The following is a 144179-nucleotide window of genomic DNA, read 5'->3' on the forward strand; positions in this document are numbered from 1 at the left end:
GTGTTATCGGCAATCTACTTCTCTGGTCTGTTAGAAGGCATACCAGAAGAGAAGATCGCAGCAGATGGCCTGCATGGATCATTTACATGGCAAGGCATAAATGTACACCCTGAAGCGCAATGTACTAGGCAGCAAGGGCATACATTTACACCCTGCATCCTCTTGGGTTTAACCTGTTAAGGCCGATGGGCTTACAGGTACGCCCTGGCACTTAAGGACCAAGGGTGTAACCTGTACACCCTGAACCCTTAAAGCAGTTTTGAAGCGAGCGCAGGAGCCGCGCTCGCTTCAGAGCACTGAGCGTCGGCTACTTACAGTAGCCTCACACTCACTGCTTATGCCAGGCAGCGGCAATCCCGTGTGGTATCACCACATGCATAAATGTTCAAACTATTAAAATATAATGTTTATGATCCCGCACAGTAAACGGCGAAACGTAAACAAATACCAAACACCAAAAATACTGATTTTTAATCACATCATATAATTAGAAGAAAAAAAAAACTATTAAAAAGTCCCATCAGATGCAAAAAATTAGTCCTTACACATCCCCGTATACAAAAAAAATTATTATAGGGGACAGAAAATGACAATTTAATGCATACCGATTTTGTAAAAAAAAAAAAAAATTTTTAATAGTACAATAATTCATAAAGCTATATAAATTGGGTATCAATTTAATTGCATTAACCTACAGGATAAAGATAATGTATCATTTTTACAATAACGTGCACTGCATAAAAACCAAACCCCCCCAAAAGCTGCAAAATTGCAGTTCTCTTATAAATTTTCACTGGCTACATAATATTTTTTTGGTTGCTCCGGGGAGGGAACCTACAACATAGAGGGGGAAAATAGTGTAAATAGAGAGGGGGGACTTATTAATGTACCTGGGGTGGAGCGGAGGGAGGGGTTAGAATAGTTAATAGGGATAGGCTTCAAAGGAAGAAAAACCATATGCCATTGAATTGCATGTTGACTAATGCCAGAAGTCTGTCCAATAAAACAGATGAACTGGAGTGGTTGATGTCTGAGGAGGATTATGACATAGTGGGTGTAACAGAGACTTGGTTGGACGATAGCTGTGACTGGGCGGTCAACATACAGGGTTATAGCCTATTCAGGAAGGATCGGACAAAACGGAAAGGGGGAGGAGTTTGTCTTTATGTAAAATCATCTCTGTAGGCCGCACTGCGGGAGGATATACAGGAGTGAAACGATAATGTGGAGTCATTATGGGTAGAAATATATGGAGATAAGAATAATAAAATTCTGATAGGGGTTTGTTATAAGCCACCAAACATAATAGAAGAGGCAGAAGATCAATTTAATGAAGCAAATAAACAAGGCAGCAAATCAGAATGAGGTGATAATAATGGGGGACTTTAACTATCCTGATATACACTGGGAGACTGAGTCCTGTGAATCTCATAAAGGAAACAGGTTTCTGACTATAACTAAAGACAATTGGTGCAGGGCCCGACCAGAGGGGGTGCCCTACTAGACTTAACCTCTTAAGGACCCATGACGTATGCATACGTCATGAGTCCCGATCCTGCGATATAACGCGGGGTCACACGGTGACCCCGCATCATATCGCGGCGGGCCCGGCGTCATAGTGAAGCCGGGACCCGCCTCTAATAGCGCGCAGCACTGATCGCTGTGCCGCGCGCTATTAACCCTTTAGCCGCGCGCTCAAAGCTGAGCCGCGCGGCTAAAAACGAAAGTAAAAGTGCCCGGCTAGCTCAGGGAGCTGTTCGGGATCGCCGCGGTATAATCGCGGCATCCCGAACAGCTGTAGCACAGGAGGAGGTCTTCTTACCTTCTCCTGTGCTGTCCGATCGCCGAATGAATGCTTCAAGCCTGAGATCCAGGCTTGAGCATTCAATCGCCGAAAACACTGATTGATCCATTCCTATGGTGATGGATCAATCAGTGTAAAAGATCAGTACATGCAATGTTATAGCCCCCTATAGGAGCTATAATGTTGCATAAGAAAAGTGTAAAAAAATCATTAACCCTTTCAATTATCCCTTCCCCTAATAAAAGTTTGAATCACCCGGCATTTCCAAAAATAAAAAAAACATTATGTAAATAATAATAAAAATAAACATATCTGGTATCGCCGCGTGCGGAAATGTCCGATTTATAAAAATATACCGCTTTTTAAACCGCTCGTTCAATGGCGTACGCGCAAAAAAATTCCAAAGTCCAAAATAGCGCATTTTTTATCACTTTTTATACCACAAAAAAGTGATCAAAAAGTCTGATCAGAACAAAAATGGTACCGCTAAAAACTTCAGATGACGGCGCAAAAAATGAGTCCTCAAAACGCCCTGAACACAGAAAAAGAAAAAAGTTATAGGGGTCAAAAGATGACCATTTTAAACGTATAAATTTTCCTGCATGTATTCATGATTCATGAAGTGATACAAATTCAAACCTATACAAGTAGGGTATCATTTTAACCGTATGGACCTACAGAATAAAGATAAGGTATCATTTTTGACAAAAAATGTACTGCGTAAAAATAGAAGCCCCCAAAACTTACAAAATAGTGTTTTTTCATCAATTTTGTCGCACATTGATTTTTTTTCCCGTTTCACCGTAGATTTTTGGGTAAAATGACTAATGTCATTACAAAGTAGAATTAGTGACGCAAAAATGAAGCCATTATATATAATTTTAGGTGAAAATTTTTAAGAGTTATGAATTTTTAAAGTTAAGGAGGAAAAATTGAAAATGAAAAAACAGAAAAAGCCCGGGTCCTTAAGGGGTTAAAGGGGTACTCCGGTGCTTAGACATCTTATCCCCTATCCAAAGGATAGGGGATACGATGCCTGATCGCGGGAGTCCCACCGCTGGGGACCCCCGGGATCTTGCATGCAGCACCCTGTTTGTAATCAGTCCCCGGAGCTCCAGGTCTGATTACCGGTGACCACACGGCCGTCCCCGTGTGACGTCACGCTCCGCCCCTCAATGCAAGCCTATGGGAGGGGGCGTGATAGCTGTCACGCCCCCTCCCATAGGCTTGCATTGAGGGGCGGAGCGTGACGTCACACGGGGACGGCCGTGTGGTCGCCGGTAATCAGACCCGGAGCGAACACAGGGTACAAACGGGGTGCCGCGTGCAAGATCCCGGGGGTCCCCAGCGGCGGGACTCCCGTGATCAGGCATCTTATCCCCTATCCTTTGGATAGGGGATAAGATGTCTAAGCACCGGAGTACCCCTTTAATAACCAACAGACCTGACAGAGTAACTAATGTGCAAGTTGAAGGACACCTAGGAAATAGTGATCATAATATAATACATTATAACTTGTTCTTCAATAAGGGAATCTCTCGAGGGGCCACAAAAACAATGAACTTTAGAAAGGCAAAGTTTGATCAACTCAGAGAAGCCCTTAATAATATAAATTGGGATAATGTCCTCAAAAAGAACAATACTGACACTAAATGGGAGACTTTAAAAAAATATCTTAAATTTTCACTTTAAGATGTATATACCTTATGGGAATAAAAGGGTCAGAAATAAAAGAAAACCAATATGGATGAATAAAAATGTTAAGGGGGCAATAAATGACAAAAATAAAGCATTTAAACTACTTAAAGAGGACGGCAGTGAAAAAGCATTAAAAAGCTATAGAGAAAAATGTAAAATGTGTAAAAAACAGATACAATCGGCAAAAATAGAGAAAGACTTATTGCCAAAGAGAGTAAAACTAACCCCAAAATGTTTTTTAACTATATAAATAGCAAAAAAGATCAAAAATGAAAGTGTAGGCCCTTAAGAAAAATTATAAAGAAGAAATTATAAACGGGGATCAGGAAAAAGCAAATATATTGAACAAATTCTTCTCCACTGTGTTCACCGAGGAAAATGATATGCCAGGTGAAATACAGCGAGATAAGGTAAACTCCCCAGTACAGGTCACCTGTCTAACCCAGGAAGAAGTACAGTGCCGCCTACGAAAAATCAACGTAGACAAATCACCAGGTCCAGATGGCATTCACCCCTGTGTTCTAAAGGAATTAAGTAATGTAATAGACAGACCCCTATTTTTAATATTCATGGACTCTGTAGTAACAGGGACTGTCCCCCAGGACTGGCCCATGGCAAATGTGGTGCCAATATTTAAAAAGGGGACAAAAGGTGACCCAGGGAATTATAGGCCTGTTAGTTTAACCTCTGTTGTATGTAAATAGTTTGAGGGTTTTCTAAGAGATGCTATTTTGTAACATCTTGATAGAATTAAATGTATGACCCCATATCAGCATGGCTTTATGAGGGATCGGTCCTGTCAAACTAACCAGATCAGTTTCTATGAGTACATGAGCTCCAGACGGGACCAGGGGCAATCGCTGGATGTCGCATACCTGGGCTTTTCCAAAGCATTTGATACGATGCCACATAAACAGTTGGTGCATAAAATTAGAAGGATTGGGCTGGGGGAGAATGTGTGTAAGTGGGTAAGTAACTGGCTCAGTGATAGGAAACAGAGGGTGGTTATTAATGGCACTTATTCTGATTGGGTGACTGTTACTAGTGGGGTACCACAGGGGGTCAGTCTTGGGTCCTGTTCTATTTAATATATTTATTAATGACCTTGTAGATGGGTTGAATAGTAAAGTAACAATCTTTGCAGATGATACTAAACTCTGCAAAGCGGTAAACACAATAGAGGACAGGGCACTGTTACAAATGGATCTGGATAGGTTGGAGGCTTGGGCTGGGAAGTGGCAGATGAGGTTCAACACTGATAAATGTAAGGTAATGCACATGGGAGGAAAAATCCAGGCTGGAATTATATATTAAATGGGAGAACACTTGGGACGACTGACGTGGTAAAGGACTTAGGAGTCTTGGTTAATAGTAAATTTAGCTGTAGTGACCAGTGTCGGGTAGCTGCTGCCAAGGCAAATAAAATCATGGGGGGCATCAATAGGGGCATAGATGCCCACGACAAGGAAATAATTCTACCGCTGTACAAATCACTAGTCAGACCACACATAGAATACTGTGGACAGTACTGGGCACCAGTGTACAAGAAAGATATAGTGGAGCTGGAGAAGGTTCAAAGACGGGCAATCAGGGAAATACCGGGAGTGGGAGGACTACAGTACCCAGAAAGATTATCAGAATTAGGGTTATTTAGTTTAGAAAAAAGAAGGCTTGGGGAGACCTAATAACTATGTATAAATATATCAGGGGGCAGTACAGAGATCTCTCCCATGATCTATTTATACCCAGGACTGTATCAATAACAAGGGGGCATCCTCTACGTCTAGAGGAAAGAAGGTTTCTACACCAGAATAGATGGGGGTTCTTTACTGTAAGAGCAGTGAGACTGTGGAATTCTCTCCCGGAGAAGGTGGTCATGGTGAACTCTGTAAAAGAATTTAAAAGGGGTCTGGATGCATTTTTGGAGAGTAAGAACATTACAGGTTATGTAAATTAGAATTATAGGGACAGAAGGTTGATCCAGGGATTTATTCTGACTGCCATATTGGAGTTGGGAAGGAATTTTTACCTCCAGTATGAGGGTTTATTTGCCTTCTTTTGGATCAACTCAGCAGGGACTCATTAGGGTTATAGGTTGAACTTTATGGTCTCTGGTCTTTTTTCAACTTTATGAACTATGTTACTATTTTATGGTAAAATTAAAGGGGTATTCCGGGCAAAAACATCTTATCCCCTATCGAAAGGATAGGGGATAAGATGTCTGAGCGCGGGGGGCCCGCCGCTGCGACACCCTTGCGATCTCCCTGCAGCAGCCCGCATTCTATACGTAGCTGCTACTGCAGTTTCGGAAACGGCTGGGCTTCCGAGATGGGGACGTGACGTCACGCCATGCCACATCCATTCATGTCTATGGGAGGGGGCATTGCGGCCGTTACGCCCCCTCCCATAGAAATGAATGGAGGGGCGTGGCGTCACGTCCCAGTCTCGGAAGCCCGGCGGTTTCCGAAACTGCAGACGCAGCTACGCATAAAATCGGGCTGCTGCAGGGAGACCGCGGGGGTCCCAGCGGTGGGCCTCCCATGATCAGACATCTTATCCCCTATCCTTTCGATAGGGGATAAGATGTTTTTGCCCGGAATACCCCTTTAAAGACGCCACTACAAAGTACAATTGTTCACGCGAAAAACAAGCCCTCATATGGGTCTGTAAGTGAAAAAATAAGAGTTATGGATTTTAAAAGGAGAGGAGGAAAAAATAAAAAAGCAAAAATGAAATCTTCAGGTGGATTCGCTCTGCAGACAGAGCGCTGCACTCACGTGACCTGTGACTCCACGTCACTAAGACGTGGAGTTGAAGATAATGAATATGCTAATAGCGGGGGCGGGCCTAGGACCTTTACTCTGGGAAGCAGAGGCTGCGGGGGGCAATGCCTTCAAAGCGCTAAACATGGATGAAATACCCGAAATTTACAGGAAAATATCTCGGCAGCCAGTGGACCAAAATAAGTAAGTCACCCCTCGTTAGAATCCTGTTCACCCAAACTATAACCCAGTGTATTGGGTTTAGTGTGGGTGAACCTGTGAGTTTTCCTTTAAGGCCAAAATGGACTTGGTCCTTAAGGGGTTTGGTCCTTCCATAACAAAGGCTTTCTTTATGCCAACTAAGATATCTAAATACCCCCTAAATTAGGGGGAGATTCATCAAAACTTGTGCAGAGGAAAAGTCAACCAGTTGCCCATAGCAACCAATCAGATCGCTTCTTTCATTTTTGAAAAGGCCTCTGAAAACTAAAAGAAGCGATCTCATTGGTTGCTACTGGGCAACTTTTCCTCAGCACAGGTTTTGATGAATCTGCCCCTATCTATTTGCTTTGTACATCTGTGTCTCTGTGTATATCTATGTCAAATAATCACTGTGCTTTCTGGTTGAGCAGCTGCTCAGTATTCCAATCTCCAGAATGTAATGCTTTCATTTAGCTCTTTGTCATAGTCCTTCCAACCTGCTCACTCCACTCCCACAGCACTCCTGCCAGTTCCCTGCCCAGAGCTTCTGCAGAACAGAGCTACAGCAGACTATTGCTCTCTAGTCAGTAAATCTACAGCACCTTCTATCATTGCCTGTCTGCTCCTCTGCCTGTGGAATAGTTCAGTACAAGGCATTATGATGTAAACACACCTTATTCTCCATACATTTCTCAATAAAGAGAGATATATATATATATATATATATATATATATATATATATATATATATATATATATTTGATAGGGAGATAGTGATTTAGACTGTAGGGGATGGTTAGAGGTTGCGACATCACTTGTGACAGAGGATAATGCAAGAGGGAAGAGCCTTCAATGGGGTCGGCGGCAGATTTTCCGCAGCAGAAAAACCGCCTCAGACAGCCCACCCTCATTTAAAAACACTGCAAGTTCACAATCAAATTTGCCATGTGAACAACCCTTAAAGGGGTATTCCGGTGCTTACACATCTTATCTCCTATCTAAAGGATAGGGGATAAGATGTCTGATCGCACGAGTCCCGCAGCTGGGGACGCCCGGGATCATGCACGCGGCACGCCCCCTCCCGTAGGCTTGCATTGAGGGGCGGAGCGGGACGTCACACGGGGGCGGAGGCGTGACGTCACATGCCGCCAGCTCTGCGGTCGACCGTAATCAGACCCGGAGCGAACACGCTCCGGGCACCGATTACAAACGGGGTGCCGCGTGCATGATCCCGGGCGTCCCCAGCTGCGGGACTCCCGCGATCAGGCATCTTATCCCCTATCCTTTGGATAGGGGATAAGATGTGTAAGCACCGGAATACCCCTTTAAGGGTTGTTCACATGGCAAATTTGATTGTGAACTTGCAGTGTTTTTAAATGAGGGTGGGCTGTCTGAGGCGGTTTTTCTGCTGCGGAAAATCTGCCGCCGACCCCATTGAAGGCTCTTCCCTCTTGCATTATCCTCTGTCACAAGTGTTGTCGCAACCTCTAACCATCCCCTACAGTCTTTTTTTTTTTTTTTTATCAACTGGTGCCAGAAGGTTAAACAGATTTGTAAATTACTTCTGTTAAATAAACTTCCAGTACTTATTAGCTGCTGATTACTACAGAGGAAATTCTTTTCTTTTTGGAACACAAAGCTCTCTGCTGACATCATAACCACAGTGCTCTCTGCTGACATCTGTCCATTTTAGGAACTGTCCAGAGCAGCATATGTTTTCTATGGAGATTTTCTCCTACTACTGGAAGGATTAAGATTTTATAATAGAAGTAATTTACAGATCCGTTTTACTTTCTAGCACCAGTTGATAAAGATTAAAAAAAAAAAAGTTTCCACCAGAGTACCCCTTTAAGTTCAGTTCACTGAAATCAACAGGCAGCAAATCTGCAGCAAAGTAAGGACGTGTGAAGTAACCCAGGTACTTTCACGTGCGAAATTTGCTGCAGATTTTCTGTTGCTGATTTTCCTACCCATTGACTTCAATGGATATGAAAATCAGCAGCAAAATACACACTTGTGAATGTACTCTTAAAGTTCATCTATTAATAGTAGCCATGTACATGGATACTTGTTTGACATAGTCATTTGCATTACAAAAATAACAGCTCCATACCTTTACAAAGTTTAGTGTGCCGGGCAGTATTTATTTCATTTACAAATGTATAAATATATTTTCAGAGCAAAAAAGGAGGATCCCCCATTTAAATGTGTACCCTCCACCGGTCCTGTGAGATGAGAGCTGTATTGTTCGTGCACCACATAGTGTTGGCAGGAGAGGGGAGAGCAATCGCAGTTCAGTTTCATCACTGTTGTTTTTTACTTGGCTTCTAATGCAGTATGCGACTCATTTTTATTTTGGCTAAACCAGAAGTGGGAAGTTAGAACCACCAGGAATGAGATCTAAACGTGCTTCTTTCTAGCAGCTGTTGAATACATTTAATGTAAGGACCTCAACTTATGGTATAGATGTCCAAATATAGTTTCTGCACCCAGCCCGTCCACGGCAAAGTCTGTAAAAAGTGAATTATCGCTTGCGCTCGCCCTTTTGTGTGCGTTTCTTCTCCTTTTCTTTTCGATCCTGCTTGGCTTGCTTGTCTTTTTCTCGTTGTTGCTTGTCCTGATCTTTCTTCTTTTGAGATGCCTCCCGCATTGTATCTCGTTCAAGTTTCCTAGCATTGACAATATCTTCCAGATTTGTGTTCTTGAAAAGAGCTTAACATTTGTTAAAGAACCATAATGATAATTTATTTTACTCACAGGCCTGAATGTTGCAAACATGCAAACATCTTTTCTTTGAGATCACCACTTTAACCTCTTAAAGGAGTTTAAGCTAAAACTTTTAACCCCTGCTGTGCCCGGGCTGTAAAACTATACATAAACTTTCACTTACCTGCCTACGATCCCCCGTTGTTTTGATATCGCCGTCCCGTTCTCCGGTCTCTTCCACTTCCTGCGGGTCGTGACTTCACTCTGCGCTCAGCCTATCAGCGGCCGCAGCAATGTCCCGTCGCGGCCGCTGATAGGCTGAGCACAGAGTGAAGTCACTGACCCGCAGGAAGAGGAAGCTGACAGGGGCCGGAGCACGGGCGGAGATATCGGAACAACGGGGGATCATAGGCAGGTAAGTGAAAGTTTATTATGTATAGTTTTACAGCCCGGGCACAGCGGGGGATAAAAGATTTCAGTTGGAGAACTCCTTTAAGGAAGCAGGGCGTACCTGTATGCCCTGCACCCGGTCCCGGTATTTAATACTGGGATTCGACCGATTATCGGTTTGGCCGATAATCAAGATTTCGGGCATTATCGGTATTGGCAATTACCTTGCCGATAATCTGATAATGCCCCGCCCCCCACACCGCTTCGCACCCCCCACCGCACCGCCTCCCCCATCCCCGGTTTTATAATTACCTGTTCCCGGGGCCCACGCTACTTCTGGCTCCTGCTGCATCCTGCGTTACGCTGTGCGCAATGACGAGTGACGTGACACGACGTCACCGTCAGTGCGCACAGTGACAGCTCAGGAGGACGCCACCGGAGCCAGGTGTAGAGTGAACCCCGGGAACAGGTAATTATAAAACCGGGGATGGGGGAGGCAATGGGGCCGGGGTGGTGCGACGCGGTGCGGCGGTAGGGGGCAAGGAGCAGTGCAGCGGTGGGGGTGGGTGGGCAGTCACGGTGGCGGTGATAGGACTCACGAGGACCCCCGGACAGGCAGGGGCAGAGAAGTGGGTGGCGGCAGCGGTCTATGGCACCGCAAAAGCCGCTGCAGTTCATTGATTTAAACCGCCCGCTTTAAATCAATGATCTGCAGCGGTGTCGCGGGGGGATAAATAGCCTATAACTTATACCGGAATATCGGTATAAGTTATCGGCTATCGGCCCTAAGCTCCACAGATTATCGGTATCGGCCCTAAAAAAAGGATATCGGTCGATCCCTATTTAAAACGGTCTCTCCTGGCGGCTAATGATAGCCGGGACCCTGGGCTAATAACGTGCAGCACCAATCGTTGTGCCGTGTGCTATTAGCCCTTTAGACGCGGCGATCAAAGTTTATCGCCGCGTCTATAATGAAAGTAAAACCTTCCGGGCTGATTAGGGCTATTGCGATAAAATCGCGATGTCCCGATCAGCTAGGACACGAGCGGGGGGCCCCTTACCTTGCTCCGTCGCATCTGATCGGCGTTTGATTGCTCCAAGCCTGAGCTCCAAGCGTGAGCAATCGACCCCCTATAACACTGATCCATGCAAAGCTATGGCTTTGCAGGGATCAGTGAAAAAGGTCAGTGTGTGCAGTGTTATAGCCCAAAAAATAGCAGAAAAAAAAAAAAGTTAATAAAAGGTCATTTAACCCCTTCCCTAATAAAAGTTTGAATCACCTCCCTTTTCCCATAAAAAAAACCTGTGTAAATAAAAATAAACATATGTGGTATTGCTGCGTGTGTAAATGTCCAAACTATAAAAATATATCATTAATTAAACCGCACGGTCATTGGCGTATACACAAAAAAATTCCATGCGATTTACATAGACATCAATAATAAAAAAAATCGGACACGATTTCGATCAGATTTAGAATCTGGACGAAAAATCGTGGTCAACCACGATTTTACCTCCGATCTTAAATCGTGCAAAAAATTCGGATGCGGATCAAAACTGATGCATTTGTTGTCTATCATTAATGAATGGAAGTCAATGGATACGACTTGACGTGCAGACTTGTATGATTTCAAAGTTAAAATTTCGTGAGAAGAAGTAGGATGGTAAAATCGTGATGTGAATGCACCCTTACACTGTACAGCAGTGGCCCCCAAACTGTTGACCTCCAGCTGTAGCAAAACTACAACTCCCACCATGCCCGGACAGCCAACGGCTGTCCGGGCATGGTGGGAGTTGTAGTTTTGCAACATCTGGAGGTTCCCAGTTTGAGGACCACTGCTGTAGAGGTCTGTTCTACAGAAAGAGAGGCATGAAAATAAAGAACTAAATCTTATTATCCTTGCCAATCCACCAGATTTCAATCAATATGTTAGAAGGTTATTAATAAAATAGAGGAAGCAGCATATATTTGTATATTTGTTCCATTGGTATAAAATTATATTTTTTTTTCTTTATTTTATTTTTTATTATTTTACTCATTGTTCCAATTTTAACATTACAGTATTTTTGTTGCTGATTTTCACTGTAATTGGGGTAAACATTATAGCCCCAGTTATAGGAGAAATACAGTCCTAAACTACTACACAGCCGATCTGGGTCTAAGATCCACTACAGTTTTGTGACAAAAGCAGGAAGCATCATGGCTACATCATGAAGTCTATGGCTACTGGATATAGGAATTGGGAAGGCATGGAAGATAAAAAAAATAAAAATAAAAAAAAAAGGTTCTACCTACTCTATAGACAACCTTGTTCCTGAACACCAGCTTTCCCCTCCTGCGGCTGCAGACTCTGTAAGGACATTCCGAAACATTCTTGTAGAGTCACACATAGACCAATCAGATGTTTTCAGCCATGTGGCAGTCTGCTACGGAATTAAAGGGGTTATCCAGGAAAAAACTTTTTTTTTATATATATATCTCAACTGGCTCCGGAAAGTTAAACAGATTTGTAAATTACTTCTATTAAAAAATCTTCATCCTTTCAGAACTTATGATCTTCTGAAGTGGAGTTGTTCTTTTCTATCTAAGTGCTTTCTGATGACACGTAATCACTGATAGATCGCCAAAGGCAATCCAATAAAGGCCCTGAGGGTCCCAACCAAAAATTTACTAAATACAGGACTTTAATTTGCGGGTCCAAAAATATAATAATGAAAAAAGAAGGAAAAATCACACATTTAAAAACACTATGTGCTCCTAACTAATAGCTGAATTAAGGCTTATTGGGCTCGACTAGCTCCACCATTTTCTTTAATTCGTAGGAGATACATTGTGTTTTTTGTATCCCAGAACTACTGATTGTTAGGGTACATAGCAGTTAAAACCATAACACTGCCCCCCCTCAACGTTTCGCCACCAAGTGGCTTTGTCAAGAGGCAAATGGGCAATGGCGAACAGAAAACGCCGACCGGACCTTTTAACACCTCCTGTTGTGATGTCACCAATGTTATTGCCAATCAAAAAAGGCTCCCATCAGCCATTGCGACAAACCCTCCAATCGATCTGTATCAAGTATTGAGTGACAAGTTGATAGCCAACCAGATAGCTCAAAAAGCTCACCACTATATGTCTGCCACGTCTCTCTTCTTGATAGGAGTTCGTCCGAACTTCCGGCACCGACGTCATGTGTAAACAATGCGCAGAACAAACTGCGCGCGGACTTCGTATCTGTAAGTACCTGAAATGCCTGCCGCGCATGTGCCAGAGTTTAAACTGCGCGTTCTCAACTGCGCGAGAACTTAGCTGTTATTTCGCTTACTCATTGTATATGCTGATAGTGCCTGCGCACTAGAAGGTGCCCGAACACTTTACCATCACCCAGGAAGAACAATGGATACACAGACACTTTGGTCCAGAGCCAAAAAAGGAGTGGATATATAGAAGAAGTAAATTACAATAAATAAGTTACTATTTAGTGTTGCCAGTTGTTTAGTTTTGTTAAAGGGGTTACCACCCAGGTAAGTATACAGTGAGGTAATTAGGGTGTGTACAAATCAATAGATTGATTCAGAGGGCAAATATTAGGCATGGTGATAACTAAACCCCTTCTCTGACCGCAGGGGAGGGGGAAGGAGAAAAGGAGGAAAAGAGTGAGAAGAAAGGATCTCTATAAGGAATAGGGTTTGAATAAGGCTGAAATGGGAACCGCCCAGTTTAGAAGCAAATCCACATAGCAAACCTCTTCTACTCTGTGCAGTTCCCGAGACAAGCAGAGATGTCAGCAGAGAGCACTGTTACCAGACAGAAAAAAAAAACTCAACTTCAGCAGCTGATAATTATTGAAAGGATTAAGATTTTTTAATAGAAGTAATTTACAAATTTGTTTAACTTTCTGGAGCCAGTTGATATAATGAAAAAAGTTTTTTCCTGGAATACCCCTTTAACAACCAGAATTCTGCTCAGAAATTCCACTGCATGAAGCTTAAAGGGGGTACTCCCCTGGAAAACATTTTTTGATAAAATCAAATGGTGCCACAATGTTAAACTGATTTTTAAATTAGTTCTAATAAAAAATCTTAACCCTTCTAGTACTTATCAGCTACTGTATACTCCAGAGGAAGTTCTTTTCTTTTTGAATTTCCTTTCTGTCTGACCACAGTGCTCTCTGCTGACACCTCTTTCTATTTTAGGAACTGTCCAGAGTAGGAGCAAATCCCTATTGCAAACATATCCTGCTCTGGCAAGTTCCTGAAATGGACAGAGGTGTCAACAGAGAGCACTGTGGTCAGACAGAAAGGAAATACAAAAAGAAAAGAACTTCCTGTGGAGCATACAGCAGCTGATAAGTACTGGAATAATCCTTCCTGTATGTAAGATTTTTTAATAGAAGTCATTTACATATCTGTTTAACTTTATGCACCAGTTGATTAAAAAAAAAAGTTTTCCAGGGGAGTACCCCTTTAACCTGCAAGTGAATGGCTTTTACAAAAAACCTATTCACACTGCGGAATTTTCTGTTTGGAATTTCAAAAAAATTCCAACAGAACATTGAACCTGCTTAATGTTCTAGTGGAACCTACCGTTCGTGAGGACAGCAAAGTCTGCGCAGTCCTACCACCAACGGAAGTTTCCGTCCGGAGCTTCGCAAGCATGTACCTGGACTTCCGGTGGTAGGGTTAAATGGCTTATGTTATTACAATTGAACTCAGTTTGCTCTCAGACTATCCACAGGATATAATCCTTTTGTTTATGTAAGATTCATAATCATAAATAAAAAATATTGTAAATTCTATATATAAAATTAGGATACATTTCTCACTGCTCTGGGCAGCAGCTCCGGTAGTGTCCTCCTCTTCATCTGCAGTATCATTAATTAAGGAAATAATTTGTGAAAATAAATACGTACACACAGTAAAATGAATACATTGATACCATAAACTTAGTGTTTTTCATTTCTAGTCTCCCTAAAGGTATGCCTAAGTTTCCACTGAAGAAAAAAATAAAAGAAAAAACACCACAAAAAACTGCCCTGTCATTTTGCACTCCCAATATGCAGTTTTTGTATAGTTTTTTTCTCCTCCCATTGGTTATGTTCACACAGTAGAATTTCCTAGCGGAATCTGCTGGAAAAATTCAGCAAATAGACTCTGCAGCCATACACACTTACCCTCTATCCGCAGGCACTGCCGCACAACACGCCCCCGCCATGTATCTCTATGGGAGAGGCAGAGATGAAGCGTTCGTGCATCCCCGCCTCTCCCATATAGCTATATGAAGAGGTGCGTCGTTGACCTCAGTGAGGACGACGTCACGCGCATTAGCCGTGCAGTGCCACATGGCCGGAGTAATGCCGGATCCCCGTATGGGAGATCGTGGGGGTCCCAGCAGTCAGACCCCTGCCCTGTGATCAGGCACTTATAAGTGTCTAAGCCTGCAGTACTCCTTTAATGATCTAGAAAAGTTGCAAATTATAGCACTTGTCATACCTGTGCTATAATTTGTGGCTTTGCTTGCCTCTTGACACTTTGAAAGTGGTGAAAAAATTGGGTGGGGTTTAGTGGAAGCAAAGCCATTATTTCATAGCCTTTGAACTGAGCAGCAGTGAGCATGTTCAGCCATCACTCCATTGAAGCAGGGAACATGGGACTCTTGTTTTAGCAATGGTTGGAGGTCCCAGAAGTTAGACTTCGTGCTGGGCGGTATACCGGTTCATAGCGAATACCGAAATTTTTGTGCTGCACGATATGAATTTTTCCCCATACCGCAATACCGGTTTGGCCCCTCCCCCTTGGGAATGAATGAATTATCAGTGCTGCACTGTCCCCACATCGGGGAAGTAATCATATGTGACCCGCGAGCGCTGTTCTGCCCCCCCCACCAATTAATTATTAGCCCATCGGGGTAAATACTCACGTATCACCCGCAAGCGCTGCCCTCCTCGCCCTCCTGTTTGTTGCGGCCGCCGGCGCTGACACTCTATACCAGTGGTCTTCAACCTCCAGATGTTGCAAAACTACAACTCCCAGCATGCCCGGACAGCCGTTGGCTGTCCGGGCATGCTGGGAGTTGTAGTTTTGCAACATCTGGGGGTCGACAGGTTGAAGACCACTGCTCTATACTGTATCCCTATGCCCGGGCTGCAAAAGGTAAACAAAATAAACTTTCACTCACCTTCCCTGTCGGTCCGGACCTGCTTCCCAGGGAATGGAACGTCGGACAGCCGTCAGCCTATCACCGGCCGCAGCGATGTTCCGCCTCGTTCAGTGATAGGTTGAGCGCACTGTCATGTAAGAAGCCGGCTGGCTTCTTACATGACAGTGGGCTCAGCCTATCACCAGCCAAGGCGGAACATCGCTGTGGCCGGTGATAGGCTGACGGCTGTCCGACGTTCACTTCCCCAGGAAGAGCGTAAGGCCGACGTCGGAACATGCGTTAAAGTTTATTTTTGTTTACCTTTTGCAGCCCAGGCATAGGGATACAGTATAGAGTGTCAGCGCCGGCGGCCCGCAACAAACAGGAGAACGAGGAGAGCAGCGCTTGCGGGTGACGTGAGTAGTACCCCGATGGGACAGTGCAGCGCTGGGCTAATAATAAACTTTTTTTTTGGGGGGGGGAATACCGTTATATACCCTAGTTAGACTCCCACTGATCTACTGAAATACCCCTAAAGACAGGCCAAGATGCACCAAATACATTTATAAATACCCGCAGCAGGTTGTCCCTACATTATTTTTCAATAAAGTGCATGCTATTATATAGACACACCGCTGTGGTGGACATAAAGGATATTCTTCTTCATCTGTGACATTGGCATACTGTGCCAGGAGGGCAGCCTTTCTCTGCTGCTCTTCCTCAGACACTTCTTTGGGTTTTACCACGATTTGTGCCTGTTTTTCTATCATGCTAGTGAGGGCATCCACCTTATCTAAAGAGACAGGAAAACCATAAAAGCAACAATGAGAATGTACCAGTCTTCTGCTGTGCAATATTTCATGCAGCTGAGCAATGAGCAAACCCAGAAACTGGGAACAAGTGGTTAAATGGAAATTCAACTTTATCTTTTAGTCAGATTTTATGCAGAAAACTGCAGTTGGTAGAGAGAGAGTTTGGGGGGTACATAGTAGGGATCGACCGATTATCGGTTTGGCAGATATTCACGATTTTGGACGTTATCGGCAATTACCTTGCCGATAATTCGATAATGCCCGGCACCCCCCACCACGCCGCACCCCCCACCGCCCCGGCCAGAGACCGCCTCTGCTGCTGCCCCATTGCCTCCCCCATCCCCGGTTTTATAATTACCTGTTCCCGGGGTCCGCACTATTTCTGGCTCCTGCGCGTCCTGTGTTACGCTGTGCGCTGCGCAGCGCAATGACGAGTGACGTCCTCAACGCGACATCCCCGTCAGTGTGCACAGTGACAGCTCAGGAGGACGCCGCAGGAGCCAGAAGAAGCGTGGACACCGGGAACAGGTAATTATAAAACCGGGGATGAGGGAGGCAATGGGGCAGCGGCGGCTGTCTCTGGCCAGGGCGGTGCGGTGGACGGGGGGGTTGAATGCGGTCGCGGTGATAGGACTCAGGACAGGCAGGCGGAGAGAAGCAAGTGGCGGCGGCGGTCTCTGGCAAAAGCCACTGCAGTTCATTGAGCTATGTCATGACATTTATACAGTGACCCCCCCCACAACTTTGATGGTGTCAAGAGATAAGTGGGATATTGTTGCAGGGAGCCGATCCAACCCCCTGAACATCAGTGATGCAGAGTACAGCATGAACATATTTTTAACATCTGCAAAATGGGTCTAGCTGACCATTTTACATGGGAGCCTCCTGCCTCTGCCCTAACAAATTATATCAGGTAAGAATAGGATTGGGGGGGATTTTAACATGCCTCGTCCTTTAGTTCTAAAGGAGTTAAGCCACTGCCAAAGTGTTTGCCAATGGGTTATTCGCCTCTACCCATATAAAACAAATGTGAGTTCAGTCCGGCCAAACATGGACATACAGCGGTCCCTCAACATACGATGGTAATTAGTTTCAAATGAACCATCGTTACTTGAATCCATCGTATGTTGAGGGATCCGTGCAACAGTAATACAGTACAGTATAGAAAGTTATACTCACGTGTCCCCGCTGCACCGGACCGTCACCACTGCCCTGGATTGTCGCTGTCATCACGTCCCCGGGGTGTCCTTGCTGCTCCGGACCATTTCCGCTGGTCAGGATCGTCGCTCTCCATCGCCGTCATCATGTCACTACGCACGCCGCTCCTATTGGATGTCAGGACGGCGTGTGCGGCGACGTGGTGACGACAAAGAAGAGCGCCGGCCACGCAGCGGAGCCCGAAGAGGACGGTCCGGAACATCGGGGACAGGTGAGTGACAATCACCGGACAACACGGATCACCGTAAACGGCTATCCGGCGGTGGCTGAAGCAGTCTGCGCTGCCGGATAGCCGTTTATGCGATGGCCCCGACATACAAAAGCATCGTATGTTGATGCTGCCTTCAACATCCGATGGCCTCTTGAAATTATGGTATGTGGGGGGCCATTGTAGGTCGGGGGATCACTATATATTGGCAAGGTTGGGAAAAATCAGCTGATCGCTGAGAGCTGACAGCCATCTAACTGTATATGGGCAGCTTTCCTTTAAGGTATAGAACAGTGATCTCCAACCTGCGGACCTCCAGATGTTGCAAAACTACAACTCCCAGCATGCCTGGACAGCCGTTGGCTGTCCGGGCATGCTGGGAGTTTTAGTTTCGCAACTTCTGGAGGTCCGCAGCTTGGAGACCACTGGCATAGAAGGTTACCTTCTGTTTTAGCCTGTGCTTGAATTGCCTTCTCCACTTCACACCACTTGGTGACTATCTCTAGACAGACATCTTCTATGGAGTCTTCCTCCTGATAAAAAAAAAAAAAAAGGGAATATTGTGTTAATCTCTTGCTGCAGGGATGAGAACTACAAGAACAACACCTTGTGCAACAGAGAGACAACTCTTAGGGCCAATTCACACAACAGAATTTTTAAGCGGAGAAATCCTGCTCAGAAATTCAGGTGCAGCAGCCTCCTATTGTCTTGGGATTCTACTACACCGCGCACGTGTGCAGAATTTTCGCATCATAAACTCGAAAGAATGCACCATGCACATGGTCCTAGTTCCGATTGATTTTGGCAGACAGAACCTGAGCCCCGAATATCTCCACCGCAATATACAATTCCACAATATAGGATTCCTCCTAAAAGTCTAATAAAGTGTATTAAAAAAAAAAATAATGTTTTAATAAAAGTGCAAAATACATAGTTTTTTTTTAGACAGAATCGGGATATATCGTCTCGTAAACAGAATCGGGATATATCGTATCGTTATACGTGTATCTCGATGCGTATCGTATCGCCAAATTCTTGCCGATTCACACCCCAAATCGCGATTATGCTGCCTGAAGCACCAGTGATCTATGTGGTTCCAACCCCACCAGCCTTGATTGACAGATCTCTTTCTGGGTGTAAGGAGAGATCTATCAATCAAGGCCAATGTGGAGCAGAGACTCCACTGGGGACCACCCTGATGACATGTTATATAACTAGATCCCTTTAAAGATTACATGTCACTTCAAAAACTTTTGACATGTCTGTCAAGTTTTTTTTTTTAACAGTTGGGGGGGGGGGGGGGGGTTTAAAGGAGATCTCTGACAAAAATGTACTTATCTCCTATCCCTAGGATAAGTAGCTGATTGCTGGGGATCCGACTGCTGGGGCCCCCTGTGATCACCGGGAGGGGACGCGGCACTCAGTGAGGAGCCCCTGCTGCAGCTGGCACACTCTCCACTCATTTCTATGGGAGAAAAGACCTGAGTACAGAGCTCGGGCATCATCTGCGCTCCCATAGAAATTAATGGAGTGCGTGCTGTCTACCGGTACACGACACAGGCTCCTCACTGAGTGCCGGTGTTCTGGAGATAAGGGGGGTGGGGGCTGTTAAAGGAGTACTCCGGCGCGCACTTTTTTCATTTTATCACGTCCGGGCTGTAAAATAAAAGAAAACAAACTTTCTCTTACCTGCCAACGAGCCCCCGGAGCTCCGGTACACTCCGGTACAGGTGTTCGGTCCCCGGGCTGTATTCTTCTTACTTCCCGTTAGCCTGGCACGTCACACGGAGCTTCAACCTATCACCTGCCGCAGCGATGTCCCGCCTCTGCAGGTGATAGGCTGAAGCTCCGTGTGACGTGCCGGGCTAACCGGAAGTAAGAAGAATACAGCCCGGAGACCGAACATCTGTACCGGAGTGTACCGGAGCTCCGGGGGCTCGTTGGCAGGTAAGATAAAGTGCGTTTTATTTTATTTTGCAGCCCGGACGGGATAAAAGTGCGCGCCGGAGTACTCCTTTAATGGTTGCTTTACAATTCTTCCAGTATATACTTTTGGTAACTTTTCATGATAGGATAAACTTTATTTGCTGAAACTAGAACACCGGTTATAAGACAATACCTACAATTGATCGGACATGCTCTGTCCCAGTTTACATGCCTGCAGAGGTATTAAACCAGTATTTCCCCAAACTGTGGCAGAACTACAACTCCTATCATGCCCGGGTGGTAGTTTTGCAACAGCTGGAAAGCTACAAGTTAGGAAACACTAGGGCAGTGGTCTCCAACCTGCGGAACTCCAGATGTTGCAAAACTACAACTCCCAGCATGCCCGGACAGCCGTTGGCTGTCCGGGCATGCTGGGAGTTGTAGTTTTGCAACATCTGGAGGTCCCCAGGTTGGAGACCACTGCACTAGGGCCTATTTTTGAGTTGGTTACAATGGACAACAAGGATCCTTCCACCAGGGGGCAGTAATGATACACCAGTCATAGATGGATTTAAACCACCCATTGGCATCCGTGGGCAACTTTTGGGCACTTTGCTTTGTACCAGGGTTGATCAGCCTATGAACTAGGACTCTGCTGCTGTGCAGTAGATGAAGCATGATGGTAGTTGTAGTCCTATATGGACTAAGAAACGATGCCAGGCTAAACGTGTGGGGGAGAGGGGATCCAGGGCACTGTGCTTTCTAATAAAGCAGGACAGGAGCCTCAATATTATCTCCATAACTACAAGTCTCAGCATGTCCAATCCCAGTGCCTTCTATCCAGAGCGTCCTGTGCCGAACTCACCAGGAAGGCAGACAGGATGCCCCTGAGCGCCTCATCCCTCTCCTCGGGATTGTCCTCCTCCCGCAGCACCCCCTTGATGTAAGCCGGGTACACTTCTGGATCCATGCCCAGGGCTTCCAGCCGCTCGTCCAGCCATGACCCAAAATCACCGGCTGCCACCTGCTCGCTGGGCGCCGCCATCTTCCAGCCCGAGCTGGGATCCTACCCGAGGGGGGAGGGGCTATGCGGCGCTTTCCCTCAAGCTAAGCGGCCGAACCTCTAGTGCGCATGCGCCTCGGTTTGGTCCTGGCGGCTTGCCGTAGTTGTTTTTCTCAGGCGGGAGTGACGGAGTTTAAAATTCTGGTTTTCCAGAGAGAAGTTAATGCGGAGGAGACAGCGCCGGTACCGCCGCAACACCTAACGTAGCTGAGCCGGGGTAAAGTCCAATTACAGCTCCCAGAATGTATTTCCTCTATTGAGTTCAATGGACTGTTATAGGTATTACCTAAACCTGCTGGAACTTGTAGTCCTTCTCTCTGCTCATTCTTGAGGTAATATACATTATAGTTAACCATAGCCCTGTATACACTATAGCTAACTGTAGCCCCGTATACACTGTGGCCCCGTATACACTGTGGCCCCGTATACACTGTGGCCCCGTATACACTGTGGCCCCGTATACACTGTGGCCCCGTATACACTGTGGCCCCGTATACACTGTGGCCCCGTGCCGGCTGTGGCCCCGTAGCCGGCTGTGGCCCCGTAGCCGGCTGTGGCCCCGTAGCCGGCTGTGGCCCCCGTATGCCCTGTAGCCGGCCGTGGCCCCGTATGCCCTGTACCGTAGCCGGCCGTGGCCCCCGTATGCCCCGTAGCCGGCCGTGGCCCCCGTATGCCCCGTAGCCGGCCGTGGCCTCAGTAATATGACTTCTTGTTAATCCTCTGTTTAGACTGTTGTGTAGTATTTTTGGACTGGCTGCCATGTTTGTCTCATATATAATACTACAGAGCTGGGGTGCCCACTGCGACATAACGTGCTGGAGACGCCACCTCCAGATGGTGTGTTACACCCCCTATTACAACGTGAGGGGAGCAAGATAGGTCAAGATGGCAGCCATTAGTGGGAGCTGGTGGCTAACGCCGGCTGTCCGGGCATGCAGGGATTTGTAGTTTTGCAACAGCTGGGGGTGACCTAAGTGGGAAACACTCATATAGGACGGACAGTTGATAATGTTTGTTTTCTCTCTTACAGGAGTAATGTCAGCCCCACGCCTTGTGCCATCTGGTAAGTATTCCAATTATAGGGGATGTGCTGGGAGAACATCCTAGGATAGGGGCGCCCAAGCTTTTAGGGCTGTGTGGCTGCCTACTAGAGGGGCAACTATAAAATGGCATAATATGCTAGAAATGTACAGTGGTCCCTCAAGTTACAATATTAATTGGTTCCAGGATTACCATTACCTGCTGTGGCCATAACTATGGAAACCTGGTAATTGGTTCTGAAGCCCGAAAATGTCATCCAAAATAGGAAAAAGTGAGGATTAAACAAAAATAAGTAGATATCTAATATAGATAAAGCAAATCCTTACATATAAAAGTAATAAAGATCTGCTGGGAGCTGTAATCACTGTCTATGTAGAGGATAGGAGCTCCTTCAGGGTCCTGTACAGTACACGCAATGTCCTAAAAAAGTAACATGGAGTCGCCCTCACCTGGTGTCCAAAGGAGCAGCTAATCCTGGTACAGGTAAAGTGTACAGAACATGTAATACCTCCCTGTACTGTAGGGGGCGCTACCAGACAGGAATTCAGTGCATACACTTCAGTAGGTGTTTTACCAGTGAATGCCCATTCTGATTGGTCAGTTCTTCCAGCCATTGACACATTTCACAGATCTGGACTGTCCGTAACATTGTATGTTGAGTCTGGTTTCAAGTTACAATGGTCCAGACATTATTATTGTGTACTGAAACTATTGTATGTTTAGGCCATTGTAAGATGAGGGATCACTGTGTATTCTCACATGAAAGAATTGCCCAGAGACGTCCACGTTGGGCAGTACAGAGAGCTTTCCCATGACCTATTTATACCCAGCTTGGGGTCATTGTCTACATCTAGAGGGAAGAAGGTGTCTACACCAGCACAGACGGGGGCATTTCTGGAGAGTCATAACATTTATAGTTTATGGATACTAGATTTACATGGACAGAACTTTGATCCAGGGATTTATTCTGGTTAGATTGCCATTAGAGATGAGCGAATTTACAGTAAATTCGATTCGTCACGAACTTCTCGGCTCGGCAGTTGATACTTATCCTGCGTAAATTAGTTCAGCCTCAGGTGCTCCGGTGGGCTGGAAAAGGTGGATACAGTAGAGTCTCCTAGGACTGTATCCACCTTTTTCCAGCCAACCGGAGCACCTGAAAGCTGAACTAATTTATGCAGGAAAAGTCATCAACTGCCGAGCCGAGAAGTTTGTGACGAATCGAATTTACTGTAAGTTCGCTCATCTCTAGTTGCCATATTTGGAGTCGGGAAGGAATTTTTCACCCTGGTACAGGACAAATGGCATCAGCCCCAAAAGTATTTATTTATTTATATTTTTTTTGCCTTCCTCTGGATCGATACAGTAAGGATACTGGGGGAGATTTATCAAAATCTGTGCAGAAGAAATGTTGCCCATAGCAACCAGTCAGGTCTCTTCTTTTATTTTGCAGATGCCTTGATAAAAATGAAGTGAGCTGATTGGTTGCTATGGGCAACTTTTCATTTGCACAGGTTTTGCTAAATCTCCCTCTATATTCCCCTGCAAACCCGGCCTTAGTTGTCTTGTACATGGCTTACTTTAAAGGAAATGTGTCACCTGCACTAACCTGCCGATACTGACAGGTAGTGCAGGTGACACTGATGACAACGGTACTTACCTTGTCCCGTTCCGTGGCGGGGATCTCCTGTAATCTTCTCCGGTATCTTTGCTTGGGGCACGGGCAGAGCTTAATGACCTCACCGCTGCTGTTCCCGGGACCCAGCAGAGAACAGCAGTGGTGACGTCACTAAGCTCCGCCCAAGCCGATGCCTAAAGCGAAGATACTGGAGAAGATTACCAGAGATCCCCTGCCATGGAACAGGACAAGGTAAGTACTGTTGTCATCGGTGTCACCTGCACTGTCGGTACCGAGAGGTTAGTGCAGGTGACACTGGTGACAGATTTCCTTTAAGTGATGGGGTTTAGTGAGGGCTTTTTTTCATCTCGCTACTGAAGGGAACCTATGGTCAGTTTCATGGTACCCGAATCACAGCAGCATGAAACACTTACAGGTTGTCTTTGTAAAGTGAGGTATAATTGACTCTGAAAGCTGCAGCTTTTTAACACCGGCCAGGAACCGAACTCTCCAGGGGCTTCACCTTACCTTGCCAGCTTTGATTGCTTGAGCTCTCTATACTTAAATATAAAGAGAATTGTCAATCAGGTAGGTGGGGGCAGCCCAGTGACTCGAAGCCGCATTCCTGACTAGTGTTATTGCTATAAAAACTGAAAGTTCAGTAAACTGGGCACGTCTTTTAGTTGATTCAGGCTTTGCTATCTGCACCAGATTGAGTTTAGAAAGGCGCTCCCCAGAGGAAACATGAAAGACCTGTCAGCTTTACTGCTACTAGTTTACTGTAAGTAATACTGTACATCCGCATGTATATTGGTGGTCTAAGTCCTGTTGCTCCCATATGTACAGGTAATTCACTGTTCTTCTGGTAGGTTGCTTATGTGTGGTATCAGAACCTCAATACTTCTGTTTTTGTGTAAAGGTCGGCATGCAGAAAAAGGCCTGACTCTTGATAGAAGGAAAGGAATCACCTTTATGGGAAAGTTGTTCTACCTGGATCTTCCTCACAGCAAACAGACCCAGCTTTTGACTAAAGCTATATGCAGCCTGGGAGGGGTGAGTAAGGAAATCACCATTCATTAACATCGGTCATCTCCATGTACCTGCTGAAGCAGATTGAACTTCTATGTGTCCATGAGTTTTTGTCTTAAAATTATAAGTACAGGAAAGAATAAGAGTAAGGCGCTGGATGTGTGGGCATGACCTTAGAAGTACAGTTTTCTACTCCCCTTTGTACAAACCAGAACTGTACTTGTATTGTACCTCGGTTAACTTGGACTTCAGAGCTGAAATCATTCCTAGTGTCTGCATACTTGATCAGTACAGCTACAGATCCAGCACCATATTGGTTATCCCCTTAGCTGATGATAAGCTACTGCAAAATTAACAACTAGTATGACTGGGGATACAGTTGTCTTGTTGTCGCAAAAGTAGCTGTTCCCCTGCACTATAGGAGATCAGTCTAACTAATAGGAGAACGTCTAATGACAAGCTTGTCAACTGTTTTCCATGACCGCTTACAGGACTGAACGCAGCTCTGGAGGATAACCCTAAAACTATGTATAGCTGCTGTATAGTGTATTTATTAAATACAATTGGCACAGTTTAAAATGGAATAATTCTGAAAATTAAAAGGCAGAGGCATGCGCTTGTGTAGTACGCCCCAGTCCAGAAGGCAAAGTAAAAGATAGAAAGCCTCTTATCGGATGGTGTTGCCCTGAGGGTGCAAAACCTGGACATGCATATAATTCATAGAGGACACGATCAGTCACCAACATGTCCCACGTGGATCCACCTCGACATCACAAATGAAGCCATGTAGAAATGCACAATTCCGTGCAGGAAAAAGACCGATATTAGGTGCTTCCTCGTGATAGGGCTTACGGTAAGCCTGATTTGCCTGATGAAGAATCCTGTACGGACGGATTTGAAACACGTTGCTAATAGACAGGAAATTTAATTTATCCTTGATTTATCGTGAGGGAGAGCCTGATATTGGTCTTTTTCCTGCACAGAGTTGTGCTTTTCGACATAAAATTGAACAAGGTCTACAACAAGTGGCCTTGCCTTAATACACACTCTATCTTATGGTCTGTAATGTGTGTACAAAATTGCTTGGCTTTTTGAGTAGATCAAAATATGAACTGTAAAACAGTGAACAAACCTTTTTAAGTTGTCTGCCATAAGTACTAATGCATATCAGAGGTCACTTCTGTAATGTGATAAAAGATAATGCTTAACTTTCTTTTCTTCCCTTTAAAGATTATAGAGAGCTTCCTGAGCAGAGATGTCAATTACGTGGTTACTGGGAACAGAAAAGCTACTGTTACCACTATTGGAGACTCCGGAGAAAGGAAAGGGAGCAGCTCACGACATCCCACGAAAGAGAAAATAGAGGTCAGGCCTTGTTTACACATTGCATCCTATCCTTTGTATTTGCAGCATCTTGTTTGTGCATGTACATTAACACATCTTATGCACATTGTGTTAGATATACAAGAAGTTGGTATGGCCTGCTGCATTTTCTCTACTGAAATTCGTGTGGAACATCTTGTGTAAAATATATATATATATATTTAACTAGGATCCAGGTTTTTACATGTGGCTATGAAATGCTGTAAACCAAAAGAACTTTTCAGCTATCAATGAAATTGCAAGGATTCCAAGTCTAATACTCATTGGGGAAAATTTATCAAAACCTGTTTAACCCCTAACGACCACGGACCTAAATGTACGTCCTTGTTTTAGCGGTACTTCGCGCACCAGAACATGCATTAACGTCCTGTGCATGACCGCGTGCATCGGAGCAGTGCTCGCGTCGTACACTGCATGTTCCAGCTGCTATTAGCAGCCGGGGACCCGCCGGTAATGGCCGACATTCGCAATCGCACTGATGTCCACCATTAACCCCTCAAATGCCGTGATAACTGCATCTGCGGCAATGTGCACGTTAAAATAGATGATCGGATCGCCCGCAGCGCTGCCGCGTTGATCCGATCATCTGTAATGGCGGACAGAGGTCCCCTCACCTACCTCCGTCATCCCGGCGTCTCCTGCTCTGGTCTGAGATCGAGCAGACCAGAGCAGAAGATCACCAATAATACTGATCAGTGCTATGCCCTATGCATAGCACTGAACAGTATTAGCAATCAAATAACTGCTATAGATAGTCCCCTATGGGGACATAAAAAGTGTGTTTTAAAAAATAAAAAAAAATAAAATGAAGAAAAAAAAAAGGGGGGGGGGGGGAAACCCCCTCCCCCAATAAAAAATGAAAATTTTCTGTCTTTCCCATTTTCCCTCCAGAAAGCGTATTTCTCTATCGGCTCCATTTGGGGACACAGACCGTGGGTGTATGCTGCTGTCTCCAGGAGTGTGACACTATGGTAATAAAAAAAAAAAAAAAAAAAAAACTGCTCCTCCCAGCAGGATATACCCACCTCCAGGCCCTGAGCTAATCAGTTTAAGCTTAGTGTCTGAAGGAGGTGGACATGGTCTGGAATTCTCCAGACCAGGTCTTCTGATTGCTTTATTTTCCTAGTTAGGGACGTGTTAGTTTTTTATTCCTTTATCTTTTCTGTTTTCAGGTGGGGACTCAGGTTCCCTGTTTCCCCATTGCGAGTAAGGGGGCACAGACATTGGGTAAATGCGCTGTTCAACCCACCTCGCCAACGGTCAGTGCCTGGGTTGGTACCTCATGGGTCCGGGTCCCCCTATTTCCCTGCTCGCCTCGCTCGCGCATAGCAGCCAGGCGTGATGCAGGTAACTAAAGCTGACTGAAGACTCAATTAGGTAAGTTCTTCTGACTGAGGTAAGTACTTTCCTCCGGTGCGGACTTGCAACCTCTGGAGACCCCCTGTTTTTGGCCCACCTTTCAGGTTATGGGGCTGGCTTATACAGGGGCTGGATTTTTATTCTGGGGAGCAGTGGCATCTCAGGGGGCATGTAATCTATCTTTTACATTGGGCACTTCACTATATGTGTGTGTTTCTTGCGACTATGTCCGCAGCGCCTTGTATGCGCTCTCAGCGCCGGCTTACTTTCACTTTCTCTGGCAGTCTCTGCCGGCGTATAGGCCGCCCGCTCTATTTCCCCGAGTGCATATGCGGCTGACATGTGTGCTCGGGACAAGGAGCGGGCACCATCACAGCTTCTTCTCGGCAGTCTATAGCTCCGCCCACAGGGTGGTCGGAGCTCTTCAGAGGCGCGAATTAGCCTCCAATCGGCGTGAATTTCAGTTAAGAGGGGCTAACTAGTTAGTGCCTCTGCTTCATGCACTCTAGCTGCACGGAGCCGAGTTCTCCTCACTGCAGCTGCCTGGGGACACGGACTAGGGTGAGAGTTCCTATATCTCTTCTCATTATGTCCGTACCCAGAGCTGTTCCTCCCTCTAAACAGAAACCTGGAACGTCAGTGACTTATTTTGTCTGTAAGCACTGTAATACCAAGATGCCTGGCTCTGCTGAGCCCACTTGCCCTGCCTGCTCCACTGCTCTCCCAGACCCCTGGTACCCCTGATGCCCTTTCGGTTCTGGTGGATTCAGCCGCTCCACCAGCCTGGGTTTCTTCCCTGACCCAGTATATGGCTGACTTGACCCAAGTCTCCCGTTCGGTGGCTGAGGCCTCCCGGGAAGTGGTGTCCGCCTTCTGGGGGTCTTCTGAGGGCCCGCTCCTCGTCTCCACATACTTCACGCTCTCACAAGCGTACTAGGGGTGCCTCGTCTGACTCTTCCTCGTGGTCACGCCCCCCGTCATCTGGGAACAAACGTCGCTCCTCCGAAGGACGTTCTTGGAGTCGCCGCTCTGCCACGCCAGAGCTGTGTACCCGATCAGGGTCACCCCCCCCCCCCCATACTGGACTGCCTCTACTCGATCACATTCTCCTGGCGGAAGAGGCTTCCGAGCCGGCATCTGACTGAACTCATTGGTGACAGCCATAAGAGACACCTTTCACTTAGAGGACCCAGGATCTTCGGATGTCACTCCAGGAGTATCCTTTCATCGTGCTAAGCCAGCACCTCAAAGGTTTAGCTCTCACGCTGACTTTGACGACATTCTGGAATCTTCATGGAAACATCCAGACAAGAAGTTCCTGGGAATCAAGACGATTCAAGAACATTATCCATTTGACAAGAACTTTTTCAGTAAGGTGGTTTTCCCTCCCTCTGTGGATCCACCTATCTCCCGGATCTCTAAGGCGACTACACTGCCACTGGCAGATGCCGCTGCCTTCAAGGATCCCACGGACAAGAAGGTAGAATCTTTAGCGAAGTTCGCTTCTGAAGCAGCTGGCTCTTCTCTTCCCATCTTCACCTCGACATGGGTGTCCAAGGCACTGTCGGAGTGGTGCCAAAAGCTCCATCAGGATATCTTAACGTGATCCCTCCCAGAGGATCTATCTGCTCTGGCTCTCCAATGCTCTAAATCTGGGGACTTCCTGTGCGCAGCTTCCCTGCAATCAGCCCATTGCTCTGCCTTTGCTGTGGGTCACTTAGCGTCTCTCCGCCGCTCTATGTGGCTTAAAGCTTGGAATACAGATGCCGCTTCCAAAAGGTCTCTCACTGTGCTTCCTTTTACGGTTGGCCGTCCTTTTGGCAAGCGCCTTGATGGGATTATCTCTGAGGCGACGGGAGGTAAGAGTTCCTTGATGCCTCAAAATAAGGCTCGCTCTACTTCCCAAAGGAAGTCCTCTTCCTTTCGGACCTTTGGCTCCAGCAAAGGGTCCGGGCAGGCGCCTTCGCGGGACAAGAAGCCTCCCTCGTTCCGGGCGCGCCCGTCTTGGAAGTCGTACTCCAACCGGTCCGGACGTTTTGCGCTCAAATCAGGCAACCGCAAACCCACTTCTGCATGAAGTGAGGCCCCCACCCGCGTATTTTTTTTCTCGGGTGGGAGGTAGTCTCTTACTTTTTCGAGACGTCTGGACCTCACACATTCAGGACTCTTGGGTCAGGGACGTGATGTCCAACGGTTACTGAATCGAATTCGCCTCCCTTCCGGGGGAACGCTTTTTTCGATCCTGGGCCCCCCGGTCACCTTCTCTGCCAAAGCAATTTCGAGAGGCTCTCCAGTCTCTGCTTCTCCAGGGGGTTATCGTTCCTCCAGGGGAACGGTTCAGGGGTTTCTATTCCAATCTTTTTGTGGTTCCCAAGAAGGACTGTTCTGTGCGACCAATCCTAGACCTCAACGGTCCTGTTCTCATCCTTCACTTCCGAATGGAATCTCTCCGTTCGGTGGTGGTGTCCCTGCAACAAGGGGAGTTTCGTTCATCGGTGGACATCAAGGATGCCTCCCTCCATGTGCCAATATTTCCAGGCCATCAACGGTACCTCCGCTTTGCGGTTCCGGAGGGGCATTCTCTATTCGTAGCCCTCCCTTTCGGTCTGGCCTCGGCTCCTCGGGTCTTTACCAAGGTCCTTGCGCCAGTGATGGGCCTGTTACGGTCGAGGGGAGTCTCGGTGATACCCTACCTGGACGACCTTCTCATCAAGGCTCCAACCAGAGCCCAGACTCTGAAGAATGTGGACGTCACGCTCCACACTCTGGATCGCTTCGGGTGGATGGTCACCCGGGACAAGTCAGTCCTCTGTCCTACCCAGTCTCTAACCTTCTTGGGACTTCGCTTCGACACGGCCTCTGCCCGAATTTGCCTCCCGCCGGACAAACGTCTGGCGCTTCTGTCGGGGTCCGCTCCCTTTTGGACTCGGGTCTCAGTCCCCATCCGCACTTGTATGAAAGTCCTGGGTAGGATGGTGGCAACTATGGAGGCCATACCCTTTGCCCAGTTTCATTACTGCCCCCTTCAACTGGCGATTCTCTCTCGATGGGACAGGTCTCCTCTGTCCCTCGATCGTCAGATTGTTCTCCCTCGCAGGGTCCGTCAGTCTCTGCTCTGGTGGCTCCGCTCCCCCTTCTTCTCCAAGGGCGGTCATTTCTTCCCCTTCACTGGTAGGTAGTTGCAACGGTTCAGGGACTCTGGTCTCCCCGAGAGACCCTTCTTCTGATAAACATATTGGAATTACGGGCGATTCTTCTTTTGTCTTCTTCATTGGGAGTCCTGGCTTCAGTCCCGTCCTGTCCGCGTCCAGTCGGACAACGCCACGGCCGTGGCGTACATAAATAGACAAGGCGGCTCTCTCAGCTCGGCAGCCATGGCCGAGGTGACCAAGATTCTCATCTGGTCGGAAAGCAAGTCCCGGGACCCTCAGGCTCTGGCCGTGGGCGCCCTAGTGATTCCATGGGCGGGGTTTGCCCTACCCTATCTGTTCCCTCCCCTTCCGCTCCTTCCCAGGGTTCTGAGGATACTCAAAACAGAGGGCGTCCCCGCCATTCTGTTAGCTCCAGATTGGCCACGAAGGTCGTGGTACGCCGACGTAGTCAGGCTTCTGGCTCCACTGCGCCTTCCGCTCTGTCTGGACCTGCTCTCTCAGGGTCCTCTTTGCCACCACAATTTACAGTCACTGCATTTGACGGTGTGGCAGTTGAGACCGCAGTTTTGAGGGCCCGCGGGTTCTCTTCCCAAGTCATTCACACCATGCTCAGGGCTCGTAAGCCCTCCTCCGTAAGAATTTACCACCGTACTTGGCGGTCTTATTTTCGTTGGTGTGAAGCTCAGGATTTATCCCGTGTAACCTTCTCTGTTCCCAGTCTTCTCTCCTTTTTGCAGTCGGGGTTGGAACTGGGGTTGTCTCTCAGTTCTCTTAAAGGTCAGGTTTCGGCCCTTACTGTTCTTTTTCAGCGGCCCCTGGCTTCTAATCCTCATGTCCGGTCCTTCCTGCAAGGAGTGGCGCACGCTGTTTCTCCTTATCGGTCAACTTCTCCCCTTTGGGACTTGAATTTGGTTCTGAATGCCCTCCAGGGTGCACCCTTTGAGCACCTTTAGAGATGGGTCTCTCCGCCTCCTTTCTTGAAAAGTGGCATTTCTTGTGGCTATCACCTCCATCCGGAGGGTGTCTGAATTGGCAGCTTTCTCCTGCCATTCTCTGTTTCTGGTGATCCACCAGGACAAGGTTGTTTTCCGGCCAGATCCTTCCTTTTTGCCTAAGGTGGTTTCGGCCTTTCATCTCAATGAGGACATTGTCCTCCTGTCTTTTTGTCCTACTCCTTCTCATCCTAAGGAGCGCTTACTACACAAGCTGGATGTAGTTCGGGCTGTTCGGTCTTATCTCTCCATCACTTCTTTGTTTCATCAGTGATTCCTTTTTCGTCCTTACAGAAGGTCGTCGTAAGGGACAACCTGCTTCCAAGGCCACCATTTCTCGGTGCATTCGGTCTGCCATTTCGGTAGCCTATCGCTGTAAGGGGAAGATTCCTCCTTTTTCAGGGTTGTGGCTCATTCAACACGTTCTGTTGGGGCATCCTGGGCTCTCAAGAATAGAGCCTCGGCCTCGCAGATTTGAAAGGCGGCTACCTGGCCGTCTCTGCACACTTTCTCGAGGTTCTACAGAGTTCATACTTTCGCATCGGCTGATGCTAGTCTGGGTCGTAAAAAAGTGCAGGCGGCAGTAGTTCGGCCGTCTGCCTGACTGTTTATCTGCCAACCCAAGGGACGGTTTTGGTACGTCCCGCGGTCTGTGTCCCCAATGGAGCCGATAGAGAAAAGGAGATTTTTGTTTACTTACCGTAAAATCTCGTTCTTGGAGGATCCATTGGAGGACACGGCTCCCGCCCTTTTTGGGGTTTCCTTTGGTTCTCTGTCCGAGGGTGTGTTCAGTTATGTTTTTTCTTCTGGTTCTCGGACAGTTTGGGGTTTTTTCTTTGACCTGTTGGTCTCCTCCTATTGCTCTGGAACTTAAACTGATTAGCTCAGGGCCTGGAGGCTGGTATATCCTGCTGGGAGGAGCTGACTTTTTTTATTACCATAGTGTCACACCTCCTAGAGACAGCAGCATACACCCATTTGGTATCGAACTATCAAAATATAATGTTAATGATCCCGCACGGTTAATGACGTAAACTTTAAAAATAAATCCAAAAATGCTTAGTTTTCGACCCATTTTATTCCAAAAAAAGTAATAAAAAATTATCTAAAAGTTTTATAAATGCAAATGTTGTATCGATAAAAAGTACAGATGACGGTGCAAAAAAATGAGCCCTCATACCGCCCTATATACGGAAAAATGAAAGTTATAGGTGGTCAAAATAGGGCAATTTTAATTACTGATTTTGTACAAAGTTTTAGGTGTTTTTTTTTTTTTTTTTTTTTTTTTTTTTCTCCCCGGTACAAAAATATAAAAGTATTTAGCCATGAGTATCATTTTAATCATATTGACCCACAAAATAAAGAACACATGTAATTTCTACCGTAAAGTGTACAGTGTGAAAACGAAACCCTCCGAAATTTGCAAAATTGTGGTTTTCATAAAAATTTCCTCCCTAAAAATTTTTTGGGGCTTCGCCCTACATTCTATGGTAAAATTTGAGGTTTCGGTACAAAACACAATTGGTCATGCAAAAAACAAGCACTTATATGTGTCTATAGATGGAAATATAAATGAGTTATGGATTTTAGAAGGCGAGGAGGAAAAAACTAAAACGCAAAAATAAAATTGGCCTGGTCCTTAAGGTTAAAATGGGCTTAGTCCTTAAGGGGTTAAAGGAAATGTCTAAAAATGAAAGAAGAAAACTGGTTATGAGCAACTGCGCCACTCTTCCTCTACACAAGTTTTGATAAATCTCCCCCCTTTGTTTTTTAACCTGTTTTATAGAAAACTCCTTACAGCCGGGGAAAGCAGCTGCTGAGGAAAGTTGTGCATAGCCAGGTATGATGATTATTAGGTTTTCATTCAATTACATATTGCTCCAATCTCATTTAACCTGTGCTGTGACCCAATTTCCACAAGTTTATTTTATTTTTTTCTCATATACTCTATTTCCAGGAGTGCAGCAGTGTTCTTTCCAGTGCACGTTCTTGGGGTGTCTCCATCCTCCATGTGGACGGTATCCTTCTTATAAATATCAATTTGACAAAACCTAATTTACTGCTATCCTACAACAGCAATGCTTCAGGTATTTGCATGCATAGGATAGTTAAATGGAACCTGTCATCACACTTTAAAACTAAGCAATCCCTATTGGCTTCTATCTATCCCTATTGGCCCTAATATGGCTTGATTGACAGCTCTCTCCCCGTTTGGGGGTAGGAAAAAAAATCTATGGCCAGAAGAGCTGAGGTAGAAGCCACTGCCCAAATGACTTGTGGTTCAGGCAGCATGAAAGTGAGGGCAGGCTCAATTTAAACAAAAAATTGCCAGGTGACAGGGATTCGAAAGAAAAATTAATAAAAAAAAAAAAAACTGGTTGCTAGTTCAGTGCCGCTGCTGCTTCGGAGTCCTTGGTGGAACTGCCTGGTGTTGATAACCATATACAGTGGTCCCTCAACATACGGTGGTAATCCGTTCCAAACGGACCATTGTTTGTTGAAACCATCGTATGTTGAGGGATAGTGCAATGTATAGGACAGTGGTCTACAACCTGCGGACGTCCAGATGTTGCAAAACTACAACACCCAGCATGCCCGGACAGCCACTTCCAACGAGGACTCCAGAGCAACATCTGCACTGTACTGGGATTGACCGAAGGGGTAAGTAAAAGTTTATTTTCCCTTGCAGTACTTCCCAATTTTTGTGAATGCCAGAAAACCCCTTTAAATAAACTCTGTAAGAAATGGTAAACTATAGCACAAAAAGTAATTTGTGTGTAGTCACAGTCCTAGTCACAGCCTGAAGATGGTGCCATATGCTTCTGTTTAAGTGTAAAGATTGTAGGTGCCTTTTTCATCCGCAACATTCCTTAACAAATTTTATTCCCAGAGTTGCTGGAGTTTCTTGAAGTTTTCACCCAAAGACGAGCTAATAAGCCTGCTGAGGTACGATATGTAATATATATACAATATAATGGATTGTTGTATTTACTCAAGGAAGAACAATAAGAAAATGTTAACAAATATAATTGTTGCTGTGGACAGCGCCTGATTTAATGTAGTAGTTTTATATTATTGTATGTATTATAGGGAAAAGGATCTTGTGCTGCAGGACAGAAAGTGAAAGGTAAGTGTAACTGCTACATTATGATTTACCTATCCCCTTTAACCACGCAGGGTGTACGGGTTCGCCCGTTTCAGAGTCCTTAAGGACTCAGGGTGTTTCCGTACGCCCTGAGCATTTCTGGTCCCCACCACTCGCCGGGCAGGGACGGGACAGGGATGCCTGCTGAAATCATTCAGCAGGCATCCGGTGACAATGCATCACGTGACAAAGCCTCCAACTTTTGCAACATCTGGAGGGTTACAGTTTGGGCACCACTGTATAGTGGTCTCCAAACTGCTCTCCTTCAGCTGTTGCAAAACTATAACTCCCAGCATGCACTGACAGATCATGCATGCTGGGAGTTGTAGTTTTGCAACAGCTGGAGGCACACAGGTTGGGAAACACTGAGTTAACCAACAAACTCTGTGTCTTTCAACCAGTGTTCCTTCAGCTGTTGCATAACTACAACCCTCAGAATGCACGGGCATGCTGGGATCTGTATTGCCACAGCTAGAGGTATTCTGCTGCAGCTCAAACTCCCAGCAGGAAACTCTGTGTGAATGTACCCTAAAAACACTACACAAAATAAAAAGTAAAACACTACATATTCCTCTACTAAGTTACCCCCCCCCCCCCACCCCAATAAAATGAGAAACGTCTGGTACAGCACTGTTTCTAAAACAGAGCATCCAGCTGTTGCAACACACCAACTCCCAGTGTTGCCGGACAGCCATTGACTGTCCAGGCATGCTGGGAGTTTTGCAACAGCTGGAGGTACCCTGTTTGGGAAACACTGTGGTATGGTTATTTTGGAATTGGAGGCAAGTGTAATTCTTGCATCCGGATCTGTCACTATGCAAATCCCTAATTCAGGCCTCAAATGCGCATGGCGCTCTCTCACTTCGGAGCCCTGTAGTATTTCAAGGCAACAGTTTAGGGCCACATATGGGTTATTTCTGTACTCGGGAGACATTGCCTAACAAATTTTGGGGGACTTTTTCTCCTTTTACCCCTTATGAAAAAGTAAAGTTGGTGTCTACTCCAGCATGTTGTTGTAAAAAAAATTTTAATTTCTCGGTCGCTCTTCATTGGGGGACGCTTTACAGATGGGTATATGCCCTTGCCACTAGGAGGCGCTAACACTAGGGAAAAAAAAGTAGTCTCCTCCCTGGCAGGATATACCCGCCCACTTGCAGTGAGGTAATCAGTTTTAGCTAGTGTCAGCAGGAGGCAAGACACAGGTCTGGGAGCTCCCCAGACCTTGTCTTTATTATTTTCTAGTAAGAACTGTTTTTTTACTCCCTTTTGTTTCCTTTTTCAGGTGGGGGTTCAGGAGCATGGCGCTACCTGTCCCCCCCCATATGTGGCTAAGGGGCACGGGTCATTAATGAATGCACCGTTAACCCCTTCCTGCCAGCGCCTGGGGTTGCACCTTGTGTCTAGGTCCCCCTATTTTACCTACTCGTCCTGCTGTTGCAGCCTGACGTGATGCAGGTGTCTAAAAAGCTGGCTGAAGACTGAGGTGAGTATACATCCCCTCCCCTTGTGTAGTGCAGTGTTATTATGCCCCTTTTTCTGGGGCTGTTTGTGGAGGTCCGAACAGTGAGAGGTTAACCCTAGCTTTTTTTTTTTATTCATGCAGCCTTGGCTGCATCTACGGTGCGCTATAGCGGTGGGGGGGGGGTGGTGTTAATAGAAAGCTGGCAGGAGCTTTCTACTAGAGATGAGCAAATTTACACTAATTCGATTCATCACAAACTTCTTGGCTCGGCAGTTGATGACTTTAGCCTGCATAAAATAGTTCAGCTTCCGGGTGCTCCGTGGAAAAGGTGGATACATTCCTAGGAGACTCTCCTAGGACTGTATCCACCTTTTCCCCGTAGCACCGGTGCACCTGAAAGTTGAACTAATTTATGCAGGCTAAAGTCAGCTACTGCCGTGCCGGGAAGTTAGTGACGGATCGAACTATTGGGACTTCGCTCATCTCTACTTTTACTTTCATCTGTCCCGCCGGCTGGAGCAGTCACATCCTCACCTCTGGGCTGGGTCTGCTGTGCACCTCTTCGGCTCGTGTGCTGCTGGGGGCCGTGTCTGCGGCGTCTAGCTTTGCCCCCCGCCTCCCCGCTGCGGGGGCCGGCAGCGCTGCGTGCTCGCGAGCCTGAACTAATTTCTCCTACCTTGGAACTTTGCAGTGCGCCTGGCACCCCATGCTCCTTTCCAGCCAAAAGGGGGAAAAAAAATTAAATAAATAAGTATTCCTTGGTCACTTCTACTATTTGAGGTGGTTTGGCACCCTCTAGAGTACCATAAAATTATTGGCCACAAATTTCCATTGCAGCCTGGTGGGCATATCTGATCTTTGGGGGCTGCTTTGTTTCCGTCACCCTGGCAGGTGACCTACTATTCACAAACAACATAAGCCGCTAAAGGTATACCTCTGGCATCCCTGATGCTGCATTGTGGCGCATGGTCGTGGAGCCTATGTAATCTGCCATGGCGGGTTGTTTCCGGGGATTCACTTTCCCTTGAAAACTTCCGGGGCATATTTTCAAGCAAACCTTCTCCTACCACTGAGTGCCATACAGTGTGGAAGCTCTTTTGCATTCCTGACAGACACTCCAGTTTCTTTTGCGATCCCTCTTGTCAAGTCTACCGGCCACCCATCCTGAGGGTGTCCTTGGCATATCATGCTATGATTGCCTTCCCCACAGGCTGCCGCATCCGCTGCTAGTGCTCCGGATCCCCTCATCCAGCGCGACGTCTCCATGTGAATATTCCAGCGGGGGCATGGATTGGATCAGATCACATGTTAGTATGCCAGACTGTAGTCTTGACTCACTCATTTCACAGCTGCCGCATCCGCGGCAGGCACTCCAGATACCTCGCACCAGTAGTGGTACCCGTTGGATACTGTGGACCCATACCAGTTAGCCAGACAGTGGTCTGCATGGTTTTTCTCTGCTGCCTGTCTCTCATCACACAGCTAAGATATATGCAGCTTGACTTCCCGTACCTCTCTACTGTGTGAGGTGCCGACAAAATGACTCGTTGCAGACTATGAACCCACTCCAGGAACCCAGACAGTGGTCTGCGTGGTTCCTACACCGCCTGTCACACATCACACGGCTGATGTATCTGTGGTTGGAGTTCTGGTGCCCCACTACTGTGCGAGGTTCGGATGTAGTGACACGTTGTCTTCATTGGACCCATACCAGTAAGCCAGACAATGTTCTGCATGGTTTCCTACACTGCCTGTCGCACATCACATGGCTGATGTATCTGCGGCTGCCGTTCCGGTTCCTCACTACTGGGCGAGGTTCCGACAGAATTAATTTTGTACATACCGGTAAGCCAGACAGTGGTCTGCATGGTTTCCTCTGCCGGCTGTCACAAGTCATGCGGCTGATGTATCTGCAGCTGGAGTTACGGTACCCCACTGGTGTGCACGGTATACATAGAACTGACCCAGCGTGTCCTACGGACCCTTTACAGGATGACTGGGATGCATTTTACGGCTCCTCTGCCTTCCTCTATCTCCCAGGGGGTGGGATTTCTAGGCCTTCCCGTCCTCCCACCAAGGGGCACAGTTATCGCCTATCTGACTTTTCCATTTCTACCAACCATCTGGAGGTGTTCTTGTTCAGCCAGACTGTTGTCTGCACGATTTTCCGCCGCAATCAGCCTCTGACCTCAGGGCTGGCGAGGACATAGCCGAATTCCCGTACCTCGCTGCCGGGTGAGAGATCTGGAGGAGGGTCCCTACATGTACGCTGGATTGCTGCCAGTCAGACAGTCCTTCGTCTGTTGGGTCTTCACCACCAGGTCACCTGTTGCATAGGCTGCACTCTGGTACCCTGCTTTCTGGGGAAGTTTCCATAGAGTTACCTTGTGCGCTCAGGATGTTGGTCGGCTAGAGGCATACCTCCTTTCCTGCCGGTCCTTTGAATGCCTGAGGCTTCTTTCGGGTCTTCAGTCTTGGTTCCCCACTACTATCGGGAGGTACCCATGTCGTATCCCTACATATGCTGAGACCGCTCTGTAAGTGTTGAGCCCACCTTTCCTTCTTTGGGTGGGGTGTGCCTCAGGGCTTCCTGTGATTTTGTTTCCACAGTTCTGCGGCGGTTGTGCACTTCTGTCCTGGCCTGTGGCCTGCTGAGGCGTCAGTCAGTTAAGCCCCTCCCTCTGCTTCCAGGTTCTTTTCCGGGGTTTTCGGTCCGGGGTGGCTCAGGCACCTACTCGGCTGCCTTCGTCACCATCTGGACTGGCTAATAACACCTCCTTGTATTTTTGCACAGCTCCAGTGTGAAGGATTCCCATCCCTCTGGGGACACATGGTAGCACCTCCAGACAGCGATGGGTTGTTGCCAGGCCTGGGGGCTACGGCCACCCAGTACTTATTACGTGGCTGTGGGGCAGCATTTTCCTGTTCCTATAGTGCCTGGCGCACTTGCCAGTCCCCTTTCTACAGGGGTTATGGGGATCAGGGTGCTTGGCATGGTCAGTATCAAAGTTTTCTCTTGTTCACCCTTGTTTTCCCTGGTGGGGCATCTGACTGGGCCCTTGGGTTTTGCTGAGAGCAATCAACAGAGCTTTTTGCTGTCCAGGGTTGTGGGCTTCTGGTCCTCCATTGGAGCCTGGCTTTCTTTCTGTTTTATGGTTATCTGCTGCTGCTCACACAGCCTTGGCTCTCTCCTCCGGTGGGAGATGTTTATGTACTTTTGTATGGCCGGCGTTAGCTGATCTAGCCACAGTCTGTTGTTTTGAGTTCTACCATTACTCTTCTTCTCCCTCGGAGCAATCTCCCTGGAAGGGTGTATTCTTCCTTCCCCTTGTCTGTGTCAGTTTGTACTGCACTGACTCCATTGTCTTCTGGAGTAACCTTCCTGTGCCCAGAACCTGAGTACCAGATGGGTTCTCTTTTGTTCCCCCCTCCATTCCCGTTCGGGCGAGATGTTTCTTCGGAGTGCTCTGGTCCACTCGGACCTCTGGGGTCCAACACTTGTTGGTCTCCTTGGCTTGGACTCTGTCCTAGGATGCTGTGGCTTGCCTTCCTTTCAGATGGCTCTTCTGTTTCTTTGGGCTTTGGTGATAAAGTCTCGGGCAGGTGTGGTCATCCGGCCCAAACTCCTACGTGATCCCATTAGGTGGGGCGGTTTTTCTGTTCTGCACTCCTTCTCTTCTTGTTTCGACATGGAAGTTTGTCGTCCGAGTTTTCGCGGACGTTTGTTCAGGTGTGACTCTTTCTGGTCTCTCCTATAGGGACCAGGAGTCTTGAGTCTACAAGGACGGTCCCTTCCTTTGGCGTCTTAGTCAATCTCCATGGACGGGGGATCTGCTCGCTTTCTGGGCCTAGTTTGTCTCTGGCCCGGGGGCTCTTCCTCGGGCCTTGTGGACAGGGGAGTTCAGTCTCGGGACTGGGACTGACTTTTTCTCTGGTGGTTGTTTTTTTCCACCCTAGGGGACTGCTTTTGGTACATCCCATCTGTAAGGCGAAGAGCGACTGAGAAAAGGAGTTTTTGTTTGTTTGTTTTTTTTTTTTTTTTTTTTTTTTGTGCTAACCATAAAATCTTTCTCGTAGCCTTCATTGGGGGACACCGCACCCACCCATTTCTTCATCTTTTTTTCTGGGTTACTTTTTCCGGTTCTTGGGTGGTTGATCCGGGATTCCTTTCTAGGGTCCTTCGGGCATTTTCTTGTTGGCTTCTCCTACTGCTTTGTGACAAAACTGATTACCTCACTGTGGGTGGGTATATCCTGCCAGGGAGGAGCAGACTTTTTTTTCCCCAGCATCAATGCCTCCTAGTGGCAAGAGCATATACCCATCTATAAGGTATCCCCCAATGAAGGCTACAAGAAAGAGATGTTACGGTAAGCACAAAAAAAATCATTTTCACAAGAAGTAAAAGGAAAAATATGGAATGTCCCAGTACCGCACATGGTCCTGCACTATACTTAGGCCCTGTCAGGTTGAGTCCCTCACTGACCTGGGGGCTCCTCTGCTGTTACTATAAGTGTCATTTGTCAGGATTGTAGTTAGTGTATTAATGTATAGCTAGTATAAAGGACCTGTGAGATGTCACATGTTATGTTGTCACATGTTACCCAGAGATCCCCAGCTTAACCTATGACCTGCAGCTTGACCAATGGGCTTTGGCTCAGCCCACCTCTATATAAGGGGGCGTCCATTACAATTCTCTCTTGCTCTCTGAGCTCTTTTTGCTGAGGACAGCAAAGCATAGCCATCACAGATCCTCTGTCCAGTACATCTGGCGTCCACAAAGCCTGCACACCAGCTACATTGTCAGAAAGTCATCTCATCTATGTCTGCTGTCTCTACTATACAAGACACTAAGTCTATTCTAGTCTGCGTGGCTGTACTAAAGTCTATTACAATAACTACAAGTCCCTGCAAGCTGCAGGGCCCTTTCCTTGTTACTTGTCGACTTTCTGGGATTCTGGCCTAGCTGTGAAGATAACCCCTGTCTTAACTCAGTAAAGCCTCCGTTAAACCATAACTTGGTTGTGGACTCTCCTTTCGCTGCCTAGTCATTGCAATAGCGGAGATACCGATCGTGTGGTTCCAGTACCCAAAAACAACTCTGGTGCCACGAACATTAGGGGTTAATAACACCTGGCCCCTGGGGTTAATACCATCTTACACCACTAGACCCTGTGGTCCCGCCATCACGTGGGTCACCACAAATAGAATTCCAAAATTTATAACAAATGCCTCATGTGGACGTAAAATGCTCTGCGGGAGCACAACAAGGCTCAGGAGTGAGAGCGCCATGAGGTGCATTTGAGGTGATTTGCATAGGGGTGGCTGATCGTTACAGCGGTCCTGATATAAACGAGAGAGAAAAAACACCCACGTGTGGCCCCATTTTGGAAACCACACCCCTCACGGAACGTAAAAAGGGGTAGTGTGCCTGAACACCCCACAGGTGTTTGGCGAATTTTTGTTAAAGTTGGACGTGAAAATGAATTTTTTTTGTAACCCCATTTCATACCCCATATGTGGATATAAAGTGCTCTGCTGGCGAACTACAATGCTCACAAGAGAAGGAGCGCCATTGGGCTTTTGGAGGGAGAATGTGTCTGGAATTGAAGGCCATGTGCGTTTACAAAGCCAGAACCGTGGATTCCCCCCCCCCCCCCCCCCCCCCCCCACACACACACACACGTGACCCAATTTTGGAAACTACACCCCTCACGAATGTAATAAGGGATCCAATGAGCATTTACACCTCACAGGTGTCTGACAGATTTTTTTGAACAGTGGTCCATGAAAATGAAATATTTAAATTTTCATTTGCACAGCCCACTGTTCCAAAGATCTGCCAAACACCAGTGGGGTGTATATGCTCACTGCACCCCTTATTACATTCCGTAAGGGGTGTAGTTTCCAAAATGGGGTCACATGTGGGGGGGGATCCACTGTTCTGGCACCATGGGGGCTTTGTAAACGCACATGGCCCCCGACTTCCATGCCAAACAGTTTTTTTTTTTTTAGTTTTTTTTTTTGCTGTTCTGGCACCATGGGGGCTTCCTAAATGCGTCATGCCCCCCCCAAAACCATTTCAGGAAAAACTCACTCTTCAAAATCCCATTGTCGCTCCTTCCCTTCTGAGCCCTCTAGTGCACCCACAGTGCACTTAACATCCACATATGAGGTATTTCCTTACTCGAGAGAAATTGGGTTACAAATTTTAGAGGGATTTCTCTCCTTTTTAACCCTTCTAAAAATTTTAAAGCTGGGTCTACAAGAACATGCGAGTATAAAAAATTTATTTTTTGAATTTTCTCCTTCACATTGCTGCTATTCCTGTGAAACACCTAAAGGGTTAAAGGACAACTGTAGTGGTACACTTTTCTATATGCCCGGGCCTCAAAAATAAACTCATACATACCTTCCTACAAGCCCCTGTTGGTGCGGCACAGGCCTCACGGTCCGGCAGTGCTGACGTCATTCCACTTCCTGGGGACTGGGACGCCGCAGAGCTGTCTGTATCACCGGCCGTAGTGATGTCCCGCACCGGCTGGTGATAGGCTGAGCCCACTGTCATGTAAGAAGCCGGCCAGAGCTCCTTACATGACAGTGGTCTCAGCCTATCACCAGCCGGGGCGGGACATCACTGCAGCCGATGATACGCCGACGGCTCTGCAGCGTCCCCATCCCCAGGAAGTGGAATGACGTCAGCACTGCCGGATCGTGAGTCCTGTGGCGGACAAACGTGGGCTCGTAGGAAGATATGTATGAGTTTTTTGTTTGTTTTTGAGGCCTGGGCATATAGAAAAGTGTACCACTACAGTTGTCCTTTAACACACTTTCTGAATGTCATTTTGAATACTTTGAGAGGTGCAGTTTCTATAATGGGGTGATTTATGGGGTATTTCTAATATGACGCCCCTTCAAATCCACTTCAAAACTGAACTGGTCCCTACAAAATTCCGATTTTGAAAATTTTGTGAAAAATTGGAAAATTGCTGCTGAACTTTAAAGCCCTCTGGTGTCTTACAAAAGTAAAAACTTGTCAACTTTATGATGCAAACATAAAGTAGACACATTGTATATGTGAATCAATATATAATTTATTTGGAATGTCTGTTTTTCCTTTTTCATCAAATTTTGGAATTTTTTTTTTTTTACCAAGAAATTAAAGTATCGACAAAAATTTACCACTAACATAAAGTAGAATATGTCACGAAAAACAATCTTGGAATCAGAATGAAAAGTAAAAGCATCCCAGAGTTATTAATGCTTTAAGTGACGTGGTCAGTTGTGCAAAAAATGCTTAACCCCTTGCCGCATATGGCAGTTTATAAACGTCCATAAACTGCTCCCGAGGTATGACACGCGCTCAGCAGGTGAGCGCGTATCATAACCGGTGGTCCGGACATCGCTAATCTGTCTCATGTCTGGCATTAACTCTTTAGATGTGGCAATCAAAGTTGATCGCCGCGTCTAAAGTAAAAGCTTCCCGGCAGCTCAGTCAGGCTGATTGGGACCATCCAGGCTTAAGCAATCAACCACTGATAACACTGATCAATGCAATGGCAGTGATCAGTGTATTGAATCAATGTACTGCATGTTATAGTCCCCTATGGGAGCTAGAACATTGCAAAAAATAAAGGGGAATAAAAAAAGTGACTAAAGATCATTTAATAGCAATGAATGGTATATGGTATGTGTAGCTCACCTCGGATATGTAGAAGGTACTCGAGGTTAAAGGTGTTGCCTTAACCCAAAAAGGCCTATAGCTATGAAGATTGTGTGATATAAATATGAAATATTTATAGTTACCAGTCCTCAAGAGTACTGTGAAAATGTGAATTAAGAATAAATTAAAGAATGAGAAGAGATTCAGAGGTATGAATGATTGATAGACAATTAATTATTATTTAAATAGTATATATCTGTGCCGGTCGCCTTAGCAGGGCCCTTGCACGGGGCAAACGGCAATATAAAAATTATCATAGATTAAAGATGATAAAAACAGTATCTGTACCAAGTAGAATAGAAATATAAAAATAAATATATATTGTTCTGCTTATTGCACTTAGTTCGTTGGTAATATACCGTATATACTCGAGTATAAGCCGAGTTTTTCAGCACGATTTTTCGTGCTGAAAACACCCCCCTCGGCTTATACTCGAGTGAACTCCCCCACCCGCAGTGGTCTTCAACCTGCGGACTTCCAGAGGTTTCAAAACTACAACTCCCAGCAAGCCAGGGCAGCCATCGGCTGTCCGGGCTTGCTGGGAGTTGTAGTTTTGAAACCTCCGGAGGTCCGCAGGTTGAAGACCACTGCGGCCTTCAACATCATCCAGCCCCCTCTCACCCCCTTTAGTTCTGAGTACTCACCTCCGCTCGGCGCTGGTCCGGTCCTGCAGGGCTGTCCGGTAAGGAGGTGGTCCGGTGAGGAGGTGGTCCGGGCTGCTATCTTCACCGGGGAGGCCTCTTCTAAGCGCTTCGGGCCCGGCCTCAGAATAGTCACGTTGCCTTGACAACGACGCAGATGCGTCGTTGTTAAGGCAACGGCTCTATTCCGGGCCGGAAGCGCGGAGAAGAGGCGCCCCCGGTGAAGATAGCAGCCCGGACCACCTCCTCACCGGACCACCTCCTTACCGGACAGCCCTGCAGGAACGGACCAGCGCCGAGCGGAGGTGAGTACTCAGAACTAAAGGGGGTGAGAGGGGGCTGGATGATGTTGAAGGCCGCAGTGGTCTTCAACCTGCGGACCTCCGGAGGTTTCAAAACTACAACTCCCAGCAAGCCCGGACAGCCGATGGCTGCCCGGGCTTGCTGGGAGTTGTAGTTTTGAAACCTCTGGAGGTCCGCATGTTGAAGGCCGCAGTGGTCTTCAACCTGCGGACCTCCGGAGGTTTCAAAACTACAACTCCCAGCAAGCCCGGACAGCCGATGGCTGCCCGGGCTTGCTGGGAGTTGTAGTTTTGAAACCTCTGGAGGTCCGCAGGTTGAAGACCACTGAGGGCGAATGATGAGAAGAGGATGATGAAGGGGGGGGGGGTGTGGGATGATTACAAGGGGATGATGAAGGGGGGATGTGTGGGATGATAAGGGGATGTGTGGGATGATGACAAGGGGATGATGAAGGGGGGATGTGTGGGATGATGACAAGGGGATGATGAAGGGGGGATGTGTGGGATGATAAGGGGATGTGTGGGATGATGACAAGGGGATGATGAAGGGGGGATGTGTGGGATAAGGGGATGTGTGGGATGATGACAAGGGGATGATGAAGGGGGATGTGTGGGATGATGACAAGGGGATGATGAAGGGGGGATGTGTGGGATGATAAGGGGATGTGTGGGATGATGACAAGGGGATGATGAAGGGGGGATGTGTGGGATGATAAGGGGATGTGTGGGATGATGACAAGGGGATGATGAAGGGGGGATGTGTGGGATGATGACAAGGGGATGATGAGGATGTTAATGACGGGTCTGGATGATGACAGGGGGGGATGAGGTATTTCCCACCCTAGGCTTATACTCGAGTCAATAACTTTTCCTGGGATTTTGGGTTGAAATTAGGGGTCTCGGCTTATACTCGGGTCGGCTTATACTCGAGTATATACGGTAGTTTGTGTGTATATACACTTGTTGCACTTAATTAGTTGGTGATGCAGTTCTTAACGTATATGCCGGCATATAAGATGACCCCCCCCCCCCCCCCCAACTTTTACAGTTAAAATAGAGTTTGGGATATACTCGCCATATAAGACTACCCCTCCTACCACGATGTACGGTACCTTGTATTTCCCCCCCACATTAGGTTGGCAGCTCCCCCCAACAGACATACAGCTTCCAGCCATATACAGTGTATGGCTGCAGGCTGTATGTCTGTACGGGTCTGCCCCCACAGTGTTCCGATCACCGCTCCTCCGGCCCGGGTCACAATCTACTGCTATGGCCTATGGACCATAGCAGTAGGTGCCGGGAACGGGGAGCGGTGACCGGATCACTTAAGATGGCACGGCCGGTCACTCACCAGTACCCGGCCAGTACTCCTCCTGCGGTCCTCCTGGTCCTGCGCTCCTCTGCCTCTATGGTTGTACGCACAGGAAGTCACTGACGTCCCGTGCGTACAACCATAGAGACGGAGGGCCGGATCGCAGGAGGACTCCGGGGAATGGTAAGAGACCGGCAGACATCCTTATGTCCCGAAAAGATTTTTCGGGACACAGGGATGTCCGGCATAGGAATACCTATGATTATCTGCCCGGGCCGGCTCCCGTGTGTGGCTGCAGGCGGGGGCCAGCCAGACCAGGTAAAAACTAATACTGTATACTATAAACCAGGGGGCCTCCAGCTTTTGTGAAACTACAACTCCCAGCATGTCCGGATAGCCTTTGCCGTGCTGGGAGTTGTAGTTTCACAACAGCTGGAGGCACCCTGGTTTTTAGTATACTGTATTAGTTTTTACTTGCTCTGGCCGGCCCCCGCCTGCAGCCACACATGGGAGCCGGCCCGGGCAGATAATCATAGGTATTCATATCCCGGACCTCAATACCTGGCGTATAAGACGACCCCCGACTTTTCAGAAGAAAATTCGGGGTTAATAAGTCGTCTTATACGCCGGGCTATACGGTGTATATATAGTTCATTGGTGATATAGTGCAGAATTAATATGTTGGGATGCCTTAATATTTCACTTATAGTTCATACATTGGCAAAGTTCATTGGCAGTTCAGTTGTTTCAGCGCTGTTTTAGTATATTATGATCGGTGCACAGCACCACTCACCATCCACGGAGTTTTACCTCTGCTCGGGCTGGCACGGCTGTGTCCTGCGCTGGGAACAGCTGTGTTCTGCGCTGAGAAGGATGCCCGTCTGGGTAGGAGGTGAGTGGCAAGATCTCCGGTGGTCTCTGGGTCCCAAACTGGCACGGTTGGCGTCCGGCCTGTAGTGATGGTGATGTCCGGGACTCCGTACGCAAACCGGGGCTGTGAGCAGTTGTTTGTAGATTTGGCTGGAGAAGGCGTCCACGTGTGAACGCGGCACTATGCGCGCGTGTTGTAGTGGTCTCCGGAGTAGGGGCATCCAGCAGTTGCAAGTGGTAGGTAGCAAATTAGGTTATTGAAGTAATGTGCAAGCAGTATATGTCAGATGGGTACAGTACTGGTATGCTAGATGCGTTTCAATGCAGGGCATTTCAATGCAGGGCATTTCAATGCAGGGCATTTTCTTCAGTAGCGGTAGGTATCTAGTTCATGGGGGAAGCTCTCAATTTTATAATGTATTAGATGATGTAACATTCCACTTTTGACATTTGTGTTATGTAATCTTCAACTCGCCAGCATTTCTTCACACTTTGGCTACAAAAAATCGGATGGTTTTTGATGGTGATTCTCTGTAAAATGTAATGATAGAGGGTGTGTTTTTTATAGTCTTTATTGAATGGTAGCATTAGTTTGGGATCTTCGTTTTGAAGTGGTGGGTCTGTTGATTTGGAAATAAAAAATTGTGATCTATCTAAGGTGCGTATTTTGTTAAAAGACTCGTCTAAAACCTTCTTTGGATAGTTTTTGTCCAGGAATTTTTTTGTTAAAATTTCCGCTTCCTCCTCAAATTTAGTCTTGAGGGTGCAGTTTCTTTTAAGTCTGCGGTACTGGCCAGTTGGGACATTTAAAAGCCATCTAGGTAAGTGACAGCTATTAAAAAGGATAAAACTATTTTTCGCTACTGGCTTGTGATATGTACTGCAGATTAGCTTAGGTGGGTCGATAGATAAATTCCCCAAGATAAATTCGTATTCTTTTTCTGATATAATATCAGATTGAAGTGCAGTTTCACATAATGTTTTTCTTTCTTGACTGAACTCGACCGTAGGGTCCGACCTCAGTTTAGTGTAAGTATGGGTGTCTGACAATTGTCTTGTACATTCTAATTTGTATTGAAACTGCACTTCAATCTGATATTATATCAGAAAAAGAATCCAAATTTATCTTGGGGACACAGGAGAGACTCCCAGTCTTTTACTCTGTCCCCAAGATACACAAAGACCCCACAAATCCCCCAGGCCGCCCAATTGTATCAGGATTTAATTCACTTACCTCCAACCTGTCCCAACTAATTGACCGCTTCCTTCTTCAACCATTTGTCCAAACCACAACATCCTACCTAAAATACACCACACAAGCTATACAAATACTTGAGAACATCAAATGGGAACCCAATTATATCTTGGCTTCATTCGATGTAAGCTCTCTACACTATAATAAGACACGAAGACTGCTTAACCCCTTAAGGACGCAGGACGTAAATGTACGTCCTGGTGCGGTGGTACTTAACGCACCAGGACATACATTTACGTCCTGTGCATAACCGCGTGTCATGCGCGGCTGATCCCGGCTGCTGATCACAATGGCCGCGGGCGTCCGCCATTAACCCCTCAGGTGCCGGGATCAATACAGATCCCGGCATCTGCAGCAGTGCACGATTTAAATGAACGATCGGATTGCCCGCAGCGCTGCTGCGGGGATCCGATCATTCAGAACGCCGCACGGAGGTCCCCTCACCTTCCTCCTTCCGCCTCCCGGCGTCTTCTGCTCTGGTCTGAGATCGAGCAGACCAGAACAGAAGATAGCCGATAACACTGATCTGTTCTATGTCCTATACATAGAACTAATCAGTATTAGCAATCATGGTATTGCTATGAATGGGGACTATTCAAGTGTAAAAAAATGTAAAAGTAAAAAAAAATAAAAAAATTCCCTCCCCCAATTAAAAAGTAAAACGTCCGTTTTTTCCTATTTTACCCCCAAAAAGCGTAAAAAAAAAATTTATAGACATATTTGGTATCGCCGCGTGCATAAATGTCCGAACTATTAAAATAAAATGTTAATGATCCCGTACGGTGAACGGCGTGAACGTAAAAAAAAAAGTCCAAAATTGCTACTTTTTTTTATACATTTTATTAAAAAAAAATTATAAAAAATTAAAGTTTTTTTATATGCAAATGTGGTATCAAAAAAAAGTACAGATCGTGGCGCAAAAAATGAGCCCTCATACCGCCGCTTATACAGAAAAATAAAAAAGTTAGAGGTCATCAAAATAAAGGGATTATAAACGTACTAATTTGGTTAAAAAGTTTGTGACTTTTTTTTTTAAGCACAACAATAATATAAAAGTATGTAATAATGGGTATCATTTTAATCGTATTGACCCTCAGAATAAAGAACACACGTCATTTTTACCGTAAATTGTACGGCGTGAAAACGAAACCTTCCAAAATTAGCAAAATTGCGTTTTTCTTTTTAATTTCCCCACAAAAATAGTGTTTTTTGGATTGCGCCATACATTTTAAGATGAGTTATGTCATTACAAAGGACAACTGGTCGCGCAAAAAAAAGCCCTCATACTAGTCTGTGGATGAAAATATAAAAGAGTTATGATTTTTAGAAGGCGAGGAGGAAAAAATGAAAACGTAAAAATTAAATTGTCTGAGTCCTTAAGGCCAAAATGGGCCTTAAGGGGTTAAATGCCGTCCAACAATTTTTAACCAAAGGTGATGTCCTACCAGAGCAAATCTATTTTATTTTACAAGCCATATGCTACATTTTAAGTCACAATTGTTTTTATGATGAAAATTTATTTTATTTACAAGCCACTGGTACCGCCATGGGTATGAGGTTCGCGCCCCGCTATGCAAATCTGTTTATGGCAGCCTGGGAGGAGCAAATCATCTCCCCCAGAATGGGCGTGGACCTCATACTATGGCGACGCTACATAGACGACATTGTTTTTATTTGGAAGGGCCCTATGAACCTATTGGAAGATTTTATCCAGGAAATAAACACAAATAACCTGAATCTTAATTTTACCCCACATATTAGCATAGGTACTTTAGAATTTTTAGACCTTTTAATCACTATCGACCCACCTAAGCTAATCTGCAGTACATATCACAAGCCAGTGGCGAAAAATAGTTTTATCCTTTTTAATAGCTGTCACTTACCTAGCCGGCTTTTAAATGTCCCAACTGGCCAGTACCGCAGACTTAAAGGAGATGTCCGGTGCTCACTTTTCTAATTGTATCCGTTCCGGGCTGCAAAAAAAAAAAAGAAAATAAGCTTTTTCTTGCCTGTCTACGGTGCTCCGGTACAGGTGTTTGGTCCCCGGGCTGTATTCTTCTTACTTCCTGTTAGCCCAGCACGTCACATGGAGCTTCAGCCTATCACTGGCCGAGGCGGGACATCGCTGCGGCAGGTGATAGTTTGAAGCTCCATGTGACGTGCCGGGCTAACAGGAAGTAAGAAGAATACAGCCCGGGGACCGAACACCTGTACTGAAGCACCGGGGGAGCCTAGGCAGGTAAGAGAAAATTTGTTTTCTTTTATTTTTCAGCCCGGAACGGATACAATAAGAAAAGTGAGCACCGGACATCTCCTTTAAAAGAAACTGCACCCTCAACACTAAATTTGAGGAGGAAGCGGAAATTTTAACAAAATAATTCCTGGACAAAAACTATCCAAAGAAGGTTTTAGACGAGTCTTTTAACAAAATACGCACCTTAGATAGATCACAATTTTTTATTTCCAAATAAACAGACCCACCACTTCAAAACGAAGATTCCAAACTAATACTACCATTCAATAAAGACTATAAAAAAAATAGAAACAATTATCAAAAATAACTCGCACTTACTAAAGAATGACAAATTAATAGGATTGGACATCCCCTCACACCCACCTATTGTGTATTCAAAAGCCCCCAATTTAGGTATCCAAGTTGCTCCTACCATTAAACAATCATCCTCTAAAAAAGCACCCACATGGCTACACACTAAAGGTTTTCATAGCTGTGGCTCTTGCTCAGCCTGTAAAATCACCGAATTTCCAAGAAAGGTTACGGAAATCACATCAACAACCAATAAATATACACATCAAATATCCGAATGCCTTACCTGCCGTACCAAAGGAGTGATTTACTTGATCCAATGCACCTGCGGTAAACAATACATAGGACGAACAGAGACAATTAAAAATACGTATTTCCAAGCACATATACAACATCAAAAAAGGCACAAAAACAAACCCTCTATCATTACATTTTACAGTGCATCACAATCAAAACCCATCCGAATTATTTTTTGTAGCCATTCAAAGTGTGAAGAAATGCTGGCGAGGTGGAGGTTACATAACACAAATGTCAAAAGCGGAATCTAGGAAGATCTTCGAATTTGACACAATCGCACCAAAAGGATTAAATTCAGAACTTGAAATCTTCGGATTTCTGTAACAAGACAAGTTACTTGTGGTGTGGCTGTTCCCCATGACCCGTCACTGGCTGGCCGCATAATGACCCAGTGATGGTCCTTGGGGTCTAGCCCACCCAAGTCCATAATCGCACATCAAGTCAGAATCCCTCAAGACAACATCAGAAACTTCCTACATTTTTCTACATTTTAACATTTTTTTTTTTACATCTTATACATTTTTATACACTATTATACATTTTTTATACATTTTACACATTTTTATCATACTTACACAAGTTCTACATACATTTCTATCATTTTTATCACATTTATTTTTTTATATTCTATCTATTTTACATTTCATATTTTTATTTTACCTCCATATATATTTTAACATATTTTATACATAAATATATTGCTATTATGCACATCCACATTCAACACTATTAATAAATGTTTGAATTGATGGATCTTTACCACCATAAACCTACATCCCTATATTTTATATGGTGGGACCAAATATTGTGTCCTGTTGATTCACAGTGCATTATTTAATATTGCCAAAATGTGCCCATGTGTCCATTGCAATACATATCTATTTATATATTAATTCATGTATCCAACTTCCAGTACATATTTTTGTATTATATACCCATCTACATCTCATTTACTACACTTATTAGATTCACCACGTATTATAACCAATACAACACTTACCACATCCAGAACTCAAAGTTCCTCCTTTTTTTTCCCCCCCAAAATGTTACATCATCTAATACACTATAAAAGTGAGAGCTTCCCCCATGGACTAGATACCTACCGCTACTGAAGAAAATGCCCGAGGCATAAAAACGCATCTAGCATACCAGTACTGTACCCATCTGAAGTATACTGCTTGCACATTGCTTCAATAACCTAACTTGCTACCTACCACTTGCAACTGCTGGATGCCCCTACTCCGGAGACCACTACAACACGCGCGCACATAGTGCCGCATTCACACGTGGACGCATTCTCCGGCCAAATCTACAAACAACTGCTCACAGCCCCGGTTTGCGTACGGAGTCCCGGACATCACCATCACTACAGGCCGGACGCCAACCGTGCCAGTTTGGGACCCAGAGACCACCGGAGATCTTGCCACTCACCTCCTACCCAGACGGGCATCTTTCTCAGCGCAGAAAACAGCCGTTCCCAGCGCAGGACACAGCCGTGCCAGCCCAAGCAGAGGTAAAACTCCGGGGATGGTGAGTGGTGCTGTGCACCGATCATAATATACTAAAACAGCGCTGAAACTGAACTGCCAATGAACTTTGCCAATGTATGAACAATGAAATATTAAGGCATCCCAACATATTAATTCTGCACTAGATCACCAATGAACTATATCGCCAACGAATGAAGTGCAACAAGTGTATTTACACATGAACTAAGTGCAATAAGCAGAGCAATATATATTTTATATTTCTATTCTACTTGGTACAGATACTGTTTTTATCATCTTTCATCTATGATAAATTTTTATTGATACCATTTTCATATTGCCGTTCTCCCCATGCAAGGGCCCTGCTAAGGCAACCGGCACAGATATATACTATTTAAATAATAATTGTCTATCAATCATTCATACCTCTGAATCTCTTCTCATTCTTTAATTTATCCTTAATTCACATTTTCACAGTACTCTTGAGGACTGGTAACTATAAATATTTCATATTTATATCACACAATCTAAAGATCATTTAACCCTTTCCCTAATAAAAGTTTGAATCTCCCCCCTTTTCCCATTAAAAAAACAAACAAAAAAACCTGTAAATATAAACATATGTGGCATCGCCACGTGCGTAAATGTCAAAATATATAATTAAATCGCACAGTCAATGTCATACGTGCCAAAAAATTCCAAAGTCCAAAATAGCGTATTTTTGGTCACTTTTTATACCATAAAAAAGCGATCAAAACGTCTGAACAAAACTAAAATGGTACCAATAAATGTTCAGATCACTGTACAAAAAATGAGCCCTCATACTGCCCCGTACATGAAAAAATAATAGTTATAGGGGTCAGAAGATGACAATTTTAAACTTATAAATTTTCCTGCATGTAGTTATGCTTTTTTTTCTGCGTAGAAACGGAAGCCCCCAAAAGTTCCAAAATGGCATTTTTTTTCTTCCATTTTGTCGCACAATTATTTTTTTTTTTTCCATTTTGCCGTAGATTTTTGGTGGTAGAATTGGTGGTGCAAAAAAACCAAGCCATCATATGGATTTTTAGGTGCAAAATTTAAAGGGTTATGATTTTTAAAAGGTAAGGAGGAAAAAACTAAAGTGCAAAAAACTATTTTTTTTTTTTTTCTTTGCCTTTATTCAATTATAAGCACTTCAAACGCCCATATTGACCTTATGTTGTGGTGATATTGATTAATTATACACAATGCCAGAAAGGAAACCTCTCCTTAGTTCCTTTTTATATAGTGAGGTATATGCTTTGGGTCTTTCAGTCTTTCAGTGTAGTGACATTCTCTCTTCCGTGTTTCACAGTGGGTAAACTAAAAAGCCCCTTCCTGAAGATCGAGGACCAGAGCCGGTGAGTGATTAACAACAAGAAAGATATATAGTGTAACTTTACCTTTTTACACAAGAGATTGTAGCAAACAAAATCCCCAAATTAACTGTGGTGCAGTCAGTTGGTAAAGTTGCCCTATCTGATTGGGAACAGACAGATTGGCTTTAAACCAAAGCCAGAAGTTGATCCATACAGAATACAAAGGAAATGTTAATGTTCTTTTGTATGTATTCCTGTGTTCAGCTCCAAAACTGGTTTTCCAGCCTAAAGATGGGCATAGAAAAAAATCTAATTTCCTTTCTTGCTACGCCACCACTGCTGCTATTGTGAAGGTCTGGTCCTGCTGTGCAACAATGTCTGGGTTGGCCCAAGCAATTGCACACTAAGCCAATCAAGGGTTGCAGCACTGTCCACCACTGATTGGCTGAAAAGGCATTTCCACGTTCTGACCCTAACCCAGGAAGTGCTGTGCAGTGGAACAAGAGCTATGTGATACCGGCAGCAGCTTCAAAGCAAAGCATGTAGGTATTTGTGGTTTCTCCCCCCCCCCTATAGCACCTGCCTAAGTTACTCCCCAGAAAACACCTTTAGTATAGGGTCACACATGGCAGGTCTGCAGCAGAAAATATGCCTGCATGAACACACCCTTAAAGGGAATGTCCCTTTTTTTTTTTTTTTTTTTTTTTTTTATGAAATTATATTTTAGCATTAGTTAAGTTAGTTTATTAAATGGATGTGTAATTAATTTTCCATTTTATTCATGTATGTTTGCATTGGGGGCTGCCATTACCTAGAGCATCTGTGATGACGTCACTTAACGACACCTTCACAGATGCTCTACGGCACTCACTGGCCATAGAAAAACGAAGTGGAAGCCAGTCTCATAGAAGAACACTTAAAATCTAAAATGCTATGTTCTGCACATGTCATACCATGCGCTGAACCCAGCAAGTGTCTGACACAAGGGGGAGCTGGTGCCATGTTGTTAGCATAAGCAGCTGCTCCCGGAACTATTGCCACTTCCCCAGCTAGTTTCACGCATAAGCCGCTGGAAGCCGCTTGTAGGCGACAGCCCAGTGACCACCCTAGGCCCTCATGCTTAATTAGTACCTGTTTGTTCAGTGCTCCATCCCTGCTCCTGGTTCTCCCTGGCTATTGTTTTGTTACAGCTTCGGCTGCTGCCCAGGCAAGAGCTTACTGATTCACTGGCCGGCCTTGTAATGAGAGCAACGCGCAGCGTGACGTCATCAACAAGCGCTGCACTCATTACACAGCCAGCCAGTGAATTGGTGAGCTCCTGCCTGGGCTACAGCCAAAGCTGTAACAAAACAGTAGCCCTGATCATCACAGCCTGCCAGAGTAGAAACTCCAGGAGGGGGAAGGTAAAGGATAAGGGGTCACTGTGGGAATCAGTGTTTCCCAGCCAGGGTTGTTCTGGATGATGCAAAACTACGCTAGCTGTCTGGGTATGCTGGGAGTTAGTTTTGCAGCATCTAGAGGCACCCTGGTTAGGTAACGCTGGTATGGAGCTGCAACACTGTGTAGAGCAGTGTTTCCCAACCAGGATGTTGCAAAACTACAACTCCCACCATGTCTAGACAGCCTTTAGCTATCGGGCATGCTGGGAGTTATAGTTTTGCATCATCTGGAGGCCCACTGTTTAGGAAACACTGCTCCACACATACCAGTGTTTCCCAACCAGGTTGCCTCTAGCTGGCATGCTGGAAGTTATAATTATTTGGTACAGGTCACATTGTTTATCAATATTTATATTGGAGTCATAGTGTGTGGCGGTATTATACTGAAGCGTGCAGTATGTGGTAGTATTATACTGAAGGGCACTGTGTGTGGCGATGGTATACTCAGGGGCACAGTGTGTGGTAGCGTTCAAGTCCTACAGCGAACAGTAGATTTATGTACGCCACACTTCGCTTATAGCACTGTGAGGCAGTGGGCAAGAGACGTCTGGCAGCGGCAAGCAGTGAGCAAGAGACGCCTGGCAGGCTGTATTTTACCACTTTTCAGACACCAACAACATGCTGCTGCCCAGTGGGAAAAAAAACTCCAAAACCCCCCTCCCCACTCTCCTTCCACAAGAGGAAGGTGTAGACGGGTAAGGCCAAATTTGCAGCAGTCGGTTTACAAGTTGCTTGCCTTTAAGAGATTTCTCATGTTGGCTCCCTCTGATGATCAACACTGGGAAATATTAAGATATTGATTTTTTTTTTTTATATTTTGGTACAAGTAACGAGAAAAAAAAAATTTACGTTTCGAAAAATGTGAAATGTATTTAACAAAAAGTAAATAAAATAAAATTTTCACCGGGTAATAGTGTGGGTGAACAGGAGACCGATGCGGGGTCTCTGACTAACATACATACCTTCAGTCCGGCGCAGTATTGTGCCCATTAGGCACAAGCGCTCACGTGACCATGAATATTCAAATTCAGCTGGCGGGTGCGTCTCTAGTGTGCAATTCAGCGAAGCTAGAAGCTGATCCTTAGAGGGACCGGACTGAAGGTATGTATGTTAGAGACCCTGTATAGGTCTCCTGTATACCCCACACTATAGTACCTGACGGAGATGAGCAGCAGAGAATAGACAAGTCTTATAGGTGCGCTGATTGCACTAGGAGCAGGGCAGCAGCGGGGACATGCCGGGTGGCAGCGGTGAATGAATGAAGCCTACATGCGGGACATGTCACCTTCATTCACCGCTGCCTGTTCCCAACATGTCCCGCTGCTGCCCTGCTCGAAGAAGAGCAGCGGGAGGGGAAGTAAGGACACTGGAGGGGCGGGGAAATAGGGGAATAAGTTAAGCACACTGGGGCCAATGAATTATTATAAATATGCATGGAAGGCATACATTTGGGGGTCAAAGTAGTAGTTTAAAAACCCTACCGGGAGCTCTGAATGGCTCCTTGGTGCCGGCCATTCAGGGCCCCCGACTGATAATTTAAAAGTGAAAGTAAACATACAACAGTACATCGCAGGGGAGCGGAGGATTCCGCCCGCTCCCCTGTTTAATACCTTCTGATCGTATACGGTCTCAGAAGTGAGACCCGGTGTGATCATTCCCTCAGTCCCTGTACTACAACCCCCATCATGGAACAGAATCTGTTCCATGATGGGGATAGTAGTACAAACACTAATGTAGCCTCCCCAGCCACCGGCAGACTCCACAGCTGGGGAACTACGACTCTCATCATAGAAAGAAGTATTTTTTCCTTGATGGGAGTAGTAGTCCCGGCTGCAGTAGTCTGTAGGCAGAGGTGTTAAAATGACCATAAAATAACGGTACATGAAGGATGTTAGAACAGGTCTTAACGGATGAATATGCCCGTTATTTTGACGGACATTATTCAGCCGTTAGCACCCGTTAATATACATCCGTTATTTCATCCGTTTTTTTAATGATCCATTACGGATGTACAATAACGGGTGAATACACTGTTGTGTGAAAGCAGCTTATGTATAAAGTGATTTATAGATTTTTCTTACATTTTATTTTGAAGACTTTGAAACCAGTTACTTTCTTTCTATAATTTTTATCTCAAGATTCAATGATTTAAACATTATTGGGGAGTTTTATCAAAACCTGTACACAGAAAAGGTTGCCCATAGCAACTAATCATTCTTAAAAATAGAATCTGGTTGTTAAGAGCAACTGGTCGATTTTCCTCTGAACAGGTTTTGATAAATCTCACCAATAGTGTTTGTTTTGGAGACTATTAGTATTGTAGCTTGAGGATGACTGTATTGTATATTTACTATCTGTGTTCACATGCTGTGGATTTGTAGCAGATTTTCTCAGTTAACTTCAATAGGGAAGTCAAAATTTCACAGCATATCCTCTACATGGGAATATACCTGTACAGTGTATTCTTATGGTGTGGCTGAGAGCTGTAGCATTACTGCACAATTACTATGGTAAAACCTGTGAATATTTCCTTAGGGTAGGGTCACATAGGTGCGCATCTGCAGCGTATTTGATGCTGCAAAAGAACTGCTGGCAGTCACAGAGCCATCGCAGAGCTGCAGCCACCATAGCTCTATGTCCGCTCTTATCTGTGGATATAATGCCGGCAGTAACAAGCAAACACGCAGGGCTACAGCCGCAGCAAGAACCTTGCTCTGCTGTGGCTTTGATTGCTGGCAGCACATCTGCATTGTCACATAGCTGCTGATGCGCTCCCATATGACCCTACCCTACCCACACTGGTTCCCTGCAGATTTGAAGTTTTAAATTACAAAATTTTTGAGCTGCATATCTGCTATTGTGGATCCATACTTGCAGATCTCCTGTGTCCTAATGGCCATTTTACAGGGAAAAAAAGGTAGTGACAGGTTAAACAGTAGGTTTGACGTAAAGTTTCTGTTGTAGATGATGTTGTTGTATTGTTGATAATTTTTATTTTTTTATCCAAGATTTTCATTTGCTTTGTCTCCGTAGAAAATACCGTCCGATCCACTGCTCCTTCTCCAACTTTCCTGAGTGCTCATTCATTTCTTCAAACAGGAGTCCCTTTGAGACCCCTCGCACAAACAGTACACATAAGGACCGAGACCCTAGGTATGTCTTACTGGCCATATCATTTTAAGTGTCTCTTCAATAACTGTGCACACTTGTAAGGTGGTATTACAGATACAGAAGCTGAGCAACCACTGAAGAACAGTGTGGTTACTCTTATCCTGGGTATAAAACCCCCTTCAGTTCGACATTGCACAATTAACAGCAATGGTGATTCTGTCAAATGGAGTTTTCCTGTAGGTACTACCATTTCATTTAGCAGCGGATAGGTGAAAAGTTTTGATTATAGGAAAACCTTTTAACTTCACTTGCTATATAATCAAGATGGCAGATAAAATATACCCTGATTATTGAGCCTTTGTTAAGCTTCATCAATTTTTTTAATTGGTTTATATGAAGGCTTTATAACTTGTTCATGCCGCATAGCACAATTTCCAGTGCAATTTCCTGCCCTAATCAAATTATGTTTAGATATGGGGAATGTATTAATAGAAAAACAAAGCTTGTGTGCAAATACCCATAACATATAACTCTTTGGCCGAGTTCTCACGGCAGAATTTCTGCATGGAATTCTGCATGAATTTATAGCCAATTCCCTTCAGTGGAATTCCTGCAGCAGAAATTCTGCCGTGTGAACGGGACAGCAGAATCCCATTGAAGTGTATTGGCTATAAATTCATGCAGAATTCAGTGTGAACTCTGCCTTTATTGAAAAATCATATAAGAAAAGGAGTAATACATACATCAAAAAATGTGGCAACATTACCTGAGACCTGCAGGTTAATACAGGTATAATGGTATTTGTGGTATAGTCACAAATGATGTCAGCCGGATAAAAAGTACTTGTTATATACTGAGAGAATTAGCAGCCCAAATGGCACTAGATGTGCAAATAAGCAAGCTAAACAGCTACTAGTAAGTGCTATTTACAGTTCATGCCAAATAAGCATGCAAGGTAATAGAGCAGTAACCAGCAAATTACTATACAGGCCCTAAAACAAAAGTAGTGAAATGGTGCAGGAATCGGCATAGCGCCACTCCTATCCTGGTTCCTGCATTATTTCACTACTTTTGTTGTTGCTTTGCTCGTTCTTTTGGTTAATTTACACAGAGAAGGTAGTAAAGATCAGCTCCATGAAATCTTGAATATGTGTGCTTTAATATGTCATCCCTAATCTGTTAGGGAACTGAACAAGGATGAGTTTGAGAGACCACAGAACTGGGACAAGAGTGGGTATTGTGAGTGCTGCCAGTTGACGTACACAAGGCTTAGTGAGGTAAGAGGTTTTCTCCGGTATGTTTACACAGTTTTTAAAGGGAGCCTGGCAACACTTTCATGCTGCCTGAACCACACATTGAGTGGTGCCTGGTGTATTCTTCCCACCCCTCTTGCCTTTATTGTTAGAGCTCTATTAACCCCCCCCCCATGCAGACAGCTTAATTTTTGCATTTTCGTTTTTTTTTTTTTTCTTTCCCTCCTGTCCTTCTAAGAACCAATTGTTTTCCATCCACATACCATATGAGGTGTTGATATATAATTTTATTTTTTATTTTTTTTTATGTATGGTTAAACCCAAAAAAATATTGTGTGGAAAAATTGAAAAGGAAACTGCAACTTTTGGAGGGTTTTATTTTGCGTTGTGCACTTTACTGTAAAATTTACATGTTGTCTTTATTCTGTGGGTCAATACTAATCAAAATAATACCCATGCTTTAAAAAATAAAAATTAAACTGTAGCAAAAGTAATATATTTAAAATTGCTCTATTTTAATCACCTATAAGGCTGCTTTCACACTATAAAATTCATCCGTTTTAAAGATCCGTTTGATCCATTATAAAAACCCTGAAAATTGTCCATTAAACGTCCGTTAGAAAATCCCGTTATAGTCTATGGGATTTTTACATTTTCCATTTTTAATCAGTGTTAGTCCATTATTAATAACGGACGTTATTTAGTGACGGGAGAATGAGCGGAAGAAATAGTGCATGAATTTTATAGTGTTAAAGCAGCCTAAATCTAATTTTTTTGGGATGTGATTAAAAAGCAACAGTTTTGTACTTAAAAAAAAAAAAATTTGCTTTTTTTACATTTACGACGTTCATTGTACGTGATAATTATGAATATATTTTGTACATTTAAGCATGCGCCGATACCAAATGTTTTTTATTTTTTTACTTTTTTTTTTAATTAAAAGGGGATAAAGGGCTATTTTAATTTTTTATTGGGGGATGGGCTTATTCACTTAAAGGGGTAGATCAATTAAGTAAACTATTATTTATTTAATTCCCTCATGTAATTATAAATATAACTTCAAGAAAAAAACGTAGTTTCAAATGGCAGGAAATGCTTTACCCCAAATGCAGTTGTGCATTTATGCTGGGGGAGCAGATCCTGCACTTGTGGTCTGTTTCTAAGGGCGATCCCCAGCATAAAATGCATACAATGGGGGATGCCTGCAGCAGACTAATACATTTAATTTAGGTGCACTTCTGTGGTAGATGTAGACAGTGACATAGGACTAACCCTCAAAAGATGATAAAATTGAGACATTAGCCAGTATATCCTTAAGGACATACCTGAGCCCGTTGGACCTACCGGAGCCCACACACCAACTGGCTCAGGTATGTCCTTAATATAGCGGGAAATATGCTGCGTATTCCTCACTTACCATACACACAAGGCTTTCCAGCGGCAGCTCTATGTGCAGTGGATTTTGGAGGTTGGCCGCGCATCAGTCATGCCGGCACACAGCCTAGCCTCCAAAATCCACTGCACACACAGGGCCGCCGCCGGAAAGCCTTGTGTGTATGGTGAGCGAGGGATACACAGCATATTTTCCTCTGCCGCTTCAGATTTTGCGCACCGTCAAATACGCTGCGTGTACGCTAGGTGGGAACGTACCCTTATAGGCATCATTAACGTTCACCTGTGAGGCCGGCAACATATCAGTCTACTTGGGTGGGGCTCATAGCCTTCCTCCCTCCTCCCATTGTATGTGTGCTTAGCCGCACTGGAGGTAACTGGGAGCAGGCTGTGAGTCAGACCTAATGCTACTGTAATTGCCCATACGGCACAGGTAGGTTTAGTGTTAGGTCCCGTGCCACTTGAGAAACCTTGGCATTGGTGTGCGGGCTCAGGTATGTCCTTCATATAAGGATATACTAGCTAATGTCTCAACTTTAACATCATTTTGAGGGTTAGTCATATGTCACTGTCTACATCTACCACAGTAGTGCACCTACAATTATAAATATAACTTCCTAAGCGAGTAATTAAAAGTAATGCTTCATTGCAGAGCTATATGAAGCACACAATGTGCGAAATGCAGGAAAATGAACCATCCTGCGTCCACTCTCGGCTCTGTTCCCCTAAATTCTTCTGGCCCACACCCTTGGAGACAGTCATGTGACTTTTATGCGGTCTCTGAGTCCATGTAAGCCACGCCCCCAGAAGCAACTACACAGAAGAAAAATCTGATAACTGAGGAAGTGAAGGGGCTTTACAGATGGACTTTGACTTTTTGGGAATGCTGGGAGTTGTAGTTTTGCAACAGATGGAGGCTACTATTTTGTGAGTCATTGCTGTATAGTAACGCTCTGAGGGTTGGTGCCAAGGGACTGGGGGAAGAAAACGGCAGTTAGGAGGAAGTGAGCACAGAGCGGCAGCAAAGGATGCTGGGATTTGTAGTTTAAAGACAGCATGTGCGGAAGGGAACAAGTAGGAGGGCAGAAAGGTGTATTAGAGCCACCTACAGGAGATCTAATAGGTCACAGTAGAATACAGGGTGGGCCATTTAAATGGATACACCTTAATAAAATGGGAATGTTTGGTGATATTAACATCCTGTTTGTGGCACATTAGTATATGTGAAGGGGGAAACTTTTCAAGATGGGTGGTGACCATGGTGGCCATTTTGAAGTCGGCCATTTTTAATCCAACTTTTGTTTTTTCAATAGGAAGAGGGTCATGTGACACATCAAACTTATTGGGAATTTCACAAGAAAAACAATGATGTGCTTGGTTTTAACATAACTTTATTCTTTCATGAGTTATTTACAAGTTTCTGAACAATTATAAAATATGTTCAATGTGCTGCCCATTGTGTTGGATTGTGAATGCAACCCTCTTCTCCCACTCTTCACACACTGATAGCAACACCGCAGGAGAAATGCTAGCACAGGCTTCCAGTATCCGTATACACTGCTATATACTACTATATACACCGCAGGAGAAATGCTAGCACAGGCTTCCAGTATCCATATACACTGCTATATAGTACTATATACACAGCAGGAGAAATGCTAGCACAGGCTTCCAGTATCCATATACACTGCTATATAGTACTATATACACAGCAGGAGAAATGCTAGCACAGGCTTCCAGTATCCGTATACACTGCTATATACTACTATATACACCGCAGGAGAAATGCTAGCACAGGCTTCCAGTAGTTTCAGGTGCTGCAGAATGGGCAAAACAAAAATTGGAACAGGACCCTCAGTTTATGCAGAAGATTTTGTTCAGTGATGAGGAAAACTTTTATGTGAATGGTGAAGTTAACAAACAAAACCACCGCTTTTGGTCTGACACTAACCCACATTGGATAGATTTCTCCTGAGGTGTATATAGTAGTATATAGCAGTGTATATGGATACTGGAAGCCTGTGCTAGCATTTCTCCTGCGGTGTTTGTGAAGAGTGGGAGAAGAGGGTTGCATTGACAATCCAACACAATGGGCAGCACATTGAACACATTTTATAAGTGGTCAGAAACTTGTAAATAACTCATGAAAGAATAAAGTTATGTTAAAACCAAGAACTTCATTGTTTTTCTTGTGAAATTCCCAAGAAGTTTGTCACATGACCCTCTTCCTATTGAAAAACAAAAGTTGGATTCAAAATGGCCGCCATGGTCACCACCCATCTTGAAAAGTTTCCCCTCTCACATATTAACTTCCTGTTTGTGGCACATTAGTATATCACCAACCATTCCCATTTTATTAAGTGGTATCCCTATAAATGGCCCACCCTGTAGATGCAAGGTTAATGTCCTAAGCTGATAGGAGTTTTGTTTTTTTTGTGACAGGAGGCAGGTGAGTAGATCTCCAGCCACCAACTTAACTCATCTGACCCTTGCGGTCGTGTACGTTGGTGATCCAGTGAGCTGTACAAAACCCCTGTAAGGCTTCACATGCCATCTGAAGGGTTAATGGCGGGCATCAGTGTGTTTGTTCTCTTATGTCCGCCATTACCATGGGTCCCTGGCTGCTGATATCGGCCAGGACCTGCCGTGCATGAAGTAAGCACAAGACGTAAATGGGCATCCAGGGCATCAGTTCATACATTTTACATCCATTGTCCTTATGGGGGTTAAGGCCAATGGTGCGGTGTGAAGCCGCCACGGTTTTTCCCGATGCAGCATGAAAGTGGTTACAGGTTCCTTTTAAATGGGTCAAATTTGAGACTAAGCAAGGAAATCTAAATACTCTGTGGAAAATGTTAGACGTGGATTATAAAAACGTAAAACAGATTTTGAGGTGGAATTGTAAAATGCAGTTGATGTGACTTAAATAAATAGGTTTTTCTAATTTTGATTCCTGTCAGAACTGGAGAAAATCTGCTTCAAATTGGCTTTGTTGCTTGTTTGTGCAATGGGGGGAAAAACCCTCTCAAAAAACAATGGCCCTCATTTACTAAGAGTGTCGGGTTTATTTCCGAGTGTTTCTTGATTTAAAAAATAACGCTATCATATACCCACCGCAGCGCAAGTAGCGCTTGTCAATGATAGCGCTTCAGAGGCATGTGTGTATAGAAGCTAAGTGGGGACCAGACATATAGCGTTATCTGGTCCCCACTTCGCTTCTATACATAATCCTCAGCAAACGCCACAGCTGCCCCATCGCCTCCCGTCATCCCCGGTGTTATAATTACCTGTTTCCTGCCCGCGTCCGTGATCATTCTGGCTTCGGCTTTTGCTGTGCGCTGTCACTGTGCGCACTGACAGTGACGTCACGACGCGCGTTTGGGGACGTCACTCGTCAGTGCGCACAGTGACAGCGCACAGCAACAGCGCCGAAGCCAGAATGATCGCGGACCCGGGCCGGAAACAGGTAATTATAACACCGGGGATGGGGGAGGCGATGGGGCAGCTGTACTGTTTGTTGAGGATTGTGTATAGAAGCGAAGTGGGGATCAGATAACGCTATATGTCTGGTCCCCACTTCGCTTCTATATACGTATGCCTCTGAAGTGCTATCATTGACAAGCATTAGCCAGTGGTCTCCAACCTGCGGACCTCCTTCTATCTCTATCTATATTCTATCTCTATCTATATTCTATCTCTATCTATATTCTATCTCTATCTATATTCTATCTCTATCTATATTCTATCTCTATCTATATTCTATCTCTATCTATATTCTATCTCTATTCTATCTCTATCTATATTCTATCTCTATCTATATTCTATCTCTATCTATATTCTATCTCTATCTCTATCTATATCTATAATATATATACACACACAAAGCAGGGGGCAAGATGTATAGAAGCTGTGGGGACATGTACAAAACCCCCAGCGATTCTATATATCTTTCCCCACCGCAGCTCTCCCTGAATGACTCCTCAGTACCGGCCATTCAAGGATCCCGGCGGGGAATTTGAAAATGAAAGTAAAATACATAATACATCGTACATAGCTGGGGAGCGGACCATGCCGCCCGCTCCCCTGCTTAATAACTTTTGATCGGATCGGGTCTCAGAAGTGAGACCCGATGCGATCAACCCCTTAGCCCCTGTACTACTACTACATGGGACAGACCCTGTTCCTTGATGGGGGTAGGATTCACTCGGTTTTCAGTAATTTCTCGACAGCTCAGAGCTGTCAGGTTTTAGTGAAGAAAAATTCCCTGGTTTTCCTGTGAGTTTTTCATCATACTCCGAGTGTTTTTTCTGTTTTGTTGGGAACACGTCTTTTTGTGATAACCACGCCCATTTTGACGGGTTTAAAAAAACACTCGGAGTGATGATATATTTTGTCGGGTTGTGCGACCAAATTTGTGTCGCATGGGCTATATTTGGTCGCACAACCTGACAAAAAAAGTTGGGTTGACATTAGTAAATGAGGGCAAATTTGTATAATAAGAGTAGAATTTCCTGTTGTATTTAATGGAGAAAATTTCAATAATGTACGGGCTTCCCTAAAATAAACCAACAAACAGGAATCGCCTGTCTCCCCGCTCCCCTGACGTTCGGGTATCTCGCTCCACTCCTCCACGGGCGTCTTCTTCCTGGTCCGGCTATGGTCAGCGCGTCACAATGCCCAGCCGAGGCGGGACATCGCTATGGTTGGCGTTGGGCTGAGTGTGCCCAATACATTGCCCAATACCGTGCCTCAATCCATCACACTGCTGCTCAGCCTAAGGCAATGCGATGTGCTGACCACAGCTGGACCAGGAAGACTTCGTTGGCCAAGGAGCGGAGTGAGATACCGGGTCACCGGGGGAGCAAAGGCAGGTGAGTACTTTTTATTGTTTTATTTTAAGGCAACCTGGGCATTGTACTTGCTTTTTTTTTTTTTTTCCCCAATCTGACTTCTCCTTCAATGGTATGTTGTTGGTGTTTTTTTTTTTTTTTTTTTTTTTTTTGTCTTATGTTTTTTTTCACATAAGTTCACATAAAAATCCAAGTTGAATCCACTCCAATATGCTCTGTGCAAAAGCCTTACACCTCTTGTAAAATGGTAAGAATATAGATACAAGATCACACTGTCCTCTGTTTACCTCCCACAGCACCTTATCAGTGAACAGCACTGCCTCTTCGCTTTCAATGCTTCCAATTACAAAGTCATTGATGACATTACATCTCGTACCATCTGTGACCTCGTTCCTTTGCCTCATGGGTAAGTGTTTACATTGTCCTCCTCCTATGGTCGTTGCCCAGGCCCTTTATTTGGTTTTGACTCACTGGTCAAAACTTCCATTGAGGCAACTTTACTTCTAGAAGTCTCTTCCTATACTGCGTTGTCAGCAGGAGCATTACATTTGACTATAGCTCATGTGCTCTCAGGCTCTTAGTGATTTATGTGGTCCTCAGGGGCCTTTATTAAGGTTAACTGGAGGGAGACCAACATTATGGAACAATATATTAAAAGAGAGGATGTTTAAATATATCATTTATGTGCTTTTAGCTGGGAATAGCTAAATAGTATGGACTATATAATGCATTTGGAAAGTTGCATTATATAGTTGCTGCCTTGTGCTAAAATTACAAAAAATGTCGTCGTCGTCCCCCCATCATTCTAAACTCAATACCCCATAATAAACAAAGAGAAAACAGAATTTTAGAAATCTTTCAAAAAGGCAAAACTTAAATTATTTAATTGATATACAGTTGTGCTCAAAAGTTTGCATAACGTTAGAGAATCGGTAATATATGTAGCCTTAGATGTTATTTATAGATGAGCGAACAGAGGCCAGCAAACCCAGTCAGGAGACAGCATAGGGGTGGGTTTAAAAGGTTGATAAAACCCAATGCATTACGTTGCGACAGCCATCTTGGAGAGTATACTGAGAGAGTAGACAGTGCAGAGAAACTAATGATCCCAGAAAACCTTTATAAATACAATAGAAAGCAAGCTGAGCAAAGCATTGAGAAGTTAGGTGACCTCCTTTCACCTTATTTACTGTGTCTAGTTGGTGCACTACAGATCCCAGCAGTGTCACTCCTGAAGGAGCCCATAAAAACTAGTGCATTACTATTAGAAAGCAGTGGGCTGACCTGTATTTAAACATAAATTAACACTAATAAAGTTTATAGTGAACATGGAATATGCATTTTCAGGCCAAGTTGCCTTTTTTTTTTTTTCTGGGGTGGGATGTTATTAAAACATATAGGGGGAGATTTATTAAAACCTGTCCAGAGGAAAAGTTGCTGAGTTGCCCATAGAAACCAATCAGATCGCTTCTTTCATTTTGCAGAGGCCATATTAAAAATGAAATAAGCAATCTGACTGGATGCTGTGGGCAACTTTTCCTCTGGGCAGGTTTTGATAAATCTCCGGTGTTCCTACTTGTGTTTAACATAAATACGCATTTAGAAGCATTGACAGTGAAAGTTTCTCTTGACTACTTGATGAGTGCTTAGTTACCCCAAAACATAACAATAACCCCAAATCTTTTTCAATAAAGTCTTTTTTAAAGAGAGGTGGCAATAGTAGCTATGTGGGCATCCCCCATTTTCACAGGCTCAGCCCAGGTAACCGCAGCAGCCCGGTGCCTCCTTGCTCTGAACATGTCGCCTCCTCCTCTTCCTCACCATCTTCTAGGAGTTGAGTAGTTTCGTAGGATAAGGCCCTTGTGGACTGGCTGACTCCTCCTTGGTCATCTCAAGAGGTGGAAGTGTCTGACAATGACATTTAGCCAGGTGTCAGTGAATTTCTCATCTTCTACAGTTACATGGCGGTTTGAAATGTCCGTCCTAGATGGTCTGTTCCATCATCTGTCTTTGCTTCTCCCCATTAAGCAGTAGGATAGCATTAGCCACAAGGAGGCGTTGTCTAAGGACAATCAGCCTTTGAAGTTTGTTGCAGAGGTGAAAGCTGTGGCCAAGCGTAGCACTAGTGGGACTGGTGGAGGGGATACTGTTGAGTCATGGTGAATAGGGCTGCAACGATATCGATTAAATTTGATAAATGAAATTAACTATTTCAATAATCGATTAAACTGTAGTTAGGGGGTGTGGCATCGGACATTAGGGGAACGTGGCCTAGTAACTCGGTACTCCTACTACTTTTGCTATTTTTATTGCCTTTTAGCCCCTCAGTATTTTCCTTCTTCACCCCCCCTTACCCATCGATGCCTTTTTGACTTACTGCCAGCTTGCGCCATCTGCGGCTTACCTGCAGCACTGAGACCGCGGCCTGGAGTGTTGTCCGGAATTCAGTGCCACTTCCTTGGTGCCTCCGGTGACAAGAAACCTCTGGTCCCGAGATTGCGATATGACCCCCCCCCCCCCGGTTGGCCAGAAGCTGACAGATCTTCCTGGTGTAGGAGGACGTCCATCACTGAGGTCTGTGAACTGCTCCTTCTCCACTGCAGTGAGGCTCCTAGGTTAACCCTTCAGGTGCTGTCCCCTCACTTTTTTTCCACATTAACCCTTCAGTTTCTTTCCCTTTGCTCTTACCCTCTATTAACCCTTCAGGTTATGTCACCTCACTTTTCCCCCTTTAAACTCTTCACAATGCGGTCTCCACTTCCTCCTGTTAAAGAGTACTCTGGTGGAAAAAAATATATTCAAATCATCTGGTGTCAGAAATAATTTACAAATCTGTTTAACTTTCTATTTAAAATTCTTAACCTTACCGTACTTGTCAGCTGCTGTACACTACAGAGAAACTTGTGTAGTTCTTTTCAGTCTGACTACAGGGCTCTCTGCTGACACCTCTGTCCATGTCAGGAACTGTCCAGAGCAGGAGATGTTTGGACAGTTCCTGACATGGACAGAGGTGGCAGTGGAGAGCACTGTGGTCAGACTATGAAGAACTATGCATCTTTTTCTGTAGTTTACAGCAGCTGAAAAGTACTGGAAGGATGAAGATTTTTAAATAGAAGTAATTTACAAATCTAACTTTATGACATTGGTTGATTTTGAAAACCTTTGTTTTCCACCCGAGTACCGCTTTAACCCATCCCCGCTTTCCACACTCACGTGGCGTAGAGGGTGGCCCACTCCATGCAGTTGTGTGCAGCACAGTGCATACCACAGTAGATGCTTCTAGTGGTATATATGACCAGGGCAAATACATGTCCAACACACTGGGTCAACAGCTTGCAGAGCAAGGCTCCATGGTAGAAAATAGTAGTGACACCTCCACAGTTGCGCCGATCCAGTTCTACTTCTTGCCGCCGATAAATGCACAAACATCATGGCTGCCCTGCTTCTAGGTGGCTTGACACACTCTCCCTGTATTGCACATGTGCTAAATCTTGTCAGCAGTTTCTTGAACAATTGTGGCGGTGTCAGGGATGTGCTGGCTATGTGCAGGAAAGTTTTTTCATTCAGTTTAGCAGTTCTTTGCTTTTAACCCCTTAAGGACCGAGCATTTTTCCATTTTTGCACTTTCGTTTTTTCCTCCTTACCTTTTAAAAATCATAACTAGAGATGAGCGAACTAAAGACTGATGTCATTACAAAGTAGAATTCGTGGCGCAAAAAATAAGCCATCATATGGATTTTTAGGTGCAAAATTGAAAGGGTTATGATTAGAGATGAGCGAACTTACAGTAAATTCGATTCATCACGAACTTCTCGGCTCAGCAGTTGATTACTTATCCTGCATAAATGAGTTCAGCTTGCAGGTGCTCCGGTGGGCTGGAAAAGGTGGATACAGTCCTAGGAAAGAGTCTCCTAGGACTGTATCCACCTTTTCCAGCCCACGGGAGCACCTGAAAGCTGAACTAATTTCGGAGGCGGCGCTAGGTAGGCAGAGCAGCTCAGTTATTCTCCTATGCAGCAGCTGGCAGGTGTTCTTCCAGCCGGCCCACTCTTGTCTCCTGGCTCAAAGCAGCATGGATGTTTTCATCAGTTTAATATCTGCAGGGTCCCTTTCTAGGGACTGTATTGGGGGGCCGCTTTTTTTGCTACTGTCATCCTGTGGGTGACCTATTGACAAATTACATTGACTCAGTTGGGGGTATGCCTCTATACCTATTCTCTGCAGGGTTCTCAGTCTGTCAGGGAGCGTATGCGTAGCACCGTGGCAGGTTGTTCAGGGATTTCACGATCCCTTGGTAACTACCGGCGGCTATATTCGGTGACTTTTCTCCCCTGCCATTCATGTCCCTCGTGTCCACGGCCTCCCTACCTAGGCAAGACACTGGTGGCTCACGTGCAAGGGTTTTTGCATTCGTGGCAGACGCTAAGGACACTTGAGGTTCCTCCCCTGTCAGATCCGCCGGCTACCTATCAAGGTGGTGGTCTTGGCATGTCATACAATATGATTCCCCCTCCACAGGCTGCCACATCCGCTGCTAGTGCTCTGGATCCCCATGTCCAGTGCAAGGTCTCCATGGAGGTGTCCCTGCGTAGGCACGTATTGGACCTAATATGCCAGACAGTAGTCCCGCCTGTCGCTCATCTCACAGCTGCCGCGTCCACGGCTGGCATTCTGGTACCCCACTGCTGTGCGAGGTGTCTGAAGAAGTGAGTCGTTGTATACTATGGACCCATATCAATAGGTAACACAGTGGTCTGCGTGGATTCCTCTGCTGCCTGTCAGTCATCATACGGCTGATGTATCTGTGGCTGGAGTTCCGGTTCCCTACTACTGTGCGAGGTGTACGAAGAAGTGACCCAGCGGGGGTAACGGGATACATTCCACAGTTTCTCAGCCTCCCCCGATCTTCCAGGGGGGCGGTGATACTATCCATGGCTCCTAGGCCTCTCCTCCCTCCCACATGCGACAGAGGGGCACAGTAATTGCCTATCTGACTGTCCCCTTTTCACCAGCGCCTGGAGGTGTACATATTCAGCCGACTTGTCTGCATGGTCTCCGCTGACGTCAGTCTCCCCTCTCATGGCTGCTTTGGGCATGGTTAGGTTTCCCGTACCTCACTGCTGGTTAAGGAATCTGGATGAGGGTCCCAGTAGGTCCTCGGGACTGATGCCAGTAAGCCAGACTTTCATCTGCTGGGTCTCCTACACCACCAGGTCACCCTTTAGTTTGGCCGCACACAGATACCCCATTTTCTGTGGGTGGGTTTGAAGGTGTGACCCTGAGTGTTCTGGAATCCTATCCCAGTCAGCCAGACGGTTTTCTGCAGGGTTTACGACTATGTCGGGTCAATTGCCATACACTTCCCACACTGTGGATGGTAGTTCAGATAACCCACTGCCAAGGTGTATACAATGCATCACATACTGGTTCGCAGGGTTCCCTCCTTTACCAGGTCCCTCTTTACATGCCTGCCGCTCTCTCGACTGAAGGCTGTTAACCCACTTTCTGTGTGTGGTTCTGAATGCGGGACCCAGTGAGGCCATGATCCCTATGCCAGATAACCAAACTGTCTGCATGCTTTTCTAATCCGCCAGGTGACACACCCATTGTTGCTCCCGCGGCTTCAGTCCGGTGACTCATTTTCCATGTGAAGTTCCACAGTGTGTATCGGTGGGTTCGATGGACCTTTTTTATACCGGTCTATCAGTCTGTCTGCATGTTTCCTTTCCCACATACATGCTTCCTCTCTTGCGTCTGCAACAGCAGTCCTGGTGTGTGGCATCGACTTTCACAGCAACAGCAGCACTCTGTGTTCCCCTTTCTAAAGGTGCAACATTGGTCTGCAAGGGGCATGATTGTGACACGCCAGTGGGTGCTGAGCTGTTTTCCATACTGCCGGACTTTTGGATGTCTGCTGTTTCTTTTGTCTGCAGCCTTGGTACCCCACTACTGTCGTGCGGGAAACAATGTCTGTGTCCCTATGTATACTGGGCCTTTCGGTGAAGTGTGCCTCAGGCTTTCCTGTGATCTTATTGCCACAGGTCTATGGCGGTTTAACACATCTGTTCTGGCATGGGGCCTGATGGGGCGACAGTCAGTTCAGCCCTCCCCCCCCCCCCCCCAGCCTCCAAGGATCTGTCCTTCGTTCCTGTGCAGGGTGGTTCAGGCGCCGACTCTGTTGCCTTAGTCACGACCAGGATAGCTCCATTGTCGCCCATCTGGTCTAGGGTTTCACCACGTTGGGGTGTTCCTCTCAACACTTTGGTTGCTGTGTGTGTGGGTGTGTGTGCTTCTTACTTGCATTCGTAGTCACGTCTTTGTATCTTTTGCCCAGCACCAGTGTCCAGAATTCCGATCTCTTTAGGGACACAAATTGGCTCCTCCATACCTAGATATGTTGTTGCAGGGTTCTACGTCCACCTAGTACTTTGCCCCTTGCCTTCAGGCAGCATTTCCCTGCTCCTATAGTGCTTGTCGCACTTTGACTATCCCCCCTCACAAGGCCTATGGTATCGAGGAGCTTGACATGGTCAGTGCCTGAGTTTCATCACGACCGCCCTTAGTTTTCCCCTCCTCTATATTGGGGGGGTACCTGGCTGGGCCCTGTCTTTTGCTGAGAGCAATCAGCTGAGCTGTGCACTTTTGCAGCCTGGCTCTCTTGCTGTTTCTTGGTCATTACTGCTGCTTATGCAGACTTTGCATAAACTCCTCAAACAGAGGAGAATGCCATCATCTATGGCTCAGCGACAGCCGGTCTAGCACAGTCTGTTGTTTGGGTCCTGCCATTGCTCTCCTCCTCAATCGATGCAATCTCCCTGGAGGGGTGTGTTCATCCTTCCCTTGGTCAGTGTCAGTTACGCTACACTGACACTACAGTCCTCTGGGGTAACCTTCCCTTTTGTTTCCCCCTCCGTTCCCGTTCTGACGGGATGTTGCTTGGGAGTGCTTTGGTCCGTTCGGACAGCTGGGGCCCATGTCCGGTTAGTCTTTGTCTTGGACACTATCCTAGGCTACTGTGGCATGCCTTCTTTTCTGGATTGCCCCTCCTGGTTTTTTGGGCCTTAGTTATGGTTGAGGTCTTAGGCAGGTTAGCTCTCCAGCCCTGACTTCTCCACAATCCATTTTGTGGGGCAGTCTTTCTGTACCATACTTCTTGTCTCAACACAGAAGTTTGTTACCTGGAGCGTTTCGCGGACGTTGTGTTTACTTACTATACAGGTGTCCGCCTTCCAGGCGACTCGGGAACCTCCGATTCACATGTCGGCTGCTCCGGTGCATGTCCCTACTTTTGGTAGTGGGAGGTGATTGGGGAGTCTGTTTATGCAGCCTTGTCCATGACTCATCTATTGTCCATGACTCGAGGACAAGCCTGATGCTGCTGCAGGACTGGCTAGTGTCCCAGTAGGTATGGGGACGCCTAGTGGTGAGATTTTTAGGAGCTGTTTTCTTCATTAAATATTTTTTAAAAATGAACCATATTACAAAAGGTCTTTCATTTTCATCAGGAACAACATATAAAAATATATGGGATCTGACAGGGCCCATTTAACCTTTTTAAATTGCCATTTTAAAGGGGTTATCCAGTAATAGAAAAAACTGAGCTAATCTCTTCCTAAGGCTAAGTTTCCTCTTGGTTTTTTTCTGGCAGTTTTTGGAAAACTGTCACTGAGTTTTTGAGCCAAAGTCAGAAGTGGATCTATAAGGGAGAAGTATAAATCCTTCCTTCATATGTCCTTCTGACTTTGGCTCAAAAACTGCAGTGTCAGTTTTCCAAAAACTGGCAGAAAAAAAAAACAAGTGGAAACTTAACCTTAAACAGCACCACACCTGTCTGCAGGTTGGGTGTGGTTTTACAACTTGGTTCCATTCACTTCAATGGAATTGAGCTGCAAAACCACAATTCTGAGGCGATGCTGTTTTTAATTAAATCAGCCCTGTTTTTCTAATCCTGGAAAATCCCCTTCAACCTTTTGTGTGTCTCGAACAAGACCAAATGTTCAAGGGTATGAAAACTTGTGGTTAGGGCCATTTGGGTTATTTTTGTATCATTATGATAAAAAGGAGTTGCACTACTTTTGTTATTTATAGGGGTACCCCGGTGAAAAACTAAACTATAATTTTATTTTATTTTTTTAAATCAACTGGTGCCAGAAAGTTAAACAGATGTGTAAATTACTTTTAATTAAAAATCTTAACCCTTCCAGTACTTATCAGCTGCTCTATGCTCCACAGGAAGTTCTCTTCTTTTTGAATTTCTTTTCTGTCTGACCACAGTGCTCTCTGCTGACACCTCTGTCCATGTCAGGAACTGTCATGAGCAGGAGCAAATCCCCATAGCAAACCTATCCTGCTCTGGACAATTCCTGACGTGGACAGAGGTGTCAGCAGAGAGCACTGTGGTCAGACAGAAAGAAAATTCAAAAAGAAAAGAACTTCCTGTGGAGCATACAACAGCTAAGTACTGGAAGGATTAAGACTTTTTTTAATAGAAGTAATTTACAAATCTGTTTTCTTGCTTTCTGGTGCTAGTTGATTAAAAAAAAAAAAAATTTCACCCTAGTACCCCTTTAATCATCAATCTACTTTAGCCTCCACGCTCCCTCAGCTTGCTGCACATGCACCCAAAAGAAAAGCGAGCAAGCTGAGGGAGATTTATAAACATGAGTTGGGAGGAGAGAGGAAGAAGCAGCAATGACTTTAGCGTGCTCTTGGGGACCGGAGGATATTGCATGTGCACCAAGCCTGGTCATTTAGGCTGCATTCACACCATGTTTTTTCAATACACTTCCCTTACACGTTTTCAATGTGAAAACCGTACAGAACCATATTGAAAACCGTATGCATTGACTCTCCATTGAAAACCGTATGCCAAAAGATGCATCAGTTTTGCGTCTTGTAAGTTTTTTTTCCTTTTTTTTCCCCTTTTTTTCCCCCCCCGTACCCAAAACCATAGCCTACCACGGTTTTTGGTCCGAGTGAAAAACCTTATTAAACCGTATACTTTTTTTTTTTTTTTTTTTTTAAACATGGGAGCCAATGGGAACCGTACAGAACCGTATGTGCATACAGTTCCATCTGGTTTGCACCATACAGTTTTTGACTTTGCACAGTATTTTTTTTTTTTTCTTGGAATTTCAATCAAAGTGAAACTTTATAATGGAGTGAAAAGTTAAAAACATATACGTTTTTTTCTTTAAAAAAAAACAGATGCAACCGGTCATAATTTTTCAAACCATATACGGTTTTTAATTGTACGGGTTCAAATTTGTACACACTTTTTGATACAGTTTAGTCCGGTTTTGAGGAATCAGTTTTTCATCAAAAACCTGATACGGGAACTGTTACAAAAACTGGTGTGAATGCGGCCTTACATAAATTTTATAAAAAGAATAACTGGCAAATGTAGCCACAGATGGACATGTGAGAAGTATCATTTTAGTCAGTCTCATCCGCACTACAAGCTTGTACCAACAGGTTAGTGCAGGTAACACTGATGACAGATGTCCTTTTTAATAAATGGTTTTATATGACCACTATCAGCAGCCCTCCAGCAGCCTGGCATAGAATGCGGGTGCTGCACGGAGATCCCTGGGGGTACCAGCAGCGGGGCCCACGCCATCAGACCTCTTATTCCTTTCCTTTGGATAGGGATACGGGCTGACAATTTCATTGTCTTTACAGTTTTTTGTTTCTAAAAAAAAAAGGCACAAGCAGGATTTATTTGCGCCTTTTTTGCGCCTTTTGGTTTACACATTTCTGCTGATTTGAGTTGCAATCCACTGATTTTGGCAATACACGTGATATGGAAGGGTTTTATCAACTGCGCTTGTTTGTAAAAAGGCGTAGAGACACTGAAAAGTCTCTAAAACTACACCAGCCCAGACTTAGCTTAGCTTTTTGGTGTATGTGAAGAGAGAAATTTCCGAAAATGTGACCTGCACAAAATGTATTAACTGCATTAACTGACCATTTAATAAATTTGGCGCTCCTACACATGACCAGCACCCAAAAACAAAGTGTAGAAAAATGTTTCACTTACACCTACAATGATAAATGCCGGCCAAGATGTCTATGGCCGGAATACCCCTTTAATCCTGACCAGTATCCCTTTTTTTAAATGCAAAATTAAAGTTTTCAATAATTTGTCAAAAATCTCTAAAATTCTGTTGTCGCATTCTCATTATACACTATTGGGTGCAGATTGATGGCGGGAAATCTTGATATTTTTTTCTTATTTTAGCACAAGTCTTTAACATAACAAAATGCGAAAAAGTGAAAGGGGCTGAGGGCTTTGAGAACCCATTGTGTATATACTCAATTTGTGAGGCTTGTACATTGTCCGTGGTCAGAGTTTATACATCAGAAATCTACTTGCATCGTCTTAAAAACATAACTAACTTTTGGGGCTGGGCGGTATACCGGTTCATACCGAATACCAACATTTTTGTGCTGCACGATATGAATTTTTCCCCATACCGCAATAATGGTTTGTCCCCTCCCCCTCAGGAATGAATGAATTATCAGCCCAGCGCTGTCCCCACATCGGGGAACTACTCACATATCACCCTCCAGCGCTATTCTGCTCCCCCCCCCCCCCACCCCCAAATCATGTAACCCGCCAGCGCTGTTCTTCTCCCACCCCCCCCCCCCCCCCAAATCAGCCCAGCGGGGTACTACTCACATTTCACCCGCAAGCACTGCCCTCCTCCTCTTTGTTGCGGGCCACCGGCGCTGGAACTCTATACTGTATGCCAGTGGTCTCCAACCTGCGGACCTCCAGTTGTTGCAAAACTACAACTCCCAGCATGCTCGGACAGCCGTCGGCTGTCCGGGCATGCTGGGAGTTGTAGTTTTGCAACAGCTGGAGGTCCGCAGGTTGGAGACCACTGCTGTACGCTGTATCCATTTGCCTGGGCTGCAAAAGATGAACAAATTAAACTTTAACTTACGTATGTCGGCCTCACGCTGGGGACGGGAACGTCTGAGAGCTGTCAGCCTATCACCGGCCGGAGCAATCTTACATGACAGTGGGCTCAGCCTATCACTGGCCGGGGCGGGACATCGCTGCGGCGGGTGATAGGCTGACGGCTCTCAGCGTGAGGCCGACGGAGGTAAGTTAAAGTTTAATTTGTTCATCTTTTGCAGCCCGGGCATAGGGATACAGCGTACAGCAGTGGTCTCAAACCTGCGCACCTCCAGCTGTTGCAAAACTACAACTCCTAGCATGCCCGGAAAGCCGTTGGCTGTGCTGGCATGCTGGGAGTTGTAGTTTTGCAACATCCGGAGGTTCGCAGGTTGGAGACCACTGACGTACAGTATAGAGTTCCAGCGCCGGTGGCCCGCAACAAAGAGGAGGAGGGCAGTGCTTGTGGGTGACATATGTGAGTAGTACCCCGCTGGGCTGATAATTTATTGGGGGGGAGCAGAACAGCGCTGGCGGGTAACATGATTTGAGGGTGAAAGAAATACCGTTATATACCGTGGAACAGCCATAAGTTTAAAAAATACCGTAATGCACATTTTTGGTCATACCGCCCAGCTCAAGTTTACAATATTCATAGAGATATAAGATGACAAATATGACATTACCTTTTTTTCCGTTTTTGCATTTCTAGAATATTTCTTATATCACTGTAACGTAAGCAGAATTCTTAGAAATTCAAATAGAGAAAACAGACATGGTCGCACATTTACAACATGCACAATGATCTAATGCTTCTCAGCAACCTTTATTAAACTAACAAGTCGTTAGTGTACTTTATGATCATGAAGTGCAAGCCCGATAGCCACGTCATGGCCACCTGTAGGTAGTGAGTCCCTAACACAAAATGGCGTAGCACTGAGCAACACCAGTGCCCATAGGGGGAACGACCCACTGGCAGAGCAGCCCCAACGCCACTCAAGCCAGTCCCAGTGCCGCGCCACCCCACAGACACAGCGCCGCAGAAGCAATGGACGCCGCACAGCACCACACCAGTTTGAACAAGGTATTAAAGCTCACTTACCATGTGCTCCCAGTCAGAGACTGGGAGGCTGCTAGAAAGAAGAGGGCTATATGCAGCTTCCTGCTAATTTTCTCTATTTGAATAATTCTTATTATTTGGAACAGGGTATTCTGTGAATTACTGTAACTAGACAGTCGATATTACAACCTCGGTCGACTTGTATTCTTCTTTCTACGGAGCTGTGTAAGGGCTAACTTTTTAGTTGGCGAGTGATGTGTAATTTTTATTGCAACCACTTTTGCAGAGTATTAATGTTTGTTGTTTTTTTATCACACTTTATTCCATTTTTTTTTCTGGTGTATGATGTGACCAAAAATCTGCAATATTGTAATTTTAATTTGACAAAGGGGGGTCAGAAATGTGATCCTGCACACTGCGATACCAAATATGTTTAGGAAGTTTAAAAAAACAAATAACAAATAGGAAAAGGGGGGTGATTTAAATTTTTATGCGGGGGGGGGGGTGTTCTATCAATTGCAAAACCATGGCATGCACAGACCTAGCTAGGTCCTTGGGCTGCCCTGAAAAGCTATTGGACCACCAGGTATACATACTGAAACTGTCTAAATGTTGAACATTGGAAAAAATGTATACCTGCAGCTGTATACCTGCCAGGTATGACACGGACCTGGCCTCAGAGCCCCCTGCTATACTCGCTCACGTCATGGATTGAAAAGGGCTTATTTAATCTCTTGGATTTCTACCTTCTTTGTTGGCTGTACATTTTATAAAAACTATCAATGAACTCTGCATATGGCTTGATTATTCTTATGTTTCTGTTGTCACACGTACCATATTGTAGTTGCTAAATCAAAAACACTGGTAAATCTATGGACTGGTCCTCCATGATGTAGATTTCCAATACATCCAGCTTTTGTGTGAAGTACATTGACGCATCTGAGATGTTCAATTCTCCTGCTGCATCTACCAGCCTGATTGTTTCCTAGTCCTGATGACTTATTTGGCTACACTCCATATCCAATAGCTCTCGGCCCAGATCCAAACAACCTTTCAGTCACTGGCTACTGAGGTTTACTTCCAGAAATAGTATTTTATCAGTAATCCAACCCCCTGCAGCATCCTGTGTGCTGGGGGCCTGTGACTTGGAAGCTTCCATTCTGCATAGTGACCTATGTGACTTTGCTTTTATAGTGTGGCACTAATACATGTGTTGTAACGCATAGGATTTTTTTATTTTTTATAACAGAGAAACTGAGTTCACACACTGCTTACCGGTAAGAATTTTTAGTTGATAAGTTTAAAACTTGATTACATTAACTATATTTTATATGCATGATTAAGGTGCTTAAAGGAGAACTCCGTAAAAAAAAAAATTGTCCCCCATATTGCCGGCAGTAAAAAAAAATAAAGATGTACATACCTTCCTCCGCTCCCCCGGGGCCTCCGGTAACCGGCTCCGCTCTCCGCCACGATCCTCTTCCTGGTGGTCGGAGAGTCTTACTGCGCTCAGCCAATCACCAGCCGCAGTTAAGTCCCGATTCGGCCGGCGATAGGCTGAGCGACAGTGTGACTTTTTCGGCCCCGACAGCAGGTGCCGGTGTAGTGAAGAATTTTGTGTCCTGAAGCGTTCTTGCACTGTCTCTCAGCCTATCGCCGGCCGAGTCGGACTTCGCTGGGGCTGGTGATTGGCTGAGCGTAGTATGATTCTCCGACCACATGCAAACAGGAACCGGAGCCGGTTACCGGTGGCCCGGGGGGAGCGGAGGAAGGTATGTACATCTTAATTTTTTTACTGCCGGCAGTACGGGCCACAATTTTTATATTCCAGAGTTCTCCTTTAAATGATGACATGCAAAACACAACAAAAGTAGTGCACAGAGGATAAAGTGCAGCTGGCTATAAAATATAATAGATCACAGTGGGTGAATACCCTATCACATGCTGCTCTTAATTAACCATTAGTGTACCGACTCAAAATAAAGCTCATCATTGTTTAATACAGAGATCCCCATAACCTCAGTCAATATCATGTGTAATTACGAACAGTCTGAACGGCCACTACTGTGACCTGATTTTAAATATGGAAACAATTCTGACCCATAGTAGGGAACAGCCAGTGCACTCCTCCGACCTTGATGCCAGTGCCTCATTTTCCAAAATAAAAGTAGAAGCTTTTCCCATGTTTTGCACAAAAATGTATTTTTTACAGGCCTCTTTAAAAATAAAAGCGAATAGTAGCTATAGGCGACTGAACCACTTTTCCTCTCCACAAGTTTTGATCTCCCCCCTATATCCACAGCTGACCCACTATCAAGGCTTCTGCTCACATCTTCATAAAAGCAAATTAGGTTGGTTTGACAACTTCTATCCTTAGTAAACTCATGCTGGCTATCACTTATAATACTATTCCCCCCCCATACACACACACACACACACCCCAATGTATTCCTGTATGCAGTCTAGGGCTGAAAAAACTAATTGATAGGCAACTAATTGATTATAAAAAAAATAAACTTTTTATAATCTCTTGATAAATTAGTGGATTAGATGGTCAGCCTATTTCTAAAGTTCACATATAGTTAGTGATAATCGCTATGTACAGTATATGTGCAACTGTGGTCCTCGGCAGCCTGTTTAGTAAAGAGGGGGCCCAGCACACACCATCTACTTCTTTCTGCAGCTATGGGGAGTCCCCAGTTCTTAGGCTCAACTATAGGGAGAAGATGCGAGCGGAAAATTGTGTGCTGTACCCCTCTTCACTAAATGGGCTGAGGGGGCAACGTAAGATGGACAGCCAGGGAATGTGCTACCCTTCCTGTCTGGCCACAGGTAAGAAACCGGGACGGGGGGTATAACCCTTACAAGGTAAAAAAAATAAAAAATTATTAGAAGTATTTAAATATAATAAAAAGCTACTCCTCTCTAGCTCAGCATTAAGCCGACCCCACAAACACTCCTAACAGACAATGCGTCCCCTGCCTAAAAGACGACCTTCAGTCCGATCCCCCTCCCCTCACAAATTATCTTTTCCACCACATGGTTATTTTTATCTGATTAGATTATTAATCGAAACAAACTAGTTGGCCAACTAATTGATTATGAAAATATTTGTTAGTTCTAATGTAGTCCCTTTTTCTGAACCCTTCAAACAATTTTCCCACAATGGACGTTAAGCTTACTGGTCTATATTTACCTGGGGAAGACCTACAGCACTTGTTTTTTTTTGTTTTTTTTTGAGAAGATACCACATTTTCCTTGCACCGGTCCCTCGGCACAATACCAGTCACCAGAGAATCTCTAAATACTTTTAACAAGGGCAAAGAAATAACTGAACCCTTGGGTGTAATCTTTCTGGACAATGGAGCTTTGCTTACATTCACTTTATTTAATCCCTTGCCACAAAATGCCGTTTATAAACAGCGCTGCAGCACGGCAGGTTCTGAGCTCGCATCATACCTGCCTGGCCCCGGCTACTATCCTGCTGCTGGTTGTCTGAAGGGGAAGGAGGGAGGCTGTAGAGAATTGTTCCCATGATCTCTCTCGGCCAGAGCGAGCACAGAGATGGGGGAAGCAAGCTTGGGAACATGATAAAGGACATATTCTGCGCTGGTTGTCTGAAGGGGAAGCAGGGAGAGGGAGGCTGTAGAGAATTGTTCCCCTGATCTGTCTGCTCTGACAGCTGCCAGAGCGAGCACAGAGATCGGGAAAAGGGCAAAGCAGAGTACGTGAGTGGAGTGGTTGTAGAGAACTGTATCCGGGCAGCAAGGGAAAAGCCTGGGGAAAAGCAGAGTACATGAGTGGAGTAGTATGGGGCAGGTGTGTGCACCTCAGCCAATCACAGTGCCTGTGCTGACATTTCTATCAGCTGTTCAGGACACAGTTCTCTTCAAGAAACAGAATTCTTCATTACACCGGCATTACCTCTTTAGGGGGAAACCTGCTGCGAATTACGCTACCATTCATTTGAATGGGTCCGCGGACAGTCTGCAAATCTGACACTATTGCAGACTCTGTGGACCCATTTAAATCGATCAGGATTCCCGCAGCGGGAAACCTACTGCTAGTAATAGCGTGTGAACACACAATTAGTGAAAGTGAAAGCTTCCCGGCAGCTCAGTTCGGCTGATCAGGACCACAGCAAGGAAAGAGCGGTGTCCCGATCAGCTAGGACGCATGAGGAGGGTCCCTTACCTGCCTCTTACGCATCTGATCGACGAACGACTGCTCTGCGCCTGAGATCCAGGCAGGAGCAGTCAAGCAGCGATACCACTGGTCAATGCTATGCAATGGCATAGCATTGAACAGTGTAAGAGGTCAGTGTAATGCATGTTTTAGTCCCCTATGGGGGCTATAACATTGCAAAACAAAAAAGTTAATAAAGAGGATTTAACCCCTCCCCTAATAAAAGTTTGAATCGCACCCCTTTTCCCATAAAAAACTGTAAATAAAAATAAACATGTGGTATTGCCGCGTGCGTAAATGTCCGAACTATAAAAATATATCCCTAATTAAACCGCACGTTCAATGGCGTACGAGCAAAAAAAAATCCTAAGTCCAAGATAGCATATTTTTGGTCACTTTTTATACCATTAAAAAATTTATAAAAAGCAATCAAAAAGTCCTATCAAAACAAAAAGGGTACTGAAAAAAACTTCACATCATGGTGCAAAAAATTAGCACTCATACTGCCCCCTATGCGGAAAAATAAGTTATAGGGGTCAGAAGATGACAATTTTAAATGTATTAATTTTCGTGCATGTAGTTATGATTTTTTTCCAGAAGTCCGACAAAATCAAACCTATATAAGTAGGGTATCATTTTAATTGCATGAACCTACAGAATAAAGATAAGGTGTCCTTTTTACCGAAAAATTTACTGCGTAGAAACTGAAGCACACAAGTTACAAAATGGTATTTTTTTTTTCTTCAATTTTGTCGTACAATGATTACATTTTTAAAAAAATTTTTTTTTTTTTTTTTTTTTTCGCCGTAGATTTTTGGGTTATTACAAAGTAGAATTGGTGGTGCAAAAAAAAGCCCTCATATGGATTTTTAGGTGCAAAATTGAAGGGGTTATGATTTTTAAAAGGGAAGAAGGAAAGAACAAAAGTCCAAAAAACAGAAAAATGCTATGTCCTTAAGGGGTTAATTTACCTTGGACCATATCTACATTAAGCCAGTGCAGTGCATTACATGTTACCAGCACTGGCTCCTCCCTCTTGATATATACAGAACTAAAGTACCCATTCAGTAGCGTTGCCTTCTTTTGCTTGCTTTGGCCACCTGCCTTCATTGTGAATTCTTGCTGCTTTTATTACAGCAAGAATTAGAGCGCTAAACCGCTGGGATTTACCTCCTGCATCTTTCATCCTCTGCTCTGGTGATCCTGTCGGCTGGTAACTGGGTGTTGGGACATCTGCCCGAGTACATGTACTTGTGCAAATGTCAAGTATCGAAACCGTTATCGGGACATCCCTAGTTTTCATGCAGTTAAATTCCTAACCAGTGTTGCATTGTTAGAAATGACCAGATACAACAAAGCATCACTTCTTGTTGGGTCCTTTACAAACTGGCCCAGTTCAGTGCTGGAAAAGCTTGTTCTTGAATGGTGGTACACCGATGAGTAGTCTGAGAGACTTCTATTGTGAACAAAAAAATTCTATTAAGAGGTTAAAGTATTACATTTTATCCACTAATTAAGAACCATGGACGTGTATACACGTCCAATGGCCCTTAACCGGGTATGATGCGGGCTCCTAACTCGAGCCCGCGTCATACCGCCCTGCCCCCAGCTGATTCCTGCAGCTGGGGGCCGATGTTAATAGCCGACATGCGGCGATCGCCGCGAGCGGCTATTAACCCTTTAGATCGCCGCTGTCAAAGTTGACAGCGGCGTCTAAAGGTGCCTGTATTCAGTCCCTGGTGGTCCAGTGGGGTGGATCACCCCCCCCCCCCCGGGGGGGCGATCCACTGCTGAGGTAGCCTGAGGGCTTACCTCTCCTTCCACGGTGGCTCCGGCTCTCTGAATGATACAGCCTGGCAGGGCCAGGCTTTATCATTCGAGCGCAGAGCACACTGATCACTATGGTTCTATACAACCATAGTGATCTGTATGAGGAATCTAATGATTCCTCCTAAAAGTCCCCTAAGGGGACTAAAAGTGTAAACTTTTTTTAACCTTTTTTTTTTTTTTCAACACACACACATTAACCCCTTCCTTATCAACATTAACCCCTTCCATCAACTGATACTGTACCTAACCCTGACATTTCCATCTCGGTATGTGGTACTACCATAACTCCCGGGCAGCAGGCTCGCTGTCTTGGAGTTATACTTGACTCTGATCTGTCTTTCACTCCCCATATTCAGTCTCTTTCACGTTCTTGTCACCTGCATCTCAAAAACATTTCCAGAATCCGCCCGTTTCTCACTACTGAAACTGCTAAAACTCTATTGCTTTGATTCACTCCCGCCTCTACTACTGTAACTCTTTACTAATAGGCCTTCCTTTCTCCAAACTCCCTCCTCTCAAGTCCATCCTTAATGCCGCAGCCAGACTCATCTTCCTCTCCAGCCGCTACACCGACGCCTCCTCCCTGTGCCAGTCACTACACTGGTTACCAATTCAGTCCAGAATACAGTACAAAATCCTCAGTCTCCCACACAAAGCCCTCCACAGTGCTGCACCTCCCTACATCTCCTCTCTCATCTCCGTCTACCATCCTACCCGTTCTCTCCGATCTGCTAATGATCTCACACTAACATCTTCTATAATCCGAACTTCTCACTCCCGTCTCCAAGACTTCACTCGTGCTGCACCGGTTCTCTGGAATGCTATCCCTCAGACTCAACAACAACATCCATAGTTTCAAATGTGGCCTAAAAACACATCTCTTCAGACAGGCCTATAACAGTCTCTAATAGGCCTCAACATATCCCCAACATATCCCCAACATATCCCCAACATATCCCCAACATATCCCCAACATATCCCCAACATATCCCCAACATATCCCCAACATATCCCCAGCATATCCCCAGCATATCCCCAACATATCCCCAGCATATCCCCAACATATCCTCAGCATATCCCCAACATATCCTCAGCATATCCCCACACCTCTTGTTTGAATAGTTATTGTGTAATATTATGTCTGATACTTGTCTTTGTACCCCCTAATTGTAAGCGCTCCGGAGTCTGTAGGCGCTATATAAATAAAATTAAGTTTAAATCGCCCCCCTTTTCCCAAATTCCATATAAATATAATAAAAATAAACACGTGGTATCACCGTGTGCGTAAATGTCCAAACTATAAAAATATATCATTAATTAAACCGCACGGTTAATGGCGTACGTGCAAAAAAAATTCCAAAGGCCAAAATAGCGTATTTTTGGTCACTTTTTATATCATGAAAAAATGAATAAAAAGCGATCAAAAAGTGCAATCAATACAAAAATGGTACCGATAAAAACTTCAGATCACGTCGCAAAAGATTAGCCCTCGTACCGCCCCATACGCAGAAAAATAGTTATAGGGGTCAGAAGATGACAATTTTAAAGGTATACATTTTTCTGCATGTAGTTATGATTTTTTCCAGAAGTGCGACAAAATCAAACCTATATAAGTAGGGTATCATTTTAACCGTATGGACCTACAGAATGAAGAGAAGGTGTCATTTTTACCGAAAAATGTACTACGTAGAAACGGAAGCCCCCAAAAGTTACAAAATGCCATTTTTTTCTTCAATTTTGTTGCACAATTATTTTTTCCCGTTTCGCCGTAGATTTTTGGCTAAAATGACTGATGTCTCTGCAAAGTAGAATTGGTGGCGCAAAAAATAAGCCATCATATGGATTTTTAGGTGCAAAATTGAAGTGGTTATGATTTTTAAAAGGTGAGGAGGAAAAAATGAAAGTGCAAAAATGGAAAAACCTGTGGTCCTTAAGGGGTTAAACATAAAAACTTTAATAGTTTTTTTTTTTTTATATTTTACAGGTTTAAACCCCATGAAGAGCAAAGTAAAAGTGACGCCCCACTGCAAAGTTTCCGGGGACTTTTACTAAAAGAAGAGGGATGCTTGGAGATGGGTAACAGACAAGGTGAATTTGAAGAACAATTTGTGGACCACAATGTAGAACTTCCTACAGTAGAGCACATCCTAGAGAGCCAACATGTAACTGAAGATGCAATATGTCCCATGGAGAAAAACAATGTGGCTCTAGTGGAAAATATGTTGAAGGATACGGTAGTAGAAGACACTGAATGTTTACCCGAGAATCTACTTGTAGAAGACCAAGAACCCCAATGTTCTGTGAGTACTGTAAATGCTTTGGTGCAGTGTGATCTACCCTTAGAAGATACCTGTGAGGAGGCTTCCCATGTGGGTCTTGTTACTGAGGTCTCCTGGTACACAGAGGACACGGGGCTGACCTCAGTTTACACTGTCCAGTCACTTGTTATACCCCCAGTTCATGTCCTTGATCAACATCCAGAGCTCTCCATGGAGCACGCAGCCATACAGCCACCAATATTCCTCAGTGCCCTAGGAGATCCCCTTCATTCATTGGCACAGGAGGGCTTTAGTGGATCATCTAATGGACCAGTACACGGAGATCTTATTACCACTGCACATATAGAACCACAAGGCGAAAATGCTGATCTCCACCAATCAAAAGAATCACTTGCTCATGAGCCCCAGGTTACGCCAAATGCTGGAGTATATGCTGAACCCTCTCCAAAGCCGGTTACTGAAAGTAAATACACATTGCATCCTCTGGGTACTGCAGGAGCAGAGGTGCCAGAAGAGGAGTCTGCAGTTAATCACCACCAACATGTGCTGCTGGTTTCCACGCAAAATAATCTGTTTGCAAATTCTCCATGTAAATTACACAAAGAACAAAGTAACAATTTATCCCAAGACCAATCAATGCTGGCAACTTGGCATCCAGCTGCAGATGGTCATGTCTCTGTCACACCAAGTACAGCACCTTTGGGTGAGTTGGTTGATGCACTAGACACAGAGTCAGTAGTGCCTAATACAGACTGTTGTGGAGGTAAACGAAAGCACTGCTTGTCTCCATGTCACCCTCCAGCAAAAAGACAGCCATTACATTGTCCGCCTGTACCTATGTGGGTGTTTCACCAGCTTCCCAGTTCTATGAACCAGCCAGCAATCCCTTTGTTTAGTGACAGGATAGATAGAGATAGCCGTAATAAAGCAGCTGAGGGTGAAGGTGCTCCTCCAACACTCTGCTTTAACCCCCAGCTGGCACAGTATGAAGCCTCTTCAGAATCTGACTGGGATTCCCAACTTGTGTCTCAGCACTACAATAATACCTCTCATACTTCCCATTTTGGAGAGCTAACAACTGCCCAGGTCAGTCTGGATGAGAGCTGGTATGGGAAACGGCTCTGCTCTGTGTTGGCTCATGAGCAAACTTTGGGGTCTACCAGCACTACACAGACTGTAACCCTGTCACATACAACGTATGACCTTTATCTTAGTGGGGTGGCTTCTTGAAGGGGCCCTGGAAAACAAGCTAATAACTGATAATCATCCTCTGGATTGCTGACAGCTACCTGTTTATCATTTCTGCATTGTTCATTTTCCTGTATATTTATTTGTCCATTACACTAGATCTCTATGTATTGGTAAATCCCCCCCCCCCCCTTGCTCCTTCCGGGAGAGATGAGCTAGTGAGCCCTCGGCTTCTGCCCACAGCTATTAAGAGCAGCTTAATGACTCTTAATGGCATAGAGAAGTTCTAGCTGGAGTTTAATGCCAAACCTTCTGATCCTGCCAAGAACTGAGACTCTTGAGGCAAATCTTATACCTACAAAGCCTGGATCTGGATCTGATAAATGTTCAGATATAAAACCCAAGGTAGCTGCCTTGCTGGCGCATACTATAACAGGTCCTGATAAATGTTTTCATATATGTGGCAAGATACTATTGATCTCTAGGTAAAGTGTCCCTTTTAATATAGTCAAGAGGCTTTTTATTAGGTTAGGCAGGTTGCCTTAATTCATTTTAAATCAGATGAGGGTGGCTAAGTATTAAGCTATATTCAAAGGCATCAGATTGAGTGTTCTAGAGTGTCCTATTCCTCTGAATGTGGCTTATAGAAATCAATATGCAAAAACAACCCCACTCAGATAAAGAGAATTAGGTTTTTAGACTAAAAAATATGCCATGTGTGAATTTACCTTTAAGTGTTAGGAGACCCATGACTGCCCCTCGTGCTTAGATATCATTTTCAGTGGCCTGGAGCATTTGTTTTTCAGACTTATGAGGAAAGAGACTTTATTTTGGAAGACTTGGTTGACCACAAAGACTCTTTCTATACTTGTTCGGCCAACAGTTATTCCTCCTTGGAAAGCAATGTGTTTTTAATGGAGGGGAAAAGATGCTATCAGACTTTAACAAAAAGTTTAGGTGTTAGAAGTTTATGCCTGATCTTGCTTCCCCCCAACAGACTGTCTAAACCCCCCCCCCCCCCAATACACACAGAAGATGTCCCGGTTCTGCTTGGCACTTTGGCCTGACTTTGCTCAGTTCTATAGAACCATACATATAACAACAATCTACAATTTATACATTTGAAGCCAACCCAAATATTGTAGGAGCAAATTTATAAAAACCAGGAGCTCCATTTTGTTCACTATAAATTAGGGGTAGATGGGTTACTACAGGGGGCAGATAGACTATTTCAGGAGCTTTATAATTTATTGTCCATAGTAGACGTTCATTCACACACTACACGTATGACTTACATGAGGCGTGATCTTTAGGCTACTGATAATTAGACAGGGCCATTGGAAATACATTGTCAGAAGGTTTGTTTACATGTGTGAACGGTACACAGCTTTTTAATATTTGAGTATTTTTTGTTCCCTGGATGGCAGTATTTTCTACTTTCTTGTATGTTCCTGTTATATGTATGTAAATGGTATAATCCTACCTCTAATGTGAAGTTGTTAAAGATTTTTTTTATTTTTATAAAAATAAAAACATGTTTGTTTTTCTTTACTGCTTTTTTAAAGATTGTTCTTTACCAGCAGTAGAAACAGTGTAGGCCAGTAGTCTTCAACCTGTGGACCTCCCAGATGTTGTTAAACTACAATTCCCAGCATGTCTCGCAACATCTCAAGGTCCGCAGGTTGAAGACCACTGGTATAGGCAGTACTTTGACTCAAAATTGGAATTAAGTCTCTAAGGTTAATCAAGTGGCAGCTGCAGGCCAAAGAAATACATTAGGTTGTATGCAATCTTGTGGACTGCAGCTGTTACCCAACAGTTTAAAATTCAGCAGTGCTATAAAGAATTGCAGTGTAGCCCTATCCTGAAGGGGTTATCTCAAGGTTAAGATCTATCGAATATAGGGTGGATAGGTGATAAGTATCGGATCAGTGGGGGTCCCACCACTGGGGCCCCCAGCATTTGCGAGAACAGGAATCCCGGCTGCTGCTTCATTGACACGCTATGGGGCTGCTAAAGATAGAGTACACTGATTGGCTATCTTAAGCAGTCCCTAATTTGGGAATGGAGCAGAGGACAAACATTCATGCTACCACTACAGTCACTTGTGGGACAAAGGAACCCCATTCTAGTGACTGAGGGGCATCCCAGTTCAGTCAGACCAGTTCAGACCTGCACTGCCAGGGGGGTTTACTTTAGACCAGAATAAAAGAGCCAATCTTGGTAAATCACTACCAACCCCCCCATCCTATATTTTACCAAACAGGTTGTGGTTAATTTTTATCAGCTAAATGCTAAAGGATATTTATTTTCTACCTGCCTCTCTGCTTAAGGGTGCGTTCACACTACGGAATTCCCGCGGAACTGTGAACTTAACATTAGTGTGAATGGGTCTCCCCGAGACCCGTTCTCACTGCGGAATTTCCGCTGAAATTGTTCTGCGCAGAGAAAGAACATGTTCATTCTTTGCGCGGATTCCGCGAGCCCTGCATAGCCGTCAATGGTGACAGCTCAGTGCCCCGTGGCCCTAGCGCTGAAGTAACTCCGGCGGCCGCCAGACGGAATTCAGCGAGTGGAGATTCCGCAATGTGAACGCACCCTTACATATCAGCCCTGATATGATTGACCACTGAGTATTACCAAGTTTTTAATTCATTACAACAATGATAGAATAATGACATGCAACAGGCAGGTGAAAACCCTATAGTTTTTTTTTAAATCTCCTATATAACATGCTTGGATCGATGGAGTATGCATATTTATGGAGAGGGTCTCCTAGTCACCACCTGCCACTGCTTATCTACTCAGCTAACAAAGTATCTTAATGCCTAATACATATTTGTTTGCAGAAATTTGTGGGGGCCACTGGCAATCTGTTATTTATGGGCAGGTTAAAATACCAAAAATATATGTGGGATCATGGAGTTCCTGATAGAGAACAATGCCCAGGTGTGATTCCCTTGCACAGTCTATTGACATTCCTCTATTGTGGGTATAGTATAAACATGACATTCTTTCCCTGCTCCTACATTGTCTGTCTGTCATTTTGGCAAAAAGTATTGAAATGTCACATGAACTTTTTGTTCTTAGTTTTTGATGGTTTTCTTCCAAGATGCGCCCACCATCCCAATAGGCTTGTACGATAACTTCCCGCTAAATCGCTTCTTTATACATTTTATTTTCTTGCTCATTGTTGATGAATAAAGCTTGTTTTCAGATTTAGCAGATGTATTATGTGCAGACTAAAAAGACGCCCCCCCACATCCCTACCAACAACCTACTCCTACATTTAGTTGTATTTGAACTATTCTAAAGTGTTTAGGAGAAAGCTGTATTTAAACCTTGTTACTTATGGAGTTGGTGAATTATCCCTTTACGATGTTCCTGTGTGAAATATCTGCTTGTATGCCCATCAGCTGCCAACAACATTGGTATCACATCCACATAAGATTTGGTATGTAGTATGGCATTGGGATCTGTTGTGGGTTATGAGTGCCACTGCTTCATACGTACTCATTGATGATTGACAGAGTTCTGCACAATAATTGGGAGTATATCAATAGCACTTGGCAGGGCGGCAGCTAATGAAAATGCTGGACTCAACTCTGGCAGTGCCAGGTGTTTGCTGCATGCTTTATAACTACTGTACATATTGGCACATATAGGCTATCCTTAAAAGGTTTCTTCAGGAGTGGAAGATGTACCAATTGTAAGCAAGCAAAAGTTCCAAAAAGAACAGAAACCGTATCCTCAATCATCAATTCCCATAAACATAAAACAGATTACTTACATGTGACAGTACTTCAGTGATCTATGTAATAGCATGTCCGTGTAAAAAAACAATACATTAACTGCACTAAAAAGTATAAAAAATGATAATCGGTGAACATATGTACAATATTAAAATCAGATATACAAATCATTCATTATCATCTCACTTCAAAGAATGCCATAACAAAGACCCTACTTGTATTACTTATGCGACCATACAAACAGTAAAGAAAGACTGGCGAGGTGGAAACCATAGTGAAAATGTCTTGGATCGAGAGTCGTAACGTATATGAATTTCAATAATTAGCACCTTACAGTATGAACTCAGAATTAGAAATCTTTGGCTTTCTCTTTTAAACATTTTACATGTTTACCTTTTCTATATAGAAACATAGAATGTGTTGGCAGATAAGAACCATTTGGCCCATCTAGTCTGCCCAATAATCTGAATCCTATCAATAGTCCCTGGCCCTATCTTATATGAAGGATAGCCTTCTGCTTATCCCATGCATGTTTAAACTCTCACTATTTACAGCAACTACTTCTGCAGGAAGGCTATTCCATGCATCCACTACTCTCTCAGTAAAGTAATACTTCCTGATATTACTGCACAAACCTTTGACCCTCTAATTTAAAACTGTGGTAGTTTTTCTTCTTTTAACTATGCTCTCCTCCTTTTACTGTGTTGATTCCCTTTATGTATATAAAAGTCTCTATCATATCCCCTCTGTCTCTTCTTTCTTCTATACATGTTAAGGTCCTTTTAACCTTTCCTGGTAAGTTTTATCCTGCAATCCATGTACTAGTTTAGTATCTTCTCTGAACTCTCTCTCTAGAGTATATATATCCTTCTGGAGATACGGCCTCCAGTACTGCGCACAATACTCCAAGTGAGGTCTCACCAGTGTTCTGTACAGCGGCATGAGCACTTCTCTCTTTCTACTGCTTATACCTCTCCCTGTACATCCAAGCATTCTGCTAGCATTTCCTGCTGCTCTTTTACATTCTTCCTACATTTGTCTTCTGAAATAATTACTCCTAAATCCCTTTCCTCAGATACTGAGGTCAAGACTGTCAAATATTCTATATTGTGCCCGAGGGTTTTTATGCCCCAGGTGCATTATCTTGCACTTATCCACATTAAATTTCAGTTGCCAGAGTTCTAACCATTCTTCTAGTTTGCCTAAATCCTTTTCCATTTGGCAGATCCCTCCAGGAACATCAACCCTGTTACATATCTTTGTGTCATCAGCAAAAAGACCAATACCTTACCATCGAGACCTTTTGCAATATCACTAATGAAGCTATTAAACAATATTGGTCCCAGTACAGATCCCTGAGGTCCCCACTGGTAACAAGACCTTCTCTGAATATTCTCCGTTGACTACAACCCTGTGTTGTCTGTCACTCAGCCACTGCCTAATCCACTCAACAATATGGGAGTCCAAGCTTTTATATTTTTTACATGTACAGAGTTTTCTATATAGTATAATTAGCATATTTTTCCTATGTATTCACATACCCATTTTTATATATCTATTTTATTTTTTATACTATATTTATATTCACACTTACTATACAGTATATATCCTACTTTAATGTTTATGCACCTGATTGTACACCACATTCTACATTACATTACCATTCCATATATATATATATATATATATATATATATATATATATATATATATTCCTATTCATTCTCCCCTTTTTTTTACTGAGACTGAGATCCGTCGTGGGGTTTGCCCAGGGTACATCATGTTTTGCTTATTACCCCCTTTTTTACCTTATATAAAGAATGAACAATTGAAGTCACTAGATCACTAAATAACCTAGAGGGTCTGAAACGTGTTAGATCCAGATCACCATTATACAGCAACTGTGCAGCCAGTCAGCATGACGGCCCCAATACTGACAAAACACTGTCATCAAAGAATGGCGCTTCCAACATTAGAGTGCACACTTCCACAAGGACCTGCGGTCATCATCCTTAGAACGGGTATCTCCAACTAAAGTGACCTGTCTGTCGGGAGGCAGACTCAGTCACCTGAATCAGGAAAAACGGTAGCAAGCATCAGGACATCGCATGACATACCACCAATGTGCAACCAGGACTGGTAAGGGGTACATAGCACCAGCTATTCAGTACAGTCTATTGTGGCCGCTGAGCTGTGGAAGTGTGAACATTGCGGTTATCATTGTGAACTTGGAACCTTACATCCACCTATGTTGCGGACCCAGTGCTAAGCTACTGTACCAGGTTGCCAGCAAACAGTGCTGAGTAAGACTAAGAGAAACATCACTGTACCGGCGTAGTGGGACGCAAACTGGGGAACTGCAGCGCTTGTGAACGAGCAGCGCTCCACTATTAAGCCAGTGAACAGTGCCCCATTTCCACCACTTAACCACCTGCACAGCGCTGAGAAAGTTACATTATTTCTATCTTAGGCTGTGTATAATATCTAGCAGTGATTTACATTTGTTGTTACAGAAATGGTTTTATCTATATCTTTTTATATTTTGTCCTTTACCTAATACATACAGTCATGGCCGTAAATGTTGGCACGCCTGAAATTTTTCAAGAAAATTAAGTATTTCTCACAGAAAAGGATTGCAGTAACACGTGTTTTGCTATACACGTTTATTCCCTTTGTGTGTATTGGAACTAAACCAAAAAAGGGAGGAAAAAAAGCAAATTGGACATAATGTCACCAAACTCCAAAAATGGGCTTGACAAAATTATTGGCACCCTTTCAAAATTGTGGAAAAATAAGATTGTTTCTTGCCAAGTAACAGGTGTGGGCAATATAAAAATCACACCTGAAAGATAAAAAGGAGAGAAGTTCACTAAGTATTTGCATTGTGTGTCTGTGTGAACCAAACTAAGCATGGACAACAGAAAGCGGAGAAGAGAACTATCTGAGGAATTGAGAACCAAAATTGTGAAAAAAAATACCAACAATCTCAAGGTTACAAGTCCATCTCCAGAGATCTAGATTTGCCTTTGTCCACAATGCGCAACATTATCAAGAAGTTTGCAACCCATGGCACTGTAGCTAATCTCCCTGGGTGTGGACAGAAGAGAAAAAATTGATGAAAGGTGTCAACACAGGATAGTCTGGATGGTGGAAAAGCAGCCCCAAACAAGTTCCAAAGATATTCAGGCTGTCCTGCAGGCTCAGGGAGCATCAGTGTCATCGCAAACTATCAGTCGATTTAAATGAAATGAAACGCTATGGCAGGAGACCCAGGAGGACCCCACTGCTGACACAGAGACATAAAAAAGCAAGACTACATTGTGCCAAATTGAACTTGAGTAAGCCAAAATCCTTCTGGGAAAACGTCTTGTGGACAAATGAGACAAAAAGGGAGCTTTTTGGTAAAGCACTTCATTCTACTGTTTACCGAAAACAGAATGAGGCCTACCATGAAAAGAACATAGGGGGAGATTTATCAAAACCTGTGCAGAGGAAAAGTTGTCCAGTTGCCCATAGCAACCAATCAGATCGCTTCTTTCATTTTTCACAGGCCTTCCTAAAAATGAAAGAAGCAATCTGGTTGCTATGGGCAACTGGGCAAGTTTACCTCTGCACAGGTTTTGATAAATCCCCCCCACAGTACCTACAGTGAAATATGGTGGAGGGTTAATGATGTTTTGGGCTTGTTATGCTGCCTCTGGCACTGGGTGCCTTGAATGTGTACAAGGCATCATGAAATCTGAGGATTACCAATGGATTTTGGGTTGCACTGTACAGCCCAGTGTCAGAAAGCTGGGTTTGCGTCCGAGATCTTGGGTCTTCCAGCAGGACAATGACCCCAAACATACATCAAAAAGCCCCAGAATTGGATGGCAACAAAGCACTGGAGAGTTCTGAAGTGGCAGCAATAAGTCCAAATCTAAATCCCATTGAACACTTGTGGAGAGATCTTAAAATTGCTGTTGGGAAAAGGCGCCTTCCAATAAGAGACCTGGAGCAGTTTGCAAAGGAAGAGTGGTCCAACATTCCGGCTGAGAGGTGTAAGAAGATTATTGATGGTTATAGGAAGCGACTGATTTCAGTTATTTTTTCCAAAAGGTGTACAACAAAATATTAAGTTAAGGGTGCCAATAATTTTGTCCAGCCCATTTTTGGAGTTTGGTGACATTGGGGGACATTTATCAAAGCATTTAGTAGGTTTTTTTTTTTTGCTTAAAATTGTCGCAAAAAAGTCGCACATGCGACTACGATCTTTTTTTCTGCGACTTTTTGCATGTTCAGTGTCCTAAGCAAAAAATTAAAATATTGCTTACCAAAGCAAAAAGTGATTTTTGACTTGCAGTGGTCAGAGATTTATCAAGTGCGAAAGTCGCATCGCATGAAAAAACCTACTAAATTTACTCCAGCTCAGACATGGAGCAGAAAAAGCCACTACCAAAGCAAAAAAAAGAAAAAGTGCTTTTAAGTGAGCGAAATTTATCAACAGGCGGAAAGCAGTTGATAAATAAGTCGCACATAAGCAAAAAAAAAATGGTAAGAAAAAAATAACTAAAAAAAAGGAATACATAAGCAAACATTGATAAATGTCCCCCATTATGTCCAATTTACTCTTTTTTCCTCCCTTTTTTGGTTTAGTTCCAATACACACAAAGGGAATAAACATGTGTATAGCAAAACGTGTTACTGCAATCCTTTTCTGTGAGAAATACTTCATTTTCTTGAAAAATGTCAGGGATGCCAACATTTACGGCCATGACTGTATAACAGAGGGGACTGCAAGGATTCTGCATTCTCTGTGTATATTTTTTTGTAGTTGACCTACTATTTAGATAAAATTTGTACCTTGGACATGTAATTATTAACCTTACCTACATTTAGTACATCTCATTACCTATAATATTTACACTTCTCATCGTATCATTCTTTTTCAATTCATTGCTATCTATATATATTGTGACGATCCGTCTTGGGGATTAGCTCTGGGATCGTGCTGGACCACGCCACAGGATGCGTTTCTTCTCAATAAACCAGCAAACAAAAGTTTATAATGCAAATCTGGCACCTTGCCAGTTTTATTAGACAGGTTGCAGGGAAAGAAATAAACAAAAAGCAGGAACAAAACAAAATCCTAGACCGTCTGGTCACTGACTAAACAGATCAGCTTGTCCTGACTAACAACCGCTGAGCTTCCCTCAGCCGGTTAAACATATGTCCCCTGCAACCTTCTACTCACAATTCATGTCACTTTCTTTGAGCCCCTCATAGCTCGGGCTGTGTACTCCTCAGCAGGCTCTGTCTCTTCCCTACAGCCCACATGCTGTCTCCTAGGAAGAGCCCATTACACTAAGTCTTCATCTCATATACACCTCCCTTCCCTCCTGCCTCATTACTTAAGAAGCAGGTGAGAGCTTCTGCAGGGTGAGCCAAGGAAATACACCCTTTCCTTGCCACACTGCCACAATATATATAACTCAACGTGTGTGTGTGTGTGTGTGAGTGTGTATATATGTATGTGCGTATGTTCCACAAAAACTTTCAAACGGCTAAAGATATTAACATGAAACTTGGCACACATGTTACTTATATGTCAGCAACAAACACAGGATATTTGTTTTAACCCTTACTCACCCCCATTTGGCAGGGGCGGGGCTTATGTTTAACCTCTTAAGGACCAATGACGTTGTGGAACGTCATGGCACCCTGGGCTTTAAGGACCAATGACGTTCCACAACGTCATGGCATTTTCCGATCCCTCCCGCTCGCCGGGCAGAGATCGGAACCGGATGCCTGCTGAAATCCTTCAGCAGGCATCCAGGGAAAACGCCGAGGGGGGCCATGTAGGCTCCCCATGTCGGCGATCGCTGCAAATCGCAAGGGAAATCGCCCTTGTGATCTGCAGCGATACCGGGCTGATCGGGTCTCTGGGACCCGACCGCCCGGTAATTTTGCATGATCCCGGCTGTCACAGACAGCCAGGACCATGCTAACGTATAGGAGCGAGGTGGCAAACCTGCCACCTCCTCCGATCCCCTGCGATTCTTCGGTTAGTTAACCGACCAATCGCAGGGGGGGGCGGTTACTTCCTCCCGCCCTGCCCGGCCCCTGGAAGTCTGGAGAGGACGGGAGGAAGACCGGAGGACGCGGCGGGGGACGGGGGAGTGCTGGGGACCGGCCCCCGTACTTACCTTGTCCCTGAAGACCCGGATCCCGGCGATGAAGGCGGCGGCGACAGGTGAGTAGATCTTCAGCTGCGGTCGGGCCCTTTACAGCAATGCACGGCGCCGTAAAGCGACATGCATTGCTGTATTGGGACCCTGTATACTACAACTCCCAGCATGCCCAGACAGCCCTTGGCATCTGGGCATGCTGGGAGTTGCAGTTTTGCAACATCTGGAGGTCCACAGTTTGGAGACCACTGTGCCCTTCCAGATGTTGCAAAACTACACATCCTCAGCATGCCCTTACTGCCCAGGCATGCTGGGAGTTGTAGTTCTGTAACATCTGGCCCTTCAGATGCCTGGACAGTTTTGGCATACTGGGAGTTGTAGTTTTGCAACATCTGGAAGGGCACAGATTGGGAACCACTGTATTAGTGGTCTGCAAACTGAAGTCCTCCAGATGTTGAAAAACTACAACTCCAAGCATGCTGGGAGTTGTAGTTCGGCAACATCTGGCTCTAAAGATGTTGCCGAACTACTACTTCCAGCATACCTGAGAATGTTTGGGAGTAGTGGTTTTGCAACAACTGGAGGCACACTGGTTGGGAAACATTGTCTGTTTCCTAACTCAGTGTTTCCCAACCCGTGTGCCTCCAGCTGTTGCAAAACTATAACTACCAGCATGCACTGATAGACTGTGCATGCTGGGAGTTGTAGTTTTGCAACAGCTGGAGGTTCCCCCCCCTGTACAGGGTACATTCACATGGGCAGGGGGCTTACAGTGAGTATCAGGCTGCAAGTTTGCGATGCAGCAAATTTTGCGCGGCAGCTCAAACTCGCAGCGGGAAACTCGCTGTAACCCCGGCCCGTGTGACTGTACCCTAAAAACACTACACTACACTACACTAACACAAAATAAAATAAAAAGTAAAAAACACTACATATACACATACCCCTACACAGCCCCCCTCCCCAATAAAAATGAAAAACGTCTGGTACGCCACTGTTTTCAAAATGGAGCCTCCAGCTGTTGCAAAACAACAACTCCCAGTATTGCTGGACAGCCGTTGACTGTCCAGGCATGCTGGGAGTTTTGCAACAGCTGGAGGCACCCTGTTTGGAAATCACTGGCGTAGAATACCCCTGTGTCCACCCCTATGCAAATTCCTAATTCAGGCCTCAAATGCGTATGGCGCTCTCACTTTGGAGCCCTGTCGTATTTCAAGGCAACAGTTTAGGGTCACATATGGGGTATCGCCATACTCGGGAAAAATTGCCTAACAAATTTTGGGGGGCTTTTTCTCCTTTCACCCCTTATGAAAAGGTGAAGTTGGGGTCTACACCAGCATGTTAGTGTAAAAAAATAATTTTTTTACACTGACATGCTGGTGTTGCCCTATACTGTTCATTTTGACAAGAGGTAAAAGGGAAAAAAGCCCCACAAAATTTGTAATGCAATTTCTCCTGACTATGGAGATACCCCATATGTGGGCGCAAAGTGCTCTGAGGGCGCACAACAAGGCCCAGAACGGAGAGTGCACCATGTACATTTGAGGTGATTTGCACAGGGGTGGCTGATTGTTACAAACCCATATGTGACCCCATTTCGGAAACTACACCCCTCACGGAATGTAATGAGGGGTTCAGTGAGAATTTACACCCCACTGGTGTCTGACAGATCTTTGGAACAGTGGGCTGTGCAAATTAAAAATGTTGTACAGCCCACTGTTCCAAAGATCTGACAGACACCAGTAAATGCTCACTGTACCCCTTGTTACGTTCCTCAAGGGGTCTAGTTTCCAAAATGGTATGCCATGTGGGGGTTATTTTGCTGTCCTGGCACCATAGGGGCTTCCTAAATGCGACATGCCCCCCGAGCAAATGCCTCTACTGCGCCCGCCGAACACTTTACATAGACATATGAGGTATGTGCTTACTCGAGAGAAATTGGGCTACAAATATAAGTATACATTTTCTCCTTTTACCCCTTGTAAAAATTCAAAAATTGGGTTTACAAGAACATGCGGAAAAAAAAAATGAAGATTGTGAATTTTCTCCTTCACTTTGCTGCTATTCCTGTGAAACACCTAAAGGGTTAAAATGCAGACTGAATGTCATTTTGAATACTTTGGGGGGTGCAGTTTTCATAATGGGGTCATTTGTGGGGTATTTCTAAGATGAAGACCCTTCAAATCAACTTCAAACCTGAACTGGTCCCTTAAAAATGGTGATTTTGGAAATTTTGTGAAAAATTGGAAAATTGCTGCTGAACTTTTAAGCCCTCTGGTGTCTTCCAAAAGTAAAAACTCATCAATTTTATGATGCAAACATAAAGTAGACATATTGGGGGAGATTTATCAAAGTTGTCTATGTCCCGCATCAATATAGACCAAACTACAGAGGGTTAGGCTGGTCTATTGTGCACCTAATTTATCAAATGGCGCACAGCTCTTGATAAATTCTGTGCACAGACTACATGATCTATGCTTTAGTCTATATTTAAACCTGCTCCAACATGGTCTGACATTTCGGTGTACTTTCAGGCTATGCGACTTGTCGCTGAAAAGTCGCACTTGATAAATTCAGCACCAATGCATTTTTCAATGCATTTCAGTCTAAAATAGACTAGAATGCATCATGTTCTAAAAATCCTCTAGAGCAAAAGTCGCAGAAAAGTCGCACAGACTTAGACTGCGACTTTCAGTGCGACAAATTTAGACAAGAAAAACCAGTCTAAATCCTTTGATAAATCTCCCCCATTGTATATGTGAATAAAAAAAATAATTATTTGGAATATCCATTTTCCTTACAAGCAGAGAGCTTCAAAGTTAGAAAAATGCAAAATTTTAAATTTTTTCATCAAATTTTGGAATTTTTCACTAAGAAACGATGCAAGTATCGACAAAATTTTACCAATAACATAAAGTAGAATATGTCACGAAAAAAAAATATCGGAATCAGAATGATAGGTAAAAGCATCCCAGAGTTATTAATGCTTAAAGTGACAGTGGTCAGATGTTCAAAAAACGCTCCGGTCCTAAGGTGTAAAATGGCCTGGTCCTTAAGGGGTTAAAGTCCCATGCAAGTCAATGGGAAATAGGGATGCACCGATATATCGGCGGCCGATACATATCGGCCGAAAATAGCTATTTCGGCAAAATGCCGAAACAACTAAAAATCTGCCGATAATGACCACCTCCCCTGCCCGCCCACAGCACAAGTTACAAACACTGCCAGTGGCAGAGGCACTCGTGGGCGGTGCAGGGGGGGGGGGTTGCGCTCTCCGGGATAGGATTAGGAATACTTTTTTTTATGTGCCCGGGCCGGCTCCCGTGTGTGGCTGCAGGCCCCTGGTTTTTAGTATACAGTATTAGGTTTTATATGCGCTGGCCGGCCCCCGCCTGCAGCCACACACGGGAGCCGGCCCGGGCACATAAAAAGAAGTATTCCTAATCCTATCCCGGACATCCCTGTGTCCCAAAAAATCTTTTCGGGACATAAGGATGTCCGTCGGTCACTCACCATTCCCCGGCGTCCTCCTGCGATCCTCCCGCGATCCTCCTTCGGTCCTATGCCTCTTCGCCTCTATGGTCGTACGCACGGGACGTCACTGACGTCCCGTGCGTACAACCATAGAGACGCAGGAGGACCGCAGGATCGTCGCGGGAGAACACACGCCGGCCTGGGCCTGGTAAGTGACCGTGTCATCTTCTTGAGTGTTCCGGTCACCGCTCCTCCGGTCCCGGCACCCACTGCTATGGTCCATGGGCCATAGCAGTAGATGTGACCCCAGGCCGGTGGAGCGGTGACCGGAACACTGTGGGGGCAGCAGTACAGACATACAGCCTCCAGCCATACACTGTATATGGCTGGAAGCTGTATGTCTGTGGGGTGGGGGAACTGCTGACCTAATGTGGGGGGGGAGCTGCCTACAAATGTGTGTGGGGGGTGGGGGGGGGGGAGGAGCTGCCTAATATTGTGTGTGGGGGGGGGAGCTGCCTAATATTGTGGGGGGGGGGAGGAGCTGCCTAATATTGTGTGGGGGGGGGGAGCTGCCTGATATTGTGTGTGGGGGGGGGAAGCTGCCTGATATTATGGGGGGGGGAGCTGCCTAATATTGTGGGGGGGGGGGAGGAGCTGCCTAATATTGTGGGGGGGGGGGAGGAGCTGCCTAATATTGTGGGGGGGGGGAGGAGCTGCCTAATATTGTGTGTGGGGGGGGGGAGCTGCCTGATATTGTGTGTGGGGGGGGGGAAGCTGCCTAATATTGTGGGGGGGGGGAGGAGCTGCCTAATATTGTGGGGGGGGGGAGCTGCCTAATATTGTGGGGGGGGGAGGAGCTGCCTAATATTGTGTGGGAGGGGGAGCTGCCTGATATTGTGGGGGGGGGGGGGAAGCTGCCTGATATTGTGGGGGGGGGGAAGCTGCCTGATATTGTGGGGGGTGGAAACTGCCTGATATTATGGGGGGGGGAGCTGCCTAATATTGTTGGGGGGAGCTGCCTGATATTGTGGGTGGGGGGGGGAGCTGCCTAATATTGTTGGGGGGAGCTGCCTACAAATGTGGGGGGAGCTGCCTTATATTGTGGGGGGGGAGCTGCCTACAAATGTGGGGGAGCTGCCTACTATTGTTGGGGGGAGCTGCCTACTATTGTGGGGGAAATGCTGACCTAATTTGGGAACCTGCCTACTGTTGTGGGGGAGCTGCCTACTATTGTGGGGGAACTCCCGACCTAATGTGGGGGAGCTGGCAATCTAATGTGGGGGAATCTAATCTAATGAGCGGAGCGCTGCATTTTACCACAAGACGGGGAGAAGTCATTTTCGGTATCGGTTTCGGCCGGACATTTTTTTTTATTTCGGTTTCGTTTCAGTTCTGAAATTTCCATTTCGGTGCACCTCTAATGGGAAATATATGTTACTGCATAACTTCCAAACGGCTGGAGATATTTCGATAATACTTGGTCACATGTTACTTATATGTCCACTTAAAATATAGGATAGTTAATTTAACCCTTAACTACCCTCATTTGTGTGGGTCGGGGTTTTTGTTTAAAGTCCCATGCAAATCAATGGGAAATGTATGTTCTCAGATAACTTCTGTACGGCTGGAGATATTTCAATACATGGTACTCATATTACAGGTCGGGATAGGAGGACGAGAAAGAGGAAAGGATAGGAGCTCGAGATTGGAGGACAGGATAGGAGGTGGGGATAGGAGGTCGAGATAGGAGGACGGGATAGGAGGTACGGGTCGGGATATGAGGACGGGATGGGAGGTCGGGATAGGAGGTCTGGATATGAGGACGGGAAAGGAGGACGGGATAGGAGCTTGAGATTGGAGGACAGGATAGGAGGTCGGCATAGGAGGTCGAGATGTGGGGTTGGGATATGACAACAATATATGAGGACGGCATATGAAGTCAAAAGCTTCCTCCTTTGTTTATTTTCCTCCCCAAAAAGGATTAGGAAGGAAAAAGCGGGCAACGCCGGGTACTCAGCTAGTATTTGTATATAACCTTATAACATTCAACCTAATTATCACTCATCCCATTCATTGTAACACTCATACATATTCTGAAGTCCTTGAGAAACCTGCTATTTACTATAGATTAACCTCTCTCACCACAGAACACCCATATATACAGTTAATACTATTCATGGATATGAACATGTGATCAATTATTAACCTTTACCATTTTTTTTTATACCTATATTCATAGCTAACAATATCATCTTTACACTTTACATCCCACTCCAAATTCACGGCTATACATATTTATTAGTCCTCAAGAACCTGCAATTTCCTATCTTTTTTTCTTTTGACTTTCTTGTGGGTGTTATGAGGGTATCGCCTTGGCAGAGTTCTCGGACATATTTATAGATTAAGTCCACTTTCTTCTTTTTCCTACATATTGGCACAAGCAATAGAAGGCTGAAAACAGTGTGTTTTCATTTCTATTATCCTGAACTGCAGGGGCAACTTAACCAACCTGAAAGGTTCCCTTTATTAAACTTTCTGTAACAGAAGAATCATTTGCTTTTCAACTGGGTCAAACTAAATTCTAATCCCCATTGGCTTCTCTAGCTCCATGGTGCTTTTGCAGGCTCGTCACAGTTCCCCTGTGTCTAATGAAATACTGTCTAGTAGGCAATGTCATGACGGGATACTCTGGGCTATAGGGCAACCCAGTCTCACTATAGCTCTCTTCCCGATCGTCCCACAACAGCACAATGATTGGGGGGGTTCTTATCTCCTCCTTTCTTTTAGTAATCTTTTGTTAAGATATTTTCCCCTCTTATGTGTTTTCCAGAAGGGACTCTGGAGGCAGAGGATCAGGAAGACACATCTATCAAGAATCCCTTAGTAATTGGAGTCAAATGTTTAAAACTCTCCTCTCTATTTACAGACAGGTCACAAAGCCACCAGGCAAACCTCTAGCCTACAGAGGATGCAAGGCGTTTCTTCCGGATGGCTATGTGTTGACCCGGTTCTCAGCTTGTCTTGCGGAAATCTTTGATAATGAAGAACCATTAATTATAGATGTGATAATCTGGGTGAAAGACTTTGTAACAAAGTCTATGAATGACATGAGACTCTCACCCCTCAAAGAAAGATCTAGACTTTCGTAGAGAGGTACCCAGTCCTCACTATCCAGGGTTCTAGAGTCTTAATAGAACTTTACAATTATTGCCGAGGTGCATTCATCATCTTCTGAAGAAGAGTAGGAGGAGAAATCTCAGGTGCAAATGTTCTTTGCCCACAAACTTAAGGTGGTCCAAGCAGATAATCATCCTGCAGACCAGCCTTCAAGATTAATGATTCAGCAAAGGAGCTGATGAAATCAGAATGGAAACTGCTGCTATTCTGAGCAGACCTTTTAAGACTCTGTTCCCTACTGAAGAGGAACAGTGGAGCCTTCTGCCAAAAGTGAATGTGGCTATTGCCAAGCTTTTGAAACGAACCATTGTACCAACGGAGGACAGATCCAGTTTACAAGTTCCTATGAATCGCAGCATAGAAGTCATATTGAAGAGACATCATTCTGCTGCTTTTCACTGTTTCTAGAAGCCTTAAGTGGCTTAATAAAATACAAGATGACGTTGGTGTAAAAAGAGATGACATTCTTGCCTTTTTCAACCATAGATTTATGAAGCGACAGCCAAGCAGACCAAATTTGTGTCCAGAGCTATTGGTCTCTCTACTGTAGCTAGGAAAGCATTGTGGTTGAAGCCTAGGACTAGGCATAGCCCGTTCAAAAATTATTTATGTAATGTGGAATATTCATCCTCAATTGGACACCCTTATAGAGGAAGTTATCGATCAAAAAGGGAAATCTCTTTCCCAGTCTGACCTTTCTACAGAGATTATATAGGTCTGAAAGATCTCCTCAGAGAACAAGACAATCTTATTTTCAAGCCAGAGGCTTGTCTAGGGGTTTGTCTAGATGAGCTAGAGGCAGTACCGCGAAAAAGAACTGGGATCTTCCGGTGGAGGGGCATATAGTTAGATTTCTTCCTGCCTGGAGCTCTTTTCTAAAAGACCCTTGGGTTGTAAAAGTAACAGAAAAAGGGATACAATATACCTTTTTACGCTCTCCCCGCACAGAGCTTTTTCGTGTCTCGCACTCTGAGACCCCAGAAAACTAGAGTGAGAAGTGCACAACTTTATCTGTTAAGCAAGTTCAGATCCACTAAACACCAGTCAGATCTGCAACCCACTACAAGGAAAAGGTTTTTTGAGTTTTATAATTCAGTAGAAATAAAACTACTTTTCTCCCATGATTAGTTTCTTTAAAGGCCTTCCAGAGTATCTATTCAAACCCTGATGATATTTCGTGGCTTACTATCCTTCACAGCATATTCTGATCTTGGATCTTGGACTGTGTCACCTGGGGCCACTTCAGTTAGAAGTGTTATGACTGTAGAACAGGACCCTACCAGATCTGGATTCTACTCTGCTCCTTTCAGACAGCACCAGAAGATCGCTGCACTTGTGGTATGAAGCAAAAGACAGGATGTCTTTAGAAGTTCCAGATTGGGTGATCTTGACTATAGATGCCTCTGGCATCGGATGGGGCACTCATCTAGCAGAAAAAGACTGTAAAAGGAATATCAACTTTTTCCCTCCAATGCCAAAGAACTAAGTGCAATTTTATACGCTCTACATCATTTTTCTCTTCAGGAGAATGCCGTCAAGGTAAAGACACACAACATAGCCTGCGTATAGTACTGTACTAACAAGGGGGTACAAGGTCTGACATCCTACTCTAGGAAGAAGGGAAAATATTCAGATGGGTGGAAACAAGAATAACGGTTATCGGCAGTCCACATCAAGAGGATACAGAATGCACTAGTAGATCAGTTGAACTAAAGTCTCACGATTCCTGGGGAATGGTCTTTGATCCCAGAGATTTTCTGACTGTTAGCCCAGATGTGGGGGCTCACAGAAATAGACTCTAGGAGTGAGGCGATCAATAGTTCATATGCTCTGGTCAGGAAAATCTTCATCATGTGGTGTACCCTTAATGGAATTGATGGTTTGAATTACATATGGGTTGGGTATTACGTATCCTTTACATGTCTGGGGGATGCGGGTTACAGTTATTTTTTCTTTCATTAAAATGTTGTCCTGTGAACTCACAGGCAGGGCTGGCATTAGGGTGGGGCAATCTGGGCAATTGCCCATGGCCCCCATCCCCCAGGGGGCCCCCTGCGGTCTGATCAGTGGCGGATTCAGGGGGGGGGGATCCGCCACTTAGCAGCCCGCAGGGAGCCATGTCACATTTGGGACATGCCTGTGTCCCAAAAGATATTTTTGGGACACAAGGATGTCCCGGTTACCTTTCTGCAGCCCCGCATTAAAAACGCAGAGGGCGTCGGGAGGTAGCGCAAGCAGGGATGTCCCGTGCGTGCGCCCATAGGAACGGAGGAGAGGAGGAGGAGGACACGCGCGCTCGCATGGTAAGTTACCTGCACTTCATCTTCAGTGCTCTGACTACCGCTCCTCTGGTCCCGGGACCTACTGCTATGGCTTATGTGCCATAGCAGTAGATTGTGACCCCTGACCGGAGGAGCGGTGGATAGAGCACTGAAGTGGGGCAGTACACAGGCATATAGCCTCCAGCCATACACTGTATATGTCTGAAGGCTGTATGTCTGTGGGGGAACTATACTGCACCTAATGTGGGGGGATTTATACTGCCAGCCTAATGTGGGGAAACTGTGCTGCCAATCTAATGTGGGGCAACGATACTGCCAACCTAATGTGGGGGAACTAAACTGCCATTGTAATGTGGGGGAACTACAGCCTAATGTGGGGGGAACTATACTGACAACCTAATGTGGGGGGAACTATACTGACAACCCAATGTGGGGGAACTACAACCTAATGTGAGGAAACTATGCTGCCAACCTAATGTGGGTCAACTATACAAAAATATAAAATTGTACTTTTCTGATCCCTATAACTTTTATTTTTCTGTATATGGGATCTTTGAGAGCTCATTTTTTGTGCTGTGATTTGTAGTTTTAATCTGTACCATTTTTGTTTTGTTGGGGCTTTTCAATTGCTTTTTTAGATATTTTTTATGGTATTTGAAGTGACCAAAAATGTGCAAATCTGGTTAGTGCACTATTACGACTTTTGGGGAACCACCTTTGATTTTTGCCCAGGGCCACGCTAATCCTAAAACCAGCCCTGCTGACAGGGCCATAAACCCCGCCACCCCACCCATTTTATTGTACTGCTGTGGTGGGAAAATAAATTAGCTACTTTAAATCTAATTTTCTTGCTTCCACAGACTCTTTGGCTGGACCAACCTTTAGTTTCCCCATCATTTAAACACTGCTCTGCTTACCCCTACCACTATAGTGTGCTGACTGTTCTCTCAAACCTAGTGGATTCTTAAACCTAATCACACGGCTCACAATACATTTCAGCCATCATCCTGCTGGATGCGGTCCCACTTCCCACTCCAAACTATGAGCTACAAGACCACTAATTGTTATGAGCAGCTCGCTGCCTGCTGTAGTAACTTTTGCTTCTAGGCCCTACCTGGTGAACCAACCATACTGCTTCCCTCATAAAGTAGTTGTTTGTGTGGATCTACATAGGAGAAAATATTTAAGTAGAATGTACTTGCACTCCCCCAAACCCCACTGTTCCTAAGCATAGCTGGCAATCTTTGGTGTCCATACTTCCCCACTTTTTTTTTTTCTGGCTTCTTATATCCACTATTCACATGGCTGACATGCCACTAAATCCATAAATGCCATAATTTCTCTTTGCTAGTCTAAACTCCTAAAGCTTCTTTATATAATGGTTTCTGCAGAAGTTTCCAGTGCTGATGCAGGAGGAGCAGTGTGTGTTTAGGCTGATGTGCTAGTGCTTTAACCCTTTCTCGGTCACAACATTCCATCGCCGCCTTGTCATAAATTCTCCTACATAAAGTAGATACTGTACTTATTATCTAATAAGAGCAGCGGAGGGGGTTGAATTTTGTATTGCAGCTACTATTGTGTGCTCCCTATCTCCCTTGTGTCAAGGAACAGAAGGCCCCTGTCTTAGCAAGCAAATTTCATTCAGCCTTGGGCAGTAAATTCGTCTTGTCCACCCACATTCAACAAGTAGTAATTCCCTCTATTTTGTTCCAGCCCCCATCTGTATTGTACATGATGTTCTATGATAACAGCATATGTATAGGGTTTTGTTTGCTCTGGACTTAAAGGGAAATGGACAGCCTGTTCACCCACTCTAAACCCAATAAATTGGGTTATAGTGCGGGTCCACGGCATTAAAAACAGTGGTCACTTTCTTGGTGGATTGGTTGAGTAGTGGTACAGTTATTGCAGATTTCTCATCAGGTGCTATTGTGGTGCAGTGCACATCGGAGGCAGGGGGCTATCTTGCTGAGCTCCCCTGCACCTAAATATTTACCGCCCGGCCTGCCTCCGTGATGAATATTCCAATGTATTTACTCTCACGTCACTAGGATGTGAGAGCCTGCCGAGGGTGATCACTCTACGGGTGTAGCAAAGCAGCGTCGCCTATGTTTCAATGTTCATTGCTGGGGGTGAACTGGGTGAATATCAAGAAGGCAGGAGAGCTTGGCAAGCTGGCTCCCTGCCTCCATTGTGCACTGCAATAGTAATAGATGAGGAAACTGGCATAACTCTGCAACTTCTCCACCATTTAATGTAAGTGACCTCTGTCACCCACGCTATAACCCTTTTAACCCCTTTCTGTAGAACGCCTTATATATACGGCGGATGACGCAATACCTGCATTCAGTAAATCTTGCATGCAGTAAAACTGCGTGAGTTAATCTGCTGAAGTCCCAGTGTGTCTGGCGGGAGACCACGTCCCTCTGACACCCCGGGACCCCATCTGATTATACCTGGTCAATTGATTCGGTGTGTGAGAGCGGCGGGTAAATGCTCTCCCTCTACCAGTTCCAAAACTATTACAACTCCCAGCATCTGAACATGCTGGGACTTGTAGTCTGGGCATGCTGGGAGTTGTAGTTTTGCAACTTCTGAAGGACCACAGTTTGGAGACCATTGTGTAGTGGTCTCTAAACTATAGCCATTCATATGTTGGAAAAGTACAACTCCTAGCATGTCCAGACAGCCAACAGCTGTCCGGGCATGCTGGGAGTTGTACTTTTGCAACATCTGGAGGGCCACACTTTGGCGACCACTGGTCTGCTGCCTGCCCCTAGCTTTTTATGGGATGCAGTTTGACTTTTGTTTTTGTTTATTTTTTTTGCACTTTTTTTGGGAGCGTATGCAGTCCGTGCCATCAGCGACTGTTCTGCGCTGTGTGGCCGGACCGTACCCCATGTGCAGATTGTGCTGAGTGCTGATCAGTGAATTATTACTGATCAGCACTTTTTTGGGGTAGCATTTTTTTTTTGCTCTTTTTTTTTTTGGGGGGGGGGGGAGTTTGCGCCCCGGCCACACAGCGCAGAACAGACGCTAGATGCATGCTCCACAAACGCTCCCCAAAGAGTGCAAAAAAATGTAAATAAAGTGAAAACACTACATTTACACACTTACAGCCCCCCCATAAAATATAAATACCCCAAAGTCTTTTCAATGGAGGAGGCATACGCATGCCTCCGAGACAGTGACCGCCAATGTGGGAGAGGAGAAAGACCCCACATTTCTTCCTCCTCCCCCTCGTCATCATCAAGTGATGATTAGCCCCCCAGAAGGCGCCGCCGCTGGGCGATGCCAGTAGAGGACCCCCATACTAGTGACTCCGCCTGGAACCCAGTTCGGACAGTTATGAGCCATGGATTCCTGGGTTTGTTGGCTGCCCTGGAATCCAATTTGACACCACAGTTCTCACTGAAATGGCCGTTTTTTAAAATGTTTTAATTGAGGACTTTGTCAATTTGATGGCGGCTCAAACAAACTTTTGCACCCGATGCTTTCTTGTGCACATGGCAGAATTTCCAAAGTAGATGTTACTGCGGCGGAAATCCCAATTCCGGAGTCCGCAGTAAGCATGGACATGTCTATTCTTTCTGCGGAGTCCACACAGAAATGCACTGCCATCTATGAGACAGCACACTTCCGAGCACTCATAGCGCCGGCATGTTCTGCCAGCGCTCCGCTGTCTGTGGAATGTCCGCTCGGAAATTTTGTTGCGGACATTTCACCATCTGAAAATGGCATCACCTGCCCTTATGCAAATAACAAATTTAGGCCTCAAATGCGCATTTAGCTCTCTCACTCCAGAACCCCGTTTGATTTCAAGGCAACAGTTAAGGGCCACATATGGGGTATTTCTGTAGTCAGGAAAAATTGGGTTACAAATTTTTGGGGGCTTTTTCTCTTTTTACTACTTCTTAAAATGAAAAGATTGGGGCTACACCAGCATGTTCATTTAAAAAATGTATTTTTTTTGCACTAACATGCTGGGTTTTTCCTTTTTTTTTTCTTCTTTTTTTTCATTTTCACAAGAGGTAAAAGGAGAAAAAGACCCCCAAAAAAGGTAACACAAATACTCCCGAGTACGGAAATATCCCATATGTGGGCATAAAAGTGCTCTGTGGGCACACTGTAGGGCCCAGGAGTGGGAGAGCACCATGCATATTTGAGGTCTAAATTTGGGAATTTCACAGGGGTGGCTGATCGTACCAGAGGTTCTGACATAAATGTAAAAAAAAAAAATTGAAACGACACGCTCAAGCAATGTAACAAGGGTGCAGTGAACATTTACGCCCCACAGGTGTCTGACAGATTTTTGGAACAGTGGTCCATGAAATATAATTTCTGCAAAATTCTCTCTCCAAAAGCCAAATTTTGCTCCTTCTCTTCTGAGCATTGTAGTATTTTCTTAGAAGGAATGGGGTTACATATTTTGGGGAACTTTACTTTTTCCCCTATAATCCCTTGTGAAAATGAAAAACTTGGGGTAACACCAGCATTTTAGTGAAAAAAAATCAAAAAAATATTTTCACATACAACTATAACGAAAATTCGTCAAACACTTGTGGGACGTTAAGGCTCAATGTACCCCTTGTTACGTTGTTTCCCAAATATTGCGCCATGTTGTTTTTTTTTTGTTTTTTTTGTGTTCTGGCACCATGGGAGGTTCCTAAATGCGACATGCCCCCCAAAAACCCTTTCAGCTAAAATCTCTTTTTAAAATTCCAAAGTTGCTCCTTCTCATCTGAGCCCTCTAGTGCACCCACAGAGCACTATACATCCACATATGAGGTATTTTCTTACTCGAGAGAAATTGGGTTAAACATTTTGGGGGGCTTTTTCTCCTTTTAACCCTTGGGTCTACAAGAACATTTAAACACTTTAAAATTTAGAATTTGAGTTTTCTCCTCCACTTTGCTGCTATTCCTGTGAAACGCCTAAAGAGTTAACAAACTTTCTGAATGTCATTTTGAATACTTTGAGGGGTTAAATCTATGGTTCCCTAAGACTGTGAAACAATCCCACGTTAAACAATATATATCATATACAAGAAAGAGGAAACGTGAATGGGATAATATTGACAAACTTTATTAGAAAAATAGGTAAAACATATTTAAAACAACAATTCCTGATAAGAAGCCAGTTCCCCGGTAGAAGCCGGTCCCTCTGGCGAAACGTCGGGCTGCGGAGGCTCATGATCCCCTATGTCTGTTACCACTGGGTATTTGTATATGTCACGACGATATTCTTTGCTGCTACACTATGTATGTGAACTAGTATGTGCACTTGCACTTTTATTAATATAATTTGTCTGTAACATCCTTTGTGAGCCTCCCCTTGGTCCAGTGTTGTGCTGGCTAAGTCTTTCCTTTCTTCCTGTTATCAGGAATTGTTGTTTTATATATGTTTTACCTATTTTTCTAAAAAAGTTTGTTAATATCATCCCATTCACGTTTCCTCTTTCTTGTATATGATACTTTGAGTGGTGCAGTTTCTATAATGGGGTCATTAATGGGGGATTTCTCACAGAAAGGCCCCTCAAATTTTTGGGAAAATATGGAAAATTGCTGCACTATAAGGTCTTCAAAAAGTAAAAACATATCAACTTTATGATGCCAACATAAAGTAGACATATTGTATATGTGAATCAATAAATAATTTATTTGGCATGTCTATTTTCCTTACAAGCAGAAATTTTCAAAGTTAGAAAAAATGCAAAATTTTCATGAAATCTTGGAATATCTCTGAATCAAATTCATAGGTAAAAGCAACTCAGAGTTTCTGAAGCAGAAAGTGACAAAGGTAAGATATGCAATAAATGACTGTGTCCATAAGGTCAAAATGGGCTTCGTCCTTAAGGGGTTAAACTGGCACTGTCAGAGTCAAAACTTTTAAAATGTACATCTTGGCAAAACATTAACCTTTCTCGTATACTTGTCAGATACTTTTTGTAGAACTTATGGCTACTAGGGGTCCCATACCATCCAAAACATAATCCTGTCTGGCTTTGTCCCAGCTGACTAGCACTCCTCTGTGAACCCTTCTGTCCTGTCTATCAGACTCCTATCTGAAAACAGAGAGCAGGGGATAAAGTAGCCTGCAGTAATTGGATGAAGACACAGCAGGGCAGAGGTGTATGCGTGGTGAGTGAGGGCGGGCACAGTGCTTGCCTCGGACACGCCCCTTCATGAGCAGTGAATGTCTGACTGAGTAAGCAGCAAATCGGAGTGATTTGTGAGCCAAATACAGAAGCAAGACACATAAAAAAGACCTGTATGGCTAGGTTCACATTGCCATTGGGCTCTGCTAAAGGCATTTCTGGTAGCAAATCCAGCAAAACTGCAATATTTCTTTTTTTTTCTCCATCAAACTACCAGATTGTCAACGGTCCCCATTCAAGTTAAAGGAGTAGTCCAGTCCTGAAAAATGTATCCCCTATCCTATGGATAGGGGATAAGTTTCAGATCATGGGGGGTCCGACCGCTGGGGCCCAGGTAGCCCGCGGGAAGGGTGCGTGTTGACCACCGCATGAATCGGCGGCTGACACGCCCCCTCAGTACAACTCTATGGCAGAGCCGGAGCTCTGCCTTCGGTAATCTCTGGCTCTGCCATAGCGATGTGTTGAGGGGACGTGTCTGTCGCTGCTTCGTGCGGTGGTCAACACGCCCCCTACCCGCAGGCTGCCAGGGCCCCATACAGGAGATCACGGGGGGCCCCAGTGGACTGTCCCCCCGTAAACTGGATAGGGGATATGTTTTTCAGGACTGGACTACTCCTTTAATGACATCCGTTGTGCCCCGACCCGTTTTGGAGCCATTCAGTGAAAAAAAACAAAAGCCAAACGGACCGAGAACAGGACAGAGCACAACAGCAATGTCAAACCTAGCCTTAAGAATCTCATGACCTAGTGAGTAACAATCTCATGATCTGTGATATGAGCGGTATGCTTTAATTGCCCTAATGTGTAGATGACATAGTGTCTCGTGGCCACCATTAGTCTACTAATCAGTCAATCACATCTTATTTTTATTTTTTCATTATATATATAATGGATGGCATCAATAAAAGGTCCCGGAAAACCCCTTTATGGGTAGTCATTTGGATGTATGTGATCAGATACAGATGATGCTTTTGGAGTTCCAGAGTTGTTGGTATCTGAAGTACTACACGTTCTGCTTCTATGGAGTAGATACCCAATGTATGAATAAGAGTAGACATTGGTAGGACCTGTTCTTAGGGTTGTTACAAACCTTCCGGTTTCAACCATTGGTGTTCGGTATCGGCCATTGGTGTTAGTCAATCTCCGTGGCCTCCTGGGCAGTCTTTATCCATATAGATGTGATATTTGCCTCCTCTTTGATCATTTTTCTTCTGTCCCTTGCTTTTCTTCACCTGTCTCACTCCATCATAACATCTGCACAGTATTAAGAAGTATCCTGCTGAGTGTGAGTGATCCCTTAGCTTTCCTTTTTTCTCCATACAAGCGAACTATGTAGACTCCTCATCCTCCTCAGTTTAAAACCGCACGATCAAAGCTTCATAAATGAATAATTCACATCCCCAGCAAGGGAGACATTCTCTGGAAATATTCATTATTTATGCATCGCTATGCATTAACTGTGCAGATGTGTAGTCTCTTTCCCTATAATATTAATGCTGATAGTAATGCTTTATCACTGCTGTATACACACAATGGGCGACAGAGGAGGGGGTCCATGGAAGAAGTACAGGCAATACGGAAGGTAGTATGGAGATAGACTTAGTTTTTCATAATCCGACTAGTTCTGGTTTTGGAGTGTAATTCCGGCACCTGAAAATCCTGGGCTTACTCTGCATCTAAAAACCCTATCTTACAGCATTGTAGATAACTATGTTGCTATCTGTGGCCTTAAAGGAGTACTCCGGTGGAAAACATATTTTTTTTTTCTTTCCTTTTTTATTTTTTTATTTTAATCAACTGGTATCAAAGTTAAACAGATTTGTAAATTACTTCTATTAAAAAATCTTAATCCTTCCAGTACTTATTAGCTGCTGAATACTGCAGAGGAAATGTGTATTTTCTTTTTGAAACACAGAGCTCTCTGCTGATTCACGAGCACAGTGTTCTCTGCTGACATCTCTGTCCATTTAAGTTTTCTATGGGGATTTTCTCCTACTCTGGACAGTTCCTAAAATGGACAGAGATGTCAGCAGAGAGCGCTGTGGTCATGATGTCAGCAAAAAGCTCTGTGTTCCATAAAGAAAATAATTTCCTCTGTAGTATTCAGCAGCTAATAAGTACAGGAAGGATTAAGATTTTTTTAATAGAAGTAATTTACAAATCTTTTTGATATTGAGCTGAGGACTAATACCCTATTTTTGCCACTTTTCTACATCTCTCTGTGGGGGAGAGCTTTTAGTTAACCTCGCTCATTTTATTGTGGTTGAGCTACACATATCTGTTTACAATCATTTACAAATCTGTTCAACTTTCTGGCACCAGTTGACTTAAAAAAAAAAAATTTAAAAAATTTCCAACGGAGTACCCCTTTAAGTGTGTCTTCCCACCTGGCGTATACGCAGCGTATTTCACGCTGTGCAAAATTTATGGCAGCAGCAGGAAATACGCTGCGCATTCCTCGCTCACTAAACACAAAGGGCTTTTTGGCGGCAGACCTATACGTGTAGTGATTTTTGGAGGCGGGGCCATGTGCCAGCGGGACTGATACCCGGCTCCGCCTCCAAAGCTCACTGCACACATAGGGCTGTCACCGGAAAGCCCTGTGTGTATAGTGAGCAAGGAATACGTAGTGTATTTCCCGCTGCTACCGTAAATTTTGCGCAGCGTGAAATACGCTGCGTAGACGCCAGTTGGGAGCGAACCCTTAGATAGGAAAATTGGCACGTTGAGCTGCAGTTAAAAAGCTGCCACTATCTTTGCTGCAGTTTTCAAGTTGATGGCTAATAATCACAATTCTGCATGTAAACTGCATTTTTACCTGCAAAACCATGCGGCTGTTAAGTCATATTTCTAGGGCCAATTCAAACAACCGTAATGAGTCTGCATTTTAGCGTTCATATTATAGCCTCAAACTCTGGGCCGGCCTGGGATATGGCCCAAAGTAACAGCATCATGTATGTTTTATATGCTTTTAGGTTCATTAGACTTATGTTGCACATTATAGTTATCTAAATTAGCCCTTAGAGATTCAAGATACATTACAGCATTGTCTGTCCACTCCACTTGTATGTGTATGGAAGGCTGTTATCCATTACAGTAAGGACAGATAAATGGGTAACTGGCACATATTTAGAGAGACAATTGAGCTTTATTGACATTGCCTGATAAGCTATTGAGATTCTAAACCAGTGGTCTTCAACCTGTGGACCTCCAGATGTTTCAAAACTACAACTCCCAGCATGCCCGGACAGCCGATGGCTGTCCGGGCATGCTGGGAGTTGTAGTTTTGCAACATCTGGAGGTCCCCAGGTTGAAGACCACTGTTCTAGACTATCTGTCCTGTCACCCCCACTCAGTTCCCAAGGGGTGTGTGCTTAGGTTCAAGGCCCATTGACAGTCCATGGCAGCCTATGTATCTTTAGGGTACGTTCACACTTACAGGATCCTGCTCAGATTTGATGCGCAGGATTTGTAACTGCAGATTAGAAGCTGTGCTCAGTTATTTAGTTTACATTGAGATCTGCAGCAGAAAATCCTGTGCATCAAATCTGCGTACTCGTGAACGTACCCTTAAAGGGGTACTGCCGTGCTGACGACTTATCCCCTATCTAAAGGGTAGGGGATAAGTTGCCTGATTGCGCGGGGTCCTGCCGCTGGGGACCCCCGCGATCTCGCATGCAGCACCCCGCTCTCATCAGGGCCCGGAGCGAACATCCGCTCTGGGTCTGATGATGGGGTCGGTGATCGTGACAGCACAGCTCCGCCCCCGTGTGACATCACGCTCCACCCCTCAATGCAAGTCTATAGCAGGGGGTGAGACAGCTGTCTCGCCCCCTGCCATAGACTTACATTGAGGGGGCGGAGCGTGACGTCACATGGGGCAGAGCCGTGATGGCACGATACTCCGGCCCTGTGATCGTCAGTCATCAGAACCGGAGCCATGTTCACTCCGGGGCATGATGAGATCGGGGGGCTGTGTGCGAGATCGCGGGGGACCCCGCGCGATCAGGCAACTTATCCCCTATCCTTTAGATAGGGGATAAGTTGTCAGCACAATAGTACCCCTTTAAGGGGCCATCACCACTGTTTTGAAGCAGTCGTAAACCTGAGCACTTCTTATGTTGAACAGAGTTGACCACTCCACTTGACTGTTCAAGGGTATCATTGCAATATATGGGGCAACCTGGCATGAAATTGATCCCTTTTCCCATTGAGACCTAAGCTTTTTGGCACCAAAAGCAATGGATCATTAAAGAGGTACTACCGTGGAAAGCTTTTTTTTTTTTTTTTAAATCAACTGGTGCCAGCAAGTTACAGATTTGTAAATCGCTTCTATTAAAAAAATCTTAATCCTTCCAGTACTTTTTAGGGGCTGTATACTAAAGAGAAATCCAAAAGGAAATGCATTTCCTGTGATGTCATGACCACAGTGCTCTCTGCTGACCTCTGCTGTCCATTTTAGGGACTGTCTAGGGAAGCATATGTTTGCTATGGGGATTTTCTCCAGTTCCTAAAATGGACAGCAGAGGTCAGCAGAGAGCACTGTAGTCATGACATCACAGGAAATGCATTTCTTTTTTGGATTTCTCTTTAGTATACAGCCCCTAAAAAGTATTGGAAGGATTAAGATTTTTTAATAGAAGTGATTTACAAATCTGTTTAACTTTCTGGCACCAGTTGATTTAAAAAAAAAAAAAAAAAAAAAGTTTTCCACGGTAGTACCCCTTTAACCACTTTAGGGTCCTAGTGAGGGTTCTATCCAGGGTTCCTATCCAGAGCGACTAATATAGGACGAACTCCACATTAAATAACAGTATATGCAGAGATATAGCAATTAAAAATTATTGGTTGCATATATATTAGCACCTGAAGATTACTGATAATGTTCTTATATTTTAAAACCATATCAGGTTAGAACTCTTGCGTTTCTTTTTACTTTGTTAGCAGATGGTAACTAACCTTGTATTTTGCTCTGTCCTGCATTGGTAGTCACTGGGAAAAGAAGGCATTTGACTGGTTTGTAACCAGATAAAACTGAATGAAGCAGACAAGGAGAGAAAAGGTAAGAGAGAATGACCAATAATTTATTCCATTTGATGAAGAGTAAAAGATTTTAAGGGGTTTTCCCCATGAAGACCACCCATTTATGTGTGGAAGTCAGAGGGCACAGGTTTGACTACTTTAACCGCAGCTATCAGCTGTTATTGTGAAAATGTTGCATTACCTACCGGCCTATGAAATCAATGGGCATCCATGTAATTTCTGGCATATGATTGGGGGGGGGGTCAGCATATAAAACATATACCACACCACACAGGATCATACTGTCAGGGGGTGGGAATGTTGCAAATTGAGGGGCGCATATGACTGTATGATCCCACCCATCACCTGATATTCACTCCTATTATTAAAATTAAGCTCACGCCCATCTGACGGATTCCCTGAATTGTAAACCCTCATATCTCAGGAACATTTCATAGGAGAAAAAAGAGGAGACTGGTACCGGCGCCTAGCGCATTACCCTTGGTAACGAGAGTAGTGAACTCAAGGGTTGGCAGAGGAGACCATATAGATGGCCGCTCACCTTCAGTAGGATAAATAAAAGCCTGTCACCCCAGTGATAATGGGGTACTGAATGTGCGTGGAGTTGCTGCTTGCCTTCTGGGTTGCAGGGAATAGCTGCACTGCTGTCCTGTTGCGGTAGAGGAGAAGCCACTTTTATTAAAGCAAGAAAATAAAAAATGGGGATGACGCGTTTTGGAAGGTGCCCTCCCTTCCTCAGATCAGGATCCTTCCTGATCTGAGGAAGGGAGGGCACCTCCCGAAACGCGTCATCCCCATTTTTTACTTTCTTGCTTTAATAAAAGTGGTTCCACTGCAAACCTTTTACATTATATATCCAGTCCATCTCCTTCAATTCCAAAGAAGCCGCAGCGCCATCTCCAAAGGTTTTTTTTCGCAAGCTTCTCCTATATATCTCAGGAACAGGATGGGGGTATCAAGAAACTGTAAAAAAAAATAAAAAAAATTATAATAATGTGATCAGGGCACTCACTATTTTATGATATTGCATTGTGGGTTGACCACATGTTCTTTTTAACTTACACATTTATTTGAATTGTGTTGAACCAGTAGAAGATACAAATCTGAGAGGTGGCTAACTTATTCCTCAAATGAGAGAAATACAGTATCTTCTTCCTGAGCCCATATATTACAACAGGATTACATCCCTGGATCAGTCCCTTTTTAATACAATTTAATAGCAAGTATATAAGCTATTTCCTGTAATCGAGGCATTCAGGGCACATTTTAATCCAGTTAAAGAATTGATCATCATCCCTTCTATTGGCACAGTCCTCGCTGTATTATGTTTCATCTTGGTGTTCTCTATATAACAATGTCTTGTGCTTTCATGTCTAAGAAGTGACTAGAACAGAGACCTCATTTGTCTTCACTAACAAGTGATCCTTTCAGCTCATCTTCTTACCCAAGGCTCGACATCCTTTCCTAGAAGTGGTTGGATGTGGCAAAGCATCTATTTGCAATATTTAATTAATTGGCGCTCAGCTTTTTAGTTGGCTCCTGCTCCTTTGGATCTTTAATATCCAGTATAACTGTAGATACACACCTCTGTACTAAACCTCATGGGAAAGCTGACATGGGAGAACCAATAGATCTTATAATACTACACCACATGGGAGAGCAGACATCCTCTATATAACACCACACGGGAGAGATCCTCTATACTACACCACACGGGAGAGATCCTCTATATAACACCACACGGGAGAGTTCCTCTATACTACACCACACGGGAGAGATCCTCTATACTACACCACACGGGAGAGATCCTCTATACTACACCACACAGGAGAGATCCTCTATACTACACCACACAGGACAGATCCTCTATACTACACCACACAGGAGAGATCCTCTATACTACACCACACAGGAGAGATCCTCTATACTACACCACACAGGAGAGATCCTCTATACTACACCACACAGGAGAGATCCTCTATACTACACCACACAGGACAGATCCTCTATACTACACCACACAGGACACATCCTCTATACTACACCACACAGGAGAGATCCTCTATACTACACCACACAGGAGAGATCCTCTATACTACACCACACAGGAGAGATCCTCTATACTACACCACACAGGAGAGATCCTCTATACTACACCACACAGGACACATCCTCTATACTACACCACACAGGACAGATCCTCTATACTACACCACACAGGACACATCCTCTATACTACACCACACAGGACACATCCTCTATACTACACCACACAGGAGAGATCCTCTATACTACACCACATGGGACAGATCCTCTATACTACATCACACGGGACATATCCTTTATACTACACCACACAGGACACATCCTCTATACTACACCACACGGGACAGATCCTCTATACTACACCACACGGGACAGATCCTCTATACTACACCACACAGGACAGATCCTCTATACTACACCACACAGGACAGATCCTCTATACTACACCACACAGGAGAGATCCTCTATACTACACCACACAGGAGAGATCCTCTATACTACACCACACAGGACACATCCTCTATACTACACCACACAGGACACATCCTCTATACTACACCACACAGGAGAGATCCTCTATACTACACCACACAGGAGAGATCCTCTATACTACACCACACAGGACACATCCTCTATACTACACCACACAGGACACATCCTCTATACTACACCACACAGGAGAGATCCTCTATACTACACATCACAGGAGAGATCCTCTATACTACACCACACAGGAGAGATCCTCTCTACTACACCACACAGGAGAGATCCTCTATACTACACCACACAGGACAGATCCTCTATACTACACCACACAGGAGAGATCCTCTATACTACACCACACAGGACACATCCTCTATACTACACCACACAGGACAGATCCTCTATACTACACCACACAGGAGAGATCCTCTATATACTACACCACACAGGAGAGATCCTCTATACTACACCACACAGGAGAGATCCTCTATACTACACCACACGGGAGAGATCCTCTATACTACACCACATGGGAGAGATCCTCTATACTACACCACACAGGAGAGATCCTCTATACTACACCACACAGGAGAGATCCTCTCTACTACACCACACAGGAGAGATCCTCTATACTACACCACACAGGAGAGATCATCTATACTCCACCACACAGGAGAGATCCTCTATACTACACCACACAGGAGAGATCCTCTATACTACACCACACAGGACAGATCCTCTATACTACACCACACAGGAGAGATCCTCTATACTACACCACACAGGACACATCCTCTATACTACACCACACAGGAGAGATCCTCTATACTACATTACACAGGAGAGATCCTCTATACTACACCACACAGGACCAATCCTCTATACTACACCACACAGGACAGATCCTCTATACTACACCACACAGGACACATCCTCTATACTACACCACACAGGAGAGATCTTCTATACTACACCACACAGGAGAGATCCTCTATACTACACCACACAGGAGAGATCCTCTATATACTACACCACACAGGAGAGATCCTCTATACTACACCACACAGGAGAGATCCTCTATACTACACCACACGGGAGAGATCCTCTATACTACACCACATGGGAGAGCAGACATCCTCTATACTACACCACACGGGAGAGATCCTCTATACTACACCACACAGGAGAGATCCTCTATACTACACCACACAGGAGAGATCCTCTATACTACACCCCACGGGAGAGATCCTCTATACTACACCACACAGGACAGATCCTCTATACTACACCACACGGGAAAGATCCTCTATACTACACCACACAGGAGAGATCCTCTATACTACACCACACAGGAGAGATCCTCTATACTACACCACACAGGACAGATCCTCTATACTACACCACACAGGAGAGATCCTCTATACTACACCACACAGGAGAGATCCTCTATACTACACCACACAGGACATATCCTCTATACTACACCACACAGGACAGATCCTCTATACTACACCAAACGGGAGAGATCCTCTATACTACACCACACAGGACAGATCCTCTATACTACACCACACAGGACAGATCCTCTATACTACACCACACGGGAGAGATCCTCTATACTACACCACACAGGAGAGATCCTCTATACTACACCACACAGGACACATCCTCTATACTACACCACACAGGACAGATCCTCTATACTACACCACACAGGACAGATCCTCTATACTACACCACACAGGAGAGATCCTCTATACTACACCACACAGGACAGATCCTCTATACTACACCACACAGGAGAGATCCTCTATACTACACCACACAGGAGAGATCCTCTATACTACACCACACAGGAGAGATCCTCTATACTACACCACACAGGAGAGATCCTCTATACTACACCACACAGGACAGATCCTCTATACTACACCACACAGGACAGATCCTCTATACTACACCACACAGGACAGATCCTCTATACTACACCACACAGGACAGATCCTCTATACTACACCACACAGGAGAGATCCTCTATACTACACCACACAGGACAGATCCTCTATACTACACCACACGGGAGAGATCCTCTATACTACACCACACGGGAGAGATCCTCTATACTACACCACACGGGACAGATCCTCTATACTACACCACACAGGAGAGATCCTCTATACTACACCACACAGGAGAGATCCTCTATACTACACCACACAGGAGAGATCCTCTATACTACACCACACAGGACAGATCCTCTATACTACACCACACAGGACACATCCTCTATACTACACCACACAGGACACATCCTCTATACTACACCACACGGGACACATCCTCTATACTACACCACACAGGACAGATCCTCTATACTACACCACATGAGAGAGATCCTCTATACTACACCACACGGGAGAGATCCTCTATACTACACCACACGGGAGAGATCCTCTATACTACACCACACGGGAGAGATCCTCTATACTACACCACACAGGACACATCCTCTATACTACACCACACAGGACACATCCTCTATACTACACCACACGGGACAGATCCTCTATACTACACCACACAGGAGAGATCCTCTACACTACACCACACAGGACACATCCTCTATACTACACCACACAGGACACATCCTCTATACTACACCACACAGGAGAGATCCTCTATACTACACCACACGGGAGAGATCCTCTATACTACACCACACAGGAGAGATCCTCTATACTACACCACACAGGACACATCCTCTATACTACACCACACAGGAGAGATCCTCTATACTACACCACACAGGACACATCCTCTATACTACACCACACAGGACAGATCCTCTATACTACACCACACAGGAGAGATCCTCTATACTACACCACATGGGAGACATCCTCTATACTACACCACACAGGACAGATCCTCTATACTACACCACACGGGACAGATCCTCTATACTACACCACATGGGAGAGATCCTCTATACTACACCACACAGGACACATCCTCTTTACTACACCACACAGGACACATCCTCTATACTACACCACACAGGAGAGATCCTCTATACTACACCACACAGGAGAGATCCTCTATACTACACCACACAGGACACATCCTCTATACTACACCACACAGGACAGATCCTCTATACTACACCACACAGGACAGATCCTCTATACTACACCACACAGGAGAGATCCTCTATACTACACCACACGGGACAGATCCTCTATACTACACCACACAGGAGAGATCCTCTATACTACACCACACAGGAGAGATCCTCTATACTACACCACACAGGACAGATCCTCTATACTACACCACACTGGAGAGATCCTCTATACTACACCACACAGGAGAGATCCTCTATACTACACCACACAGGACACATCCTCTATACTACACCACACAGGACAGATCCTCTATACAACACCACACGGGAGAGATCCTCTATACTACACCACACGGGACAGATCCTCTATACTACACCACACAGGAGAGATCCTCTATACTACACCACACGGGACAGATCCTCTATACTACACCACACGGGACAGATCCTCTATACTACACCACACGGGACACATCCTCTATACTACACCACACGGGAGAGATCCTCTATACTGCACCACACGGGAGAGATCCTCTATACTGCACCACACGGGAGAGATCCTCTATACTACACCACACAGGAGAGATCCTCTATACTACACCACACGGGAGAGATCCTCTATACTACACCACACGGGACACATCCTCTATACTACACCACACGGGACAGATCCTCTATACTACACCACACGGTAGAGATCCTCTATACTACACCACACGGGAGAGATCCTCTATACTACACCACACGGGAGAGATCCTCTATACTACACCACACGGGAGAGATCCTCTATACTACACCACACGGGACAGATCCTCTATACAAAACAACATGGGACAGATCCTCTATACTACACCACACAGGACATATCCTTTATACTATGTCACACAAGAGAACTGACAGATCCTATAATGCTACACCACATGGGAGAGCAGATATCCTCTATACCACACCAAACAGGAGAGCTGACGGATCCTATAAAACTACAGCACACCAGAGAGCAGACAGATTGTATACTACACCACACGGGAGAGCGAACAGATCCTCTGCTACACCACAAGGGAGAGCCGACAGATCCAGTAATGCCACACAGGAGAACTGACAGATTCTATAGTACTACACCACAAGGGAGAGCCGACAGATCCTATAATACTACACCATGCGGGAGAGCCGACAGATCCTATAATCCTACACCACACAGGAGAGTGAACAGATCCTCTACTAAACCACAAGGGATAGCAGACAGATCCAGTAATACCACACGGGAGAGCCGACAGATTCTATAATACTACACCACATGGGAGAGCTGACAGATCCTATAGTACTACACCACACGGGAGAGCAGACAGATCCTATAATACTACACCACACGGGAGAGCTGACAGATCCTATAATACGACACCATGTGGGAGAGCCGACAGATCCTCTATACTACACCACACAGGAGAGTGAACAGATCCTCTACTAAACCACAAGGGAGAGCCGACAGATCCAGTAATGCCATACAGGAAAGCTGACAGATCCTATAATACTACACCACATGGGAGAGCTGACAGATCCTATAATACTACACCACATGGGAGAGCTGACAGATCCTATAATACTACACCACTCGGGAGAGCTGACAGATCCTATAATACGACACCATGCGGGAGAGCCAACAGATCCTCTATACTACACCACACAGGAGAGTGAACAGATCCTTTACTAAACCACAAGGGAGAGCCGACAGATCCAGTAATGCCACACAGGAAAGCTGACAGATCCTATAATACTACACCACATGGGAGAGCTGACAGATCCTCTATACTACACAGGAGAAGTTACCGATTCTATAATACTACATCACACGGGAGAGCCGACGGATCCTATAATACTACACCACACAGGAGAGCTGACAGACCCTATAGTACTACACCACAAGGGAGAGCCGACGGATCCTCTATACTACACAGGAGAACTGACCAATTCTATAATACTGCATTACACTGGAGAGCCGACAGATCCTATAATACTACACCATGCGGGAAAGCCGACCGATCCTAAAGTACAACACCACACGGGAGAGCCTAAAGATCCTCTATACTACACCACACGGGAGAGCCTAAAGATCCTCTATACTACACCACACAGGAGAGCCTAAAGATCCTCTATACTACACCACAAGGGAGAGCTTAAAGATCCTCTATACTACACCACACAGGAGAGCCTAAAGATCCTCTATACTAAACCACACAGGAGAGCCTAAAGATCCTCTATACTACACTACACAGGAGAGCCTAAAGATCCTCTATACTATGCCACACGGGAGAGCCAACAGATCTTATGATACTAAACCACACGGGAGAGCCGACAGATCCTCTATACTACACCACACTGTAGAACTGACAGATCCTCTATACTACACCACACAGGAGAGCTGGCAGATCCTCTATACTACACCACACAGGAGAGCTGACAGATCCTCTATACTACACCACACAGGAGAACTGACAGATCCTCTATACTACACCACACAGGAGAACTGACAGATCCTATATACTACACCACACAGGAGAACTGACAGATCCTCTATACTACACCACACAGGAGAACCAAAAGATCCTCTATACTACACCACACAGGAGAGCTGGCAGATCCTCTATACTACACCACACAGGAGAACCAAAAGATCCTCTATACTACACCACACAGGAGAGCTGGCAGATCCTCTATACTACACCACACAGGACAGATCCTATAATTCTACACCACAAGGGAGAGCCGATAGATCCTGGTTGTACCCAGTGAAGATCTGCCCCCTTCCTCATGAGTTCTATCAGAAGCGGTGCACAAGCTAGAAAGTACAATACAAGCTGTCAGTGGTATGATACGTCCTGGTGAGGTGGTACTTAACACATCAGGACGTATATTTACGTCCTATACATAACCGCGAGCATCGGAGCGATGCTCGGGTCATGCGCGTTAGGTCGCGGCTGATGATAGCAGCCAGGGACCCGCTGGTAATGGCCGACATCTGCGATCGCGCGGATGTCTGCCATTAACCCGTCAGATGCTGTGATCAATACAGATTACTGCATTGCAGCACTTAATGTGGAAGATCAGATCGCCTGCAGCGCTGCCGCCGCCATCCAGTCATCTTCAATGGTGGAAGGAGGTCCCCTCACCTGCCTCCATCCATCTCTTGGCATCTTCTGCCCTGGTCAGAGTTCAAGCAGACCAGAGCAGAAGATGACCGATAACACTGATCAGTGCTATGCCCTATGCATAGCACTGAACAGTATTAGCAATTGAATGATTGCTATAAAGAGTCCCCTATGGGGACTTTTAAAGTGTTAAAATAAAAGTGAAACCCCCCCCCCCCCCCAATAAAAAATGTAAATTGTCCGTTTTTTCCCCATTTTACCCCCAAAAAGTGTAAAAAAAAAAAATTTTATAAACATATTTGAACTATTAAAATATTATGTTAATTATCCCATACAGTGAACGGCGTGAACGTAAAAAAAAAAAAGAACAGTCCCAAATTGTTGCTTTTTTTTTTTTTTTTTATAACATTTTATTCCCAAAAAAATTGATAAAAAAAAATGTATTAAAAGTTTTATATTTGCAAATGTGGTATAAAAAAAAATTACTGATAACGGCGCAAAAAATGAGCCATCATTATATACGGAAAAATGAAAAAGTTATAGGTCAGCAAAATAGAGGGATTTTAACCCCTTAAGGACCCTTGACGTACGCGTACCTCATGACACCCTGGTACTTAAGGACCCATGACGTACGCGTACGTCATGGAGAATTCCGGCCCCTGCCGCGCGCCGGGCGGGGATCGGAAGCGGATGCCTGCTGAAATCGTTCAGCAGGCATCCCGAGCAAATGCCCAGGGGTGTCATCAGGGGTGTTCAGCAGGCATCCCGAGCAAATGCCCAGGGGTGTCTATGGTGACCCGGAATATAAGGGGGATCGCGGTTGTCTAAGACACCCACAATCCCCCTGAAGCGATAGGAGCCACCCATCCTATCCCTGCTATTGGTGGTCTAGACGCGACCACCAATAGCAGATCGGGGGCGGGGGGGTTAACTTTTGTTTTCCCCATCCTGCCCACCCACAATAGGCGGGGCAGGGCGGGGAAACGACAGGGGCCGGCGCCGAAGATCCACTTACCCATCCGGTCGGGCGACGGAGACTGCGAGCGACGGAGATCGGCAGGCGGCGATGTCGTGCGGCTGGATCGTACGGAAGCCGGTGAGTTGCCTAGCAACATCTGGAGGGTACAGTTTGAGACCACTATACAGTGGTCTCTAACTGTAGCCCTCCAGATGTTGCAAAACTACAACTCACAGCATGCCCAGACAGCTGTTTGGGCATGCTGGAATATGTAGTTTTGCAACAGCTGGAGGGCTACAGTTTGAGACCGCTATATAGTGGTCCCTAAACTGTAGCCCTCCAGATCTTGCAAAACTACAACTCCTAGCATGCCCGAACAACTGTTTGCTGTCTAGTTTTGCAACAGCTGGATGACCACAGTTTGGAGATCACTTTGCAGTGTTCTCTAAAACGATAGCCCTCCAGATGTTGCAAAACTGCAAATCCCAGCATGCCCAAACAGCAAACAGCTGTCTCGGCATGCTGGGAGTTGTAGTTGCGTACCTCCAGCTATTGCATACCTACATCTCCCAGCATACCCTTCGGCGATCAGTACATGCTGGAAGTTGTAGTTTTGCAACAGCTGGAGGCAGACTGGTTGGAAAATACTGAGTTAGGTAACAGAACCTAACTGAAGGTTTTCCAACCAGTGTGTCTTCAGCTGTTGCAAAAGTACAACTCCCAGCATGCACGGTCTGTCAGTACATTCTGGGAGTTGTAGTTTTGAAACAGCTGGAGGTTTGCCCCCCCCCCCCCCCCATTTCCAAAATGGAGCCTACATCTGTTGCAAAACAACAACTCCCAGCATTTCCGGACAGCCACTGACTGTCCAGGCATGCTAGGAATTTAGCAACAGCTGGAGGCACCCTGTTTGGGAATCACTGGTGTAGAATACCCCTATGTCCACCCCTATGCAATCCCTAATTTAGTCCTCAAATGCGCATGGAGCTCTCTCACTTCGGAGCTCTGTCGTATTTCAAGGAAACAGTTTAGGGCCACATATGGGGTATCTCCGTACTCGGGAGAAATTGCACTACAAATTTGGGGGGGCTTTTTCTACTTTTACCCCTTATGAAAAGGAAAAGTTGGCGGCTACACCAGCTTGTTAGTGTTAAAAAAATAAAAAAAATTTACACTAACATGCTGGTGTTGCCCCATACTTTTTAGTTTCACAAGTGTTAAAAGGAAAAAAAGACCCCCCAAAATTTGTAACGCAATTTATCCTGAGTACAGAAATACCCCATATGTGGGCGTAAAATGCTCTGCGGGCGCACAACCAGGCTCAGGAGTGAGAGCGCACCATGTACATTTGAGGCCTAAATTGGTGATTTGCACAGGGGTGGCCGATTTTACAGCGGTTCTGACATAAATGCAAAAACATAAATACCCACATGTGACCCCATTTTGGAAACTACACCTCTCACGTAGTGTAATAAGGGGTACAGTGAGCATTTACCCCCCCCCCCCCACAGGTGTCTGACAGATTTTTGGAACAGTGGTCCGTGAAAATGAAAAATTTAATTTTTCATTTGCACAGCCCACTGTTCCAAAGATCTGTCAAATGCCAGTGGGGTGTAAATACTCACTGCGCCCCTTATTAAATTCTGTGAGGGGTGTAGGCGCTCCTTCTCTTCTGAGCATTGTAGTGCGCCAGCAGATCACTTGACTTCCACACATGGGGTATTTCCATACTCAGAAGAGATGGGGTTTCAAATTTTGGGGGGCATTTTCTCCTATTACCCCGTGTAAAAATTTTCAATTTGAGGGAAAACTAGCATTTAGTGAAAACCAAAAAAAAATCATTTACACATCCAACTTTCACAAAAAGTCGTCAAACACCTGTGGGGTGTTAAGGCTCGCTGGACCCCTTGTTACGTGCCTTGAGGGGTGTAGTTTCCAAAATAGTATGCCATGTGTTTTTGTTTTTTTTTTGCTCTCCTGGAACCATAGTGGCTTCCTAAATGGGACATGCCCCCCAAAAACCATTTCAGCTAATTTTGCTTTTCAAAAGCTAAATGTGACCCCTTCTCTTCTGAGCATTGTAGTTTGCCCGCAAAGCATTTTAAGTCCTATCATGGGGTATTTCCATACTCAGAAGAGATGGGGTTAAAAAATTTTGGGGGTCATTTTGTCCTATTATCCCTTGTAAAAATTTTCTATTTGAGGGAAAACAAGCATTTTAGTGAAAAAAAAATAATAATTTTCACATCCAACTTTAACGAAAAGTCAAACACCTGTGGGGTGGCTCACTGGACCCCTTGTTACGTGCCTTGAGGGGTGTAGTTTCCAAAATAGTTTGCCATGTGTTTTTTTTTTTTTTTGCTGTTCTGGCACCATAGGGGCTTCCTAAATGTGACATGCCCCCCAAAAACCATTTCAGAAAAACTCACTCTCCAAAATTCCACTGTCGCTCCTTCCCTTTTGGGCCCTCTACTGCGCCCGCCGAACACTTGACATACACATATGAGGTATGAGAGAAATTGGGTTACACATTTTAGGAAGATTTCTCTCCTTTTACCCCTTGTAAAAATTCAATAACTGGGTCTACAAGAACATGCCAGTGTAAAAAATGAAGATTTTGAATTTTCTCCTTCAATTTGCTGCTATTCCTGTGAAACACCTAAAGGGTTAACAAACCTTTTGAATGTCATTTTTAATACTTTGAGGGATGCAGTTTTTATAATGGGGTCATTTGTGGGGTATTTCTAATAAGAAGGCCCTTCAAATCCACTTCAAAACAGAACTGGTCCCTGAAAAACTTTGATTTTGAAATTTTTTGGGAAAATTGTTGCTGAACTTTGAAGCCCTCTGATGTCTTCCAAAAGTAAAAACATGTCAACTTTATGATGCAAACATAAAGTAGACATATTGTATATGTGAATCAATATATAATTTATTTGGAATATTGATTTTCCTTATAAGCAGAGAGCTTCAAAGTAAAAAAAAAATGCAAAATTTGCTATTTTTTCATCAAGTTTTGAATTTTTCACAAAGAAATGATGCAAGTATCGACAAAATTTTACCACTAACATAAAGTAGAAAATGTCACGAAAAAACTAACTCTGAATCAGAATGAAAGGTAAGAGCATCCCAGAGTTATTAATGCTTAAAGTGACAGTGGTCAGATGTGCAAAAAATGGCCATGTCCTACAGTGAAAATTGGCTGCGTCCTTAAGGGGTTAAATGCACTAATTTGGTTAAAAAGTTTGTGATTTTTTTAAGCGGTATAATAATAGAAAGGTATGTAACCATGGGTATCATTTTAATTGGGCTGAGTCCTTAAGGGGTTAACCAGATAAAAAAGCTGTACACGGTTTATATAGATGACAAAAGGGTTGTGTGAATTGGGTGTTAAAGGAGTAGTCCGGCGCGCACTTTTTTTCATTTTATCCTGTCCGGGCTGCAAAATAAAAGAAAACACACTTTCTCTTACCTGCCAACGAGCCCCCGGAGCTCTGGTACAGGTGCTCGGTCCCCGGGCTGTATTCTTCTTACTTCCTGTTAGCCCGGCACGTCACACGGAGCTTCAGCCTATCACCAGCCAAGGCGGGACATCGCTGCGGCCGGTGATAGGCTGAAGCTCCATGTGACGTGCCGGTCTCTAAACTGTGACCCTCCAGATGTTGCAAAACTACAACTCCCAGCATGCCAAGACAGCTTTTGGCTGTATGGGGATGCTGGGAGTTGCAGTTTGGCCTTCCTAGTTGTTGCCACAGTAAAGATCGTTTTACTTTCACTTTCAATTTCCCCCACCCCACCCCACCCTCACCGTCGCTTCCCTACCTGATCCAGTATCCAGCAGTCTCCAGCAAAGAGCCGGGGTCCCAAGGCATCTTCTCCTGCAGGTACGGCCTCCATCTTCTTCCCACGATCCCCTCGACATCCAGGGGTGGGCAGAACTGGGAGGGTTTCCTGGCAACCCCCTGTCCTGCGCTGCCATTGGTCAGAACTCAGTTTTGACTAATGGCAGGGGATAGGAGGAGATCGCAGCACTGCGACCTCACTCCTATCCCTTAGGCTGATCGGGGCTGTTACTGACAACTCCGATCATCCCTATTTTCCTGAATTGACATGCAATTTTCTCCGATCGCAGACATGGGGGGGGGGGGGGGCTCAGGACCCCCCTGGGCGATGTGCTGGGGTGCCTGCTGAATGATTTCAGCAGGCATCCCGATCCGGTCCCCAACCGGCTAGCGGCGGGGACCGGAATTCCCACGGGCGTATCCATACGCCCTGCGTCCTTAAGGACTCAGGATGCAGGGCGTATGGATACGCCCTGCGTCCTTAACAGATTAAAAGCAGTTTATTGGTTAAAACTCCTTCTGTATCTTTCCCAAATTCTTACTTGGGGATGCCATCTTCAATGCTCGATGGTAGAAGGGGAGGAGCATTCAGGTGGAGAAGGAGGGTGCAGTTTAGTTCAGCGAAGACCTTTGTATGCAGTATAGGATAAAATAAACATTTTAATAAGTATTTATGTTAGTACATATCAATGCACTACAGTTTATTTTAGTCCACTGTGGTGTCCCGGTACCGTATTGCATTCAGTACCTAGTGTAGAGGTCCCCAAAGTCAGAGTAATTACGCTCAGGTAGGGTTCCTCAGGTGGGACAGCCCCTAGTCGCCTCTCCTTAAGTTTAACTGGTATATTAATAAATGTATATATTAGTAATTCTATCTATATTATATAGGAATGTATAGTACTTACCTTGTTCAGCGTCGCAGGACATTCGGTCATGTGTCCAAGTTAGTAATCTCTATGGTATGTTGCAGGACCTTAGGAGGTTCTTGGGTCACGTGTTACCCAGCATTTTCTGTAATGGTGATTGACATCCATATGGACCAATTAGCTTTAGTCCAGCCCCTGCCCATATAAGGGAGCTGCGTCCTATTATCGCTCTCTTGGGATGCTTCTCTCGTGGATGCCTGACTAACATGACGGTGTGCTACGCAACTTTCAACGACACGCTAGGCCTCAAAACCTACGGCCTCAGCCGAACCAAAATCGTGAGTCTTATACTAATTCCTGCTAATACTAGCCTGACTACTGGACCACAACTAATTCTCTAAACTCCAGGGGAGCAGCGCAATAGACTAAAAGACTCTTAAAGCTAAAGTTCCAACCATTGTCAATCTCCAAAAGGAAGCTGTATTGATGAGAGACTGTTGTGTTGTCGAAGTATACAGAAAATCTTCAGTAAAGTTAACGATGTTTACAGAATCTTTCTGGTTGTGGACAATCCATTATTACTGTCTACCTAAACTCAGTATCATCTACCTCCCTATTGTTCCTGGGAAGGGCGGCGGTAGGAAAAGCTTTATTGAGGAGCCCCCACCCTGGTGTCACGAATAGCAAGGGTTAACAAATACCCTTTATTACCTGCACAGCTACACTCCCCATACCCTACACCCCCCAAGCTACCACACCACTACAGTACTATAATACTACACCACACAGAAAAGCTGACAGATGCTCTTTAACCCCTTAAGGACACATGACGTACTGGAACGTCATGTGTCCACTCCCGATCTATAACGCGGGGCCACGGCATTGATCGCTGTGCCGCGCGCTATTAACCCTTTAGACGCGGCGTTCAAAGTTGAACGCCACGTCTAAAGTGAAACCGAAAGCATGCCGGCTAGCTCAGTGGGCTGTTCGGGACAGCCGTGGCGAAATCGCGGCATCCCGAACAGCTTACAGGACAGCGGGAGGGCCCCTACCTGCCTCCTCGCTGTCCGATCGCCGAATGACTGCTCAGTGCCTGAGATCCAGGCATGAGCAGTCAAGCGGCAGAATTATCAATCACTGGTTTCCTATGAGAAACCAGTGATCAATGATGAAGATCAGTGTGTGCAGTGTTATAGGTCCCTATGGGAGCTATAACACTGCAAAAAAAAAAGTGAAAAAAAAAAAGTGAATAAACATCATTTAACCCCTTCCCTATTAAAAGTTTGAATCACCCCCTTTTCCCATAAAAAAAAAAAACACAGTGTAAATAAAAATAAACATATATGGTATCGCCGCGTGCGGAAATGTCCGAATTATAAAAATATGTCATTAATTAAACCGCACGGTCAATGGCGTGCGCACAATAAAATTCCAAAGTCCAAAATAGTACATTTTTGGTCACTTTTTATATCATGAAAAAATGAATAAAAAGCGATCAATAAGTCCTATCAATGCAAAAATGGTACCGTTAAAAACTTCAGATCACGGCGCAAAAAATACCACCCCATACACGGAAAAATAAAAAAGTTATAGTGGTCAGAAGATAGGACTTATTTCCTGCATGAAGTTATGTTTTTTTTACAGAAGTACGACAAAATCAAACCTATATAAGTAGGGTATCATTTTAACCGTATGGACCTACAGAATAAATATCAGGTGTCATTTTTACCGAAAAATGTACTACGTAGAAACGGAAGCCCCTAAAAGTTACAAAATGGTGTGTTTTTTTTCAATTTTGTCTCACAATGATTTTTTTTTCCGTTTCACCGTAGATTTTTGGGCACAATGACTGACGTCATTACAAAGTAGAATTGGTGGCGCAAAAAATAAGCCATCATATGGATTTTTAGGTGCAAAATTGAAAGAGTTATGATTTTTTAAAGGCAAGGAGCAAAAAACGAAAATGCAAAAACGGAAAAACCCCCGGTCCTTAAGGGGTTATAGGGGTACTCCGGTGAAAAACTTTTTTTTTTTTAAATCAACTGGTGCCAGAAAGTTAAACAGATTTGTAAATTACTTCTATTAAAAAAAATCTTAATCCTTCCTGTACTTATTAGCTGCTGAATACTACAGAGGAAATTCTTTTCCGTTTGAAACACAGAGCTGTCTGCTGACATCATGAGCACAGTGCTCTCTGCTGACATCTCTGTCCATTTTAGGAACTGTCCAGAGTAAAAGGAAATCCCCATAGCAAACATATGCTGTTCTGGACAGTTCCTAAAATGGACAGAGATGTCAGCAGAGAACACTGTGCTCGTGATGTCAGCAGAGAGCTCTGTGTTTCAAAAAGAAAATAATTTCCGCTGTAGTATTCAGCAGCTAATAAGTACAGGAAGGATTAAGATTTTTTAATAGAAGTAATTTACAAATCTGTTTAACTTTCTGGCACCAGTTGATTTAAAAAAAAAAAAAAAAAAAAAAAAAAAAGCTTTTAACCGGAGTACCCCTTTAACACCACATCTGCACATTAAAAAAACTTTTGCCGTGTTGTAGAGGCACGTTAAAAGAGACACAGGTGAGCCGACAGTTCCTCTATACTACACCACACAGGAGAACTGACAGATCCTCTATACTACACCACACAGGAGAACTGACAGATCCTCTATACTACACCACACAGGAGAGCCGACAGATCCTATATACTACACCACACAGGAGAGCCGACAGATCCTCTATACTACACCACACAGGAGAGCCGACAGATCCTCTATACTACACCACACAGGAGAACTGACAGATCCTCTATACTACACCACACAGGAGAACTGACAGATCCTCTATACTACACCACACAGGAGAACTGACAGATCCTCTATACTACACCACACAGGAGAACTGACAGATCCTATATACTACACCACACAGGAGAGCCGACAGATCCTCTATACTACACCACACAGGAGAGCCGACAGATCCTCTATACTACACCACACAGGAGAACTGACAGATCCTATATACTACACCACACAGGAGAACTGACAGATCCTCTATACTACACCACACAGGAGAACTGACAGATCCTCTATACTACACCACACAGGAGAACTGACAGATCCTATATACTACACCACACAGGAGAACTGACAGATCCTCTATACTACACCACACAGGAGAACTGACAGATCCTATATACTACACCACACAGGAGAACTGACAGATCCTATATACTACACCACACAGGAGAACTGACAGATCCTCTATACTACACCACACAGGAGAACTGACAGATCCTCTATACTACACCACACAGGAGAACTGACAGATCCTATATACTACACCACACAGGAGAACTGACAGATCCTCTATACTACACCACACAGGAGAACTGACAGATCCTCTATACTACACCACACAGGAGAACTGACAGATCCTCTATACTACACCACACAGGAGAACTGACAGATCCTCTATACTACACCACACAGGAGAACTGACAGATCATCTATACTACACCACACAGGAGAACTGACAGATCCTATATACTACACCACACAGGAGAACTGACAGATCCTATATACTACACCACACAGGAGAACTGACAGATCCTCTATACTACACCACACAGGAGAACTGACAGATCCTCTATACTACACCACACAGGAGAACCAAAAGATCCTCTATACTACACCACACAGGAGAACTGAAAGATCCTCTATACTACACCACACAGGAGAACTGACAGATCCTCTATACTACACCACACAGGAGAACTGACAGATCCTATATACTACACCACACAGGAGAACTGACAGATCCTCTATACTACACCACACAGGAGAACTGAAAGATCCTCTATACTACACCACACAGGAGAGCTGACAGATCCTATAATACTACACCACACAGGAGAGCCGACAGATCCTCTATACTACACCACACAGGAGAGCTGACAGATCCTCTATACTACACCACACAGGAGAACTGACAGATCCTCTATACTACACCACACAGGAGAACTGACAGATCCTCTATACTACACCACACAGTAGAACTGACAGATCCTCTATACTACACCACACAGGAGAACTGACAGATCCTCTATACTACACCACACAGGAGAACTGACAGATCCTCTATACTACACCACACAGGAGAACTGACAGATCCTCTATACTACACCACACAGTAGAACTGACAGATCCTCTATACTACACCACACAGGAGAGCTGACAGATCCTATAATACTACACGACAGCGTAGAGCCGACAGATCCTCTAAACTACAACACATGGGAGAGCTGACAGATCCTATAATACTACAACACACCATAGAGCTGACAGATCCATTAATACTACACCACAACATAGAGCCGACAGATCCTCTAGACCAGTGGTTCTCAACCTGGGGTACAAGTATCCCCAGGGGTACTTAGCAGATCTCCAGGGGGTAGTTGAAAAAAAAATCAGTAATGGCAGACAATGGTTACTAGTCTGGACCACTTTGAAAGAAATGTTAGGCTGACATCACTGCACCGAGGAGCAGAGCAGGAGGACAACAAAGGGGAAGCGCGGGCACTGGGCTGCTGTGGGCAGTAACTACCATCAGCTTTGTTGCTCCACTGCCCCTGCAGACCGGGCACCTACTGCTATGAGCCATAACAATAGGTCCCCAGACCAGAGGAGAAGTGGAGCACCAAAGCGGGACAGTATGGCGGCCTGCGACTATATATGGGGGCAGTTTGGGGGCCTTCAGCTATATTTGGGGGCACAGAGGGGGCCTAACAACTTTATGAGGATGCAAAGTGGGTACTATTACTGTGTGTGACAATAAACATGGGGAGTTTGTAAATAGGTGGGTATTGTACTGCAGAAAGAAGCCTAAAATGTTTGTCTGGTTCTGTGGAGAAGTCTTGTATGTGAGAAATCTTAATGGCGGTCTAGGCCAGATAGTAAAGAAAAGTAAACAACTCCGGATAAAGAAGATGTTACCTGTAAATCAGGGGACTGGGGAGAGGAACTGGGGGCCTGTTATAGAGGAAAGTAAAGCATATGAATTATACTATAATCACTACAAAATGTCTCTAATATGGGGTACAATTTTTTGGGATTGGGCTATCAAGGGGTACTCGGGCAAAAAAGGTTGAGAACCACTGCTCTATACTACACCACACAGGAGAACTGACATACTATAATACTACATTACACTGTAGAGCCGACAGATCCTCTATTCTACACCACACTATAGAACCGACAGATCCTCTATACTAGACCACACTGTAGAGCCGACAGATCCTCTATACTACACCACACTGTAGAGCAGACAGATCCTCTATACTACACCACACTGTAGAGCAGACAGATCCTCTATACTACACCACACTGTAGAGCCGACAGATCCTCTATACTACACCACACTGTAGAGCCGACAGATCCTCTATACTACACCACACTGTAGAGTCGACAGATCCTCTATACTACACCACAATGTAGAGCAGACAGATCCTCTATACTACACCACACTGTAGAGTCAACAGATCCTCTATACTACACCACACTGTAGAGCAGACAGATCCTCTATACTACACCACACTGTAGAGCCGACAGATCCTCTATACTACACCACACTGTAGAGCCGACAGATCCTCTATACTACACCACACTGTAGAGCCGACAGTTCCTCTATACTACACCTCACGGGAGAGCTGACAGATCCTCTATACTACACCACACTGTAGAGCCGACAGATCGTCTATACTACACCACACTGTAGAGCCGACAGATCCTCTATACTACACCACACTGTAGAGCCGACAGATCCTCTATACTACACCACACTGTAGAGTCAACAGATCCTCTATACTACACCACACTGTAGAGCAGACAGATCCTCTATACTACACCACACTGTAGAGCAGACAGATCCTCTATACTACACCACACTGTAGAGCCGACAGATCCTCTATACTACACCACACTGTAGAGCCGACAGATCCTCTATACTACACCACACTGTAGAGCCGACAGATCCTCTATACTACACCACACTGTAGAGTCGACAGATCCTCTATACTACACCACACTGTAGAGCAGACAGATCCTCTATACTACACCACACTGTAGAGTCAACAGATCCTCTATACTACACCACACTGTAGAGCAGACAGATCCTCTATACTACACCACACTGTAGAGCCGACAGATCCTCTATACTACACCACACTGTAGAGCCGACAGATCCTCTATACTACACCACACTGTAGAGCCGACAGTTCCTCTATACTACACCTCACGGGAGAGCTGACAGATCCTCTATACTACACCACACTGTAGAGCCAACAGATCGTCTATACTACACCACACTGTAGAGCCGACAGATCCTCTATACTACACCACACTGTAGAGCCGACAGATCCTCTATACTACACCACACTGTAGAGCCGACAGATCCTCTATACTACACCACACTGTAGAGTCGACAGATCCTCTATACTACACCACACTGTAGAGCCGACAGATCCTCTATACTACACCACACTGTAGAGCCGACAGATCCTCTATACTACACCACACTGTAGAGTCAACAGATCCTCTATACTACACCACACTGTAGAGCAGACAGATCCTCTATACTACACCACACTGTAGAGTCAACAGATCCTCTATACTACACCACACTGTAGAGTCAACAGATCCTCTATACTACACCCCACTGTAGAGCCGACAGTTCCTCTATACTACACCTCACGGGAGAGCTGACAGATCCTCTATACTACACCACACTGTAGAGCCGACAGATCGTCTATACTACACCACACTGTAGAGCCGACAGATCCTCTATGCTACACCACACTGTAGAGCCGAAAGATCCTCTATATTACACCACACTGTAGAGCTGACAGATCCTCTATACTACAGCACACTGTAGAGCTGACAGATCCTCTATACTACACCATACAGGAGAGCTGACAGATCCTCTATACTACACCATACTGTAGAGTCGACAGATCCTCTATACTACACCACACTGTAGAGCCGACAGATCCTCTATACTACACCTCACGGGAGAGCTGACAGGTCCTTTACACTACACTATACAGATCCTCTTTAACACCACAACTGCACATTTTTTAACTTTTAACAAGTTGTAGAGACATGTCAAAAGATTTGATTGAGGTCTGAGTGATCACACTGTGACCAATAGCTAGAACTATCTGGGAGAAGCGGGTGCTAAGAGTGACAAACTTACAATGTAAGTTTATGAGATTATCTGCATTTTTCTCTCTGCTCGTTTTAACAATTGATCAGGGTCTCAACATTTAGTCCCGACTGGTCAAAAAACACAGTCTGTCTTGTTGTTCAATGAAAGTTGTTTTGCTTCTCTTCTTCTGGATTTATACATAGTGGTTCTCATTTACAAAGAGTGTTGGGTTACTAGTGTGACTTTTAGGATTTCACCCTATTTATTATGGGGTTTCACAGTCGGGAATATTTTCTGACCAGCTTTTTCTAGGTAGAAATGTCCAGCCATTTATTCACAGGATTTTCTGTGAAAAATATAGTAAATAGGTCAGGTTGTAAAAACCACGCCCCCTTTCAGGCAGACCACACCCCTTTGCAACAGACCACTCCCCCTTTTCAGCTTTTCATAATGCAAAGTTGGATTTGTTAGATTTTCCTGGTGTATGCTGTCGCAGATACTATGTGCCAGTATAACCTGGAATAAACCAACAAAAAGTAGTCAGTTTTAGCTTAGTAAACCAAAGACCAAAAAGTGAGTCCAAAACACAGAAAAGTGCAAATCTTTCCATTATAGTTCTTTTGTTTGTTGGTTCTACTCCTAGTTTAGGCTAAAGTTACTGACCAAAAGAGGATCAAATACTGGTCAAAATATAAATCCTTATGCTTGGGTTTCCAAAACAGCGTGCCTCCAGCTGTTCAAAACTACAACTCCCACTGCTTTAGGCTATGTGCCCAGTTTTTTCAGCGTTTTTTACTTTGCGATGTTTTTACTTATTAATTTGATTCCGAGATTTGTTTTTTTCGTGGCATATTCTACTTTAACATAGTGGTAAATTTCTTGGTGAAAAATTAAAAAATATCATGAAAAATTTGAAAATGTAGCATTTTTCTAACTTTGAAGCTCTCTGCTTGTGAGGAAAATAGACATACCAAATAAATTATATATTGATTCACATATACAATGGGGGAAATTTATCAATGCTGTTGTAATGTAGAAGTTTTGTGTAGATTGTTTTGGTTGGTCTAAATTTGGTGCAATTGCACAAAATTTACATCACTTGTTAAAGGCACATGATAAATTTTGTGCAAAGTTCTAGATTTCCACACAGTTCTATTTGTACACCTGATCTACACCTCACAGGAAAAGTGGACTCAGAGATTTAGTTTTATTGCTTTGAGGCCAGGATTTTTTTTGTCCACCATCAAAAATGTCAGAAACTCTGTCACAGTTTTTTACTGCATCTTGGCAGTTTTTCTTGCTTTTTTGTACCCTGTGGCAATTTTTTCACTGCCTTCAGGGTACTACTCCATGGGTCAGATGCCGAGCGCACGGAGTGTAAGAAGGTGAGGAGTGATGTATAGCATATACAGGGTTCAGAGCATCACTACCTCCGCCGGCTGTATAGTATACAGGGGTGCATAGTGTATCCATTTATACTATACAGGAGCCCAGCAGGGAAAGAGTTAACCCACGCTGCTGCTGAGCAGTTCTGGGTTAAGTCTTTCTGCGCTATCCTGTATATACAGCTGTCTATAGATGACTTTATATACATGATACAGTAGGCAGACATTAGCAATTAGAGGCTTCATGTTTAGGAACACACTGCAGTAAGAGCGCACTCCCCAGGCGAGAGCACCAAAAATGTACTAACCTTTTTTTTTTTTTTTTCTTCTCATTTCAGATACGTAAATGCGGAGGACTACGTCAGATTCGGTGGATTGCGACAATGATCAGTGTTTTTTAAATTTCAATAAAAGGGTTAATGAGGGCTGTGGGAGAGTGTTTTTTAAATAAAACATTTTTTCAATGTGTTGTGTTTATAGAATTTTTAGGCTTAGTAGTGGACGCCGTCTTGTATACTGAAAACAGGGGATCCACACACGGTTTTTATTTATTTGTATATAAAAAAAACGCATAGAGTTCCCCCTTTTTTCAATATCAGCCAGATACCAACCAAGCAGCAACAGCCTGCCGTTACCAGGGTGGGCGAGGACCATTGTTACTGGCCCTCCCTAACCTTAATAACGCTAGCCTTTCACTGCCTAGGCCCAGGAGCACCATTTTTGACCCTCCGGCCCTGTTGGTACCGACTCTTATCGACACCCCTGTGGCGGTGGGTACTGGGGTAATAATTGAAGGTTATCGCTAGCTGTTTTTGGGGCTGTTGCTAAGCCCCAGTTTCGTAATGGATTCTGTCAATAAGACAGCTTCCATTACTAAGCCTGAAAATTCAATTATAAAAATACGACACATTGACATTTTTATTTTATTTAAAAAACACTCCTCCACAGCCCTCGTTGATCCTTTCATTGACATAAAAAAACACTATTCATCATCGCAATCCACCGAATCTGACGTAGTCCTCCGCATTCACGTAGCTGGAATGAGAAGAAGAGAAAAAACAGGAAAAATAGGTTAGTACATTTTTTGCGTTGTCCCCTGGGGAGAGCGCACATAATGCAGCGTGTTCCTAACCAGGGAGCCTCCAATTGTTACTTAACTACAACTCACATCATGGGGGCTGTAGTTAAGCAACAGCTGGAGTCTCCCTATTTGGGAACACACTGCCAGAAAGGCTCTGTTCCCATTATGCAAAACGCATAATGAGAACAGAGCCATACTTACCACCCTGGCTTCAGGCCTGGACTGTGAAGCTCCGCCCCCTAATGACATCATCACTAGGGGGCAGAGCAGTAAAGGTCACAGGGGGTCTCAGGAGTGAGACCCCCCTCGTGCAAACTGTCCTTCTGCCCTGGACTATGTCCCATGATGGCAGTAGTTGTAGTACTACAGCACTGAGGGATGGCACTTGCCCATCCCCCGGCTGCAGGACTGCCAAAAAAAAAAGCCAATTCTGCTGCCTGGCGTTTTTTTTCGGCCAAAAAACGCTGTGGACAGATGTTAGATGTAAATTAATGAGAAATTGCTAAATTCTTTTTTCAGTTTGGCATTTTTTTTATCCTTTTGGCGTCTTTTCACTCTTTTTTTTTAGCTCCTTGGCGGTTCTTCAAAGTTGCAGCATGTTGAGCCAATGACGTTTTCCCCCTGAAGTCTATGGGAGTGAAAAAATGCCAAGAAAAATGACATGTGGGTTTTTAACTTTGGCGTTTTTGCAGGTGGTTTTTATACGTTTTGGGACTTTGGCAATCCAAAAAAGTTATGGAGATAAATAATAAATTTCGTAAGGTACCATTAAAAAAATACAGTAGTGAAGGAAAAAATTGTATCTAACAAAATGTATCTTTTTTTATAACAAAATTTTTATCAATTTTTAAAACGGGGATCAATTTATGTGTGCAGGCAGGGCACTAAAAATGTAGCCGACAATAATAAAAATGTAGTGTGTGTGTGTTTTTCCCTTTTTTTCCACATTTTTTTTAGGTAGTACTACTACTCCCAGCGTGGAACACACTGTTCCATGATGGGAGTAGTAGTACCTGTACTAATGGACAGATTGCCCCAAGTCTGTTGCGATCCTTCTGTATAATGTATAGATGCAGCCGGCCGCTCTTCTATGGTTCCGTGCACTAATGTATATATACACCTATTCATATTTCCTGCAGAGAGCTGTGATTGGCCAGATGGTTCCAGCCAATCACAACTCTCTGTGGGAAATATGAATAGGTGTATATATAGGGCAGTGCAGGGGACCATAGAAGAGCGGCTGCCGCATCTATACATTTTACTGGAGGATCACAGCGGGTGCTCCATGTTGGGAGTAGTAGTACCTGCAGTTAAGAACAGATCCCAGCAAGTGTCACTACTGACATCCGATGCGATCGTCCTATCTCCTGCGCTCCGCAGCTCTGCACTATACTCTGGCCAGTGATGTGAATAGAACATCACTCACTCATATTTCCCTCTGAGAGATGTGATTGGTTGCAGCCATCTGGCCAATCCCCACTCTGGGCAGAAAATATGAATGAGTGATGTTCTATTCACATCACTGGCCGGAGTACAGAGCAGAGATGTGAGCTCTGTATAGAGCATCTCGGCATCTCTGCTATATTATGGACGATCGCTTCAGGTGTCTATTAGTACAGGTACTACTACTCCCATCATGGAACAGTCGCTTCCCTAGTTAGCGCCTAGTCACCCCTTAGTAAGTTAATATTTATAACCATTATCATTGTTAATATGTATATTGCATTACTCACTTGTTTGCCGTCGCAGGACCTTGGGTCATGTCACCCATTACCTAGAACTCTATGGTATGTTGAAGGATCTTAGGTGGTTCTTGTGTCACATGTTCACCCACAATGCCATGTAACGGTGAGTGAAAAATAAACAAAAACAACCAGGGAGCGCTCCTTTCAAAAAACCAAATTAAATATTGTAATCAGGGTTGGGGAATAGAATGTGACTCACCTGGTGTAGGTGGTGATCCCTATATTTAGAAGACCACCACAAACACCTCCAGAGCCACATTCGCGTTGTACAATAATGTATCACTCATCCACCAATACGGTATCCATATAGGAGATCGCAGGGATATCCAGATATACCTCAGGTAGATCCGTAGAAATTATACAAGAAGAAAAATTTAGGAGAAAAAAGTTTTTCCAAGCGCTCAGAGAAGTGATAAATTATCTTACACAATGTATTATGGATAAGAACTTACTCCACAGTGGGGGGAAATGTAATTAAACGTATCCCCCCTCCTGTTAGGCACATCAAGCAGATACGGGAACAATGGCAGTCACAGGTTTTATTTTATTGGCTTACGCCACCTCCTTCATCAGGCCTGATGAAGGAGGTGGCGTAAGCCAATAAAATACCTCAGAAACGCGTCACATGTGCCAAATAAACTTTTAAGAATCTACTACCTGCCGACTCATTGGTCTGCTCACCTCGGCCCGGAATCGGTTAGTAACCTGGGTGGAAACCTGTGACTGCCATTGTTCCTGTATCTGCTTGATGTGCCTACCAGGAGGGGGGATACATTTAATTACATTTCCCCCCCACTGTGGAGTAAGTTCTTATCCATAATGCATTGTGTAAGATCATTTATCACTTCTCTGAGCGCTTGGAAAAACTTTTTTCTCCTAAATTTTTCTTCTTGTGT

At 44.6% G+C, this 144179-nt stretch overlaps 2 protein-coding genes and 1 long non-coding RNA gene across 4 annotated transcripts; 1 reads left to right on the forward strand and 2 right to left on the reverse strand.

Annotated features, from left to right (window-relative positions):
- Window positions 1-8579: 8579 nt before the first annotated feature.
- Window positions 8580-20969, reverse strand: CCDC43 (coiled-coil domain containing 43). The gene is made up of 5 exons (XM_056548335.1): window positions 20724-20969; window positions 18375-18465; window positions 16352-16487; window positions 14373-14425; window positions 8580-9177 (listed from the first exon to the last, which is right to left on the reverse strand). The coding sequence occupies exons 1-5, from the start codon at window positions 20901-20903 to the stop codon at window positions 8990-8992; spliced, it is 648 nt and encodes a 215-aa protein (XP_056404310.1). The 5' UTR covers window positions 20904-20969; the 3' UTR covers window positions 8580-8989.
- Window positions 20970-21011: 42 nt separating this feature from the next.
- Window positions 21012-88884, forward strand: DBF4B (DBF4 zinc finger B). 2 transcript variants are annotated; one of them, XM_056548334.1, is made up of 13 exons: window positions 21012-21138; window positions 21952-21984; window positions 24500-24633; window positions 25840-25974; window positions 33282-33335; window positions 33453-33513; window positions 34386-34441; window positions 34586-34622; window positions 53868-53913; window positions 58344-58463; window positions 59605-59698; window positions 66213-66322; window positions 85879-88884. In XM_056548334.1, exons 2-13 carry the CDS (start codon window positions 21957-21959, stop codon window positions 87401-87403), a joined length of 2400 nt encoding a protein of 799 aa, XP_056404309.1. In that variant the 5' UTR covers window positions 21012-21138; window positions 21952-21956; the 3' UTR covers window positions 87404-88884. The 2 variants fall into 2 exon arrangements, with proteins under 2 accessions (XP_056404309.1, XP_056404308.1); XM_056548333.1 differs by having other exon boundaries at window positions 21025-21253.
- Window positions 46760-55106, reverse strand: LOC130296612 (uncharacterized). The gene is made up of 3 exons (XR_008849243.1): window positions 55003-55106; window positions 51034-51072; window positions 46760-47478 (listed from the first exon to the last, which is right to left on the reverse strand). It is a non-coding gene; the product is annotated as an uncharacterized LOC130296612 (long non-coding RNA).
- Window positions 88885-144179: the final 55295 nt, after the last annotated feature.

The sequence above is a fragment of the Hyla sarda genome, chromosome 12 (assembly GCF_029499605.1).
Source record: "Hyla sarda isolate aHylSar1 chromosome 12, aHylSar1.hap1, whole genome shotgun sequence".
Classification (NCBI taxonomy): domain Eukaryota; kingdom Metazoa; phylum Chordata; class Amphibia; order Anura; family Hylidae; genus Hyla; species Hyla sarda.

What these genes read in the sequence shown, in the direction of transcription:
- CCDC43 (XM_056548335.1), bottom strand. Translation starts at nt 20,903, where the DNA reads ATGGCGGCGCCCAGCGAGCAGGTGGCAGCCGGTGATTTTGGGTCATGG. An exon ending in GCATCCTGTCTGCCTTCCTG is followed by an intron (nt 18,466 to 20,723) that starts GTGAGTTCGGCA and finishes TTTTTTTATCAG; the next exon opens with GAGGAAGACTCCATAGAAGA. An exon ending in AGCACAGGCTAAAACAGAAG is followed by an intron (nt 16,488 to 18,374) that starts GTAACCTTCTAT and finishes CTGTCTCTTTAG; the next exon opens with ATAAGGTGGATGCCCTCACT.
- DBF4B (XM_056548334.1), top strand. Translation starts at nt 21,957, where the DNA reads ATGTCAGCCCCACGCCTTGTGCCATCTG. An exon ending in CCACGAAAGAGAAAATAGAG is followed by an intron (nt 25,975 to 33,281) that starts GTCAGGCCTTGT and finishes CCTGTTTTATAG; the next exon opens with AAAACTCCTTACAGCCGGGG. An exon ending in GAGCTAATAAGCCTGCTGAG is followed by an intron (nt 34,442 to 34,585) that starts GTACGATATGTA and finishes TATGTATTATAG; the next exon opens with GGAAAAGGATCTTGTGCTGC.